This window comes from Carassius gibelio, chromosome B7 (genome assembly GCF_023724105.1).
Source record: "Carassius gibelio isolate Cgi1373 ecotype wild population from Czech Republic chromosome B7, carGib1.2-hapl.c, whole genome shotgun sequence".
In the NCBI taxonomy this organism is placed as follows: Eukaryota; Metazoa; Chordata; class Actinopteri; order Cypriniformes; family Cyprinidae; genus Carassius; species Carassius gibelio.
In genome coordinates this window covers 15683577-15827755 of record NC_068402.1, presented here as the reverse complement: position 1 = coordinate 15827755, position 144179 = coordinate 15683577, and the positions used below count along the sequence as shown (strand labels likewise).

Genomic DNA, 144179 nt, shown 5'->3' with positions numbered 1-144179 from the left:
TAAGCTTCAAACATTCCCTATGTTCAGAAAACAGAACAGCTTGTTTACTCTTTCAATTTATTATAATTTATTTAGAAAAATGGCTGTCAGAATTTTTTTTAATATAAAAATATACTATAGTTTATTTAAAATGTATTTTTTAGCTTGATGAATATAGTTGGCTTTATGTATATTATACATTTAAAAAAATAGAACTCCTTTACGTTTTATTATTTATTTTATACTGATTATTTAAATATTGTTCATAATATTTATTATAATTTGCATTTAATAATATTAATTTTAAAAAATGTGTATTGTTTGTATTTTGTTACTATCAAAAATGATGATGACACTTTACAATAGTGTGTCAATAGTTATTAGTTCATGTTAACAAATGTAGTTAACTATTGAACCTTATTGTAAAGTGTAACCAAAATTATTTTAGTGTTAAGTATTTCTCTGCATGTGTTATTCCTGTTATACTGCAATCCAATCATGAATAGTTCCCATAGTTTTCATATCACTCACAATCTGATCCTGTTTTTTTAATTGTGAACTTTAATTGTGTCATTATAAATAAAATTAGTTTCCCTACAAATAGCAATTTGCTTTTGTTTTTTATTGTAGGAGAAAGCCATCATACTAAAGGCTAGACCTTCAGTCTATTTTAAAGAACGATAGTTTGATAGATGATTTCATCAGTCTCTCTCTCTCTCTCTCTCTCTCTCTCTCTCTCTCTCTCTCTCTCTTTCTCTCTCTCATTTCTCTCTCTCTCTCTCTCTCTCTCTCTCTCTCTCTCTCTCTCTCATATTTCTCTCTCTCTCTCTCACCCCCCCCCCCCCCCCTGCTCTTGCCTGGAATCCAAACAGATGCTTCACCTTCTCAGAGGACAACCATATCTGTCTCAGCTCAAGTGTTTGCAACATCACTGCAGGTGCATTATCTTAGCAAGGTTAAGAGAGCTCATGGATGAAAAGAAACAATCACGCTCACAGACTGTGGAATGTGAGGGTTGGTGCGGGCTGCCCGTACAGTCTTTGTCAATAGGAGGTAAATGAGACTGGCAGTCAAGACATTTTTGTGCTTACAGAGCATCCCTAGTGTTTCTCTAATCAGAGAAGATTAGATCTGAGCAAACAGCACAAACGTTGCCAACAAACTGAGCATTCCACTTTCACAGTTCTCCTTCATTCACATCATGTTTGTGCTCCTCAATGCATCCGTGTAATCTTAACATTCCAAATCTGCACAGAAATGAATTTGTCATAAACACAGTTCTCTGAAAATTACCCACTTCCTAGTAAGCGCCTCCTGTAACGTGGTATGTTTGTTGTACGGGACATGTGGTTACCCCCATGCCCCCTTGCCAGCCCAGACTGCTTTCTGATTGGCCCTCAGATAAAGCTGTAGTGTTTTAGCAGCCGTGTTCGACCCACACAAAAGACACTCTAATTTAACCACCGTAATCAAAAAACTCTGAAGGGGAAGGAAAGGGTTGGAGATGGTTATCTCATCTTTCACGATAAAGGTCAGTCTGCTTTGGAAAGTCTCACACCCCCATGTACACAGTCTTGAAATGGTTCACTTCAATTCAAAACTCCTGTCAGTTACCACAGAGCTGCTTTCTGACAGATTTTACGAGTGATTTACACAGGACTTCTGAGAAAACACACACACACACGCACATGCTGTGAACCGTGCAGTCATTGACCTGTGAACCTGTCTGTGTGACTGTTAACTTGCTGTTTATTCGCATGGTGTGGGTGCGTTTTCTGTTGACGCTGGGCTTCCTCTCACTCATCTCAGAGTTTTAGCCCTCATAACCTTCAGCACCTGCTCCCGCTTCCCTACTGCTGTTTGTTTTAGGAGCAGCTGCAGACCTGCTAAAGAGCTAGAAGGAGCGTTTGAGCCTCTCGCTGGCCGGTTGAAAGCGCAAAGGTCATCTGGGGGTCGAGAGAGAAGAACAGGTGTTGGATGAAGCAGTAATCACACATCAAAATACCTCATACCTCCACACAAAACAAACAAAGCTGTGCGTCCTAAAGCAGGAGGAACAAGCTGGAAAAGTGAGAACAATCATCTAGATTTAATAATGTTATAGTTTAGGAGTAGCGTGACAGTAGTCATTTAATGGTTTCGAGTTTTATCCTTTGTCAATCTTGTAAATGGCAACTAACACAGTGTCAAATTACGTGTATGTTTTGCTATTTATTCTCCCACCAGCTAAATTCATAGGAGCAGATATAGGAGCCACCTATCACATTATGTCATTCAAGAGGTGTTGGAAAGACATTTGGCAACTCAGGAATTCTACATACTGATTTAGTGGCATGTGGACTTTGCCAGACTTAATTTAGTGTGACACCAATCTAACTTGGCTGAAACAAGAAACTGTCACCCTTACCCTGTGAAACCATCCACCTTCTGAGGTTGTGTCAGCTCAGTTGTCTTGACAGACATATCCTCAGACACACTCCAGTGTTTGTGTGCTCTTGTCTTTGCTCTGGAACACATGATCACCACATTGCTGTCTCAGGTTCACCTTGAAACTCAGCAAAGAATACAACCGCTGAGGTGTCGATCTGGAGAGCAAGATGTGATCTGTGTGTGTGTGGGTTTGCTTAGGTATGGTTCAGGGACAAATTTGTCTACAGAAATTTGCTACATCTCAGAAAACCTGTTTAAAGTTTGTGCAATCCAAGTTAGACAAAGTTTGAACATTTTGAGATGTATTTGGGTGTCCCAAAGAGACCACTTTTTATATGTTTGTATGTGTATGTGTGTATATCTATATATGTATATATATTTTAGGCTGGGGTAATTTTCGTGTATGAGTGGATGAATGAATATGAATGAAATGAGTGTGATAGATTTAAACCTGTTGAATAGATGAAATATGCCAGTCATCCACACTCCCACACCCGCATTTGAAAACACACACAAATGTCATTAATGTTTCATCGCACTACTTTTCTTATCTCTCTCTCTCTCTCTCTCTCTCTCTCTCTCCCTTCAGACTCACACCTTTTTGTCCTTTCTGCTTGTGCAACATTCCATGAATTACATGCTGAGAGTTGCTCTTTAATTTGTAGAAAGTATGCTTCACTGCCTCAGGCTCTCTCTCTCTCACACACACACACACACACGCACACACACACACACACACACACACACACACACACACACACACACACACTATGTGCTGTCATAAAAAGGTCAATATATATTCGTAATAGCTTTGCAGATGCAGTAGATAGTTCTGGAATATGTAGCTCCTGTAATTCCTGCAGGCTGTCAGGGAGCTTTGATTGACAGTTTGGCTGAGGGGATGTGAGGTCTGTGAGGCCTACAGTCTCATCACTAATGCATGGTCTGGGCCAGCAGTGTGCTTTAACTAAACACACACACTCTCTCATCCTGTGTGTGGTGTCAGGCTGCCAGTGCATTACTTTGCACAGTACTTTCTTTGCATGTCAGTGTTACATCATTAATGTTCACAGTGTCCATTTGGGGTTAATATATATATATGCTTGCAGGTTTCATATTTAAATCAACTTTTGTAGCATTATATATACAGATACTAGCCCATATCGTGATTTGTCTGAGTAACGACCTACTTTTGATTAATTAATTTAAAATGACAAATTCCATGATATTCTGTGTTAAACTGTGAATTCAGTTTTTATGATTGGATAAAGACTTCACTACATATTTTCACAGCTTATAATGCGGCTACTTGCCAGATGTGAACATAATATATAACATACCTTACATTACATACCTCTGGTGAAAGGGCCATTGTAATGCAAATATGTCCTCTGCAAAAGGATTCACATTCTCACGAGACCAGTCGTGCCATGAGATCTCGTCACACCCTTAATGCATTATATATATATTTATAAATAATACATTTAAAACTTTATTGTCACTCTTTATCAATTTACATGCATTTTTAAAAATAAAAGTATTAATTTCTTTCAAAACAAAAATATGTATGATAAATAATATATCAATTACGTTGCAGACCCTAAACATTTGAACAGTAGTATATATATGTTTCATCAAATGCATGCATGAAACTGAAACCTGAACCAGGTTTTATAAGCCATAATGCATGTAGAAGGAAGTTACAAATTCCTTTTACAAGAAATATAAGTTCCTATACCGAATATGTTTTTTGTTCCTCCCCTTATAATTACATGAACAGGGAAATGTTTCATGTAATTATTTTCAACAATAAACTAAGTGTGACCATTCATGCAAATACTGTGTATTTTGCAAGCATTTTGGTGTGCCCAAATTAGTTCTCAGGGCAAAACTGTTGATGTTATTCCCGAAAGACACACTGGATAGAAAGTTGAGCCAAAAACAAAAATTCTGCAACCATTTCCCCATGCCAAACCTGTCAAAAGTCATTTTGAGAAATATGTCTCTGTTTTTTTTTTCTCCCATTCAGTGGGGGTCAATGCATTGTCCCCAAAACTGCTTGTTACCAACATTCTTCAAAATATCTATTTGTGTTCTGCAGAAGAAAGCAAGCTATATAGGTTTTGAACAAAATGAGGGGCAATAAATGATAACTGAATTATCAAGAGACTTTGAAATGACCAGAGAGAACATGGAAAATTAACAGAGCAGTTTTCTTTGGCAGTTTGTGTCTGTGAGTCTGAGAGTTATTAGGGGGAATGGGAATTAATTTACAATTTTCTTCCTTAAAACGCCGTCCATGATTAATGAGGGGTAATTTCACGCTCAGAGCTTCAATTTTCCCCTCAAATTATATCAATTCCCATATGCTTCATCATCAGAACTGATCAGTGCTAGCCAACTCTTACCAAGCTGACAGGTATGTTCCCTCTCACCTGACATTAAGCGTTACTATTAGAGCTTGGTGGCATGAAAAATGCCAGAACTGGTCAGAACGTTCCAGAAGGGAATTAAGCAAACAGGCCAGTGGAAGCTAGAGTATCATTATATGGTCCAATGGAGAGATCTTCGCTGATGCTGTCAATGGCATGTCAAAAATCTGGTTGGGTCTTCATTAATCATGCAAAACCACTGACATTTTCATGACTTCCTCTGCTCACTGGAGGAGGAAATGTGGAGAGCTGGTGTATAAATGCAGAGCGATCCTGAATGAGGCCAATAAAAGCGGCTTGTTTTAGAACTCGGCTTGCTGTTCTGAAAGGTGTCACACACACACACAAACCTCATGTTTCTATTGATATCCATGGACTGTGGCTATCAAATGTAAAAAATAAATAAATAAAAAATTAATTAATACAATTTTAGAAAACCCTTTTGAGTGATCATGAAAGTGATCCATATAGCTCCTGTGCTGTATCTTTTGAAGTCATATAATTTATTTTAATGACAAAATAGTCTGAATTTTAGGTTGAATAGGTTCTTTTAGACCACTGTGACAAAATTACAACTCAAATAAAAAAATGTTTTCATTTGAACCAAATCAACTGATCTGACTCAAAAGAAAGATTAATATATGAATTGCACATCAATACTTCTCATGTTGAATTTCAGTGAATAAGGGCTTCAAATATGTCCAGTACCTCACAAAACACTACTATATTGCTTCAGAAGAATAGGCTACTGAGAATATAGTAGTGTCAAATGGACCACTTTTATAATAACTTTATGATGCATTTTGTCCTCATTCACTTTTATCATATTGAAAATATTGTTCATAAAACATTTTTTGTGTTCCACAATAGCAAAAAGGGCTAATGGGTTAGCTGGATTACAACTGAATTCTGTAGGCTTGTAGTTCAGGCTTTGCTTTCAAACTGCAACATCTTTTGTTATTTATTATTATTTTTCTATGTCATTCATTTAAAGTTGTATGAATCCTTTTAGAGGCTACAGCGTACCACACGTCAGTGAGAACACTATGGGTCTATTGTGGTGTGTTTATTTATGTGCTGTCAATTCAGAGCAACGTCAAAACTCTAGTCCATAGCTCTGCTTGCTAAGCACAAACATCCTTTACATTATTATTGAAACACATGGATCTCTCTCTCTCTCTCTCCCCGTCTTTTTCCTAAAAGTCTGAACAAATTCACAACAGCTGCAGCTAAGGCTTAGATAAACATTGTCACTGAAGAGTCAGTTAACCAAAGGGTTAAACACAATGTCTGTCTTCTCTTTGTTTTTGTTTTTTACGCCTTAGACAAGAGGAGATTAACATCTCCACAAACATTTCACAACTGCTATCTTTTCTTATGTTCATCTTTTCATTACTCAGACTGGACCAAAGTCTAGTTTATATATCAGTTCCTTCATGGCTGTTTTTGTATTTCTAATCAAACAGTTACAAAGAAAAGACAATTCTTAGAATTTTAGGATGCACAATGACATGTCCTTAGTTGTCCATTGACTTCTCCAAATATGTTTGTGTATAAATAAAACACACTTACTGGACAAAGCCAAAGACCCAAAAAGCCAGAAATCTCTACTGAAGTTTGCCTGAACATGAGCTGGGACATGTTGACACAACAAAGATTATGGCAGGAATGTAAAGCTAACAATATCCAATGCACACAAGTGATAGTTGTATAAAAGAGGGAATGTCTTTCTTTGTTCTATGTCAAACATAACATCATGAAGCAAGCAAGCAGACTATTTGAGCGCCTTCCCTTTTTTATATACCTGTCTTTGTTGTTGTTGCTGGGTTTGCGAGGAGAGTACACTTAACACACAGTAACACACATAGCAACTCCTCTCTGTCTGTATGCTCAGCCAATATTTACTCTGCTGCCAAACACTGCCATTATTGAGTTTGGCCATTTAAAATACTATTTGACGAGCATTAGAGCTACAGTGGAATAACAACCCTGCCTGGGGCTTAACAGAACAGGAAGTGATGTCACAGTGGGCAGGTGTAGCTGAATGACGCTAGCATTTGAATCTTAACTGATTACGAAACAGATTTTGTGACATTTGAGTTATAAATCTTCACGGCTGCTATCGGAATGGATATGTTAGTGTAAATGACCTAGAAAGTCTTAGGTTATCACTTTATATTGTGAATGTCTTGAGGGGGGATGGGCAATAATCTTGTGAGTGTTTGGATATGATTTTCCACAGTCATAGTCACAGTCATAACAGTTCATGGCCTTAATGCTTAACAAGAGGAACTGTACAGCCCGGTATCGTTCTTTATTGAAACTGCCATAAATTTGCACAAACACTGTAATCAGTCTCTTATCAGCTGCCCAGGATAGTGTGCACTAGCTGAGCTGTTTCTTAGTATTAATAAAGCTATAACTGCTTTATCTAGTCTATAATAAATACTGGGATTGAGACCAGTAGATGGTGTGTTTGTGTGTGTGTGTGTGTGTATGTGAGAGAGAGAGAGAGAGAGAGAGAGAGAGAGAGAGAGAGAGAGAGAGCGACAGTACTGCCATCTCCTGGAGAGAGTCAATTTAATGGCCTTTATCTTAACTGATTGTACAGTATAACAAAAATCATGATTCTTAACCTTGTTATTTCAGAATCATTCGCAGAAGCACATTCATTATCTAAATGAACCAATTGTGAGATACAACCGGTCAGTCCTCCAAAGTCTTCTCTTGCCATACCTACAAGACTATATGAATAACTGAAAGAATAATATGCAGTAAACCATTATGCCCCAGCACTTTTCTCCAAGTCCACTACAGTAATTCTCCAATTCATCCGCAGTTGGCGGGAACAAATGGACAGACTTTATTGTGTCCTTATTGAAAAACTCAGCAAGTCTTTTTAGTGTTTCCAACAAGCTTCTGCCAATAAAATACTAGATAAATTTCAGAGTTGGCAGGATGCAGCATATGCAGAACACATCAGGTTGGCACAATAAGAGGCATCATTGATTGGTTTATGGACTCTTGGGGGGGGGGGGGGGGTATGGAGGGAAAAACAGAGGGTTAAAAGTGAAGTCTGCTCTCCATTAGAATCCACTAGGTGTTTTGGCAAACATGAGGAGCTCTGTGCATACAGAGTTATTGGAGGAGTCTTCTCAGCCCACCGTTAGCTCTGCTATCCCAGTGCTGTGCAAACAACTTCAAAGCAAGTGGCCACCTCCTCCTGGCCCTTTGATGTAGGTATTGATTGAGGTGAGGCAGGTAGTAGAATATGAGAGAGCGAGAGAGAGAAACTCTGAGGGTCTTCCCTTCTCCACTGGAAACAGCAGCTGGCTGTACTGCTGGTGATCAAACAGACCCTGAGCTTCCTCTGCCAGCTCACCACATCCTCAAACACACACACACACACCTCATCTGTTTAGCACTATGTAGGGCATGAATTTATTACAGTATGCTGTAGAATTACCATAATTACATGTTGCTGGTAAAGTTTTTTCTAAACTCATAGTAGCGTGTTGGAAATCAGAGAATTTTAAGAAAGCCCAAACTGTTGAAGGCAGTTCTGTAGACACTTTTTTATTTTATTTTATGTGTTAAATGTAGTGCTGTAGCGCTTCAGGTGTCCCGACTGCCTCATGAAGCAGCGTCAGTTCAACGGTGGATTTTCACAAAGTTTAATTCTGAAAGAGGGATCGATAGCAATGCTTTGTGCGTTAACGTCAGCTCCAGACAAAGTAAGTGTCGCATGTCATATCTTGTGTTCCAAATTACCTTTCTGTGAAAGAGCTTCTTGGACTTCTGTAAAACAAATGTTGCTAAACCTACCATTGTCTCTGTCTGTTTTCAACGATGCAGCCTTCACGTTCTACCAGAATGATTGTGAATGTGGTAGTTAAAAATGTGAAGCACTATGAAGTCGACTGCTTGAGAGTTTCTGACATTTTCAGTGCATGAGATTGTCCTGTAGTGTTTTGTTGTTGCCGGTATGCTGGAGCATGAGGTCTTGAAGGTCCACCCTCTTCTGAAAATGGTACCGAGAGCACCATTATATATATATATTTTCTTGAGGAATCTTCGATAAATGGAAAGTTCTAACAGCTTTTGATAAAATAAAGAAATGTTAACACATTCTTGTGCAAGTTACACACATATGCACACACATTAATTGCAAAAGCTCAGTTATTAAGAACAAGCTGAGGTTTGTGATGAGGTTTGGATACTGTTGGTTAAACATTAATGTTGTAAAAACATACTTATAGGAAATGGTTTCATCCAGTTGCAAGAAGGTCCAATATGTCGTCTTGAACAGGGTTTTTTTCCTCCAGTTATTTGCAAGCCTCTATATAGATTCATGAAGTAATCTAATAAGAAGAACACAACTATACATATATTCTGTTTTTTTTTGTTGTTGTTGTTGTTGTTTTTATTGTTTTTGTTAATCGTACGATAATCCATGAATATTTATTGTATGATGAGCAATAAACCTGCACAAGCTCTGTATAGGCTATTAAACTTATCTTTCAGAGGAAAGTAGACACGAAAGCTTACTTGGATTGAACTGCTATTTTTGTCATGTGCATGTTCACTCTCTCTCTTCCTCCCCGTCACACACATATTCTTATCTCACTTACACACTCAATCAGTCCAGTTGTACAGCAGCTGTAAAATTAGTCATTTTTAAGCTGACTTAAGTTTCTTTGTTTGCAAAAGCTTTCTATCTTCCTTTTATACCACAGCAACTACAGAATTGTGACGATTTGCTCTTTTCACAGATAAATGAGTCACCTATTCAGTTATTAAAGTCCAAACATACTCCAAACACAATCAGCAGGGGATTTCTAGGAACGCTCTAATCCACTGCACAGGCTGCTCTGAGAGCTCCCACTGCAGGCGCTTGAGCCAAACACATTCCCCAAATACTCCAAGACCGCTAGAGTTACACTGCCCAAATTTTCTGCTAGACTATAATAGTTATTTGTGAAATGCTAGAAGGGCCAATAACAGGATTTGAAATAAGGCCTAGCAGTGCACAACGGCAACTGCTTTGGGTAAACTATCTCTTTGAGAACCTCTCATGTGCCAGGAGAGGCCACAGCAGTTCTTGAAGCTCAGTTTGGTGCTAAACTAGAATCCAAAACAACTTAAATGAGAAAGGGACTTGTCTGTGTGTTTCCTCAACTGTCTGTTATCAGTCCAGAAAGGATTTTACGGTGTGTGATTTAATTGTGTGAAAGATATGGGGAGAAAAAGGGAAAGAAAAATAGGGGGCAATCACTGTTAAATAATGGGAACGTGAGAGAAAAAAAAAGAGAGTGTGCTGATTATGCTTTCAACGAAATGCAACAATTGTTTTTAGCAGCGCTGCCATCCTTGAGATTTATATATAAAATCAGCCTACTGTACATGTATTTATCTTTCACAATTCATTATCACAATGGAATTACCTCACTTTTTGTGTCAGGAAGTCTGACGTCATTTGTCTGAAGTGCATGGAATTACTACAAGCCCTCAACTATAGGATTGTTTGTCCACTGAAATCAGCTAAAGCTTGATGCCAGAAAATAACACAATCATTTGTTTCATGGCTGTGTGGGTATTAATGTAAGCTGAACACTCTTTGGCATAGAGCAGGGTGCACGGCAGGACAGCTTAGCAAACAAAGACAGATTAACACATTTTGAAGCTGTACATGGGCAGCGCTTTGTGCGAACGACGGATAGCAGCTCTAATCTATTTGCTGTGAATTATTGTGCTCTGTCTGCTACTGAAAACAGGTTAATGCGATTCCCAGGACTACCACACCAAACATCTAATGCTGGCAAAAGACAGGTAACACCACTAGCGTGGATGTCTGCTAAACCAGCCAGAGTGTTATTGTCAAACCCAGAGCCATATAGAGTGAGAGTTGCGACAACTCCATTGACTCCAATGGAACGCTTTTTTTACAGCAATGGCGGCTCGTGGAGCCTCTCAATAGTTCCCGGAAGTAGCGGCAAACCGATGCCGCGCCGTAGAAGATGCAGCAGAACAAACCGTTTGCAACGCACTTTTAACAGGTAAGACATTTAAATAATAAGATTGAGTATTATCAGTACATCTTAATCACAATAAATTGCAAATTAAAACCTTCTAGTAGATAATCACTCATTAAATGAGTAGATTTAAGGTTTGTTATCAGATAACTAACAGATTAGGCTAGGACTGGAGCTGAATAAAGTTAGTAACGAACACCCTAATAATTGTAAAATCTGTTCTCATAATTCAGTATCATCCATCGTGTTTGCAATTAGAAAAAAAGGAGTATAAACATATTTTTTTGCAGGGTGGGGAAAGTTAGCTAACGTTACATAGCCTATTACGTTAGTTCAATATAACGTGTGACAGCGGTGAGTGGAAGTGGTAAAAATGAGGTTATAAAGTTTGTTCCTTATTACACGTATTAAATTACTTAATAATAAAATGCACCCTATTGATATACATTTAGAGTGAATTGAGTTTGCAAAAACATGAGTGGAGTGTTTTTAGTCATTGTGATTCATTTACTATTACCTGTCTATATTATATAATAATACTGTATTATATACTTAGACTTGTTAGTGTATAAAAGTAACATACTGTAATATTCTGTGGGTTCTGGTGGGTGGAGGATTAGTGGTGCCACTGAACTGTTCTGTGATGGAGCATCAGTGAGGATGCAGGTCTGGAGAGCTGAGGGGACCTTTTTTTTTGATAGCTGAATTTTCATTATTTTTCTTAGTGCTGCCTTTGCATTGCTTGATCTTTTTTTTTTTTTCTTGTCTCTTAAATTTTTTTAATAGACCCTGGTATCTGGCTGATGGTTCACTGGAATGCTGACTGGCTGCTGACTGACTTGCTGCTGGTTGACTGGGCAGTGTCACCTGTCCCTGTCTCTCCTCTCTAGCCATGTCCTTTTTCTTCACTCTCACTTTCCCTTCTCTGAGTGTCCTCGTTCTTTTTTCCTCAACCTTTGAAACTGATAGAGGTAGAATACATGGTTTTGCTAATTTTAAATATTGAAAATATCACATCACTTTACTTCAACTAGTACGAGTTTGTACTTATTATATATGAATCACCTGAAATAACATAGCTGTAATCAGTAGCCATTTCTTGTATGTTCACAGGTCTAGGGGTGCATCGTGGAGCAGGGCCCTCCTCTTTTTGACCACAGGACGGTGTACAAAGATTGTGGGAATAGCATCTGGTCTCAGCCTACTCTTGAATTTTTTGGTCATGACAAATTGCTTTGCCACAATTTGTCTGCATACTGACTTCAGTTTAGTTTCCACACTCACCTTTTTTTTTTGTCTACCCACTTACAGTACATATCACATGGTGGTTAAATGCACAGTTATAGGTAACACTGATGACTCCCTGCAATGTCTCACCATGAGTCTCAGCTCCCTGGGTTTTGCAAGGCTTTGCTTGTTCCTTATTTCTAGTAAAACATTGTCAATGTAAAAAAGTGCAAATAAATTTAAGTATAATTACCTAACAATTTTTTGTTGTTGTAATTTTTATTTGTATTTAGATTGCTCCTGCTGACTTGAGCCAACCATTATTTTCTCCTCTCTATGTCAGCTGGGAAGATATACATTCGCACACCTTTCTCTGACTGAGTGGAGCATCCCCATGCAGCACAGTAAACCACGGTGGAGACTTTGCAAGGACAACATGAAAGAAAGGACACATACAAAATGCTTGTCATGCTATTAAATTTATTAGAAATGTATTCATGAATTGCTGTAAATAGTTAATTGTATAATTGCAATTTAAAATAACTGTTTTCTATTTTAAAATGGAATATACTCCTGTGATGCCAACCTGAATTTTCAGCATCATTACTTTTGAATGGCAGTGTACATGTTTATATACGAGCATGCTTAAGTGGTTTTAAACCTGAATATATTGTGTACATGAATAAGTATTGTAAGAATTATACTAGATATAATAGGTATATTATTTATAATACATAATTATATTACTATATGTAATTGTAAGAATTATGAACAGTAAGCTTCATTTTACATTTATTTAACATGCTAATTACTGCTACTAACAGTTAATTGACCCATAGTGCGGTGCGATCTGAAAATCACCTGTCACCAGCCTGTCTCTGTACTACCTGAAAGTCATCAATATGACATTAGTTAACATGAGATCAGTGAAAAAATGGACAATATGTAACGTAAAAAGCCAACAGCAACCCGTGTTTATAAAACTTAACGTTATCCTGAAATACGTTTTTAAAATAACGGTAATTGAACACTAATCCTCAAATATTACCCGATTTGATATTTTAAAAACAACATCGCTGTAACTACATACTCATGCTACATACATATGTCAGTGTGTTGTATAAACATATAAAATAAATGCATTTATTGATTCCTTATTACCAGAAATCGCAGTTCTGTCACTCTACTCTTATCAGTTTGAATGGCCGCCAACGCACTTCCTGGAACTATTTGAAGTCTACACGAATCACGTGACAACCAAACATTTCGAACTTCCGTTGTCGCAACTCTCTCTCTATATGGCTCTGGTCAAACCATGCATGCAAACACCTAAGCACCACTTAAACACTGCCTCTAGATGAAAATGAAAGTTCATTTTTGTGAATTGTGATGTCTATATACTGTACTGTCATCTTCTATGAGACCAGATGAAGCCGTGTGTTGTATCATTAGACACTAGCCAGCATCCAGGCCTCATGAAATTCTGAAGTGAGCTGTTTTTTATTACACACTGTTAGATGCCAGGAGATATTTTAGAAGTTTTCCATTTCTCCTGAGAAATGTTAAATTCTGAGGTGATATAAACATTACAATGTGAGATTTCATTGTTAGTTTCATTCAAACACATTTTTACCTTCATAAAGCACTACATCCATTCATGAACGTCTGTGATATCTGGTTGGGTGTTTTGTTTCACTTTCGGCTTTATTCCATTTGAAAAAGTTTCCAGGTTATTTAACATTTTATACAGTAGTTTGTTTATTCCAGCAGATTACAGATGTGACATGTTAATTCACTAAGAGCAACCTGAGGAGATGTTAAATTCAAAGAATTTAATTAAACTTTTCAAAAGGTATGCCAAAAGGTAAGGCCCATCTTAACAGCTTGGTATATTGGGATGTTCATGATAAAATATTTTATGATAATATAATGCCATTAAAAAACATGAGACATTTAATTTGCAACTGGTAGTCATCAGAAAATGTTACCCAGTGCAGTTACAATTTATTAGATGTTTAATTTGCTGTTTATTTTACCAGAACATTTAGCATAATGATTTTAAATTCTTGGGCTGTGTGATATTACATTATTCTGTAATGAAAGTTACAATAATAGAAGTTCTAATGGAGGCAGAGTAGTGACAAACCACCAGGCGAAATACACTGAGCGATATTAAAATCAGCCGAGCATTTTATTTAGTGTTGTGAAATTCAACAGGAAAACGTTTACTGGGTTTTAAATTTGTGGAATTATTCAGAAATGACTTGTGGAATCAGAAATGATATGGAATGAGGCTGATATATATGCATGTATGTACTGTATGTATACAGTATGCCTCACACAGATGAACTGTATTTATTTTATATTCTACATAAATGTTGTCCTTTTGATCAAATGGATAGTCATCAAAGAATTCTGTCCAGGCAAAAAAAAAAAAAAAAAGAAATGTGTTTATTCAAACCCATGCTGAGGCTAATCTGGGTGATGTTGATTAAAACTTGTGTTAATGTTAGTGTAATGATGCATATGAGATAATATTCTAAGTCCAAAAGAATGAGCCTGAGAGTGTGTTGATTCGTTTCATTTCTCCTGAGTAGACTGATGAGAGAGTGTGTTCGCTCTTTGCTAAAGGACAATAATCTAATTGAGAGAGCTCACTGGTATCTCAGTACCTACATCCTCTGTCTTTTCTTTACAAATGCTCATATACTCACTCACACATATGCAAATACACTGGCTTTGGGGGAGCTTTTGACATATTGAGATGTAAGACTGGGCATTGAGCGTGTGGGTAGTGCACTTTCCTGCTGCATTATTTAGTGCGTGGGACCCTAATTGAGTTTTAATGTCAGCGACTGCTCTCCTGTGAGTGTTTTAGTCCACAGTGAAAGTTAAGATCCCGATAGATGATAGCTGGTCATTCAAAAGGTCAGACCTGACAGCGGGTGACCTGCTGCGAACCTCCCTGATGCACATGAACCCACATGCTCTCACGCAACCTCAGATACACAGCCACACTTCTGCTCACAGGTCTCTACAAATGCCATACTTTTGTCATATATGAATACTGTATGTTTAAAATAATAAATAAAAAATGTCAATTCAGTAAACACTAACAGTAAAATACAGCGCTTTGTCTGAGAACAATCAGTAATTATTTTTTTCTATATTTATATTTGTCCATATATATATATATATATATATATATATATATATATATATATATATATATTTTTTTTTTTTTTTTTTTTTTTTTTTTTTTTTTCAGTATTAGTTATTTTAGTACATGGTTCTATATTTTATTTCGTCAATTAATGTTTATTTCAAGTACTGACATTTTTTATCTTGTTTTTAATTTGACTTTTACTTAGGATTTTCCAAACAGCAGGATGTTGACTTCTTGACCCTGCGTCACTTCACTTCCAGTCTATTTTCATGTATAGCAGTTGGATATCGTGTGCAATTTTATTAGAAACTCCAGTGTCAGTTTTTCTCGAACTAAATCCAGTCCCCTCATATTGTTCAAACCATCCCATAATACTCACTCATCCACATCTTAGATAAAGCAGTGCAGTAATTCATTTTTTAAAAATCCAGGCACTAGCTAATTAACATTGTGAATTCAAGCAGAAAGGTGATGTTTCGCCAGCGAGTTTAATTGTATTGCGCACACTGTAATTTAATGGCTTCAAATGAAACGTGGTTTAACTCCAATAATTGCCAGAATTTGTCTGCTACTCAAAGACATGTGCTCATGTATTTAGTTCTGAGGAAACAAGTTGAGCTTTACCTGAGTTCATTTAATCACTTAAAAAGCTTGAATAGCTTTTGCTCCCAAGGTTAATTATGCTGCACAGAAGGCAATTATCTTATGTGATGATTGCTTACTGTTCAAAATGTCTGCATTTGTCCGATTTAAGGGACCTAAATTGTGTCACACCCCAGGGGTCAGACTGGTTAACATAGACCCTGCTATAACTATACTTCTATGCAAGCAAAAAGTGTCTTTTTCAATTGAAGAACATTCAAAAGTAACTGCTTCTTCTGACAAAATAAAATGTTTGCACTACATGTCCATACTGGACTGCTGGACCAAACATCTACTACTGTTTGAAACATCATGTAACCAAATTAAAACATTGATTGACTGAGATTAATTACCAGGAGGTTTATTATGTGAGCATTAAATGACGTTTAAATATGCTGTTTTCATGAAGCAAAATAAATGTGTGTAACCTACAGTTGTGTGACCTTGTTCTACAGATTCGTGATCAGTGATTTGAGAAAACGTAATGAGCCAGATGAATTTTACCTGCAGTCACATGCACACTTCAGCATGCATGGGCACATCCACACATTTAAATTAAGATCACGAGGAATAAATGCCGCTAAAGACATTCATCTAGTTAGCAAGAAAAAAGACAACTTCACTAGAGAGACAAAGAGGGCTTGGAGGGGTTTCATTTGGTGACTTTTTTGATAAACATCTAATTATAAAACAATGGACGTTATTACTTAAGCTATTGAAAATGTGCCAATGGTTAAAAACTAAAGTTATGAGAGATAGAAAGATAAATTAGTGCTAAGACTAAAAAAAAGTATTAATGTTTTCTATAAAAATTAGTTAAATATTGCTTTACATACAAAACGAGAAGAGAAACCCACAGAGATTTTCAGATTTTTTTTGATGACTGGCCTTCCTTTCATTTTTTCTCTCTCTGCCTCGGATCCACGTGTTTGTAAGTTTAGGGTAACTGCGGTTGGTCCACGAGTCAGGTGATCTCTCTCTCTCTCACATAGTGTGTGGTCTGCTTAACTGCCAGCTCAAAACCAGTGATGTGAATAACTGGATTCTGAGAGGGACCTGCTCTGAGCTCGTGAAACAGACTCGTATCTCACCTACAGTTGTTTTTTTTAAGAATCTATTTGGCATCTGATAACTATTGTGCAGAATTCCAGATTTAAAAAACGCAATTAAACAACAAAAGCACTTGTTTGAAATGAGTCCTACTGTATCTCAAATGTCCAACAAAGTGTTCTGTCCACAGAGGAATCCAACGTGTTCCTCACACAACCGCAGGTCTGACGTAGATGTTAGGATGCTGTGCTGGAACGGCACACTGCTGAACGTTCTTGCAGCCTGTTTGAATAGAAAACAGATGTAGAATACTTGAACCTGGCAGTACAACAAGGTTGTTGTGGTTTTGAATGTAAGATGTGATATCCACCTGCTTTAGGAATCGTTGTGTGTTTTGGGACGCATCTGTATGATTGTTAACATGCTTTTTGAAGGAACACAGGCCTGAATACGCTGCTGTTTCTCGTCAAATAAACTGCACTTCAGGCAGAGGGGGTTTATTTTCCCTGTGGTATTAAAGGTTAGCTCCTCGATCCTGAGGTACATTCTGCTTGCCGACAGGGAAAAATAATGTATAAATATTTTGAAGGAAGCTGGCCCCTGGCTGAAAAAAATGTGTTGGCTCTCTTTTCCCCCACACCACCCTCATACATGAAGCATGGGTCCTTCTGCTGCCGAACGGACCGACACGATTGTTTATTTTTCCCATGCCTACCACAAATTCCGACATTTCCCCTCTATGAAAGGATCCATGTGTTCCTAGGCCAAGAAATAGAGAGAGAGGAGGAAGAAAACAGGGGGAGGCCGAGAGGTTGGGCAGGAAAATATCAACAAGTCGTCATTTACATCAGAACAAAAACAAATAAAGCGGGAAGAAAAGAGCTGCTAAGGAGTTCAGGCTTTTTTACAAAAATAATCCGTCTCATGTGGTTTAGGCAGCCTGCCAGAGAAATCTAATATGGATTTATATACAAAGAAAGTGCCTAGTTTAACATAATGAATATTCAATCATGCATGCACCCTATAAAACAATTTCACAGGAGTAACTGAAAGCCGACTTTGTTTATAACAAGATGGTGGGGGGGAAATAAAGAGCTAAACTGTTGACCCATCAGGGCCTGGAAATCTCACGCTGGATTAAGTGTTTATACTGTTGGCATACTCTTGGCTAAATGAGGCTGAATTCCAGCTCTGGATCAGTGAGTTCTGTCCCCAGTGATTGTGTCACTGTGGACTCCCACAACACAAACTCACTCTCTCCAGCAGGACCATCCGTCCTGACTCGGGCCACAGGCCCAGTGCGGGATCATTCACGCCCAGAAGCACAATTTGGATGCCCCATTTCATCTGACAGATTCCGTCAAATTTAGAGTGCATTTCATGAAAAATCTGGCACATGTGTCAGTGACAAATAAAAGTATCCGTGATATATATATACATAAAGTGGCAAAATGCACTCTTGTATTATCGGTTTCATATGGTTCTTAAAAAAAAAAACACATTTTCAATCAAATCTTCAACAAGTCATTACTTCTGTAATGTTACTTCATGTTCTGTAATCATCTATATGTTCATATGTTAACAATAGTTTATGCAGTAGGTAGCAAGACCTACTGGTGATCAATTCTTTTACCTTTTACCTTTTTCCTTTTTTTTCAAAGCAGCAAAGTAATAATGTTATGTCTATGATGCCTTAATTAACAGATCAGTTTTAGGTTTGGGTGATATGGGGATGTAAATAACGATGATCTAAATGATCTTCTGGATTGAGCTATATTGTATTTATTACTTGTGTAGCAGATACAAATACTGATACAACAGCATTGATTAATCTAGGTTATGTTCATTTCTTTACAGTATATACTAATACATTTTTACCATGCAAAGTTGCATAAATTAACAGTAATGTATTATGGATGAACATGAATTAACAATGATAGTACTGTGTGTACATGTTACCATTAACATTAACCTAGATTAATAAATGCTCTAAAATACTGTTCACTTAGTTTAGAGTTTATATGTTTAGAAAAGAAATAAACAAAAATCTTACCATGCAGTCTTTTAAAAAATAAATTAAAATGAACTAAGTAACATTTTATTAATCTCCTTATTCTGAATAGCTCATTCATCCACTTGACTGAATGTCATGTTCTATTCTGAGAAAATGTTTCATTTCTTTGAATATAGAATAAATATGTTAATTCGTTTCCGGAAGGTTAGGTTCGCTTTCACTGCCGGATGCATTGAGAGTTGACACTGACAGAGACTATTTTTGCTGGTTTGTTTAAAATATGAAAACAAAAAGGAGTCATATAAATAAATGTTTGCTTTCAATCTGTGACATAAAAACAATTTATAAAGTTTATTTTGAAATTCTAGGTGACCTTAATAAATTAGATACAGCATATCAGCTCCATTCACTGCAAATCTGTCCTTAAATCATAATAGCATGCAACACTTATCAAAGATTAATTCAATATCTCTTTAATATTCTCCATAGTGAAGTCTAGTTTTTTCGGCTAATAGAATACTACAGTGACTACACATTAAAAATGACATAAACACACCATGTGTTCTGTTCAATGTTTCCAGCATTGAAAATCCTTCTTCTGTCACTGAGGTGACTGTTAAACATTTCTAAGGTGTCATCGTGATTGAGTATGTGCAGTCATGCAGTATTGTGTTTCCTGTGCTATATTAACCTCTCACGTTCATTTGTCTTAAACTGTCAAGCTAGGCAGCTCTGATATGTGCCTTATGTTTCAAACATATTTCAGATTAATGTTTTTCATCTAATTTGCGCTTTCCTGTGAACGTCCCAGAGCACTTTGCTTCTCTGTGTGGTCTGTGTCTGGTTTCTGTGTCGGTCTCAACTCTGTCCCCATGTCACTCTGACAGTAACATTGCTGGCTAATTGGTATATTTGATGGTTTGCCCTATTATGGTTAGCCTCAAAAACCCCAAAGTTTTCATGTTTGTCCTTTTTCCTTTTTTCATGAGCCACTTAAAGCAAGTCCTTTCAGAGGTGGTTAAAATAAGACTTGTGGTTTGCCTCACTAGATAAATGACTGTGGAAAGAAAGCGAGGCCTGGCTGATATTACCTCAAGGATATTCAATATCCAGCAATCAACACAGAGGACAGCACACAACGGCCTTTGGTCAACACATGCCAGCTAATGGAACAGCCAGCATTGGCTCACTCAACAAGAAAATAAACAGAGTGAACCAGAAGTTATAAATGGAGAATTATCTGCTTTCGGTGGTTTCCTGCCCACTAAATAGTCACAGCTGCTTGTGATTGGGGTAAAGATACACAGTGGAGTGGAGTTCAGAACAGGCAGCCAGTTGGATATCTGTAGCCCAGAGATTAAAAGAGTTTGGGGTTTGCCTAAAATTCATTATAATATTTGGTAATACTGCCAAGGTAATATCCTCAATACAAACACACACACTCTATCACTAACACAGTAATTCATGCACACTGTTCTTTGTTATATCTCACACATTTTTGTCATTCAAAATTATTTTTATATGAAGACAGTTCTTAAAAGAGTATGCACTGACATATTATATTATATTATATTATATTATATTATATTATATTATATTATAATAATTTTATTTTTGATAACCAATAGAATATAAATAATTTAAAACAAATCTAAAATCATTAATTTGCTTAAGGCATTATAGGCTCCAGTATGAAAATGTATATTAATTGTGACATTTCATAAAGATCACCTTTAAAAATTTATTTTAGCTTTCCAAAATGCAATACCGATAAAAAATAAAATAAAATAAAATAAATTCATAATCACTATGGTATCGATATATTGTGTATTTGTTTGTTGCTATTAAAGTTTGTTTTTAAATTAATTCGGGGGTCTCAGCAAAGTACCAAGATTATTTAAAATAAGACAAAACAAACATTACTAATTCACCCCTTTTTTCTTTTAAGAAATGGGATTAACAGGGTGAAAAATATATATTATAAATTATAAAAGTGTTTTTATAGACCTGGAAAAATATATACTTTTATAGACCTAGAAAAGTTAATGATATAAATTATATACATGTGTGTGTGTGTGTGTGTGTGTGTGTGTGTGTTTTAAGTGTGTGTTAAGTGTGACTGGAAAAGTCATGCTGCATTTGAATATTGTTGTGAACTATGAGAGTCAAAAGCTGGAGAACCACAGCTCTTCATTGAATAAGCTACATTGCTGTAATTTTCATAACTGTTGTTCCACACATACACACACCTGTTCTCTTCCTCATGCTGACCCACAGCTGTGACAGTTATCCTGACGGAGCCTGTGTGTGAATCATTGCACCAATCACTCATGGGATGTGTTCCATTTAACAGGTGAAAGCAGCCTATGAATAAAGAGACAGGAAACAAGTCAGGCCAACAAAAGCTTCAAAACCTGCTTGTGTACTTTGAAAACATCATGCCGGCTGTACAAACACACTCTGTGTAATTAGGAGAAACAGAAAGAGGGGAGGGAAGGCATGGAGATATATTTTCTATCACTGCTGAGTCGTAGGCTTTCATATGAGTAGAGAGCTAAGGGCTAAACAAACACAGCCAAACTGAATCTATCAACATACACAAACACAGAGCGTCAGGACCAGCAGCGCGGCATGCTGGAGCCAATCCAGCTTATAGTCTACTGGAATGCAAATGACCTGATTGCCACCGATCAAATGGTCACTTGAAATAACTCATCTCAGATTAAACCCCAGAGTAAGCAATAAAATATGCTAACTCGTCTTAAGCACTTTGCAATGGGTGAGGCACGGCTGTAGGCCTATTATTAGCCGTTTAATTACTGTTGTTGTTTTGAAATTTCGTCCACCCCACATTATTTGTCTGCCACCTCTGAATTCAGTTCCTAAACCCCTCAAATACATGCGAAATTAAACACCCAGCTGGCAGACACAGAAGAGTCAATCAGTCATATTTATCACAATGCTTCAGTGGATGTTTAAGTGGCCAAATGTGTGTGCTGTGTGCTAACACAAACAGGCAGCACAGAGAGATAAGAGGGTATTTAGGCAGTAATTAGTGAGTGTGAGAGTGAAATGGTGCAGCAGACAGCGGCAGCCCTGTGTGATATTTGTTGGTGCTGTGTTTAAAGACAGCCTGAGTAAACAGTACAGGGAAGGTCAATATTATTACAAGGAGGTCTTGGAACAGTGGGACTATGGAGCAAAGGAAGAACTGACAGCTGTTTCCCTGCTCCCTGATCAAACATGACAGGATGTCAGTTCTTACCTGTCATGAAGAAGGACTTTGAAGATGAATTAGGATATTTAGCACCCATTAAACCTGTAGATAAAAAATAAAACACACACACTAGCCTATATTTAGCATTAAAGTTTCTATTGCTGATTCTCTTACATTAAAAAAAAGTATTTGATGTGGCTAATTAATATTTAGGGCTAAAATGTTAGAACTTATTAATGATAAAGTAATCAATTCACCTAAATGATTTTTGTTGTCTGGATATAACACAAGAAAACATGTCCTATGCTGCCCCCTGCTGATGGTATTCCTAACTACAAAGCGCATGAATTCAAATGAATTATGGATTCTAAAGTAAATTGCGTTTGTTAGTTTATTTACTAATATCCGCTGTCAAAAAAGTTTTCATCTACTTTCAGTTCGATAATAGCCTAATGTATTTTCAAATGGGAATCAACTGTGATGGATGTCCTACCGTTTTACCAACAAACCATTCACGTCGTTTTGCGTTCGAACAAAACAAACAGATACAAATGCTGCTATGAATAGATCTCAAGCGCTCTTTTCATCGAGTCTCTTTGAATGTGTGAGTGTGAGAAGAGCAGTTAAATCTCCACCAATAAAGGCGAACTTAGCGAGGCTCTAAAATATACTGTCAGCTATGTGTGTGTATGTGTGCTTTTGTCAGCCTGCATGTTTGCTTTTCACAATTTGCTTTGACATTTTTCATCTTCTGCCAACAAAACAGAGAATGCTGAGCAAACAGCATCAGTCAGAATGTGTGCACAGTAAACCATGTGACAAAAAAACGAGGGTGGTGGAGGAAGTGAAGCACAAAGGAGAAGAGGAACAGCTCACAAACCCACCACCAATATCAGTTGTTAGATGTGCATTAAAAAAAGTGTATGATAGGCTACTTGTTTCAATTGTGAAGGATTCGGATTTAATGAATTATGAAATTACCAAATGTTCACACACACACACAAAAAAAGACGTAATGTAACATAAAAAGGCACTGAACAAATCACTGAATGGATCAGAGTTTTTAATTTGTATTATTATTATTATTATTATTATTATTATTATTATTATTTATATGGATATTTCTTACGTATTGCTGTCATTTTTATTTGTATTATTATTTTAATAATTGTTCGAAATAAAGATTTCATTCATTCATTCATTCATTCATTGAATGGATCAGAGGTTTCGAGTTACTGGGATCTATCAAAAATGCCAGCTCAGCTAATGTAGAATACGTAAGAAGTGGCTTCTTACATTTAACGACGATAAATGCTTTTACTTAACAGTTTAATAGTATTATTTCTGTCCTCATTTTAGACAGGCCGAGCTGCACAGACATTTACTAACATTTTCACTGTTTGGGCTTTTTTTATTATTAATGTGGCATAAAAAAAACTTTTTCTGATAAAACTTTTGCAAATTTTTGACTATATTGTGTACTTTCTGTTAAAACTGTGTCACATATTGGAAGTTGTGATAGGAGAAACGAAACTTATCGATGCGTCACTGTTTCGAAGCGCTCGAAAACTGTGTAAATGCAACAAAACTCACTTTAAATAATTTTAAATAACTTTTAAATAATAATTATTAATTTGCAGGGCTTTTTTATCTCGTCTAAACAGGAGAGTTTTCTGAAATCACGTGACTTTGGCAGTTTGATAATGTATGTTCTCTGAACCACTTTTTTCAAAACAAATGATTCACAAAGGTTTCGAAGCTTCACGAAGCGGTGATTCTAAATCGCCCATCACTAATTGGAAGTAGAAGGTTTGTTCATTGTCTAATGTTGTCTCATTGATAAACAAATACAAATATGACATGATAAATGGCAATTCCGATGCAAATACTTGCCACCACCCCTTGGTCAGAATTTTTTTTTTTAATTCAATATTATTTCAGGTTTGAGTAGATGTATACATAATCTAGAAATGTTATACTTTTCAGCACAAACCGTGTTTATTGCTGTTTGGAGTAGTTATTGCAGAGTTTGTGAGTCTTTTCTTCACAGCAGATTCCAGCAGGCTATAGAGGACAGCGTGGTGGTCAGCAAAACTGGCACTTTTGGTAAACTGTGTATTAAATACACAATATCTCCCACTATTTCAAAGGGTTAGTTCACCCAGATAACAAAATTATGTAATTAATAACTTACCCTCATGTTGTTTCAAATCCGTAAGACCTCCGTTTATCTTTGGAACACAGTTTAAGATATTTTAGATTTAGTCCGAGAGCTCTCAGTCCCTCCATTGAAGCTGTGTGTACGGTCTACTGTCCATGTCCAGAAAGGTAAGAAAAACATCATCAAAGTAGTCCATGTGACATCAGAGGGTCAGTTAGAATTTTTTGAAGCATCGAAAATACATTTTGGTCCAAAAATAGCAAAAACGACAACTTTATTCAGCATTGTCTTCTCTTCTGTGTCTGTTGTGAGAGAGAGTTCAAATCAAAGCAGTGTGGATATCCGGTTCGCGAACAAATCATTCAGTTCACCAAATGAAACTGAATCGTTTTAAACTGTTCACATCTCTAATACGCATTAATCCACAAATGACTTAAGATGTTAACTTTTTTAATGTGGCTGACACTCCCTCTGAGTTCAAACAAACCAATATCCCGAACGAGTCAGTCTGTTGTTCGTTAACTGACTCGGCTCGGTGTTCATCTTCAGTTCTCTCTTCACAACAGTTCAGTCAGTGTACTGTTTGAGTGCATGCATTACTCCGGGATATTGGTTGGTTTGAACTCAGAGGGAGTGTCAGCCACATTAAAAAAGTGTGAACTGGGTGAACTAACCCTTTAAGGATATGGGTTGTTGTTGTCGAGATTCAGAAATGCTAAGTGGCTACCCATTTCTTTTTTCTTTAGGATTTTTCAGGTAAATGGGACACAGAATCTGGTAAAGTGGGACACTTTTTTTTTCCAGCACATCGAATTTGTGCTTACCAAATACAAATTCAAAATTTCCTACAGCAGGACACTGTACAAATAATCTTTTTCAAAAGAAAATCTTCAGAATTTAAAAGAACATTATAATAGTAGACATACTGTGGCTTGTGTTTTTGATTATGAATTCATAAACACTTTTCATTTGTAAAATTAAAACAGTTCATCTGAAGCATATAGGCTACAGAATTCAAATATAAAAAATTAAAACACCCAAACAGAAGGACAAAACACATACTTTATATGTGTATATGTGTATATTTGTGTTTTTATGTCGTATGTGTGTAACATATACAGTACCTTTATATTTGTGTTTTTATGTTGTATGTGTGTAAGTGTGGGTGAGAGCAGGAATATTTTTGTTTACTAACAGTTTCTACAAAAAAAAAAAAAAAAAACTTTTCATATATTCACAAATTTATGTTCTTTTTTTTCTTTCCATCTTCTGCTTACAGTGATGTTTTCTCTTTTTTGTAACCCAAAACAATTTCTAACATTAAAGCTCCAATATGTAGGAATTTTGTAATAAAATTTCCGAAAATAACTTGCACAGTGTGATATATTTCCTCCAGTTGTGTACTTACAATATCTCAATAGTCTCCAAAGATTTTTTATTTCAGAGAAATTCCGATTTTAAATAACTGGCCGTCCCGGAAAAGAAATGTCGCCTCTCAGTGACGCAATGTCCGCTCTATACTTTGTTTCCGGTGTCGACCATGTGATGTTCCACCACACCGGAATATCACATGGTCAAATGCGGAAGTGGTGGTTATGTTACAGCCGCGCGTATGGTTTGGTTGTCGTTGTTATGGATCACAATTACTCTTTGGTGAGTATTGAAGTGCCAGTAAAACGTAAGCGTCAATATTCGGATACACGCAGACTGTGTGACAAACGGAGGAATATAACCAGGATAAATATCGGCCAGGCATTTACGAGATGAAGAGAGCTGCGCGAAAATCTTGGACTTGACAAAAACTCTGCTCTCGCGAGTGTATTTATAGACAGGTAAGCAAATCAATTATTTATTTTGTTATTGTACAAGTAACGTAAAGTTACAGTAAAGATGGTCTAGGTCTCATCTGGATTTGATAATGGATTTCCCTGCAACACATGCAACTGTCAAAAATAGCACTTATAAACAAAGTTATATAGCTCTTTGTACTAAGGTAAGGATTTTTATCACGTGTGGTGACCGAGATTATGGCAGTACAATTAAATACAATCGGATATGTGTTGTTAAAAATATATTTAGTCATTACTTGCAAATGTTCTTTCAAATGTACTTTTAGAACGATTGGTTTGAGCACGTTAAACAACACGGCATTAACCATAAACACCTAACACTGCACAACATTAACCCAACAAATCATTTAACAAATAGCTGTAAGTTGTAATGGGATAATATAGTATAACATTTCACGTTCCTTGCAGTTCATTAATTATGATGACATAAAATAATACGATCAGATATACAGGTAATACAAAAACAAATAAATTACCTCATCCGTGATAATGATTTGTTTATCCAATTTAGATACATTGCTATGGTGAAAACGCATTAAAAAAGACATCTCCCATCGTCACCTGCTTCATAGCGTCATCAAGCTTCGCATTTGTTATTTTTTGGAAATACGCCCTCTTGTGGTCAATTACAAAAATCGCATACTGGAGCTTTAAGCAATGTATGATCTTTTAATTTATATGGTGTCCCACTTTAGCTGGATGATACTGTCACAAATTATCCGACATGTTCAGGTAAATTAGGACAGTAATATATATATATATATATATATATATATATATATATATATATATATATATATATATATATATATATATATATATATATATATATATATATATATATATATTAAAAAAGATAATAAAGAAACTTGCACATTATTTCATAAAATGTAATGATCACATGAACATGTCATAATACACATTTTGAATGTAGATTGAAATACTGTTTGTATTAGAAATCAAACTAGTATTTTTTTAAGGCGCACGACACCAAAAGCATATTTGTCCCATTTTAACGAATGTCCTACTTTTGCTGACTTCACCCTATTTACAATATCAATATAACCTTCTCTTGGTATCATGCTGATAAAAGTAACTATAGGTATCAATAAGAAAAAACAAACAGATCTAGGTTGATTAGAAATAAATATTTTATTCTAAAGAATCCTGCAAACAATAAATAGTTTCATTTTTGCTTACATGAACAAGTGTGACCTGCTGTTCTGAAAATATGTAATACCTCCCACACTCTTGCAGTTTTAAAGAAAAGAAGAAAGTAGAATATACAAAAGTTGTCACTGTAGACTTTGGCAGACTGTTGTGCATTTATTTATCAGTGCTAGTTCATTTGGTGAGGTGTTTGTGTGTACATAAAAGAAATATGACCATGTATGAATTAAATAGTGGAGCGTGTTTTCATTTAATTTAAAGACATTTGATCTCAATCTAGTGACATATATTAAAGAGATACCCCCCCCCCCCCTCCAAAAAATAAAATAAAAGAATAATAATTTATTAAACTTCAGACCATTCATGATATGGGTAATTTTTTTCTTCTTCAGTAGGACAGTAAAGAAGGTTTTTAGCTAAAACCCTAGATCTTGGTGATTCATAAAATGCAACATCTACCATCACTTCAAAAAATACAAATAAATAATAATAATAATAAAAAAATTATTAAAAAAACAAAATTAATAGGTGTCGCTCCTAATGATATACGGAGATCTTATAAAGCAACACAAAGTCGGCTTTTGCAAGAACGCCCTTAGGCAAAATGAGTTTGTTTCTATGAGCTTCAAATAACCGATTCACCGGTTTGTTTACAGTTTTCATTTTGTGTTGCATATGCCCTTTCTCTCTCTCTCTCTCACTCAAGTGATGGTAGCCATTTACTTGCAAATTTTCGTTTTTTAATTAAATATAATTTTTGAGTATTATGCCCTGAGATTATGACCAAATGTCTTAAAACTGAAATTGCTATTGTAGGAAAGTCAGATTCATTCTAGTAAATTTGGTTTATCCTAAATGGTCCTCTCATATAGTACAGTGTAGGAAAGTGTGCTTCATTCTATTGATTCAGTTTATTCCAAACAATGTAGCCTAGGAAAGATCGATTCATTCAAGAGAATCGGTTCATCCCAAACAGTCTCCTCTCTCATTTGTAGAAAAGTATGATTCATTCAACTCAATTACTTCATTCCAAATGCATGCTCTAATATATTGAGTAGAAAAAAAATAGATGAATCTTCTTGGACTGACGAAGTAATCACCAATTTCAGTCTGTGTATTAAAGTGTGATGGGTATGTAAACTATGTAAATTTAATAATGATTTAATAAATGAGTTTCAGAGCTTCAGTGCCTTTGTTTTGCTCTTCCCTGAGAAGCAGAATTCATGCAGTAACGCATTCATTACTCTTTGCTATTTCAGGTTGCATAATTTCAGTAAACGTAGAACCCCACTTGGGGATTTTTATAACGTAACATCTGGTAAGAACGTCCTAGATATATTTTCATAATAACTGTGGTAACTTGTGCAAGACTGCAATTAATCTTTCAGAGACCCCCCGTCTCAAGTAGCTTTTAGTGCTTGCATTTCTTTCCTTCAGTCCTCGTTGTGTGTGTTTCCGAGGAGCCGTACAGCAGAGGTAGACTATAAAGACATATGATCCCCAGACTGATGCAGACACAGACCAGAGCTGATCCAACAGTGTTATTAAATGTGATAGGAGGAGCAGTGACCAGCAGCTGTGACTGTCTCAGCACCATGTCAGCTTCGATGGCCTTCATCTGGAAGTGTGTCCCAATTATTGCACACACGTGAAACAGTTGATGACTGTGGCCTGTAGGGGTCAGAAGAGAGCCATTCACATAAATCAAGATTTCCTGAAGAAATACCCGTGGTCCTGTAATTCTTGGGGGTGCTTTCTAAATTTTTTTAGAAATGTTTGAGTCTGGACTTTTTAATTTAAACACCTATCATAATTCAGATATTAACCCTAGGTAATGAACTAGTTCACACCCATAGAGTATTCTTAGAAGAGATTGTGAAAAATATCAAAAATGCAACACTAGAAACATACACTAAAATATCTAATATTTATAATTCTTTAATAGCTATGTGAGCAGTCATAAATTACCTATGTAATCAAAGCATCCAGGTGCCAGTCTCTCAGGCAAGTGTGTTGCAAACAGGAAGGCGGTGAGAAAAGCAAGCAATGTATGCGTAACATGAATGGAGTTTGCTTCATTATCAGTGCAACCCTCACCTACACACAGAAACAACTAGAAAGAGGCAACAGAAAAAAAATGACCGGTCACGCCCTGTATTGTATTCATATACTTAAGTAACATGCATTTCTAGAAACTTTTTTTAACAACGCAATGAAGCGTGTAAAAAACGTTGCCCCAGTGATAAACAATTACAACATGATAAATAGATGTAAACATTCATTTCCAATACAAATCACAGAATTACCAGCATCATTCTTTTGGATCTGAGGTTATTTAACCGGACTGATCTTTGACTGAACAGCCTTTGTACTGAAACTTACCCTGTAGAAGAGAGGAATGTTGTCAAACAGGTAAGGGTAGGCAAAGGCAAGAATTCGCAACACCTTACTCAGCCGTTGGCTCTGACTCTCCGAGAATCTGACAGCGAGAGAGAGAAAGACATTTTTGTGTTCCTTAATGATAACATCAGTTTCAGTGTTGGTGGTGAGGTTATGTAATTGTTAGAAGCAGTTAAGCTGACTTCATAATCACAAAAACACCTAACCACCTCATTAACAAAATTAGGTGGAAGTGTTTTGTGTTAATATTATAAAGCATTTGAATGGTTAAAAGGCAGATCAAGAAAGCATATTAGCGAGTGCCAGATGATTCTGACACATTCTGTGTTTTAAACTGTTACCTTTCATCGATGTCAAGCTTATATTGAAGAAATGGTATGCCAAGCCTTAACAAAAGAAGTGGAAAATGAAAATAATACTGAACTATAAAACTGCCATAACATGTCCTTATCTCAAATGTTGCATACAGTATTCTCTTTCTTGATGCTGGTTGCGTCAGTGTTGAGGAGTTAGTGCGAACGCTAACTGAACTATAAGATATTTGCTATAGTAGTTTACTTTTTCCAGTAACACTCATCCAATGAGCAGCGATGGAGAAAATGATATATTGCTAATATCTGATGAGAAGGAATAGTGAAACAATTTTGCCTAAATGGTCATCTGTCTCAGACTGATTTATTCTAGTAAATAAGGTCCTCCTCTCTCTTTAACGTATGCATACTTCCCTACTTCACAGTGTGCTAAAAAAAAATAGTATAATAGTATTTCAAAATATTACTTCAGCATTCACATCTTATATATAGCATTTGTAAAACAGTAGGCAAAACATACACGGTTGACTTATTACGAGATTCTGAAGTGTCTGTTGGATGCTTTACTGTCCCATGAGGCCATGGGAGAGGAAATGTAAATGGCAATGAAGGGATGCAACTGATGCTGGTAGATTACATGACAAATGTAGTACGTCTGGATTACATTCACATTCAAACGAAATACCTAGCTACTTCGAGACTATATATATATGCAATCTCGGATGTAGCCAGCATTAAAAAAGTGAAGCATTGTAATTAATGTTGTGATCCGGTTAAATTATGCAAATGAACAGATTGACAAAAATGATTCAGAATGAGTCTTTGAAATATAGCTACTGTTTTCAATGTGTGTAAATTATGGTGTTTTCATATATTTAGTATAGATTTGCCTGTTTAAGTTTGATATTTTCAGCCAAATTGATCTTGTTCCACATGCTTGCAGACTCACTCACCAGAACTATGTTTCCCACATTTTTGCAACCTGCATTTGTGTTATCATTATGGTGGTGTGTTAGTAAGGATTATAGAAGGAGATGGAGCCTTACCTGGAGTAGCAGGCCATGCTGGTTGAGAGGATGGTGTTTAGTACGGCTGCAGGGATGTAGTATGCATGAAATGTGCTGTTCACCCATGCGTCAGGAAAAACATATGCAGAGTAGCTGATCGCTGAACCTGCATCAACATACAATCAGTCACAAAAATACAACTTAACACTGTGTGGAGGATTTGGTAATGATGTGTGGAAGCATTTGTGGCTACAGTATGCCTATAAGGTTTTCTTGTTTTAAAACAGTTTATTAATACACAAACACATAAACATGGCAGGTATAGGTATCACAGGTGCAGTACGTCATCAGTATTGTGATTATGTACTATACTTCTGTACACATGCTGAATTTATTCATAGCCATGTTAAATTAAGATTATCTGTTAAGAATAGTTAAAGATACACAATATATCGGTACCATACTTGTTATTATAATTTTAAATGTAATTTATTCTTGTGATGGCAAAGCTGTATTCTCAGCAGTCAATACTCTTGAGTGTCACACAATCCTGTAAAAATCATTCTAATATGTTGATTTATATTACTAAGTTAATATTGGTGCTCCAAAAAATGGTTCTTAATGTTAGCAAAAAAAAAAAGCATTCCAAACTTTTGGAACCCAGTGTATTATTTTTATGTTTGGATTACCTTTACCATCTAAAGCACATTTAAAGTTAATCTTAAAATACTATAGTAATTTCCTGACACTATATCAGTTTTATTTCACAAATATAACATTTTTCATACTCCGTATTATAACGGTGTGATGCCTAAATTTACTTAAACTTAATTTAAAATGGATGATTTTTTTTTTGTTTTAAGTATTTTATTTTCACTTTAATTATAAATCTAAGGGGAATTTGCCAAAATATTAGATAATGATCAGCTTATGTGTGTTGGACAGAATTCTATTATAGTGTAATGTAATCTGTATTTGCTTTAATTGTGCAAGAATTCCATTGTGTCTGTTAAATATTGCTGTACAGAACTTTGAACCCTGAACTTTTTCTAGAACAAGCCAAGGAACTGAAACACTCTTAAAAATATAGGTGCTTAAAAGGTTCTTCAAAGCGATGCCATAGAAGAACCATTTTTACTTCCACAAAGGAGCATTCAGTCAAAGATTCTTTAAAGGCCATTTCTTTCTTATCTTTTAATAATCTGAAGGACCTTCTTTTGCCACAAAGAACCTTTGGTGAAAAAGAAAGGCTCTTCAGATGTTAAACGTTCTTTATGGAACCATTTAGACAAAAAAGGTTCTTCTATGGCATTATGAAGCACCTTTATTTTTAAGAGTGTAGTGTTGGAGTGAATATGCCTGTGTTCCTCTCTCACCGAGGCTGTACAGGCTGAGTGCTCCATAGTCAAAGAAGTAGCAGATATGGCGAGCGCGGGTTGACATGGTGCTGAAGGTGTGGGCACAGCTGGAGGCCAGTGGATACACACAGCAGGAGAACAAGAAGACCAGCAGAGGCCATGTGTACGCATCATACCACGCATCCTCCATCAACAACACTGTCATCAACTTCCAGAGAAAATACCTGATGAAGAATGACAGACATTGATGTTGACACAGCACTGCAATGCTGCAACCCGCAACAAACTATTATTATAAAGTGAAACAATAAATTCATGAAGTTTTCTGTTGTTGGAAACAACATTACACGCATGACGTGTTTCTATTCTTTTCCACAGAAAGGCTAGGAAATCAATTGCTTGCATAGTTTCTACACATAGTAGCTACAGAATCGAAGTGAATTTGTTTTACTGTGGAAAACTAAAGATTAGGTGATAATACATTGTATTCAAATGTTGAACCTGCCCAGACTTGCTTACAGAGTTTGTTACTATAGGGATGTATCTGACAGAAGGACACAGAAACAAACAGAAGTGCATGCGCGCGCACACACACACACACACACACACACACACAGATCGCACAAATCAGAATAGGTTTCTATAGGTCTAGTTTAATCTCTACTCTGACTTACTCTTGCTTGCTTTAGAGGGATCAGTGAGTTTAATATAACCAAACATTAACACAGAGTCAGGCTACAGATTCCAAGTTTTGTCCTATTGATTTACTGTCGGTTGACTGTGTATTTAACCATTGTGTGGGATCAGAGGATGTGTTAGCTTTGAGATATGGTGTACTTTAAATAGACCAGTAATGGAAAAAATGTTTTTGCAATGAACTGTAAATTTACATTTACATTTACTCATATAGAATATCGAACAGCAGTCAATACTTGCAATAGTGAGTTATGCTAGAGTAGTATCCAGTTTATGCAGAACACTAGAGAAAAGAGAACAGATGATGAAAGTTATTAAAAACATTGATAAAACAATAACCTTTTATACTATATATATATATATTTGTGTGTGTGTGTGTGTGCAAAATACAGTATATGCATGTACTGTATCTAATATTATCTAATGCATAGACTTTAAATGAAGGCTTGTTGTAAAGCACTGGATCGTAGTTACTAAAAATAAAGAAAACCCTATAATATCGCAGTAAAGCCAAATACAAGAAGTAAAGTTCACATGAGCGACTCTCCAACGTGTTTACGTCTGGAGGAGGCTCTGGTGAGAATCACACCAGGAGCTCATAAACAGTGATGGCAGAGCTTCAAGGTGAACTCTCCTAGGAGCGGCTCAGCTGGTGAGAGACATAACAATCCACTGTGGAGATTCTCAAGGAAAACTACTGTAGGTCTCAGCACTACATACACACACAGTCAGTCTAATACAGTCACCATAAAACCCAGTTAAAGTTGTGTGAGTTCATATACTATCATCTATGACTTTTAAGATTTATTGTAAAAGCAATACTGAGAAAGTGGCAAAAGCATGGAGATATCCATATAGAGAGCAAGCAAGAGAGATAAAGAACGAGATTAACTTGTTTGACTGTACCAGGTTGGTAGAAAGTGAGTCCAGACGTTGAGGGTCTCATTGGTGAGCTGAAAGAGACTCAACACACAGTCTGTGGCTGAACTACGAGGGTGTCGATATCCAGAGATGATGCTGTCCTCGTGAAATGCCTACCATGGTAAAAGAGTCACATTTAATAAAGACAGCAAAGCAGTTCTCTCCACAGACAAGCTAACAAAATAATGCATTAATATGAAAATGTTTGGTACCTTCAAACTGTTTCACATCAGGTTGCATAGTTATTAGAGGGTAAAGAAAAAAATCAAGTGATTCTTGACTTCCTACAATCAATTTAACTACCAAGAATACCTTAAATAACTACAGCTAGTTAAAATCATATCTGTTTGTTGTGGTAGTTTTGTGTATATTAAATGAATGAACTTACTTTGGGCACTTGGTGGACAGTGAAGACACGCTGGAGTTTGATAAGGCTCAACATGTTCCCCAGATGAACGGCCCTCAGTGCCTGACTCAGGAGAGAGAGGCTAAACATACATCAACACACCGGCAGGTACAGAGAGACAAATGCACGTATAGATACTCTTCCACTCCACCTGATCAGAGACCGGCTTGGTTAGCTCTGCCCTTTTCATCACACCTACAGACATCAACCTCTATAAACACACACACACACACACACTTACAGCGCTGAACACACACCTGAAACAAACACACACACCAGACACACCGGCTAGGTGAGAATGCTCACAGGAGCTATTCCTTGAGCACATTGTTTCAGAGGTCAGAGCAGTTCACTCCGAAAAAATACATAATGCACACAGCGGATTTTTTTATAACGTTCCCATATACACTGCCATTCAAAAGTCTGGGGTCAGAAAGAGTTTCCCACAAAAACATCAAGCAGCACAACTGTTTTTAACATTTATAATAACAAGAAATGTTTCTTGAGAATTATTAGAATTATTTCTGAAGGATCATGTGACACTGAAGACTGGCTGCTGAAATTCAGTTTAGGAATAAATGACATGTTTCACAATATAGCGGTTTTACTGCATTTTCAGAATTAAATGTCTTTAAAAAACATCTTACTGAAAGTATTTAGAAAATCTTACTTCCCCTTTTCGCACCTAACAGTCTCTACAGGTTAAACAGGTTTCTCTGAAAATTTTCAACGCAAGCTTAAGTGTAACACTGTTCACACACACACACACGTCTGGTCAGCTATCCTTGTGGGGACTCTCCATAGGCATAATGGTTTTTATACTGTACAGACCGTATTTTCTATCGCCCTACACCAACCCTACCCCTAAACCTGACCCTCACAGGAAACTTTCTGCATTTTTAGATTTTCAAGAAACTTCATTCTGTGTAATTTATTAGCTTGTTTACCCGTGGGGACCTCAATTTAGGTCCCCACCATGACACGAGTCCCCATGAGTCTGTGTGTATTCAGGTTTAAGTACCCACCAGAATAGAAAAACAAGTACACGCACACACACACACACATATATATATATATATATATATATGAAACACACCATTGCCCCATTATATCTATGCAGAAAGCTGCTGGGTCAAACACCACTTGCTCATTCAGGGTGGTGTGTTTAAGGCAGTTTCAGAAAGTGTAGATGAAGTTGTGTATGAATGGAGGGTGTGAAATGACATATAACTGAATGTTATCCCATAACATGCTGAAACAGAGCCGTTACCATTCTCATGCCTGTATTAATACAATGACGATGCAGAAACATGATTTCTATTCAAGAACACGCATCTTAAGCAAACTGTAACTATTGGTAGTGAATTTATTACCTCTTGGCAGAAATGAGATGCATGTTGACAGGGAAAGCTAAAAGCAACATGACTTAAAATTAAAGACAAAAAAGGATAACAGTAAAAAGCAAGAGAGAGCAAAATGACACCTCATTACCAGTATCAGAATCATTAACAACCTAAATGTATTTCCTAGTGTGACATTTCTGGCACCCTTCAATTATAATGCTATTTAAACAAAATAAGTGTGATTTTTTGATAACAGTGATAAATAATCTACTAATTATGTGTGATATTATAATAGTGTCAGCCCTAATGTTATGGTATATCTCTTATGTCTGATACACACACACACACACACACACACACACACACGTGTGTGTGTGTGTAACATTTATTAATTAAGAATAACTGCAAAGCATGCATTACACAGTATGTTTAAATATTACAGCAGAAGACAGAATGTACAGTCAGTATGTTGTGGGTGAAGCAGTTTTGAGTGGTTATGTAACCGTAATGCTAAATGTCACCCCATGATGGCAGCATTTTCTAATCTAAAATAATCCACCTTGTTTCTCTGCATCCAGTGTCATGTCAAAATTCATATTCTTCCAGACGTTGTCAGTTTTTAATTTATCTATGGTTTCTTGTTTTAAATTGTTTCTTATTTAAATTGTCTGTGAATGTCTGCCTAAACCTGCCTCAACACTGATCTGCACGAAACCTACAGTCAGAGACATTAATGATGGAAATTAAATGAACATAGAGTCATTTCAAAGGGGAAAAAATGTAAGGGTAAAATGTACAAAAACATAAGAATATAAATATTTGCTCCACAAGTGACCTAATTTTAAAACCTATTTTTATTGACAAAAAACAGCTGGGAGAAGGGGCAGAACCGAATGTTTACTGATATGAAATCAGTAATGCTATTTCATCTGTTGAATTTTAATATAATAAGACTGTCTACACTGAGCCTTAATCAGGAGTTTGTCTTTTAAGAAGTGGGTTGCATATGAATTCTGATGTAAAAGGCTATTTAAGAAACAAATCCACCATAACACTGGCACTTGTCCAGTCTTCCTAGATTAGCAGGTAAGGACGTTTGTTTTATCGCTGCAGCAACTCTCTCATTACCTCTCGCTCTCTATTCAGCTCAAACACTCTTCATCTGCTTCATTAAGTGTGTGTTTGTGTGTGCATCGTCTGGAGGGCAAACATGAGAGGATGTGTGTGGGAGTAAGCAGGGCTGTGTGTGTGTGTGTGTGTGCGTGGCCTTGCTTGCTGCATAATTAAGCATCAGCAGCGGTGTGGAAGGCAGATGCAGACAGACAGAATCAAACAGAGTTTCATGTGGAGGGCACGGCCCTTATGACCCCCCCCCCAGACTGCTACAATATGCTTGCCTCAACTCCTGCCTCCACATCTGTCCGTCTCTTTCTGCAGCACTGGTGTCTTTGTCGCTTCAGTCACAGTGATATTACCAAGGGTAAAATATATCATTACATCTCAGGGTCTGCCGGATGAGAAGAGTCTGAACTCTGCATAGCTGAGGTATTAGTTCATAAATGGGAAATGACACAAGCGTGTGTGTGTGTGCGTGCGCGTGTGTGTACCTCTCACAAAAGCCACATCACTCACTGTGTCCTGTTACAATGCCAAACCATGCAGACAACTGAAATGCCTGCTGCAGACATCAGGGAGGCAGACATGAGTTGAATGTAATGAAACACTCAAGAATAAACTGATATTTGACAGTTCAGTGTTAGTCTGGGAATTGTTTTGCTGTGCACTGCAGGTATGTGCGAGCGAGTCAGTGTCTGAACAAGTTAAAAGATATTTCAAGGTAAGACACCACAGGTGAATAGGGTAAAAAAATGTAACTAGATATCACCATACTTCTCCAGTTGATTAACCACAGAACATGAAGACAGTTGACTTGTATTACAAAATTGTGTTTGAATATGCAAATTATCCATTATCTGATTCAAAATGCACTTATTTGCATAGAGTTGCAAAACAAAAATCTGAAAATTGGATAAAGCTATTTTTTTTATTATTCTTTTGTTTTGTTGACATCTCGTTCTATCGTGCCATTTAAATAAATAATCGGCAACAATAAAATCACCAAGTTAGTCACATTAAACGAGGCAAAACGTATATGAACAGATCTCTCTCAGAAAATAGATAGGTATGAAACTGAAAAGTTTGGTGTAAGTGCTATTGAAGTGGGTAAAAAAATTAAAATATAATAAATAAAAATCAATGTTTTGCCTGTAATGTTTTGCTTTAAAAGAATAAACTAAGGCTGAGAAAGAACAATGATCTACTGATTAATCAAGATTTCCTTTTGATTTTCCTTAGAATAAAAAGAAAAATAAATAATCTGCTGCTCCTAATGAAACTAGAGCGGTTTGCAGTCTAAACAGATTTTGGAAAAAGAAAGAAAAAATACAGCATTTATGAGGAAGAAAAAAAAAAAGCAAGACATATCTTTCTATTGAGTTGCCCTTAGGAGCAAAAACAAACATACAGTGTGACCAGTGTTGTCCAAAAACAAATTATTATTATTATTTTTTTTTTTGGTTAATCAAAAGCATGAGTCACACATGAATTGACTCATTTTATGATCTTATTTGATCATCTTATCGTCATCTAATGATCTGAGAAAAGGATCAGCTCATCAGTTTTTATGAACAAATAAGATCAGATCATTAGACGATGATTAGATGATGATCAGATTAGAATGGGACTACATTTGTTCTTGCTCCAGTAAAAATACAGTGTTATTTCAGCATGATCACAAACAAATGACTCTTACTTGAAATAAAAACATACAATGAAAACATAAACTATGCCCATTCACGAACAAATGACTCACAATCCAATCCTTTTAATAAACCATGTTCACTGAAACATGCCACCCTCCCCAAACCAAAAAAAAAACATCTGTAAAAAATAAAATAAAAATCCTTATCCAGTTCCAAGAAAAAAAAGACCTCACTGTCTACAGAGAGACCACAGACCACAAGCGTCAGCTGGCTGAGTCTGGGTAAAAACAGTGATAATCTGATCAGACAGTCATTAAAAGATGAGCTCTATGGGGCGCCTTCACCCACTGTCTACCAGTGCTATGAGCTGAGCTAATGCTGGATAAAATAACATGCAGACTATTGAGCGAGGCAGAGACAGGACAGAAGAAGGAGAAGGGAGTTTAATGTGCCGGATCAGACCCCAGGCTGCAGCTAGTAATTAAACCACACTGTCCATATGTGTGACTGAGATAGAGAGAATATCGTGGGGATTTATAGTGGACCGGGACATTGGGGATAAATGCTAGCAGACACCTCAGGCGCTCTTCAACATGTGAGCTAGTAATGAAGTATAAGTGACTTAAAAATAATAAATAATAATAAAAAATAAAAAAAATGAATCAAAATCAAAACGAGTCTGATATGCTGTTAGGTCGGTAAAAGAAACACACTGGGCAAATGCATGTATAAAACGAAATGCCTTTATTTATACAATTTTAAAAACGCAATTTAAAGCACAAAGACTTTAATAAACATATTTCTCCTGCATAAAAATGATCGCACATTGTGCTTCCTGTGCAAAGTCTGTACAACCTCTGGGTGTGCAGCTGTTGCGATCCAGTTCAACCATTTATTGCATACACATGAAATACACCTCACATGTCAATTTATAACCCAAGAATGAAACAAAACAGAAGAGCGAAAAAGATCAACCTGTTCTACTCTTTTCTACTGTTTCAAAACGGCAGCAGCTTGCAGAGGAAGGCTTTGCACATAGTCCAAACTGGAAACATTGTTTAAAGAGAGACAGACAGAGAGAGAGAGAGAGAGAGAGAGAGAGAGAGAGAGAGAGAGAGAATAAATTAAAGAAACCATAGTTGTGCTTTAACATTGCTTACTCTAAGGAGTTCTCAAATGCAAAGGTTTGGTAAACTCAACTCGCAAAGGAGGCTGCTTTGAAACAAGGCTTTCAAAAATGGATATAGTGTTCAAAGTCTCTTTTTTCCCTTTTGAAATATGTAGCACTGAGCGCTAGCTCTACAACAAGATTTGCACACATCCCCATTGATAGCAGTGATTAATAATATCACCAGTTCCCTTCTATACTCACTCCATTTTATATAAATCTAGGTGAAACAAAAAAAAGAAAACAGTATCAAAAGGCATTTCTTCGGAAGGAGGAGGCATGTAAAGTGTTTCTTTACTCAGATCATCTTTCCAAAAAAAAAAAAAAAAAAAAAAAAAAAAAAAACCCTAGACAAATGCTCCATGGACTTCCGAACAGCAAAATACTAAAACTAAAGTTTCAGATAAAAATAACCCAAACTTTAAAGACTTTGGTACTGTATAAATGAAATGTAGCTCTCTGCTGCACTCATGCTAATGTCTTTTCCCCCTTAAATATATGTCTGTCTGTCCATTAAGCGAGAAGTATGAAATGTGCATAGTGTGTGAGATCAGTGTCAGTGAGACTACAAGCAACCTGATATTCATGTGAAAACACGATTTTGAAACCAAAAAAGGTCAACACAAAAGCTACGCCTCTGGTCTAAAGCACCCATAGTTTCTGCCAAACAAATCAGAATCTTTCAGATCAAACATTCAGAAATGCCACATTTTTCTTCTCTGACATTTCTTTTCTAAAGAAGCCCAAACTGGAATGGGAACATCTGTTTTGAAATGGTTCAGAACAGCAGGATGCCAGATAATGGGATAAAACCTCTGAATTTTAGCAGCTGTGGATAGGTGAGATTTAAGATCGACAGGATTCAGCCAGGTGGAGCTTTTACTGCTGAGGTCAAGCGGCTGACCGCTCTGAGAAACATGGACAGCCAAAACTCTTCCGAACTCCATCTGCAGTCTCAGACACTTGGCTGCACTAGTCAGAAGGCTGCTGAAATGATTTGGGGGATGTGGGGAGGCGCTTTTGGATAAAAAACCAAACAAAAACAAACAGATGCTATAGTCTTACATGCAAATAATCTCAATACTTTAATGAGAAAGTACTGATCATTAATATATTTTTCATACATGAAACAGCATCTTTTTGCTTGGTTGAGATGCAAGTTATTCAACTAAATGTGAAAGAAACATTTTCATTCTTTTGCTCCAAATAACAGAAACTGATGTTACTTATAAAAATAATATTAAGAGAAATACAGCTGTCCAAAAATAAATTGTATAAAAGAATCACCGGATTAAAAAAATGGTGAGTAATTTAAGGAAATGGGTAGAGCTACAATAAACCTGCTATCAGCAAACAAAAGTTGAAAATTCCCTTATAAATGATTCATTGCCATAAAGGCATAAGATTGAGAGAGAGAAAAATAAAAACTGGATTGATGTCAAAAATGAAGTCACAATTCATTAGATGACTGTATAAACGCATCTTCACCAGACACCACGCATGCCACACAAGTAAAGTGCATGACCAGTCTACATGTAGCACGATTTAACTGAAGTTTGACGTCTTACAGGGATGAACACCAGCTGTGCAACCAATCAGAGTCGCTCAGATTTCTCAAAAAGCAGCCTCTGCGTTTGTTAGTCCAGCACAGTGGTGTCTTTAAAACTACAGCTATGTTTCCTGAAATATGTTGTAAACATGAAGCAAGTGACCTGCGACCACCTCTCTAAAGCTTTAAGTGCATTCTGGGCAGGACTGGGCCGCGTTAGTGACAGCTCAATCTGATTGTGGAATTATGAAATGCAGACCGAAGGCAGGACAGTGGGTTGAAAAAAAGGCGAGTAAACCTTAGTGCTCCGTGACATATAGTAATGCTACACTCGAGGACATTTTCAGCATGTTTATCCCTAGCTTATATGCAATAATGTTCTGCTCACAGGCTTTGAACTTAAATAACTACTGCAGCTAAAGTTTGCTCTCTACGATTTATTTCTCAACAACTGATGAGTAATTATCTTCTGAGCTTTACTTTGGAAGAAGGTTCTGAAAGCTGCTTTTTTTTGCCCAAATGTGGCAAATCTCAGCAGACGCGGTTCTCACTCAAACTTGCAGATCTGGAGCTTTGAATTTTAAATACCCAAGCCCTCCCTCTTCCTTATCCAGACACATGCTGCAGGCAGCTGCGTTTGTACCTAATTAAAATCTCAGCACAGATGCAAAGAGTACTGCAATTATGGTCTCAAACAGAAAAAATCTGAAGTGTTCAGCCATTCTTTCTCCTCGCTAGACACAGTGACCCTCATGGTGGCAGTCGGGAAGAGGAAGTGAGGGTCTGAAGAGATCGCAGATGTGTGCGCCGCTTTAGTTGTGCTTGGCTCTCCCTCCTTTCAGGTAGCTTTTCCAGCGCTTGATGAAGTCCCTGAAGATGGGCGAGTTGTCGATAGTACCCAGCAGCTGGAGCTGGTTGATGTGCGTCGTATGGTAGTCCCAGCGGGCCAGATTGGGCGCAGTGCCCAATATAAAGTGGCGCAGGTCATAGATGGTGCCCGACCCCGTGTCGTACAGGGGCAGCATAACTTTTAAGGACTCCATCCCCTTGCTGTAGAGCTGACCTGCGTCCCGCCCGAGCTTCTCACCTGCGGTTTGTGCCAGGTCATACAGGCCTAGGAGGGAATAGATAAAACCGTTCAGAACAAAGGAGCTAGGGATTGTGGGGTACTCCTCGTACCAGTCATACTTGTTCATGAACACCGCTTTGACGCCGTGCTGCTCTGATGGTAGTTTGAAAGGTCCGGTGGCACGCAGGGCAGCCTTTAGGTACGTGTCGTCTTTTGTCATTATATAGGCTCGCACTAGAGTGGACATGGCCTGCCCCTGCGCCATGGCCGAATACCAACCCGGCTCCAGCGCACGGAAACCCTCCCCGAGTTTACGAGTCACCATGATCGGCCAGCCGCCACGCTCGTCCTGGTTGCGCACCAACCAGTCGCTGGCTGCAAAAAAAGCCGCCATGTGCGACGTGGTGGAGATTGTGATGTTGTCTATCATCCCGTGGCCGTGCAGCACTAATTTTATGACACGCCGTGGCATGGTCTTGGTGGCTTTGACCGCTTTGGTGTTGGAGAGGCCAATGCCTTTGCGGAGGTCAGTGAGAAGGTCACGGGTGACGGTGGTCCATGCAGTCCGAGGGCCGATCCCGTAGGTGATGTCGCGGTCCTTGAAGGAAATGAGCTGGGTGGTGGTGACGTAGTGGATAACAAACGGAGGACCTTTCTCTGTGGTCTCCAAGATGACGGAGACACTGCCGTTAGATGTGAACTTCAGGTCAAAAGAGATGATGAAATCTTTAGTGTTGCCAAGAGGAAGTGAGATGCCCTCTGAGTTTTCTAGAAACAAGGAATAGAAGAGTTTAACAAGTTTAATAAGTTTTAACTTCAGTACAATAACAAGCTCAAGATTATAAAATGACATAAGGGTGAATAATTGGTGGCAGAATTGTTCGTTTTAGATTAAATATTCCTTTACATAATATGTAGCTTAATGCAGCTCAGCTAAAAAAAATCTAATATTAGGGAAGTGTGAATTTGTTGATGAATGTCATCCTGTGTGGCAGACTGGCATGAAATGTGGCATTGTTTGCCGACTACTGCTGCTGCTTCATTTACCACTTCAGTTTTGTCTATACAAGAATTCCTTATTTCACTTGTGCTTCACATTTTCGCTATGCGCTGCACATCACACCAAGTAAGCTGACAAACTGTTGTCAGGTAACAAAATCTGTGAAATACTGATATATTTTTGGCAAATTTTGGTTTCACTGTGATATTATTAATAAAACATGTCGTCTACAGTGACGTTCTTTTGTTTCCCTTACAGTACCATTTGCATAGACAAACAAGTACACAAGCACCCAAACAAGTATAGATTCTCACAAAGACTAAGGTGTAGAACTAGTAGATAGGCTTCAAGGCACAAGGTTTCACTAGTCACTTTCTCCTGGGGTTAATTAACCAGACAAGTTGGTGTCAGAGAGGCAGAAAAGTTCAAACCGTGAACAAACTTTAAAACAACTGATCGGACAGTGCTAAAACTCATTTCTCCTCTAGAAGAAAGTTGAACACACTGCAGTGCAATTCGCTGCAAAGCAAGCAGATCAGTTTTCCAACTCTCAATCAAAGTACTTTCTCACTCTTTTTTCACAGAAATGCACATTCAACACTTTATCCTAAAGTTATCGCTCACTGTTAGACTCAAATCCCTTTCGCCGCCTCTGTCTGCGCTGACTTCTGACAAGGTTATGCAGAACAAAAAGGAAACCAACTCATACTCTCTACTGAGAGGAGAAAAGAAGGCATGAAATAGCACGAAAACAAGAATAAGGCTGAGTACTTGAGCAAGAGAAAACACGCAAGACAAGAGTAATATTGACAACATTAAAGCAACACAGAAAATAGGACAGGATTAGGATAAAGGACAAAGGCAAATCAAAGGAAAAAAGATGCAGCAAAGGACATTTTGGCTCAAACAGCCCCTATCACTGTTTAATGCACTCATAAATCCATTACTTAAGGCAATGCAGAGACTAAGTGGATTTGTACTGTCCTGCTCTGATTACCCTCCCATCAATAGCAGTGATACTGAGGACGGAGAGAGCAGGAGGGAGGCAGCGCCCTGCTGGAGCCTTGGACCCAGTGTGTCCTAGTTGGCCCCGCTCTAATCAATGCTCCGGGTGATGACACCAATCACTGCCTGCCAGCGTGACAGCCCTGCTAATTCTAATGGCTATTGATTAACTTAATTCTAAGCACAGTGTCCAAAACTCCTGAAATGCTGCCTTATCATGCAGTATCCTGAGGGAGGAACAGAATGTACTGTCTACAGTTATGCCTCCATCTGTTTGATTTCTGAGGGCTGCATAGATGTTTCCGCCACTATCTGTGAAACCCCATAATCATGTGTGTGCAATTTTGTGACTGAAAGAATAAAAATGCTGTCTGATGAAAGAAGTTTTTTTTTGTGTGTGTGATTCTATTTTTACAGAGAAATAAGCAATGTAGACATTAAACTGCCTCTTTGTTATCTATAAATCTGAATATTTATTAGAAATATATATTTTAAGGTGTCCTTGTTACATGTTACATATACTTGTACTAATATAATAAAAATTGATTATGCATAATTGCATGCAAGAAACCCTAAGCCAAACCGTAATCCTAACCCTAAGCATATAGTAAATACACGCAGTTAATTAATATTACTTAAATATATAATTACACTGTAACAAGGACACCTTAAAATAAAGTGCAACTCAAATCTGTACATTCTTTGTTTGTTTTTATTACGAATTAACTCCCTTCTGAATAAAAGCCTTAAATTCTTTCTTTTTAATCATACTGACCACGAATCTTCCAGCAGTAGTGTATGAGGCATCGTTAATCGAGTGTGTTTTGACGTTTTGAGTGTGTTTATGTGAGTGCTCAGTGGAGCAGTACCATAAGGGGTCATGCAAAGATGCTGATAGAAGAACACAGAAAAGATAAGAAAAAAGGTAGTGATGATGCAGCACTCGATTTCATCAGACTAAAGGGTTTACATGGCATTTTAAAAAGATAAAATATTTTTGTAGTTTTTTTTTAAAAGAACAAAAGAACACCAGACAAATGAAACTAGACAAAATAAACTGAAAGCATGTTGTTCAATATCTGCTGTGGTACCTGGAACGCTGAACTGTCGTACTGATGTGGCTCTGCTCTTGTCATAGACTCTGGTGAGGGAACAGCCTTTAGTGACAGCCCACGCGCTGGACCTGCCGTCTCTCTCCTCTGCTGTGTCATACACCTCCATGTGTGGTGGCCGCTCTGTCAGGTTCTTACTGTAATGACTCAGCCCATACTGAGCTATCTGGATAGCATAGAAATACCCTTGAGGGCCCCACTGGGTGGACAAAGGTACTCCTGTAGGAGGGAACCAGGTAAAGAGATATTAGACACTGGGAGTTAAACTGAAGAGAAGAGTAACATATATATATATGTGTGTGTGTGTACACTACCATTCAGAAGTCTGGAGTCAGTATGACTGACAGTATTATGAACAAAGTCCCTAAAATCCCCTTAAAATGCTATAAACAAACAACTATAAACATAAATGTTCAATATGTAGTTGAAATTATAAAAAATGCTAAATAATTGTTCATCTGAGTAATGCGGGTTATTAGCATTTAGACTCTCGTATCTTTTTGGTTGCCAAGCAACATAGCAACTTACCACATTAACACAAAATTCACAAGCGTTCATACACAAGATTGTTTACCTTAAAGTTTCTAACATTTCATGTTTGTGTTTTACCATGTTATCCATACATACTGATATATCTTTATAGCATTTTATAGCTTTTAATGTGGAGTCTTTTTTTGCCTTTAACTCAAGTGTGATAATGTGAAGCAGTGGTTTCTGCATGGATGCCATCTTCATCCATTATACATAATCTTGTTTCTGGATTCGTGACTTTTACGCAATTTAGATCAGATACACAATCCAGAGTACACAGCGACAAGAGAAAACATATAAACATTCAATTAGCAAGAGATATACAAAAGACTAGTGAACACAGAGAGGATAAAGCCCCTGAAGCCCCTAAGAAAATGGCCTTGGTCTGTAAGTTGTGCTTTCGACACTGACATAAATGATGTGAGTTACAGTTCACCAGGCTTTCATTCACCCTCTTTCTATCCTTGTTTTTTATTTAATTTTTTTTTTACTCCTCAGCCTGGAATGACAATCATCAAGCCACAGGCAAAACACTGCGACTGCACTGCTGGTTTATAGTGGGCTTGAAAGGATCTATTCACAAACATACACATACAAAACCACAAGCTGGCTTAAACACAGACATAACAAGGCAATATAGACGACAAACACACCAATGAGCTTTCCAGGACGCACACGTACACATGCTGGCTCTAAGTGGGACCTGCATCAGGAGGCAGACGGCCGCTGTGGAGGCGCTCTCTGGCCTAGATACTATTCAGAGCACTCTGATCCTCTGCTGGAGGAGATGCCATCCCTCAAACTGAAGGAGGAGGAAAAAGGAGCTCTCTTTCACTGTCACCCTCCGTACTCATCTCCTTTTCATTCCTTTTTATTCACTCTCCCTCTCTCTCTCCTTCAACGGAGACTGATGAGTCTGTCCGCTGTCTCTGATAATAGGTTCTCTGCTCTAACAGACTGCCGCAGGCTCATGTGGGTTATTACCTCTGAGCTCAACACACTGTTTCTCTGCCTCTGACGCTTGGGATGAAAACAAGGGGAACAGAACCTCTAATTAATCTTTGTTCTGGGTGTTTGCTTGATCAACACTTTAAAAAAAATAGCCGATTTCTTACTACAGGGAGTTAAACCTCATAAGGTGATCAAAGCAGTTTTCTTTTGGCATAATAATTTTGATAGTTAAAAATACATGCTAACTGATTACCTCAGTGAGATCAATCACTGATGGACACCAGCAGGTGGCACGACCTTCATACCAGCACCATAACATTCCTTGAACACTGGACTCAAGCCTGTTCTTAAAGGTTCTGCTTGTGTTTTGAGTTAGCTGCTTTCATTTGCCATGGTTACTGGAAGAGGCAATGCTTCAAACCTCAGATGATTCCCTACAGGCTACTTCATTCCTACACGGTCATTACTGCTACAGAGCTTCTTTGTAGCATGCAGAACAAAAAGCGGCTCCATGTAAACAGACTCAGAGTAATGGACTGGCTCTTGGTTATGGAGGAGAAGAGGCTAGAAAGGCAACAGAAGTAGGGGACTGGTATGAACTTTTGTGCTGCCACAGACATTGAGTATTTCATCTCGGCTCACAGACAACCCAATTTTTCCACCTGCCACAGAAGATCATGGCATGAATGTGCCTCTTTGCGGTGCTACAAAAAAAAGGGGGTCCTTTGAATGCACACACAAAACGAGGTCTGCATGTTTCAAAAGCTTTCAACAGAAAAGAGTCAAATGTGGTTTAATCCTGAACGCTGATCAATGACTTTGCAAAGAGTGAAAGCTTTTCAGACCAGCATGCCTGGATGTGCTGAGTTTCAGCATTTTTAACAGAGTACCTCAGAATGCTCTCTGTTTTTGAGCAAGTGAAGTGAGCAATGGTTGGTTTACACCAATGGTCACCAGACTAGGTCCTGGAGGGCCGGTGTCCTGCAGAGTTTAGCTCCAACCCTAACCAAACAAACCTGAAGAGGCTAATCAAGGTCTTACTAGGCATAGAAACTCCCAGGCAAGTGTGTTGAGGAAAGTTGGAGCTAAACAAGTTTGGTGACCCCTGGTTTACATGGTTGTCATTGGTTATGCTGACGTACACTCACACCTGCAAAAACAAACGAAAAAAAAAAAAAACCCTATTCATTTAATTTAAAATATCTTCCACTTTGTTTGGCATTAGTATCCTGTGAAGCACTGCATAATGCTTCACCGTCTTCAGTGAATAGTAATGAAGTTGTGGTTTGGAAGCCATTCTTTATACTAAAGTATTGATCAGACTGACCTCATTTTCAATACTTCCTTAAGAAGTGATTACTTCATTACCCAGTCTCATAATAAAAGAACCTAGAAGAGCGAATGGCACTGAGTGACTCTATTCTCTTTAGAGAGCGTCACAAACTTTGTGTTAATAGCTTTCATATGGTGGTGTTAGGCTGATGTGATCCAAGAACTGGAGTGAGACTGGGATCAGGGTTCTGCTCTATCAGTGATGTGATGGCCAGAACAGGGCACTTAACCCCGTCTGCTAAAAGACGGTCCTTGCAAAGAGATAGAGAGGTTGAGAGAAGAGTGAGCCAGCAGGAAATGGTTGAAAGTAATCTGTCAGGGCAGTGGAACAGTGATGGATCACTGACACAGTGGAAAGAAAAATGCAGTTTTTGGACAGTAAAACGCCTCTGAAGGACACAACCGAGACCACCATAATCAGCTTTTTCCTGTCAAGGAGTGTCATCTCCCGAGTTCATTTTGAAATGCTTGTCATTTAGGTTCCTTAAAAAAAAAAAGAAATGAAATGAAACGATTTTGCTTTAATTTGGTTTTGCTTTTCCTCATTGACATTCACCAGAAGACGCATGGGAGTCTGAGTGCAAAATTATTCTCCATTACATTTAAGGTCATCAAATCAGCTCTTGTGATTCGGTTCTTGGCTGAATCAATCCCACTTTCATTTGCTTAATGTATAGTCCATTGAGGGTGCATTACTCACTAAGAACCAGACGTAGATCATTCGAGCCTGGCTTCCAGGAAACTCCTCTTGGACTGCACTAAATGACTATTAATGGCCACTAACATGTTGTGTTAGAAATGAGGCAGGTCGCTTTGCCTCTCACTTCTTCCAGTGTGCCACAATTAAGTGCTACTTTAATGTGACATGTATTTAGGTGAATCTTGATGATGAGGGAGAAAGTAGCTGTGTTTGAGACATTAGGACAGCCAGTTTTATGAGTACTCCCAGGCAGAAACTCCTGGTTTTTCCTCACATTTTCTGCTATAATTATGAGGATAACCCCAGCAGAATAAGTTTAAACATGGTAATATGGCCAACAGAGCTAAGAATACTAGATTTTTATTGGTAGCTGAATACATACCGATGACAGTGTGGACCGAAAATTCAAACAAGTCATGGTGAAGTTCTTTGGTAACAAGTTACCTCTCGATATTTTAGCCAAACCAAAACTCTAGCATAATTTTTGATGACATGTTTACCTCTTGTTTATCCACCTAATGTGCATGACATAATGTATAAACAGTCTAAACACACCTTTTAAATGTCAAATAAACAAATGATCCCGAACCAACAATTCTTTTTTTCAGGGGTTTCGATAAAAATTTTTTTTTTTTTTCGCCAAACCTTTGGGTGCATTACAATTGCACATACCTCTGAACAGCTTTACTAAGCAACCATTATCAAAGATCGATCAGAAGTGAAGAGGTGTAACCATTACCATATAACTCACCTTCCACTCCACTGATGCACTTCACTCTGTCACGCACCTCCACGTTATACCCCTCAAAAGACATGAACACTCCGCTGGGGTGGTACGGCTCTCTTTGTGCATATACTTTGGAGTAACTGTGCGAAAACTCGAATCGATCGTAGCCATCGTACTGTACCACCTTGCCGTACACCTCAAAGTACTTCTCCATCCAGCTGAAGGGCAGGTATACCTCACTGCCTTCTCGGCGGCCCTTAATGGTGGCTTCGTCATTGATCAGGCAGTCGATCTCTTCGTAGCGCACTCCACCGACCACAGGTGGAGGTTCAGGAGGCTGGGGCTGCTGCGGATGGCTGTCTATTTTTGGGCTGGGAGGGGGCTGGGGGTGCCGGGGCAGGAAGCGCAGCTCTTTCTCGCTCGTACACTTGTTCCACAGAACGATCGTGAGCAGAGAGAGGAGAGCGCAGATCACTATAAGGGTCTTGTAGTGAACACGGGCTGCCAGACAACGCATCATCACTGCTTACCTGTAATACAAACACACAAACCTACATTAAAACGCATACTATGAAAGACCTATTGGCTGATCTGAAACAACAGGCAAACATGCAATTACATATTTATACTCCCCACTCTACAGCAGTGACATTTCAGATCTAAGCTTTTGAGTAATCAGTAATCCAGTCAGAGGAAATTGTATGCATACCTACATGGAATTAATCAGAGTTTAAAAGGTCTAATCAATATTTTTCCCTCTGCATGAATAATCAAATGCAGCATTAGAGAAATCCAATATCTGTCTGGGTGACTGCATACACTATTTTGCATATTGCTTCTAAAATTCATAGCAGCAGAAGAAAAGCAATTTTTTGTTTGACTGCATATTTATTGTAAGGGGTATTAACGTGGCATTTGACCAAAAAACAAGCACAATGGAGCCTTTTTCTGGATTTACTAAAACACTAATATGTTACTTATGTTAGGTTAGTATTATTTATATGATTATAGTATTTATTTTGAACTTTTATTTTCATATTTTTAGTTTTTATTTTAATTTTAGTTTAGGTTTTAGTAATTTTGTTGTGCTTTAGTCATTTTAGTTTTGAAGTTATTTTTCAGTAATTTTTCAGTAATTTTTATTTAGCTTAGACTAGGGTTGCATTGGTATGCAATTATGACAGTATGATAACAGTCTCAGAAAATATCACCGTTTCAAGGTTTCATGGTATATATTAAAGGGCTAGCTCACCCAAAAATGAAATGATTTTTTGAAGCATCGAAAAATATATTTTGGTCCAAAAACTACGACTTTATTCAGCATTGTCTTCTCTTCCAGGTCTGTTGTGAGTGCGTTCACAACAGACCCTGAAGAGAAGACAATGCTGAATAAAGTTGTAACTTTTGTTATTGTTGGACCAAAATGTATTTTCGATGCATCAAAAATTCTAACTGACCCTCTGATGTCACATGGACTACTTTGATGATGTTTTTCTTACCTTTCTGGACATGGACAGTATACCGTACACACAGCTTCAATGGAGGGACTGAGAGCTCGCGGACTAAATCTAAAATATCTTAAACTGTGTTCTGAAGATGAACGGAGGTCTAATGGGTTGGGAACGACATGAGGGTGAGTCATTAATGACATCATTTTCATTTTTGAGTGAACTAACCCTTTAAACAATAATTCTTATCAGTAACGGTTACTCTTAAAAGAATAAGCACAAGTTATTTGAGTGAGAAAATCCTTTATTACAACAAACTTTTCTAATAAAAGTAATTAAGTCCCCTTCTGAAAATAATAATAAATACATTTCATTTCATTTAAAAAAAACAATTAAAAAATAAAGCCATAAATCTTATGTAGATATGACAGACCATCATAATGGTATATCGTTACAACCCTACTTTAGACAAGGCAACTTAAATTTAAATTTTGCTCTAATTCCAATTTTTTTTTTTTTCGTTAAAAGTTGATGTGTTTTTTTATTTTATTTTACAATGAAAACAACTATAGTAGCTTTAGTTAAAAAAAATTATGTGGGATTAAGTCAATGTGTTGAGACTTGGCAATGATCTTTCTGATAATATTCGTTTTCTTGAAATTAACTATTCAGGTCACACAAATTTTTTAACCGCCCATCTAGGAACTTATTTGGAAAGTGTGTTTTGCACTACAGTTTATGTGCACGTGTTCTTACTAAGAAAAAAAATTCCAACACACACACAAAAAAAAAAAAAAAAAGCATAAAAGTGCACTTTGGAAACCTTAAGTCTCATTTTGGTTTTTTTCCATTCATCATTTTTTGATGCAATAGTTTAAAATCTGGATTAAAAAATATGGATGCAAACCCTACTGGCAGTTCATGCAATCACAACTGTTCTTACAATAGTCATAAGCAAATTAGCAAAACAGAAGAGACACATCTTTCCTCTTTTCACAAATCATATTCTTCTGATGCGGTTTCTGTTCTAGGGAGAGAATCACATTAACTTTGTAAACGTAGCTCATAACGTGAAATCAGCAGCCTCTCACTTATATCATCTTTTCTCTCTTTGGCATGCTATGTTCCTCACAAAGAAATAAAAATCAATAAGCAGAACAACACTGCCTCTCACTACACCTAATTACTGTGCTGGGTTTGGCATGGACAACACGCCAATGCCATCATTAGCAGTCCACACCACTGTGAATCTAAAGCCAAGTCTAAGGTCAACGGAGAATGAAAACGCATCAATCCATCAACCCAGACGAAAAGCCACATAGTGCCAAACACACAATATTTAACGAACTGAGCGGAAAGGACCCAGGCATGATGAATGGTAGCAGTACATACACACCTTTAGCTTGCCCTACATATGTATTAGGTGGAAAACTGATTTCATACACTTCTGAAATATTCACTGCTACAGAAGATCAGGGCAAGTGAATCATTCTTTCTTCCAATCTTCCCGTTTAATCCTCTTTGCAGAGTTTGCACTTGTTTCACAGACCTGCGCTCCATCTCTTTCTAATCTCTCCGCCACTTACTTCATCTTCCCCATGTCGACTGTTCAGAGCATGCGGAGGAGAGCAGCGTCTGACTGCACCGTGAAAGATAAGCAGCTCATCTCGTTTGCAGAGGCTATAAATAATTTGATCTTTGTGGCTTTCGCAGGCTGAGTTCAGATGCCGTTACTCTGAGATTCAGGGACATGCTCAGAAATCTGAATCCTAATGTAGAGCGCCTGATCAAACCTCACTGATGGAGCATCTGGATCAGGCGGCCCACCGCAGTGCAGGGTGCATCTGTGTACAAGGATAATTTGCATTCAAATCCACTAATAGGCAAGAGATATGGCTGAGCTCTGTATAATCCAGAGATCAAACTAAAAACAGGAGGAACACGGATGTAATCCCTTCTCTGAACAAGTGGCACAACGGACTTGAAGAACTTCCTAGGGAACATCATACCATGCTAGATTTAAGAAAATGGCTTTTCGTAGAGAGGCTTACGGTTGGTAATAGGAGTCAGGGATGAATGCGGTTTAACAATGTGCCGTCCCCACAGCTACAGCTGTGGCCGATCAGCTCCTATGAGGAAAGCAGGGTTCAGCTGACTTATTAAACGCAGTGCTCTCAAAAACCCAATTCAAAATAAGCACATCCATCTCAGTAGAGCGCTCCCCATCAGAATGTGCTTAGCGCGGTCTCAGTTGCAGAGACGACCTGACAGTGGCCACGCCCCCTCTGCGTCCTCGTCATGTTGATTCATGAGCTGCTCTTTCACCTACTGCAGGCCGCTATCGATTCACCACATCTTTAGTTGTTTCCTGTTACCTGGATCAGGACCTCAACACCCACAGCTGCCCTGGTCAATACAAACATAGCTGTAGAACTATAATCTTGTCACTGTATCTCATCCCATAATTAATCAACGTAACTGCTCATTCAAATAAATAAATCAAAATGTATTGCCATTAGTCTGAAATTATTGTAAAGCTTAACATGATGCAACATTTGAGTTACAAACAAGACTCAAAACAGAAATAAATCGTTTAATATAGATTTATAACATAGTTATGACTAAATTATATTAATATATTAATGACTAAATAAATTCTCTATAAAAAAATTATATACTCTTGTATAATATAATTAATTTAAAGTTAACATTGTTAGCTTTGAGGTCAAACAACAAGAAAATTTCCACATTCAATTACATTCAAGTACATACATCTTAGGTAGCCTATGTATATAGCTGCTAATTTTTGGCAATCCATATTGAAAGATCTGTTTATATGAACCCTAAAAGCTGTAATCTGATTCACATATTTGTTTACATTTGCATAACATGTATTTTAAGCAAGGCTTAAAAGGAGAAAGCCAATGTAATAATGATGCCACTGGAGCTACCGCAAGTATAATTTTAGCTGATATTAAGTTAATACATATTCAGTCTAATCAAATGATCAGCTTGGAAACGTGATATAAATAAACATCCGCATATTTGTATGATGTAAAACGTATGTAAGACACAGGCATCATGGCTCATGGATCTAAACAAGATATCTGAATCTGATTGGCAAAAAAAAAAGGTCCCATTCAGCCGTTTACATGCTCAAATTATTATACATGCCCTTTCAATCCATTCGAAAATCCATTCAGTTCGAGACCATTCGGATCAACTGGGGCATTTACATGAAGGCTTTTCTATCCGAATAAATCATCAAGCTGTTATAAAAAAAAACATTATTTGGATGCCTGTAAACACAGCTAGCATGTACATGTTGGGGGGTATTATTAAAAACCACGAATACCACTTCCTAAATTACAAACTCTTTCTTCTCTTGACCTCTTTGGCAGCCCACTGATAATATCTACCTGTGCATTAAAAAAAAGTCTACAGTCACAAAATATATCGAGTCTTACCGGCCAGCCCTAGGCCACACCTTCGCAGGCTGCTGTCCTGTGCTGGCACCTTGAGTTCAGGGAACAGTGGGAGGTATTGTTGACACATGAAAGGCTGTCAGTGAAGGGAGGACAGGGCTGGAACAGGAGAGCTGGGTGCAATGAATACCAAGCTTTCAGCTCATTTGTCACCACAACCTACACAGACCTGCTCCCGAGACTGCACACCTGTCCTCCCCACTCAGGCCTGCCACAGGGCTCTTCATGCAACACCAGACAATGCAGAGAGGAGCCGGAGCCCATTGATGTTTTTTTTTTAAATATGGCACAGCTTATAATGTGTGAGTTATGGTTATCACAATCAATTCTACTAAAGAGAATAAAAGTTTTAAATATTGGCTTTAAAATTAAAAAATCCTGCCAAACAACGCGACAAATCTAACCACAGGGTATTTTCTAATGTGCATGTTTAATCCACTAGGAAACTTCTGTCAAACCTGAAACATTTTATGACAAGGGTCTGCCAGTGATGGAAACAGATTGGGAATCTGAGACCTATTTAAGGAAACTTAATAAGGGTTAAATGGTATCCAACCACATTTTGAAATGCCACAGGGAAAAGGATTCCCTGCTCTATTACACAACATATTAATTACAGAATACCTCAAATGTTAGACTTTGTGCTGGAACTCGTTCATCTCAAACCAAACGTAGGAAGAAAACAAGTCGCATGAGGTAAGATTTTGATAAATCATATACAATATGGCTTCTGGAAAAGAAGAACAAGACTCAGAAGGGCAGTTACACCCATGTTGAGGTCTTTTATCACTCATTGGTTTGCTGGAACCGTAGACGACCGTTTGCCAACTGCATGCACAACAGCTGCACAAAATTGTTAGCATAACAGAAATCACTGGCTAAATTTGTGGTTAGAACACAACCCTGGATCATGACGACCCAATTGAGCATTCAACGGCTGACAGAAGATCATTCGACTAAGAAACAGAAAAAAAATGGTAACACTTTAGTATAGGGTCCAATTCTCTCTAATAACTAGATGCTTATTAGCATGCCTATTATTAACATATTGGCTGTTTATTAGTGCTTATAAAGTACATATAATGCATGAAATCCATAATCCTGCCAAATACCCTAAACTTAACAACTACCTTATAAACTATTAATAAGCAGCAATTTAGGAGTTAATTGAGGCAAAGGTCATAGTTAATGATTTGTTAATAGTGAGAATTGGACCTTAAAATAAAGAGTGACCGAAAAAATTGTTGTTCTCATATTTACAAAAGCTGCAATCTCCTTCAACATTGCATTTCATTTTTCCCCATTCACAGGGCCATGCTTAGCAGAAAACTTTCAACAAAGTTGCATCAGAGGTGGTTAAAGTTGCCATTTTGATAAAAAAAAAGACACCATTTCGTAGTACACTCATGAATCTAGTACAATATTTATTCCAGTCTATGAGCATGATCAAATGATCAAATTTTTGACATTTAAGTGTGCAACAGTGCAAGCACTGTAAAATTGGAAACTTTGCAATATGCATATTATTACATTATATATAACATTCTTGAGCAATTCACTGCTAAAGTTGCTTCATGGTGCAATGGTCAGAATCAGGTGGTGGCATGCTCTTTCTAGTCGAGGACATAGACTGACCTGCCAACAACAGCAGAAATAGTACAAGTCTAATGCCAAGAAGAAGTGTTTCCCTCTGGGCAGCACTAAGAAGTGAGTCATGTGTTTGAGCTCAGGTGCGTCAGATCTAACTAAACTCTGATCATTTCCACTCCTCTGTACTGCTGATCAGCCTCGGGATGAATCAAGGGCAATCAGCAGCTTCAAAAGGAGTGTGTTACTGACGCCAGACCTGGAAGCTAAAGGATGGGTGCAGATAAATGAAATAAGTAAACCAATGAAACTAAAAAAACACACCAATTCCCTCGGTTCTGGTGTGAAACAGCTACATTATTAGGCTCATCAGAGAAAAAGATATCACAGGGATTCCCCCCGTGTAACAGATGCAGCCCATAATGAGCACAGTTGACAGGCTAATAATAATGCACTGGCTGTAATTTAGTCTAATTCTCATTAGAAAAGGAGTAGGGGAGAACTCCCTTATCAACAAAATGGCAGTTATAGATGACACGCAAACATGAACGAATACACACATAGTAACTGTGGTCAAGACTTAAAATTAGCCCTACATTTTAGTGTAATCAGAAGAGTAAAGCCCCATTCACATCAAGAATGATAACTATAAAGATAACGATATTAGCATCCACACCAGCAAACAATATCATCTGTTTATTAGTGCACGTGCGTCTGCTGATTTAAATTCTCAAACTCTTTATAGCAGGAAGGATTCTGATTGGATGTCAATGTTTGTATCGTTCATCAGCTGGAAAAAATTATTCTGAAAATTATTCCAATGCTATCGTTACTCTGTGCCTTTATCGTTATAGTTGGAGTGTGAACTCTGCTATTCTTTATTATTGAGAACAGTTTTATCTTTATCATTATATTTATTGTTATCGTCCTTGGTGTGAACTGGCCATAAGTTTCAAACCCAACTAATCAGATGCAACAGAACTGAACCTCTTTGCAGGTTTGATCTGATATTAGACTGAGGTACAGTGCTATTTACTCTTCCACTAAGATGCAAATCCAGTTTATTGCTGGAAAGGCAAGATGATCAAAGAGCAGATGTTGCAAAGACCTCCTCCTGGCGGTGATTCATGATCTAATCAACACACCTGCTCCATCAACAGCACCATGAAGGCCCTAGGAAAAACAACTTTGGCTTCTACATGAATGCAATTAACAACAGCATACGCAGAAGTAGCACTAAAGACAGCTGGAATGTGCGGTGTATAATCCATGAAGACACCTGACTGATAAGAGAAAGATTTCACTAAGAAGGCTTAAAAAAACATTATTCCCTTTGTTTACTCTTAGAACACAGACTACAGGTTTTCAAATTTGTTCTTACCAGAAATGGATAGATCAAAAGATTATTCATACAATATTTATTACAGATATTCCCAGAATGACTCCATTGCGGCATATTATGACACATTGTTTTGTATCTTAAAAAAAAAAATATATATAAATAAATCTAAATTACTGGTCAATGGTCTATTTAAACTAGTCTGTGTGATAAACCCGTGTTTATATTCATATCTCTTCTTGCAGCGGGTGAACAGAGAAATTGCTTTGAAGGTAATGCCCCTCTTCATCAGCAGTCAGGGGATTAGAGCTGTTATATTACCAAAAAGCTTACGATTTTACGGCCAACGGGGGGATTAAACACTTCTCGTAAAATAAAGACAGGAGAAGCAAACCATCTGACAGGGTCATTATGACCCCCCCACCCATCCACACACATAAACAGCACTAGCAAATATAATCCAGTCACTGTTACACTTATCCTACCCAGATGCGATGCAACGCAATGTGGCAACTACCAATGGCAACGAAGACTGGATATAGGAGGGATACAGCCAGCTTGCATCCATCAGCCCAAAGACTGCAACCTCCAGTGATTTAATCTCTGTCAGTGTGAATGGGGTTTTATGGGTGGAAAGAGGCTGATCATCAGATCAAGCTAGAGTCAGATGGAGCATGTAAAATGACAGAAAGACATCCATAAGAGTCTTGCATGGATGATTTGACAAGATATGAAGCTTAAACTTAAATCAGACCACACTGTCCCATTTACACACACCTAATAGTCTAACCGTAGCACTGACTGACTAATGAAGAGGTATAAAAGTTCTCCATTGACTCAGGGCTAAATCCACCTTTACTTTACCAAATTAGTATCTGGGATTTGTCTGTATTAAAACAAAGACAGTCAAAAAAAAAAAATTGTAAGAACTTAATACCTTCAGAAAGGACACATTAAATTGATAAAAAGTGACAGTTAAGACATTCCTAAAGTTACAAAAGGATTCTGTTTCAAATAAATGCTGTTCTTTTGAACTTTCTATTTAAAGAATCCTGAATCCTGTCAGCACAACTGTTATCAACACTGATAATAAGAGATGTTTATGGGCACCAAATCAACAAAGTAGAACGATTTCATGTGACACTGAAGACTGGAGTAATGGCTTGAATCAAGCTTTGCCATGAAAGGAATAATTACAATTTTATTCAGTAGAAACAGTAGAAGTTTTCAACACGGGAACAGATTGTCTAATTGGGAGGACCAGCAGAATTCCTGGTGGGCTGGTCTGTTTTTTGGGATGTTGGTTCATGATCAATTAAGTTGTTTGCATTCCCAAACTGGATAGTGAAAGGGAATTGCCGCTAATGTGAGTCCCGCTAGCTGTAAAATGGGAGCAGCCGGCAGAGAACTGATCACTTACAAATACAGGACAAACTGCGTTCCGTGGACTATAGCTTTCATATGGGATGCTTCTTTGATGCCTTAAATATGGGATGATTCCGTAGTATGTAGAACAGCTGGCGACCATGATTTTGCCAAATCAGTTTGGGAATGCAAACAACTTATTGATCCTGATCCAACATCCAGCAATCAATAAAATATTCTGAGTTACCTGAAGGAAGACGCCTTACACATTTCTAAGTTAATACTGCTGAACAGAGAAAAATAAAATAGGCTATATCAACTTCTAGCCAACTGGATAGTCTGAGAAGTTTTAAGGCAGAGACAAATATTTTGAACTTGCCTAATTCTGTCCCTTATTTTCTTGTAAAGAATCACAACTGTCCCTTTTTTTCAATTTCTGAAGTTAACTGGCAACCCTAAATATGATGTAATCATCTTTTGACTTCCGTGACAGAGGAACCTTCCTAAGAAAACATCAGTTGTTGAAGATTTGCGAGCAAAAATACAATGAATTACAAGACTGTAGAGAACAGTTTACTATTGCAGATGCAAGACTATGAACGAAGGTTTTAATTACTTTATTAAAATTGACCTATAGTCAGTCGTGAACTTAAGTGGGCCAGTGTAAAGCATGAAAAAAGGCTGAAAAAAAAAAGTCCCACTCTGGCCCTGTTTCAACATAACTAAATATAGACGAAGTACGTACAGTCACTGGTAGCTAACATCAGGTTGGTAAATAACAGCATTGGTTCTTGTTTCTTCTTACCCAGCTCCAATCACCAGTGAATGTCTGACTGTGCTGTCATTGTGCTTTATGCCACAGATTTGATCCTCTGCGCCAGTTCATTTAGAGATCTGTTTCACGAAACGGTCTGTCATTCCTGAAACAGAGGAAACAGAAACAGCAATGAGTACCTTCAGCTGAGCTGTGTGAGCATACAAATCAAACTGAAATTATTTTACACACTGAAAGAATTTAAGAATAATATTTCCTTATATTCAAGAAACTTATAACGTACTCCTTGAAGGAGCTCACTGAAAATATTTTATTCAACTTGAGGACTATCTCTTCTGAGGTGATGGCCCAATTTCAGATATCATCTATTGACACCAGCTAAGGCTGTTTACTGGTTACCCATTTGTGTCGCTGATAGCATATCCCATTGCTGACAAACATCTGATTGAAAAGCACTTTAACGGCTTCCACAGGAGGACAAGTTATTCAAACAGCAGATTAAATGTTCTATCAAATATCATCTGAAGGTGTTGGCGGTTGAGTTGACTGCTTGGTCGAACCAATGGCAAAGGCAGCATTGTAGGATAAAATCAACTCCAAGCTAATTAGGCAGTTATCCATAAACGAAATCTGTCGTGACTGTAAATGAAACTGGCAAAGCACGTTTGGCCAAGGCGTTAAGTACACTTTCACGTCAAGGAACACTGACTTACAGGCTTTAAATAGACCATAAATGATGGAGAAGAAACAAATACATATTAGTAATTGCATTCATGATGAATTTACAGGCTTGTCGACAGGCCGGTCGTTAATGTAGTGACGATCCATCAGCTGCAGTGTGTGGAGAGTGACTGCAACTCTTCACCCCACAATTAATCTCCGCCATAACAGTCTTCCAGCACCCGGGGAAAGGCTTGTTAAATTAAAAACTGCAGTACATCACACCGTAAAGAGGGTATCGATCTTTTTTTACAAAATGGGAATATTGACGAAGCACTTAAATCAGGTATTTGCTAGTTTATAACATTCTGTCGGTATACAACCCTCATTGACAAGGCTCGGATTTGTTACAATGTAACAATGCTATGGCGTATAAAAAGAGTAGGCATACCAGGAATGTTTAGACGGGTATAGATAATTTATGATGATTCGGTCAAGAAGGGCTTTAAAAGGCAACATAAGCAACACACATTTTCATTATTCCTTTCTGTAAAATTTATTTAATGCTTTCCATTACAAGTCTACTTTATAAAATGTCACGGAGGCTGATCTTCAGGATGCCAGTTTGAGAGTCACAGCATCAAAATCTCAGTGTGTCGGTGCTAGTTAACACCTCATTTACATGTGGCTGTCTGCGGGGCATTGTCGGCAGTTACTATTAAAAGCCTCGTCTTTAATACCTGCTTCTCACCCAAATCAGAGAAGCTCAAAGATGAAATCCCAGCAATTTAGTAATTCCTTTAGGTCATACTCATCTCTCATGGACTAGAAAAGGAGGAGGGCTGCAGACAAAAAGAAGCGTGACATTAAACAGTCTTTTCAAATCACCCCAGCGGCCATCAAGTATCAATAAGAACTTGAGCAAAGCTCATTGTGCCAGTTACTTTTTCTCAAGCTACTAATGCTACGTCCAATAAGTAAGGCGATCATTCTTTTTAGCCTAATCTTTGCAATGAACAAGTTCATAAAACCAGTCTGAAAAATTAGGGCTAGCTCATGAATCGGACATCAAAATCTTCCGCCGTGAACGCGCCAAAGAGAGGCAAGGGAAAAGGTTACAGTTTTCAGTGATTAACAACTTATATATTTGTTCTGTTTCTCAGACAAAGCTAACAAATGACTTTGTAAGATTTTGAAAAAAATAAAAATAAATTATTCATATACAAACACTAATCAATGCTCGATTATGACAAAATCATAATTGTCAATTATTCCCTAGAAATTGTAATTGTGATTATTAATTATGATATCACAATTTACATTGAATGGTGTTAATTCCATTGTTTGATGAAACTGCATGCTGTATTTTTATATGACATAAGCTGAAATCACTAACCGAAAAACTTTTAGTGCTCTCCTATAGTATTAAGCCTTAAATGTAAAATGTGTAAAAATATGAATGATATTAAAATAATGGGGAAAGATAACATGTAGAAAGAAAAACTTTCATCTTAAGCACACATAATAACAAATGTGGACTTTGAACGATTTGAACGACATAATTGTGGCATCCATAATTATAAATCGCGATTAGAAATTCGATTAATTGTTCATCCCTAGTAAACAGAAATTCAAACATGCTTGTTTGATGCATGTCAAGCAAGTACAAATGGAGTTTCCATGTTTACCACACATTCATCAATGTTCAAAAATGTAAATACACTAAGGATGCTCAGTTTAACCAGTTAACCGACTGATTTTGACTGATTAAGTTTTTTCTTTTTTAGTAATTTTTCAAAATATTTAAAAAGGTTTGCTGCATGGTTGAAATATGCTACACGCATAAAAAAGTTTGCATGTTATTATTTAATTCAGAAACAGACCTAATGCAGATGCAAAATGTTTACAAAAATAATAAACACTGTAAATATAGCAATGCTATTTTAGTTCCCCTCATTCCGAGACAAATCCTTTCAATGAACAGTATTAAGGAAAGAACAAGAATTTAAAAAAGCTAGATCTATATAAAAGACAAGTTAAAACCAATTAATTTAAGCTAAAACAAAACTGTAACCAATTTTGGTTCTCATTTGACACAAAATCAATTTTTTCCCTATTCACGATGTATTTGAATGCCAAAATATTATTTATAATGTAGACTAAATCACACGCATTCCAATATCCATGTCAAACAAAATGTTTTACATAAAATCACCATGATAATGCCTAATGGCACAGATTTTACTAGTGTGATTTTATTGGGGATTTTTTCTCATGTTTGACTGACTGTATTTTATGATAACGAACAGGCTGCAATGTCAAGGTTAGCAATGCTAAACTGTGCGTGCATGTGGGCGCCAGCGCAATCACTTGAATTTTTTCCTTTTAACAGTGGAAGCAACTACTCCTTTTAGTCAAAGATAAGATGAATTGTAAAAGGTTTGCCTTTATTTGTGTACATTCACAAAACAAAACAAAAAAATCTTTGTGATTTTGTGAAATAAGCCTAAAGACAAATAGGATGCTGCTTTCTGCTGCCTGTTTTCCTTTCGCGCAGCACAAAAATAAACCAAAACTCTGCATACTAGGCTACTTGTTGCACAGCTGAAGGTGGCTGATGTGATATGATTACCATGTGAATCCTTATGTTCTGCTGTCTGCTGCTTTTTGCACATGTAAAATGTACCCCCCGGAAAACAAATTTTAGTATTTTTAATGGGTCACAGACACTTATCCTTTCTAATTTAATTAAATTCTAATTTAAAATAATCTTGTCGGTTAACGAGTGTCGGTTGTAGGTTAGAAAGAACATCCCTAATATACACTTTTCAGGTTGAACTATTCCTTACCCAACTACCACACAATCCACAGTATACACAAACGGGTTTATCATTTATGTTTCCCAAGATATGGAGGGGCAAAAAAACACAGTCAAAGTAAATGATGTACAGATACAGGTTGTCTACCGTGCCCATGTGGTGCGTCTAATCTTCTCTTTACACCAAATAAGGATGTACTTTAGCTAAATGCCCCAGAGGGTTAGTTAATGTTCAGAGCACATGCCATATGCTTGAGAGAGAGACAGAGAGAGAGAGAGAGAGAGAGAGAGAGAGAGAGAGAGAGAATATGCGTATGAGCCGAGGTCCTTCTAAACCCATCCTCCATCACACGTTTGCATGCACACACATACACACTCTTAAAATGGAGGCAATTAAAAATCTAATCGAATTAGTCTGAAACAAATCTCTAAAGAAGAGAGTGGAGTTTCAAAGACTAAGGGGAGAGGAGGAGATTTTGAAGAAGAGTTGAGATGGTGGAGGCGGGGGAAAAATAATTTGATGTTGAAGAGTTCATTCTCAATACACAACAGTGAAGCTTTTTCAAATTTTCCTTTTGTAGAGACAGAATAAACAAACGGCAACACACTTCATGCTGCTGCAATATGTGGGTAATTTTCCAAACATAACATTACAGACTTAAATCAATGGCTCTCACACCCTCATCAGACATAGATAGGGAGAGATACACTGAATATGAAAACGACGCCCACACATGTCTACTCTACAAAAGCAACCATGATGTTCTTGAGAACAAGGACACATCCAGAAGCCCTTGTCAAGTACGCTCACAATGTGTGCAGAAGTGTGGAATCCATTAAGAGCGAGAATAACGAGAGTCAGCACATGGCCACATTCACAGGAAATCATCTCACACTTCATCTCCCCAGCCCTGCGTTCGAGAGTAATGGAGGTTTCAGCTTCGGATGATAGAAAGAATGAAAGCGGGGAAGGTGGGAGAGCGGCAGAAAGAAGCCGACAGAGGAACAGTGGATAAAATATGGCCAGTTATCAGATGTGCACTTGAAAGCACCCCATTCTTAACTTACTGCGGGCTGGCAGATTCAGTGCCTGTGAGGATGGATTGGACAAGAACATCTTAATATCATATTCGGAGGATTCTGGAAGCGCTCAGGCTTGTGTGCAAATAGAAAAACAGAACAAATGCTGTTGAAAACAGTCAGAAGCTTCACCCTCTTTTAAGGCTGTGCAGAACTGCTTTATTTCATCCAGCCCCATGTATAGGAAGGACAACATGAAAAACACTGAGAGAGCCAAAACAACAGCAACAAAAGCAACATCAAGACAAGTGTCTCAAAAAGGAGAAAGACCTCTTTGTTTGACCCTGTGGACACACATCCAGGGCCCCAGCACTTTTTGTGGCCCTATAAATGGCCCGTGTGATCCTGCAGCCCCTGCCCTTGCAGTGGAAATGCGACCCTCACCGTCACAGTGGATTATGGGAACAAAGAGAAGCTGGGAGTGTGAGTGTCGCAGTAGGGGAGATGTGTGGGGCCTGTCATAGTCTCTCAGGGATATGGTGCTCATCTGTAAAATTCCTATGGCTCTTGAAGAGGCTTTGCATACATTCTCTCGATAGCTCTACACTACCTCCTGGGATTCTCAGTCTCATCTCAGAGTCTTACTCTGGGGCCAAAATTAACTTTTTGCCACACATGCTAAGGTGAGTAACTGGCTATGAAATATTTCTTACCAGCCACGAAACTGTTTTAATTAAAGCGGGGGTGAAATGCTATTTCATGCATACTGAGTTTTTTACACTGTTAAAGAGTTGGATTCCCATGCTAAACATGGACAAAGTGTCAAAAATTGTATGTTTGAAGGAGTATATCAGTTTCAAAAATACTCCTTCCGGTTTGTCACAAGTTTCAGAAAGTTTTTTTCGAGTATGACTCTGTGTGACGTTAGATGGAGTGGAATTTCCTTATATGGGTCCTAAGGGCACTTCTGCCGGAAGAGCGCGCGCTCCCATAGAGCACAGCACTGAGAGCACAACAGATGTTCACTGATCAGAGCGAGAGCGTCGCGAAATGTCACAAAAGGAGTGTGTTTTTGGTTGCCAGGGCAAGACAACCCTGCATAGATTACCAAAAAAGAAACAGCATTAAGGGACCAGTGGATGGAGTTTATTTTTACAGAGCATCAACGGAGTTGTACAAGTGTTTGTGTTTGTTCCCCTGCATTTCGAAGATGCTTGTTTTACAAACAAGGCCCAGTTTGACGCCGGATTTGCACATCGTTTATTTCTTAAGGATAATGCGGTCGCAACGAAAAAGGGTCACGATCGTGTGTTGGAACTGCATGCGGTGAGTAAAACTGCTTCAAGTTTCAATCTCTGTGTTGTTAACTTAGCTATCGGCGTGTAAGCACATCAAGTAAACAACATGCGATGTCATCAAACTGCACTTTCCACCTTTACAGCTAAAAAAAAAAAAAAAAAAAAAAAAGATGACAAAGTGGAACTTAGTCATTTTCCAAACCCGCTAAGCAAATATATACAGTTTCAGTACATACCACATAGAGACGTTGTTGCTGATGCTGCTCTTGTTAAATTTCAGCCTCTGGATCTGATTCTGGATCATAAATAAATGGCTGAATCTGACTATAAGCCATGGTTTGTTCTGGATGATGGTTTTTTCCTCACGGTAATGTCACAGCTTCCAAACGCTCTCAACACAAAAGCCTACTCGCACTCGTGATTCTTTAGCTCCGCCCACACGTCACGCCTCCAGCCGGTCATGTTTTTCCGGGAAAAATCGGTACAGACTATCTTTCTCTTATGAATATATTAAAACTTAAGACTTTTTGGAGTTATGAAGGATGCAGTACTACTCTATAGGTACTCAAGATTAACAGGATATTGAGTGAAAACGAGCATTTCACCCCCCCCCCCCCCCCTTTAACAACATCGTTCAAAACTTTTGAGTCTGTAGGATTCTTTTGAAAAGATTTTAATAATTTCATTCAGCAATAAATGAATCATGAAAACATTGCAATAGTTTTCAACACTGATGGTAATAATAAGAAGAAATGTTACTCGAGCAGTATAGCCTATATTAAAATGATTTCTGAAGGATAATGTGACACTGAAAACTGGACTAATGACTAAAGAAAATTATAATTTTTGCCATCAAAAGAACAAATTACATTTACATTGTACAATAAATTACAGAAGCTTATTCATTTAGAAAACCAAAAAAAAAAAAAAAATTTAATTGTAAAGTATTTTTGAAAACACGTTTCAAAAATACGTTTGATCAAATATACTTTTATTGTGAACATAAAAGGATTCAAAATAGTAAAAAAATAATAATAATCTCACTGACCCCAAATTTCTTTACTTTTACTGCATATACAGCAAGATTGTTGTCATTTTCAACTAAATGAAATCAACCAAATCAAGAATACATTGCCTAATCACAGAACAACAATTAGGCCTAACTAAAGTTTGTTATGGTATGTACAAGATCAATAAATGTGACATTTTCATTGGCAATGCAACACTGGCCTGAAAGAGCAAGTACTGTTCTGTTAAAAGGCCTGAAATGCAGTAACACTGGCCTCAGTTCGTCGCTCTTATACCATGTAATGTTGCAGTTTTGAATAGCATTCCTAGACAACTCAATCAAGTCAATTCATGCTCCATATTTGGCACTAGCTAAGTGTTAATTTTGGGCCTTGGCCTTACTCACTCTCTTGCCATCTCTCCATAACAGAAACGGAAGATCCTCACTCTGAATCGAAGACCTGAGACGCCTTAGCAGCTGCTTCATAAATGCTTCCCTGCCGAGTGTCTCTACCTAAAGATATCTCATGATTTCCAGCAGCGCTCTCTCAAAACCTCCCCCTCTCTTGCATTCATCCATTGCTCTTTTTCTTCAAGGCTTTATGGTAGACACTACAACTTAGTTTCTCATAACTGTGATCTCTCTTTCCTCTCATCATCTAATCTCAGAGCCCTGTGAGAGTTAGGATTGGTAAATTATGAAGCTTCAAGTGAAAAAAAGTGTGGCATAGAAGGTTATAGAAATGCATTTTCCCTTTCATTTCTTGACATCTTGCACTAACGTCACACAACCAAGTTCAGCTGAAGTACAAATCAATTCGAAGCAGAAGCTATATTACAAGAGACCTTTTCAGCAGCAGCACTGTGAACTGAAGACCCGAGGCATTCTCCTGAAAGCTTTTGCCATACACACAAGTCCATCCAAATAACAGCCTTGAAGGAAGCTCTCTTGGAGTGCTCAAGTGCAGACATGGCTCAAGGGAAGCTTAAAATATATTCACACCAAAAGCAAACTTGAATCACTGACAGCTCTTTACAAATCAACAATGTTTTGTATAAGCTTGTTATGGGGGTTCTTTAACTATGGGCACTACTGGCCCAGAACAAAATTTTCACACTATCTCTAGTTTAAAATCAGCATGAAATTAAAATGTACCTCTTTTCTAAATTAAACTCATTGTGAACAAATAATCTGTGCATGTTTCTGCTGAAAGATTTCCCAGACTTCTCACTACTGACATATGATGGACTTCTCCAGTCTTTTAATCACTGTAAACCCATTCTTACAATAAACTGCAAGCTTGTATTCATCTCCCTCTACCCAAATAACAACTGATGGATAGAACCATGTCCTCGCACTATATTTACTATTTTTTTTTTTTCAAATTTTACTTTGATAACTAGCAGAAGACACTAACCAGTTTTTAATTGTGCAGATGGAGCACGTTGTAACACTGCATTACATATGCTGTTCTATGACATTAGCGATGTAATTTACACTATTTAATTAATTTTAATGCGAAACAATGAGAAACAGGTGAATAAAGACTGACAGTCAATGTTTAGTCAGCTTATTGTTTAGAAAATATTATTTCAAGTAGTGTTGTCACGGTACCAAAATGTCAGTATTCGGAACCGATACCAGTGAAAATCCACGGTTCTCGGTACCAAAGCAAAACACAAAAATACGCTAATTAAAAAAAAAAACTTTTTATCACTAAAAATAAAACCAATGCCAGTCTTTATACTATACTTGTGTTTAAAGTTTTTCTACAAGTCATATAATTATGAAAAACAGCAAACAAGTTTCACCCAAAATTTAATTTATAAAATGTAAACATTTTATTTTTGGCTATTAAAATTAAAACATGGAAGAAATATTGTGTGATTTATTTCTTTAAAAATAAAGTTTTATAAATTTTTTCAAAAGTAGTAGCAGTATCACATACATTATACAAAATAATAGCAATATTTCTAGCACAATGCCTTTATGTAAAAATGAACTTTCATTTTGACGGTTTGTTGTGAATACCTTTAAATTGACACTGGTTTTACTCAAATTAAATGGTAAAATGCTTGTGAAGTGACTCAGAGCAGTTCTGGTGATGTTGTTTATGTATTTATGTCCTCATTGAGATGGCAGATGCTGAAATTACTGCAAGCATCACGTGCTTCAGTCTATGTAGTAAACAAACCATTCGTTCATTCACACAGAGACGCACAGAACATGCAGGATTCAGATTTCAACCAACTTGTGTGGCTTACATTTACAGATACTGGTCCATATGGAGATTTGAATTTATCAATTCTAACTTTGACTTATTCCATGACTGTTCCTATTAAAATGTAAGTTTCATTTTCATGACTGGATTTAGAGATTCCCACTGCGTTTTCAGCTTTGTGGAAATCATAGCGCTGTATGCGTTAAGAACCGGGTTGAACAGGTAAAAAAAAAAAAAAAATACTTATTTGGATTTTTTTATTATTATTTTATTAACAAGATATATTAGTTTGACATGTATATTTTTTTTATTCAATCAGGTATTATATGGTCAGGTTACAACTTGCCCCTCAGATGTTACAATGTACCCTATCTATGGGGCATGTTGTCACATTTCACTTCCATTTTTTGAGGGTAGATAAAGAAAAACGTATACACTGGGGGAAGGGGATGGGGGGGGGGTCAGCCTTCGGGCAATGGTAAATGGCACAATCGGCCCAACCCTAATCTGAATGCTTATGTCTGACCCATATTTCTGCTAAACAACCTGCAGCAAATTCAAGCTCTGTATGAACTGGACTGTAAGGACAATCCAAGAGAAATTAGTTTCATCAGAATCACCAAAGCCTCCAAGCCCTGCAAATTAAAAAAGAAATAAGTTCCTTTTTAAGTCGAGGCTAGATGTGTTGCATCTCTCCTGATGCATAAACAGCCTTGAATCTTACACATTAAACAGCTGCAGTGAGGCTGAGATTTCAAAGTTCTGCCTCAGGAGAATGCATCAGCCTCCCTTCAAACCCGAAATGTTGAATCGCATGAACAACAGAAACAGACGTTTGGTCAGACGGCCGTGGGCTCGTGCCTGACTACGAGGGTATGTGTGCGATTATTCACCAATGACGAGATGAGTTCAGATGGGTTAATGCTTCAGTGACAGCACCGAGCAGGCCCACTCACAACCCACCAGCCTGAGCAGAGTGTTACTCATGACAGCCTTCTGCTGATTACAGAGATACCAGCCCAAAAACACTAGGGGTGAGATGGTTCGCAAAAACAAAATTAACCGTACGGTTCAGCACGTGCTAGGACTGCGTTTCAACTTAAATCTGAAAACACATCTGTAACATGGTTTCTTATAAAGAAGTAAAAAAACAAAACAAAACAAAAAACAGAATTTGGCTAATGTATGTCTTTGTTGAAGGAAACACATTCTGGCTTCCCAGTACATTACAACAGCAGCGATGATAAAAAAAGAAAAAAGAAAAACCTGGACAAACCATTCACTTTGTTCAATGCAAATGCTGTATGCTGGAATATGAGCACAGTCATTTATTCCGTCATCACCCGAGTGCTGATAGCGCACACACGGGGAGACCTGAACAACACATGTCGATATCTGTGTTTTAAACTAAACTCATTTAAGCTTTGCCAGCTGAAACATGTTCGCCAGTTGAAAGAGCCAGAAGACGCAAGCACACGTGAGCAAGGAGAAGATTTGTGCATGCGCTCATCCGAAGCGGCGTCTCAGAACACGCGCAAAAATAAAGCTCTCTCAAGTATATTGAGTTTGAATAGACAAATTCTCACAAAAATTATGTGAAAATGCCCGTCTTGTGGCAAGTATCCGGACATAGCTATAAATCACAATTTTATTTGTATCTTTACTCTTTTTTTTTATTTATTGTACTGTTGCATGTAGTTAGAAAGAATATTCTTATTTTCTTTTTAATGTGAAAGTATAGTTTTTTCATAAACATAGCACATACCAAACCATACCGAAACCGTGACTCTAAAACCGTGAAACAAACCGAGCTGTGAAAAAGTTGAGCCGTGCCACCCCTAGAAAACACACAAAGGCACAGGTGCATCTCGGGACCTCTGCCCCTCATGTCAGTCCTGAGAGCGGGAGCACTTCTTCCGGCTGTCTGCAAAGAGATAAGCACCGCATTCTCGGCACCTTGTTTGCTTATGAAAGGAACTTGCATGGAATATTTATCAGATGATGCTCGAAATCAAAAGCCTTTGAGCAAAGAGTGCTTCAAAAGCCATATCACAGGATCTCCGCAAGGGTGATATGAGGGCAAGGACAAAGTGCAGAGCAGCAGGAAAGAGCGTCTGATGAGCAGACAGGAAGTAGGGGAGAATTATTCATCCATATCTGAACTTTGCATAAGTGTAAGGCATTATTTGCTAATCAAAGGCTTCGTGTTCATATCAGGATTTATAATTCATACTCCATGAGAAGAGACTGTCACAGTGAAGGGGGGAAATCAAAGACTGAGAGAACGAGACTAGGGAATGGAAGAAGCTCTTTCATAGATACAGATGATGATGATCTTCAGCGAGCATCTGGAATCAAGACTTCTCATCATTCTCTCCTGAGGTCTCTTCAGTGCAGCAAATGGATGTTACCAAGCCTGGGGCTGACACCACACAAATCAAATGCTTGAAACAAAACCCCACAAGCACAGAAGAACTGTCTAAAATTCCTACTCTTGTCACAGTGAAAAAGCGTCTCGGCACAGAGGCTGCAAACGACAGCTGGAAGTGTTCTTGCATGTCTGTACTGTTGCTGTGTTTTTTAATGGCATTTCTATGCAAAAGGCAGCATACACAGAGCTGGTGAGAAAGAGGTGCAAGACAATCCACTATCTACAATCTACCAATATTCAGGATACCAAAATGAAAAAAAAAAAAAAAAAAAAGTCCATCAAAATATCAAGCGTCTCATTATTGGTCGACAATATTTATAGACAATGTCAAGCATCAACTAAAGCTGTGTTGGGTTAGCGTGACAAATGGCCCACCATGTTGGTGAAACACATTTTTGCACATATTAAATGCTTTTTGACATGAATATTAAAACAAGAGATAAGTACAAAGTAGGACTGTGCAAAGTAGCAATACTGTGCAGCCAGACCCTCTTGGTGCAATTAATCGCATGTGATTGTCATGCGCATCTCATCAGTAAAGCTGGTTCTGTGATTAGTTGTAGTTCTCCATCACCTGCTATCAGATTGAGCTGCATTCACTTTTACAGAGCCGTAGTTCACTGACAATTAGGCAATATCACGTTCATTATCGCAGATCAAATCACCTTCGATAATGAATGTGATTTTGCGTAGCTTGTCAGTGAACTACGGCTCTGTGTATTAAACACCCCTCCATCTGAAAGCATGTGACGGACATTAACTACTAATCACAAATACGTATCAGTAATGATTATGAATTCCTACAGAACACATTTTAAGACTAAAAAGGCAAATAAAAAAGGTGGAAGGTGAAGTCCTATGGCTACTTTTAATATAACTGCACATTAGAGGTACTGCAAAAACTCACACATTCAGAGGCAAAAAAACTAAACAAATGTCAAGTATATTTTTATAATAGGCTCACTGTGATTTTATAAAAAGATTCTCCTTCCTTCTACAGATATAGAAGTCATCTTAAATCATTCCCAGAAGTGAGATAAATGTTTCACTAAAATCATTCCTAATTCTCATCTAATCTACTGTACAATGCCATTAAAAAGAGGAAAATGACAGCTCCGAGTTTCTTAACAGACGCAGAATCAGTAAAAAGTTCCCAGACAGACATCCAGAGGACCGCCACGGCTTGATTAACCAAGCTTATCTAACAGTGGAAAAAAGAAAAACTACTGAACAAAGAAAGTCTTTTGTGATGGATAAGATGGCGCACGTGACAGAGGATGACATTAAGGAATTAACTTTAATCCCAAAGCAGGGACTTGCAACACTTTTCAGAGCTTTTCCAAGTGTTTTTTTAGAGCTTGATCAAACAACCATTATGACAAGTCAGAACTACTCAGCAACCTTAATTAGAGACGACAAACCAGCAAACAAAACAGAGTTAAACAGTGCTGACACATCAGAGAGCAGAGTCTATATAAAGCCTGTGGTATGCGTTCAGACAGCAGCATATGGCAAGTTCTCACAGGCCAAACATGAGTGACTGTGACAGAAAAAAAACAAAACATGATGCTAAAGGCTGATTTATACTTCTGTGTCGGACATATGCCGTAGCCTCTACGTCGTAGGATGTGCATCGGTTTTCATTTATACTTCTGCGCCGTTGTCCAAATCGATGTGCAGTACACATGCAAACCACTAGCCTGCAGTGTCCACGAGCATGTTGCTTGTGTAACCCGCAGACCACGGCAAAAGCTGAAGAAGCAGCAGCTTGTCGGAGAAGCATCAGCCATGACGATGGCCAAGAAATATCAAAGAACAAATCATTTATTTAAAGCTACAAAAAAAAAAAAAAAAAAAAAAAAAAAAAACGACAACGACAACGGAACAGCAGAAGATGGCATTCTTTCATCTTCACATAGACTTTGTTGTGAACAACAAAGTGATGTAATGCTACATTTTATAATAAATAATAAGACAGTTGTTCATTGCTTTCTTTTATTTTGTAACATTAAAATATATTAAAGCTAAAACACACACACAAAACTCAAATACATACGGAGGGAGGGGTACTAGCAGACCAATCACATAACTTGCAGTCTGCATAGATTTGATGGACTGTGACATATTTGTAGAAGTGCACGTCAGGCTAAGCCGCAGCCGGCACGTCCTATGCACAACCTACAGCCTAGTTTTGACTCAGAAGCATAAATCAGCCTTAAATCTAGTGTTGTCAAAAGACCCGGTACTAAAAAAAATGTTAATGTGACCATACCAGGTTTAAGTATCGGTAGTACCGAGGTCCCGTTCAAACCCAGTTCAGCGCTATGATTTCCGCAAAGCAGAAAACGAGGATGGAATATCAAAATCCAGTCATGAAAATGAAACTTACATTTTAATATGGACAGTCGTGGAATTTTTCAAAGTTAGCATAAATTAATCAAATCAAATCTCCATATGGACCAGTATCTGTTAATGTTAAGCCGCAAATGTTGTTTGAAATATGAATCCATGTTCTGCGCATCTCTGTGTGAATTACTGAATGGCAGAGACGTACGGGTTTGTTTACTACATAGACTGAAGCACATGACTCTTGCATTAATTTCAGCATCTGAGCTTCAGAGTTATCTCTCCATCAAGTGATCTGAACTTTTCAGTTCATCTCAATGGAAGTATGAGACCTGTATTTGATGCTCTGTAAACTCTTTGTGAAGGCGCACGACTCACCGTCGCTTTACTGATATCGCTGTTTCTCACACATACAAAGAGAGAGAGAGCAAGTCTTACCACGCTGAATCGACACGCTATATGTAAACTACTCTTTGTTGTCTTCTCCTGTCAAAATAATGAGGTTCATTTAGAATTATTCATATTCATTTTCGAACAAGCAGAAGACATACCGGTTTCTCCAGTAGTGGGCGGAGCTAGTGTACAAATGGCAATTTCATTGGCTGCCGCTGATCTAGTACTGGCCTTGTTTTGATTTCAGCAAATCAGTTTGACCGAACGCAGACAACGTGATAAATATTCATGAACCCAGCAGCTCATCAATTCATAGTGCATTGTATATACATTAGTATGATAGTAGAATTAGTAGTAGTATTATCTTTTAATAATAATTAATATGATATATTACTATTTTTTTACAGCAGAAACCCTCAATGACCAAAAATATCTTAAGCATCACCACCAGTCTTAAGTTCAGTTAAAATGACAAATATGCATTCATTAGGCCTAAAAGTTAATTTTTACATAAAGGCATTGTGCTAGAAATATTACTATTATTTAGTAAAATGTATGTGATACTGCTACTACTGTTGCAATTTTTTTACACAACTTTATTTTTTAAAGAAATAAAATCACAATATTTCTTCCATGTTTTAATTTTAATAGCAAATCCCCTTTATTTACCAACAATAAAATGTGTTCAAATTTCATAAATTAAAAGACAAATTAAATTTGGGTGAAACTTGTTTACTGTTTTTCATAATTATATAACTTGTAGAAAAACTTTAAACACAATTGTAAATAAGTATAAAGAATGGCATTGGTTTTATTTTTAGTGCTAAAAAGTTTTTTTTTTTTTTTTAATTAGCATATTTTTGTGTTTTGCTTTGGTACCAAAATTGGTACAGAGAACCATGGATTTTCCCTGGTATCGGTACAGAATACTGACATTTTGGTACTGTGACAACACTACTTAAATCTGCACCTTACTACCATGATCTCAAACTTTCTCCAAAAAAAAAAAAAATGGTTTTATAAAAAGATGAAATACAAAACATTAAATATATATATATATATATATATATATATATATATATATATATATTAAAAACTGAAATGAAATGTGCAATAATAATAATAAGCTTTTACTCTCATAAATGTAACCCCATGACAACTATTAACAGCAATACTATCACTCACACAAAAAAGTCAGTTAACAATATAATGTTGGTGGGGTTTTTTGTGTGTGTTTTTTCCATCACTCTAGAAATCCTAATGTTTCAGTAATCAAGGTATCAATCAATCAATCTCAGCTGCACCCTCACGTACTGCTGCTACATGGTCACAAAACATAAAGTTTACAATTTGTTTTTAAGCATTGTGGTTTAAAAACAAGTGATTTTAAGCCACTTAAAAGCAATCAGCACCGAAAGAAAACTAATTTCACTATATATGTGCGTGCTGTCCGATAAACTTTTTCTGAGTGCTGTTATAGAGGCAAACGCTGTTATTGAGATTTGGTCATATCCCCCACCCCAACATCAAGGCATAAATGCACAGTAAATTAACAACAATTTACTGGAATGGAAGTACTGTGAGCTGTGTTCCAGCTCCATCAGCTAGGGGCATCATTAAAGTTAATATTAGTCTTGATATTAACAAGGGATGCCGCAAAACATTCATGAATATTCATAAAGCAGAATGCGGTTTCATCTTCTGTTTGTCTCTGGAGCAGCGATGAGCTAAACAACAACAAAAAGTAATCTGAAGAAGCCGTTCTCTTCTCCAACACTCCTGTTTCTAAACCCCAACCCTCTACCCAACTGCTGAGCTCCCTATCTGGCATCATTGCATTCAACAGGGAGAAAAATCTTCTTACTGTGCTTGTGTACAACTCTGCTCCCTAGTGAGAGAACCTCACGCTGGGCTCCCCACCCCCCACCCTCCTAACAGGCTGGAATATTCCAGACAGGCCTGCGGAAAGAGAGACAACTAACTAGGTGCAATAGGTTTCTGAGAGCGTGTGTGTGCCTGCAGTACAGCACCATGAGGAGAAACGTGCAGAATTTTAGTGCGTGACTCAAAATACCATGCTAAAGTGGGTCATTTTAAAGTGAAAATGTGCTTCAGTCCCTCTGAACCTGGAATGAACATGCATGGTACAAAAAAAACCTTCAAATTCAAATTAGAAAGACTGTTGCAATGTAACGGTCTTTTTTTTTTAAAATGGACACAAAGTGATCCCAAATCTGACAAATCTCAAATGGATTTTAAGGGAACTTAATGGGAAAGCACAAACACAACACAGCAAAGTAAATATCCACCAAAATGAGTCATATCATCCAGTGTCCACAGAAAGCTTTTCCAGATTTCAGAGCGTTCTTTGATGTACACTGCTGGAACTGAATCTATCTTCCTGCCTTCTGCGGAAATGACACGTTTCAGTCAGAGGGCTTTCAGGGCACTCGCCACATTAACAGATATCCAAGTTGTTGCTCCTCTTCAAAGAGAATGCAAAAATGTATTTGCAAGGTTTATGTTTTCCATACCAGTGTTTATGAGTGTTTCTGTGTAAAATATCTGAAGACAGGATGCACAGCAGGGTGCATTTCATGGCTGTCTGCTTGGAAAACACTTCCTGGTGAAAATCCTCAGTTTTCTCAACAACGTTGTTTCTTGCCAAAGAAAGAGACAGCAGGCTTATTCTTGAAAGCAATCTTCAAATAGAGATGATACTGTTTCCGTTCATTATCGCAGCTGATGTCTTTTTTTGTGTCTTTTTTTAAAAAGAGGTTTAAAAGAAGAGGTCATATAAGATGTTTTCATAAAAAGTTTAAAAAGAACCAAACTGAGTTCAGTTCTTTGAAAAGAACCAAGAATTTGAAAGAATGAAAAATAAATTATGGTAGTTAGTAGAGCCTGACCAATATAGGTTTTCAGGGCCGATACTGATACTAATATTAGGGATTAAAAAAAATATATCGAAATATCGGCCAATATTCTTTGTGTATATTATACTAGTTCAACCGATCACAAATCTCACAATTTAGATCACATTACAGTTTTCGACCCACGGATCAAATAATTTTTCGGATCAGCAAGAAAAGAAAAATACTTAAATTTAACTTGCTTTCCATTTATTACTTTTTTAAATTACATTTATTATAGTACTTCTTTGATACCACAGCAAATGCTATTAGATTAACTTGACTAGCTAAGAAAGTTTTAACATGATTAAAGAAACAAGAGAACAGCCAGTAAAAATAAGAACAAATACACAAATTACAAGCATAGTTAAATACAACACAATATGTTACAAATAAAATAAGGTTAGTAGTATTCAAATACAGAAATTTTATAATTAGGGAAAATAACACTGCATACTGTTTACTGTATAAATTAATATATATATTTTTTACAAAGTAATTGTTCACAAATAAATATATATTTAATAAAAATATCATTAAAAAGGACATAAACACTGTAACCAACAGGGCACTCAGTATTCTGGAAAGTTTTATTTCACAACAATTAATTGCACAGCTCTATTGGCCGATGTACTCGATGTGTTCAAATTATTACTTTGTCAGCACTGAGAGCGGGAGCACCTGAAAACACAGTGCTCAGATTTTCCCTCTTGTTCGCTGTCGTCATCAACAGTTCTGTGTAATACAGATAGAAGTCTGTCTAATAATCAGACAGAATAGTTAAACAAAAGGAATTAATGTATACAAAAAGTATTATATCAAAAATATCACGGGACAGGCTTTACTGATGAGATGCACATGACACTCGAATTGCACAGCCCTATCGGCCAAGCAGAAAAACCTATTGGCTGATGCTGATATTTACAAAATGCCAAATATCAACTGATATGGTACCTCTCACAAAAAAGAGTTTTAACGTTTAAAGCCAGTGATGCAATAAAGGCTTTTTAACTTTTCACTATACAATTCGAGTGCCTTGTAGTTCTTGTTCTTAAATATCAACTGATATATCAGCCTTGGTCATACATCGGTCGACCACGTACTATAAATAAGATACAGTATATAAATAACCAGAATATATACATAAACACTTTTTTTGCAATGATCACTCAAATGTCGTGATCAAAAACTTGTCAGAGATATGTAATAGAGGCAGGGCATTTAACAATTTAACAAACTTTATTATCCAAAATGAGTCTGACATCAGTGCACTGAACAGTAAAGTTTAAGTTTATTCATATTAAATGAAATTTAATTCCATTAAACTTTATTCCGTTGAAGTTTAACTTTGGAAAAGATTTGTGCTACTGTTTTCACACACAGACTAAACGTACTACAGAAGTTTGAAGTGACATAATATACCTCTCTAAATAAATACAACATTAATTCATGGCTTGCACACTTTAATGCCCTTTTAAATGTAATGTGTACATTCCCCTGGAATTTCATGTGAAGTCCACTTCACTGGGCACTTACAGTCGAATAAGACAATGCTTGAATGCTGCCGCCTGATCAAGAGACCTCCTTAATGAAGTGAAAAACACGCCGGCGGATCACCACCAAATTCGGGGGATCCCTCTCAAACACCATCCTCTATGCGCTGGTAGACCCCTGGGATCACTAGATTAATCTGCACCAGATCACAAATTTATTTATCATCTCATTCGAAAGAGGGCCTCTAGACATACACTACAAGACGATATATCGGTCAGGCTCTAGTAGTTAGGCCAATCATGATAATCAAATAACCGTCTAATCATGATTATTTGATGATCAAATCTTTGATTTTGTACACAGAAAGATTATTAGAAGCTTTTATTGTTCTCATGATTTCTATCTTATTTTCATTAATGTATTTTGTAGGAATACAAATAGTTAAAGAACAGTTTAAATTGTATAATGTACACTAAAATATGCTGCTAAATTATACAGTCAGCTAGTTTAATTCATAGCAAATATTTTTATTCAAATGTAGTTTGTCTCTGTAATAAGGAAGTGAGTATTTAGCAGATTATGTTTAACAAAGGGTTTTAAAAAAAGTGTGACCATTTGTTCTACAAAAACATTATTGATTTTCTGTAAAGGTGTAGAAAAAAAAATAGTGTTGGTGTTGGAACCGTATTGGCTGTAGGCCCCGTACACTAGTGCCTTTTCATTTTAAAATGCATAACTTTTGCTACAGTTATGCCATCATTTACACTACTCTGCATTTTCCACGTTCGAAAACTGAGACTTTTGAAAATGCTGCTGACCCTGTTTTAGTTTGGAAACTCCGGGGATGCGTTTCAGTGTAGGAGACTTTCAAAAACGATGGCGTGGCTGCCCACGTGACCTCTGCGTATCCTTGATGACCATGTAACCGTATCATGTATCTGTCGAGTATGTGGCTGTTTCTGTTTTGGCATGAATCCCAGTCGACATTTTCGGCTGCCTTGCAATCATAAGTTACTTTGAGTAACAATTCCACCTCATCATCTGTCCACACAAAGAAGTCCTTCCTTTTCCTTGCCATCAAGCTCATTGTTGAACCTGCCAGTGACAAGCAACCGACTTCTTGTTTACACTTTTACGCGCATGCCCAGTGTGTATGAATGGTCACGTGACATGCATTTTCAGTTATGTAGTGTAGACGGAGATCGTTTCTGAAACGCAGCTGAAAAGCCAGTGTTAACAGATATCGTTTTAATTCGAAAACACAGTTTTAAAACGAAAACGCACTAATGTAAACGGGGCCTTACACTGCAAAATAATAAAAATATATATTAAAATATAACAATTATTTTCTAAACTAGTGTTGTCAGGGTACCAACATTTCAATATTTGGTACCAATAACCGTAAAAATCCAAGGTTCCCTGTACCAGTTTTGGTACCAAAGCAAAACACAAAAACATGCTTATTAAAAAATGCCTTGCACTCTATTTGTGTCGGCATATATGCAAATTCATTCTCTGCCAGAAGGAGGCACTTGTAGAGCGGATGAGAGAGGTTTCTCTGGTAACGGCTGTAATCAAATCAGCACTGAGCCCGCACTGACAAATGCTGCTCAGGCATTACAGACCAGATTAAATAAAAATTTCATCCATAATTTTTTGAAGACAGCTGGTTTCCTTAAGAAAAACAGTGATATAAAAATGCCTGCACTGGGTTTCGACTTTGACACATGCGGTGCTCATGTCTATTCAACAAAGTCAAAGCCTTTTGGAAAATCTATTTGTGGCGGTCAGTTTTGATATTGTGGCAGGCCGTCAAAAATAAATCAATGTATAGGAAACACAATGAAACTTACCTACATGAACTCTTTCATTTGATCTAGGCGACTGTCTTTAAAGTGTTTTGGTATTTTGGTGTGTTTCCTCGTTTTGATGTTATATAATGAAAGCCATAAAAAAAACAGACAATTACTCTTGATAATTGGTATAATCGGCAAAGCCCTAAAACAGACAATTAATCTCAGTAACAGTGTAAAATTTCATAATAGTCAGAGCCCTAATGGTAGTTCTTATTACACTCACACTGTTCCTTACCTTGAAAGTGGGCTCAAATCTGTTTTTGAGCCACTTTAACACTGTCAGATAGTCTCAGTTAATTCTCCTGTCATCTCTTTTGTGAATTAGGTTTTTCCCTGTTATTTTTTACTGTCAGAAAAAAAAAACATTTTAAATAAATATCAATTATTTAGATTAATGCAAATAACTTAACATCCTAAATATCGATCACCAGCACAGATATCGGTGTTCAGCAAAAACACTATTAATCTTTGGCGTCAACAAAATATCTTTATTAGATTTATTTTGTTTTCTAAAAGAGAAAATGAAAGCATAAAAATCAGCACTAAATTCATATAAAATGTAGTGTGTTCCGTTTAGGGGCAAATTCAGTCTTACTAAAATAAGTGGCTTTTCTCCTCTGTTTTGCATTTTTGTAGTGATCCGTACCACAGACTTACAGCAAACCAAGTTTGAATCACTTTAAAGAAGCTCAGTTTGTTTTCACTTATTAAAGATTTCATGTGTGAGCAAGTACATATGACCCTCCTTTTCTGCAACAGACTGAATGGATGTAAGCAGGCCAAACACATGGGCCTTATGAAACTGGACACGTCAAAGCTTTACTTATATTTCAGCAGCAGCAGTTGAGACATAAAAATACGCAACTTCCAATCACACACAGACCACACAAACTCGAGCTTCATTCACCTTTAATAAAAACAGCCACACTACAACTCAAGAATGCTTTCTTTTGATTAGGCAGGCTCCTTATGAGAGGGATCCATTTAAGCATAGCTTTAAATGTTGGCTAAATGAGCTTTTCAAGAACTCTCCTATAGGTTTCACTGGAGAAAGCCTGATAAATAGTAGTTCTCTTGACCTCAAAGCACTCCATCAGCCAAAGGAGCCAAAGCAGCACAAAGGACGCTTAAAAAAGACCTATTATGCATGCAGAGAGATGGGCAAATAAGTGCAGACGACTGAGCTGCGCACTTTGAAGTGATTTTTCAGACAGCCATTCTGAAGCACTGTGTAAAAAAAAAAAAAGAAAAAGAAAAAGCCTTACTTCCCTTCCTTACTTGGAAAAAGTGTGTGTTTAACTGCTAAACTTTATAAATAGAAGTTAAGAAACAAGGATGCCTGAATTCACATGAAAGCATTATCATAAGACTTAAGTCATATCGTAACTCTTATTGCTGGCACTACGGAACTATTCATTTTAAATGATAAGTAGATATTTAAAAACAATATCTTTCTTTTGATAAATGTGATATTTTGGCTATTTAATACACTCTAAAATAACTTAGATAATGCTTTCAGTTGTTATAAGCTTAAAGTGGTCATAGGATGCTACATGCACTTTTGCAAGTTGTTTGAACTGAAATGTGTTGGCAGTGTGTGTTTTTTTCTAATCTACTTAAACATTTACCCCTTTGTCAAATCGAGCTGATCTCAGATGCCCGTCTTTGTGACGTCACACAGACAGGCCCTTCCCACGATAATTTGTGAATGCGATACATCTGCGATTCTGAACGCGATATTGCCTAATTGTCAGTGAACTACGGCTCTGTGTAGTAGATCGCACTAAATCTGAAACCAGGTGATAGAGATTAACTACTGATCATGGGACTGACTTTACTACAAGATGCGCATGACGGAATTGCGGAATTCAGTCATAAAACAGAATTTACTGTTCAACTCGCAATGTCACGGAATTTTTCAAATTTTGAATGAATTAATCAAAAGTAAGTCATTACACTTATATCGAATTGCAATAAGGACTAGTACTTGTAAATATTAAGCAGCAAAAGTATATTTAAATATGAATCCTGCATGCTCTGCATGCCTCTGTTAACGAATGGCACAGACTTACGGTTTCATTTGTTTCATTGTTAGCAATACAATATAATGCAAATACCAAATTAAAAACATGTTTCAGGATAAATAATGAGCCGGCCAATATCGTGACAATTATTTTTTATTATTTGAAAAAGGTGGATATCGTTATCGAGACTAAAATATGATTATTTGTGCAGCCCTACGTCAAAAATTAAAGTCTGGCTTGATTTGAAGACATATTGCCTATTACTATTTTTCAGTAGAATGCACATAACCTACTACTACTACTACATAAAACATTATTTAAAAGAATTAAAAAAAAAAAAAAAAAAAATCACACAACATTTCTTCCATGTTTTAATTTTAATGATAAATCAATCCCCTTTGTTTGCCAAAAAAAAATAGAGTTTTTATATACATTTATAATAAATTTTAAATAATTAAAACATAAATGAAATAAATGTTTTAAGCCTTCATTTGATAAACATTTAAATACACAACAAAGAATGTCTGAGGGAAAACAATCATAAGGCTACTTTAAGAAATAAATTAATAAATTAAGTTGCTTTATGTATTCAAATAATTAGACATGCTAAAACACAGAACTTGGTAACAATAAAAAATATGTTTTAAACATTTAATTTGTGTTCAACTTTTAATAAACTGATATGAAAATGTATACGTTTCATGATTTTAATTAATTAGACATGCTTTTTAATTAATACATTTTAATTTAACTATTAAAAAGGAGTCAAGAAAAATAAAATCTGGGAGAAAAATGAATATGGAATAAAATAAAAACGAAATATAGGAAAATATTTCATTGGGCCCTAATTTGTTCAAGAGGCAATTGTGAGGTCAAAACAGTAGTTTAAGCTACACTATATACTTTCTGCATCCATTCAATAACACTAAGACTTCAAAGCTCTCCTCCAATACTCTTTAACTGTTGAAGACTGTTAATTATATGGCTGGAACTATAAAGATGAATAAGTATCAACCAGAGGACAGGTTCCCAGTAATAGTGTTTTTCTCTTAAGATGATACAGGCGGGAAGGTAGTTTTTCTTCCTACTGTCACTGGGGGTTTAAAGCATTGATCTTTCTAAAGCTGCTTTCAGAAAACATGCATTGAGAAGACAGCAATAACAACATTGAACTGACAATGCCCAACAGCAGTGTATGACCACAACTGTCATTTTCAAAAATAGGGTTTTTTCAGTCAAAACACGCCAACAGCAAATCCAGCACATCCAAACTGCATCACAGATTTGCAAAACTTTCATTGTATTAGCTGAAAATCAAAGGGTTCATGCTTGTCATGAGACACCGAAGCGCTCATGTGACACAATCCTTTGATGGATTTTAAGAAGCTTCAAGATAATCAGCAGCACAGTATTTGCTGAAGATCAAGGCAAAGCTCTACAGTTGCACCTTGTCTTTCACAGAAGGTCACATTCTTATTCTCTTCACACCTGCAAACTATCGAGAGGCGACATGGCGTGAAAGTAAATCCTTGTAGGAGGTCTGAGGGAAACAGGTCTCGGCTGAAAATTGGAAAACTAGAAGAAAATGTTTTGCAATGCTTTCCTAAAGAAAATTCTGATTTATACTTTGTCAAACCTACACCATAGCCTACGCATAGACGCACATCCTAAATCGTAGCATACACACATCAATTCTACGCGGACTGCATGTGCTGTGATTGGTCTGCTAGAATCCTTCCCTCTGTATGTACTTTAGTTTTGTGTGTGTTTATGTGCACTTCAATACATTTTAATGTAACACCTTCTTATATAAAATAAAACAAAGCAAAGAACAAGTGTCTTATCATTTATGACACTAAATAGCATTATACAACAGTAGTTGTCTGTGAAAAACAATGTTGAACTGACAATGCCCAACAGCAGTGTATGACCTCAACTGTCATTTTCAAAAATATGGTATTTTCAGTCAAAACAGGCCAACAGCAAATCCAGCACATCCAAACTGAAATCACAGATTTGCAAAACTTTCTTTGTATTAGCTGAAAATCTTATTAGGTTATTACACTAAATAGCATTATACAACAGTAGTTGTCAGCGAAAAACAATGTTGATCTGCCGTGGTACAAGTCCTTGCGGAGATAGAAAGAATGCCATCTTCTCCTGTTTCGTTGTTGACTCCTTTTGTAGTTTTAAATACTGATTTCAGGATTTGATATTTACTTGCCGCCGTCACGGCTATAATGTTTCCCTGACGAGCCACTTCTTCTTCGGCTTCACCAGCAACATGCCTGTGGACACTGCAGACTAGTGGTTTGCATATGTACTGCATGACGACGCAGACAACTGCGCAGAAGTATAAATGAAAACTGACACATAGCCTATGGCGTAGGTCCGATGCAGAAGTATAAATCAGCCTTACGGCTCTTCAGGAATCCTTTAAGTGATATATTTTGATTTCAAAAGAGCAGATTTCGTCAAAGAGTCAGAGGCCGTGCATGTGTGTGGCAGTAACTAGATCAACTCAACCATAAACAATGCCATGTCTACCTGAACCAGGCATGTGCTACTGGAAACTCACTGGAGGACTAAAGAGACTGGAAAAATCAAGAGCTTGGGAAGGGTCCAGGCCCTTGCATGTGATCTCAGCTCGGTGGTGAAGCGGAGCAGGTAGGGTGTGACAAGTCCAACGTTCATGTCAATTCCCTGACAGCTTATTGGACAGCAGAAAACATAGCAGGCCAACGAGAACTCCTCCATCAGAAGCCAGTGTGTGCAGTCTGATCACTACCATAACTCTGAGGACGTCACAAAGCTGGCACGCACATATAAAGTCTGGCTGGTGGTTGGTTTGCCAAAAAAGAACTTCTAGACTGGACCCCCTGACACTGCCTTCCTTTTCTTTGTTCGTTCAGCAGCTAAAACAATAGATAAGAGAAAGAAAAACACTATCTGTATTGTTTTTAACATACTGTTTTTCTTGATGCCTGGGTAGACAGGGCCCAAGGTCTTTGTTATAGGGCTGGTGGGATTTGCAATGTTGAGGTTAGGATAGTCGGGCATTACTGAAATATGAATGGGTGCGTTTGTGAACCGAAACTGGGTTGGAGGTGCCCCGAGTGACACAGAGAGGGACTCAACTGCTAAGATAAACAACCCCCCCCCCCCAAGCCCCCCAGATGATCCCAATGGACCATGACACTTACTTGTGTTCTGTAGCACAACAGACAAGATGTCTACAGTCCCTCTGTGAGCTCAGCTCACAACAATCAAACTTTGTTATTTATCTAGGTTACAAAGCATAAGGAAAAACTTGCAGAACATGTTTATTTTAAATTAAATTCAAAGAAAAAAAATGACTTTTTCAAATTCTTAACACAATTTACTCACAAATATAACAACCAATTTGTGTTCTACAGAAGGAAAGATTTCAAAGAGAAGAAAAAACAAACCTTAAAGGCAAAAAAGAAAGACAGTGCTGCACTAAAACGGCTTTATTAAAGGACGCTGACATGCAGAGCTTAAAAGACTTTTAAGAGCAGACCTTGCGCTGTAAAATGAGTGTCATTTACCAAACAGACAAAAATTATCTAGCAGTGGCTGCTAGCTATGCACAATGATTGGAGAGAAAAAGGCTGATAGACAGCCCAAAATGCACCAAAAAAAAAAAAAGAAAATAGAGACTTGTCTAGGGATGTAATGATTAACTCAACTTACAATTCGATTTTCTCAAGAATTCTTTTTTTTTTTTTTTTTTTACAATGAAGAAATTATATAGTAAATGAAAAGGTGTCCTATTATTGGGCTACTGCTGAATGTTTCTTTGTGAAATTAAAATAACAAAACTAATAAGTTACTCTCTTCATATAAACAACCTAAGGCTTTGTCTGTGCTCTTTTCATTTAAAATTAGAGGCAACCGCTGGACTTCAATCATGATCCAAACAAAGATGCAGCATACATGCAGCATGAGCAGTTTTTAATATAGATTAGACTGTATACTTTCTAAATTTGAAGCAAAAAAAAAAAGAATTATCTGACTTTAGATTTGTGAAACTATACATCTGAACAAAGCAGCAGACGAGCTGAATTTGAGGCAAATTCTATCAGCGTTCTGAGTGAGGACTTATAGCATTAGCATTATAATGATATTCAAAAATTATTTTAGACCAGCAGAAAGTCTAAACACATTGCATGTATTGGTACAAAACATACAAAGCAATGAAAAGAACTGCAGATCATATTCAAAAACACAATGTGTATTCAACAAATGAAAAGCTACTTAAAAAGTTACTACAGAAATGTAATTAATCCTTTAAAAGTGTTGCCCCTTCTTCATAAATAGACAGAAAAATGAGGGATATCTTTCTTAGGAAACAAACAAGAGACCATGCACACTGCTGAAGTACAACCCACTATTCTTCAATTGAGAAAAAACGTCAATTTCAAAGCCAGCAACATGGTTAGCATATCGGTTACAAGAAAACCATAAACCTTTTCTGTCTGCTGGTTTTATTGATCTTGGATGCCTGAAATCCATTAGCGCCCTTTACATACATAGTGTTTTCTGTCCCAGTTTGGTAGAGCAAGGTTTCGCTTGAGTTTCCTTTAAACCTGCCCTTGTGGCGGGAGAGAGCGGCAGCGGTGGATTAGTGATGCTGGCAGAGGACCTGGGCCAGCACTGCTCCTTGGCCAGCTCTCCACTCATCAAGAGTATCCAAGTGATCCAAATTACGAGTGGCCCCTGTGTCCAAGGGCTCAGGAAGTGTTCAGCCAAGGGCCAAATGGGACCGACTTCCCACAATTGACTGATATTAGTCCCCACAGGAGGCCCTGGCCATATGTTAACAACAGTATCACAGACATTATAATGGACTCCATCAGCTCAAGCATGGCACTGATACTATTTTTATAACAGGTGAATAGTGGATTTTCATGTTAAAGCCTGAATACTACTAAAAGTAGCCTGAATGCCTTATTCAGCAATGCCTTTATGTAGACACTTCCCCACATGATAACTATGACAGAGCATCTTTTTGTAATGAAGGTCTTCTTCCTCCACCCACATAATGCAGCCATAGAAGCTGAACATCAATGTACTCTCAGCGGCCTTTTGAAAACTAGGCCAGAGTTCCTGCCAATTTACTTGCCCTCTTTTCTTGCTACACTCTTTTGTGCTCCAAATTTCCCCCCTGGCCAAAATCAACCAGAATTCCCTCATGCACCTTCCAGTACAATTAGTGTGACGAAATATCATATGCTTCTTAATCAAACTGAACTATGGGGTTTGAAGCAGTCCCATTATAATAAGTTGTGATAAGAGGTTGATAAAAAGACAAGTAAGGAAGAGGTCACGTCTTTGAAGAAAATTGAAGTCTGTGTTTACTTATCAGAGGACACCCACTTGATACGCCTATGTTAGAAAATGGATTTAGACTGTTTTATTTCATTTCTTTGGAGTGCAAATGTGCAGTGTGTGATAAAGCTGATCAGAGACACTGGAACGTGACCGAGCCATTGAGAATTGTTCATCTCACTTACAGGTCTAGGCAGATAGATACCAAGTTTCAAGACAAATTAACAAAGTCAGGAACACTTTATATCCATCAATTACGGTGGGACAATAAATCTAAATAAAAAGAAACTGTGATCTAGCAGCAATGATCAAATTAAGAGGTCGTGATTTAATTAAATAAATATATGCATCATGTGTTTTAGAGTGAACATTTATATGCACGCAGTTCATGGTCCATTGTTTTTTCTTTGCATTGGTTCTATATTTGGACCACTTGTAACAACGGAATGCAACATGCGCCAACCGACTTCCCAAACTTGTACGACAAAGAACTGTTGACAACAAAGGAGAACTATAAGGGATCACAGTGGTTTTCAGACAAAATAGAATCCTGAAGGATTTATATTTACAAAAAAAGGAGAAAACAAGACAGCTAAATTACTAGTAATGTCATTTTACAGTTGTATTGTGAAAATATATATATATATATATATATACTTAAATGTTTTATTTTACAGTAAAATAGGGTGCTTTGTATAACAGTAAAATAAATTTGTCAACCCGACGGACTATCATCTCTTTTACCGTTATGCTCACGTGACACTGTTATCTCGGTCACCTGACAACGTCACAAGCCAAAATCTCTAGTTTCACGGTCTACACTATAACACAGTAACCAGAGTTTTTGAAAATCTTCACCCTGGCAGGCGTTTTCAAAAATGTTCAGCTTCAGTGACCTGGTGCTGCATTTGCGTGTGGATGAATGGCCAAACTGCATTGAAAAAGCTGCTGTTTCAAAAATAAATGCATTTGTGTGGACAGGGCCTTAGTTTCATCTGTTTTTAACTGAAGAGTTTACCTACTCTTGTTCCATTCCATTCACCCTTCAGCACTCGAGCGGTGACTCCAGAGAGGAGATGAAGATCTCTACTTGAAGAAGAGCAGCACAAAATAACTATTTGTTTCTTTCCAGCAGAGCTGGCACAACCTACAACAAAAAAAAAAAAAATAGTTCCACAAATCTCACCTTATACTGGACTGGACTCTTTTCTGCAAGTGAGGCTATCAAATGGACAGTTTGCCAATTCCACACAGCTCAAATATGATGACTCCGCTCTGTCCTTTGAACACCTGATCCCTGAAACTATAACCGACTCATGTAGCCATTTCAGATAGCACTTAGCTAATGTAAAGCTCATACCGCAGCCAATTTGTTACTGGTCCAGGTGTCTGCCGTTCACAAAAGAGCATGAACACTAAAAATTGGGTGCTAGCTGATATTTCTGTGACAATCTAAAAGAATGAAAAAAAAAAGAACTATGCCTATTCATACAATTTCTTGCTATAAAAGTCTTTCACTACAACATCAGACTTATTTCAACTGAATGGTTTTGTACTTTATGGACCCTTTACACATCTCCATGATGAAACATGCAAATCAACAATATGTCCACTTAGAATTCTAAGGTCTGACTATTTTGTCAAAATAAGGTTATTTACATATTCTTATTCTGTGAAAACTTATTTACATTATGTAATATTTTTAATGTTGTGTATATTTTGGGACTTTATAAAAAAAAAAAAAAGTTCTATGAACACAGTAAAATGGAATGCAAAAACTTTGAAGCTCAATATCTCAAACGTACTCAGAATGCAGATAGAACCTTATAATTCCAAGGGGATAAAATATACAAGGGACATTATAGCAAATATTATTATTCCCATTTCCTTCAATAGCCAAAGAAAAATTCATTCCACTATTGCACTTCCTAGACTTTCCAAAAAACTAAACTTTTAAAGTGCTATATTACTCAATTTATATCTTGTGGAAATTATCAACAACATGTGAAAAGCAACGAAAATTGTTAAAAATCATTTTTGGTCACAGAAATAAAGCTAAAATAAAATAAATGCTAAATATATATATATATATATATATATATATATATATATATATATATATATATATATATATATATATATATATATTTATTTATTTATTTTTTTAATGAAAAAAAAATGGAAACTGATAAATAAGTGTAGGTTCAAGTAGTGACAAAATAAATTAATAAAACTAAAATATAAAACAATTAGCACATAAAATACTAAAACTAAGATGAAAACAGGAATAATACAAATAAAGGCTAAAAAAATAAATATTATATAATATTATAGACACTGTACCACCACGATTCTTTTTATATTGAAAAAATCAATAGTATATTCAGGTATGTGCTCATTCATAATACCCGCACTATGCCAAGGACCACTTCCGCTTACAAACGAGACAATAACACATCTGAACTGTCCATTACTGCGGTCATCCCAAAGAAAAACAGATAACGTGAATCCAAACCAAAAGTACCTATCAATGCATCTTTAGTATCTTCCAAACAAAACCATGTGCCCAAAAGAGTCAATCCTCCAAAGATTGATTCTCAGTGAGAGTCTGGTCCCTGACAGCACAGCACACGCCACGTTCACACAAGACAAACACTTAAAGTGGCAGAGCGTGAACCGAAAGAAGAGGTTTCTGTTGGTTTATCAGTGTTACAGAGCTGTCATCACAATCAAGTGAGCGTGAACCGTTTATTCCTCCCTAGCTCTGATTAGCAAGGTACGTTACGGGAACTTCTTTATATTCCGCGACAGTCGCAAGGACATGCTGTCAAAGGGACGAGCACGGGGATGTTGCTATGGGAACTAGAGTTTAGCCTTTATTGATTAAGCAAGTAAGAGTTAAACAAACTCAAATGACTAGGACTAGCTGCTAGCAGTCTTGACGCTCAACGCAAAATCACTGCACTGTCGACATGTTAGCACTGCAACTAAATGAGCAAAACGACTCATATTCGCCAAGACGCAAAGAAGCAGTATTTACTCACATTTGTGAATTTCAAGCACGCGGTTCCCCAGGCCTTTAAAAAGTTAAAAGGCAACGTAAAAAGCTTTGATATCTCAGCCTGCACTTCACTTGAGAGAGAGACGGTGGCTCCACTGGCAGTCAAGCACCCACACTCAACCCGCTACGGCGCTGCAGCGAGACAACATATGCCTCAAATATCGCGATATCACAACGCTCATGACGGCACTGGACTGACCAATCATACTTAAGACGCGTCATCCAATCAGGAAGCGGAGGGCGAGACATCCCCGTCATTATTGGTCTGCTCAGTGAGATTGACATCCTGGAGAGCAATTTATAGAGTTCAATCATGCAGTGTGTTTACAGGAGGATTGAGAAGACACCGAGGGGACTGGAGTGTGTGAATTGTTGAAGAGTTTTGGCAAACCAAACAGGAAACCCGATATGCACACGTTTCAGAAAATATGAGCAAATCTGCAGATTTTACAGTCATGAATACCAAACCAGAGTGCATTGCTTTCACTGAAAAATAAGAGGATGTGCTCCTTGTAAAATCTTGATATATGAATAGTTGTCCTAAGAATCTTTCTCAGAGACCCAAACTGAGCAAAAATACGTAGTTTGGTGTTATTCACATGGCCAAAAAGTAAGATGACACTGATGGTTATGTAAGTCAAAAAGATTTCTATTACAGCAAATAGACTACATATATAAATAAAATACATATCAGTTTCACTGTATATCTCCTAATAATATGCCTGGTAAGATGATATCCATGAAATATCCATGGTTTTATTATTAAAAATCTGTAGTTTTAACTGGGGCCAAAACATGCAATGCAATACAATGATCATTGAGAGATGTACAAATAAGGCCTTATGTATCATATGTGATATATTTTAATATTTATTTAAAAAAATAAATAATAAAAAACATTGAATGGGTTATCAATAAGTTGCTTCAGTCCAGTAAATGTATATATTGAAATATTAAAAACAATATATACATTATACTTATATTTATTTTATAAAAATCACTGAAGATTTCACAGCAACAAACTAAAGATGGATTATTAGAATTACACTAAAAGGCATTTTACATACAAAAAAACTATGAATTATCAATTGAAGGGCAGAAAGCATGTAGATACACAGATAGATACACAGGTTTTTCAGGTAGGTTAAGTTTTAATCGTATTGATAATTTAAAGGCCTTAGAAATTCACATATTTAATAGAAAAAAAAACTAATAGCATAAAATAGAAAGAGAACGAAGAGGGAACACAGATAAGTATAATGTGTAAGTAGGCTAACAGAAGAAATTTTTTTTGAAATCCGCTTAAGTCAATCAACTTCAAATTTACCGTAATTAACATCAGCAACTTTATACGTGACAAATTAGTTTAGCAAATTAGGTTGGGGACATATCTGAAGCTATGTGTATCTGTGTGTATATATATATGACAATATTTGTTACTTTTCAGGAATATTTCAGCTTAAAGACAACATTCTACAAATCAATGGCATTTAATATTTAGCATTGTTCCTTAAATGCTGTTGACAGAGAATGATATTAAACACTTAAAAATAAATTAATAAATAAATAAGCTTTTGATAAGCACATTTAACATCTACAAGTGAATGTTAGTTTCTGCTGCTGCCTCTGTGAATAGTCTGACCCAAGAGACCCATTATTAGAGACACTACTGACGTCTCTTTTCTAGAACATGTGCATGTGGTGCACACATTAGCACAATGAGTCAGTTTTTTTTTAGAGTGAAGGAGTATGACAATGATCGTGTACACTGACACTGTACTGCATCACTACCCACGATCCATCTGGAAGCAATCCTAATGACCAGCCCCATGACCCTCATGAGTTCCCCAGCAAAAACATGTCAAGCTGCGCCGACAGTCACAAAATGCTCGTGATTATGCACCCACACACTGTTCTAGCACACAGTGCAGTGATGTTGAATTAACTGCCCCCTTTTAAAATATGCTAAAACTAAAAAACAAAAGCCTTTAGAACAACGTTAAAAGCCTTATCTTTTATCTTGACAGCTCTCTCGGGGAAGTGTGGGAGTCTTTTTTAGTCTTTTTATATCTGTGTTCTGTTGTTTTAGTTTTAGATATTACATGTCATCCTAGCTACTACAAATAAATGCCCTGAGCTATTGTTCTGCTTTGTCATTTTATTGGCATAAAATAATATTTAACTTTTATAATAATATAAATTCTTATTTATTTTCTTACTTGCCTACTGTTTTATGAACTATATTGACAAAGATTGTTTTCTAGTCCATGAATTCTTTGCCTGTCAGACTCTAACCACAGCTGCAAATTAGAATGCATATTCTGAAATTTGACACTATGACACTATGTCACTATGCTGAGAGCCAAAAAACAGTTCTGAGGAAAAGGCAGACTTTGGTCTGGAAAATGGTCCATTCAGTTCTTGAGTCACCACAGTCAGAGTAATCCTCAGGGACTGCAGTTTCTTTGCTCATCCACAGCTGCAGAAGATATACAAGTGAGATGAAAAAGACAGTTTGGAAATGCTCAACACAAAGATGGCTGATGTTATCTCACTGTGTGTGTGTGTGTGTGTGTGTGTGTGTGTGCGCGCACTGGCCTGAGCCACCGAGAGGAAAAGAGGACATTGTTCCCGAGGTATTTGTAGTTTCAGTAATTCAACAGAGAAAACTGAATGACAGAGATAAGGGACCATGGATATTTATAGTCTGCTGCAGCTTCTCATTTTCTCTCAGACAGTGATGATGCCCGGTTTGATGCTCCGGTGTTCTTTTGTGATTATCACCTAATGGAAAACACTCATCTTAGAAAATGAGAGAGTTGTGGATAGAAATAGTTGAAGGCAATAAATCCAATAACATACAAAAACATCTAGAAGAAAATATGAGACATTTCCAGAAGATTGTAGATATAAAAACTAGTTCTCTCAAAGGAACATTTGACCCCCCCAAAAAATTTGGGTTATTATACACCCACACATAATTTTCAAAGCTTTATAATTTTCTTCCTATATTTTGATGAATGTTTGTAATCAAACAGTTTTGGTAACCATTGGCTTCTATTGTATTTTTTAAAAAAAACACACAGAGAAGCTTTTCAAAAATTGTAAAAGTTCTCTTTTATGTTCCACAAAAACCAAAAAAGTCATACAGGTTTTGAGTGATATGAGGGTAAATAATGACATAATTTTCTTTTTCCTTTAAATACAATTTAAATATTGCTATTTAAATGTAATATTAGGACTATCAATATATCAATACAATAATAATAAAAAAAATATATCTATTAAAATAGGGGATTTTGGCAAAACCAATCTAGGTGCTCATTTTTATTAAAATAATATATATATATATATATACCTGCTATATCTAAATAACATTTTGTCTATTTTTAGGAGCGTACAATCATATTATAATTGGCCTCAAAACTACTAAAAGCTAACAAAACTTTATTTTGATTTAATCATATTAATCTCATTTGTGTGTGTGTGTGTGTGTGTGTGTAGTTAACACTTTAACAAATTTTATTTCATGCACATATATTTTACTATGACAATAATCTACACAAATTTGGCAAATCCAGCTCTCACACTTTATTTTGTTGTCTTTCAGAATACATTTGTGGTTTGGCACATTAGATCCATGCTTTCAGACATTCCAGATAATAGCTAGAGCTGGGTTTCAGTTAGTTTGGTCTATCCTGTTGGTCTGCAGAGAGAGTGAGGGGGGCTGACAGCTGATTGATTTCAGGGTTGCTGTGTGTGCTTGCTGCAATCCTTTGTTGTCTTTTATTGTCGTTGACCTCCAAGCATATAAAAGATTCATGCGGACTTCTTACTGTGTTTGTTAATGTACTTCAACGTGCTGCATAACCCAGGCAGAGAGCATCAGCAGCCCCTTCATAAATATTTACTACGCCTGGCCTCTTCTTCCTTTTGCTTTCCTCTCCTCTGGATTTCTTTGCTTATTGGTGTCACACTGTTCTTGAGATCTTGCTACCATGACCATACCAAAGTGACACTGGCTGACAACTTGACAATCTGAGAGGATCTAATGATGACAGAATGGAAAAGAATGTTTATTTTTAATGATTGATGGGTATTTCTCATAAGAAGTTCAGAGGTATTTTGATCATATTATCAATAAGAAATAAAAAAGCATAGACATATGTGCTTGCTGAACTTTAGGCTTTTAGCCTTTCACTTCTGCTTAAACAAGACTGACAACAGCAACAACATTCCAGACTTTTATGCCTTTATGCCTTTTATGTACACAATATTATTACAAATTTTCTTAAATGTACATATATTTTCTACCAATAAACAACTGTCCCATATCAAGATTTATAAATTTAGTATTGCATGTGCAATTTTACATATGTGAATTTCCATATAATTCCCATTTTTAATCTCTATGATGAAAATACAGCTAACTTTAAAGTAAATGATCGTTAAAATTATGTAAAGTAAAAATGTAAGGCAATTATTTACATTGAAAGACGTTAGATGACTTTCCAGAAATCCCTGCATCTGGTTAAGTTTTTTTTTTCCATCTTATTTTTTTTTTATTTTGTCTTACATTTTTTGTTATTTAGCTCTTTTTTGTTGTTGTTGCATGATTTATGTGTCACGTACCCTGACACTATACCTTGTGTTTGTGTTTATGAGCCTCGATGGTTTATTTTACCACCTGTATCTGCACATTTAGGGCACATACAAGTAGACTGGTATATTATACTACCAAAACATAAGTTTATAAGTTGTAAAATATACAGGCAAAACGGAATGTGAATGCAAATCATTGTCACTGTATTTTCATGGGGAATTCTTAGCAACTTTAGCTGACAGCTTTTTAATTGCCAACATTTAACAGGTTTTTTTTCTGTAATTATAAACATTTGATCAATTCAAACCCCTGCTATAAAACAGAAATGCATCCAAGACTTTGTAGATCTTTTTCTGCTGTTCACCCTATAGAGTCTCTTTCTGAATGTCAGTGTGTGTGTGGTTGTTTCTATCTGCTGCATGTTAAGCAGATGTGCATTCCTCTCCTGGGTGACACACAGAAAGACTGCGAGAGAAAGAGAAAAAGAGAGGTTTGGGGGTGAGGGAGCTTGTGAAGACGGTGGCAACAGGACCACTACTGCTCATCAAATTTCCATCTTTCTCTCATCCCTCCCCCTGCATGCACATACTCATTAAATCCTCTCCTCAGTGTCTATACGTCGACAGCTCGGCTGTCGATCTATTCTGCTTTCTTACTCATCATGAGCTTCCCTCCCAAGCCTTTTCACAAATCCATCTTTTATATTGCTCAGTCTGCCATCAGCTCTCTGTTACTTTCTTCTTTCTGGAGCAGGTTACGATGAGTGACAAATTCTGTGCTTATATATACACAACATGCAAATGCACTCTAGTTTGTCTCTAAAGTGTCACAGAACCTCTAAGGTGGGTGGACCAAACAGCTGTGTATGTCTCCAGCCTACAGAAGAGTATTCGTTTAACATTTTGTGGACAGGGCAAATGTATTAATTAAAATTATTTCTTGTGGAATATTAATAGAATGTTAATAACCCAATAATCTATAGTGTCTTTTTTCAGCTTTGAAAAGAAATGTATGGCAGTAAAAACATACAGTAGAAGAGCTTCAAAACAACAATCCACAAGCTGGTACGTATTAAACATGAATATGCATTTCCTTCACAATCTGTCACTGTCACAGTTGGTCACTTCTGTGGCTCATTATTTCTTTCTAAACAAGCAAAAGTAAGGTTCTGGTTCATAACATTATAATACTCATATTGCAGATACACCACACTAATGCAGATCTATCTGGTAAATAATTTCTCCTTACTTCTTGCTTATAGAACAGCATGAGGCTTACTCAAAATAGTGATAGCAGGAATTTACAAAAAAAAAAAAAAAAAAAAAAAAAAAAGAACATGGTAAGAAAAACCTTTAAGTTGCTTTACTACATACAGTGAAAAAATATTTTAAAAAGTAATTTATGTATGGTAATTTACTGTAAAATGTTGTGTAAATGAACACATTCATGTTAAAATTATTATTCTTAAAAATTCAGTCAAATATATAGTTGTAAATATATTTATACATTGTACCTCCAATTGAATGTAGAATCAACAGGGAGCATGTTACATAGTATTTGATTAATGGCATGTTTTAATACTATCAAGCCAATATTGCTATTGACAATATGTTTGTGAAATTGAGCCAGAAACAAATAGTATTAGCATATAATCAGAGATTAACCTATTATATTAGGAGGTACCAACCTTTGCAGTGCTGGAAAAAGCACAAGTTCGACTTGGATAATGCTAGCCACAGGAAAAAGAGGGAAAGTTATTATTGGAGACTATAAGTGAAAAGCAGAAGCAGCATTTTATTTTTTTAATGCATTGAACTAAACACAAATTGTTTTAACTGATCATGTGAATTTCTATTAATTAAAAGGGAAAGGGGAATTATCAGAATTTCTTACACAATGTTTTCTTTTTCTTTTCTTTTCCTTTTTTTTTCAAATGTTTGTGTTATATGTTGTTTAGTTCATATGGTGCATCTCAATAAATTAGAATGTTGTGGAAAAGTTCATTTATTTCAGTAATTCAACTCAAATTGTGAAACTGGTGTATTGTGATTTAACAAAAACCCACCAACAACAAATTATTGTATAAGTTTTAGTGTTGTGTGCTGGTGTTGGATTACATTATTTTAGTGTTGTGTGCTGGTGTTGGATTACATTATTTTAGTGTGGTGTGATGGTGTGTTAGTCTGTGCAACACTGTGCTCTTTATGTCACCAAAATACTATCTCCATATGGTTAAGATCTGGCTCCTGCAGCTTTCTTGTAAACTTGACACTATACACACTACAGATATTGTTCTAAAGTATCCCAGTATACATTGGAGACCATTTATGCTGGTGTTCTCAGCAGCACAGTGCTCAAGGACACAATGACTGTCATTGTAAGTAAATCAGTTTGCCTTATCATGAATCGTGAATCACACTTTCATGATAGTGAAGCCGGCCTATAGAGGACAAGGGAGCAATTGGAGAGAAGCCAGGTTGTAAACGTGGGAGAAAAAAAAGAGTTTGAGCTCTCTGCAGGGAGTAACTTTAGTACACTTTTAGAGGACGGTGCTGATTTATTACGGTATGGGATGGTTTGTACTCTTAGCGGGTGAAATCACCTTTTCCTTTGTTTTCTATGATTGTCTTCAGCCGTGGGTTATCCTCTTTATATGTTTGCACTGGCCTCTGTTTAAATTTGAACTTAAAAAAGGTGCTCCATCAATAAAAATCAGTCAATCAATTGATAACTGAATAGCAGGAGCCACACTTACAATATCTCCTACCGTCTGGTAGATTTCCATTTATAGAAGCCAAAGTTACTGTCTGTCTGGTTCATGTCCTTCTGGCACCACTGTGGCGTACTGCAGACAGCAAATATACAATTATGAATCCACTGCTGCACTACAATGTGATTATCTACAAGCTGGAGGATGGAGTCATACACCTAATACGGATAAAGCCAGAGATATTAGAAAAGAGGGTAGGGTGAGAAAGAGAGAGAGAGAGAGAGAAAGATTTGGACCAAAAAAAGAAATATAGAGACAGCAGACTGGGCGCTTTCAAAACAGAAAGATCGTAAAATAAAAAAAATAAAAAAAAGTAAAATAGTCAAATGAAACCGTTTTGAGGTTAATTTATCTAATTTTGTGTCTCTGAAAAATAATAATCTATGACATTATATTATTATTAATTGTTTATTTTTTTGTGTTTGTGTATGCACCATTTTTTCATTGGGTATTTGAGGACATTTTCTTTTCTTTTTTTTTGAATTAAGGAATTAAAATGAAATAAAAATATAAAATTAGATCCTTGGGGTAAGATGGCACACCTGGAATTAGCCTAGAATGTCATGTTGGTATTACTTCGATTTTCATTAAAGCTTGCTGGCTAATAGATTGAAATAATTAAATTTGCACTCATAGGATTGCTATTATGACACATATTCAATTAAAATATGGGTGATTAAATATGCTTGAATAAAAGTCTTATGAGTGTACCTCATAACATTATACAAGAATAGATTTAAAATACAAAGAATAAATCTACCTATGCTTTACCTGTGATCATTTATTCAATTAAATTGTCAAAATATAATTTGAAACAGAATAGTTGATTAAGTATTTTAATGACATTAAAAAACAACAAACAAAATGTTATTTATACATTTCGTAGTTCTTAAGTTATAGGCAACTTCCTCCATCTTACCCTTTATATGTATTATTTGATTTATTATCTGTCTGTTAAGTACACAGAGACAGAAACTAGGTCTAATGCACCACAGCAGTGTTAGAAGACACAAGACACTAGGGAATCCTACAAAATGATGTGCAAGCAATCCGAGTGAAAGAGCAGTTGTGTAGATCAGTCTTCTATGGTTATTAGACACAGAGAGCCGTCACAGCTCTTTCCTCCAGATGAATGAAAACGCTCGCTAATAGATCACTAGTGACTCTGAGGGATTGGAAAGAGGATACAGTTCAAATCTTGAGAGCTAAACAAGGAGCAGAAAACTTTATATTGCTAATGCCTTAGAATAAGGAATATACCGTGTAAACTCTTTGCATGTGGTGTGTATTTCATACATGGATTTGGAACATCAAGAAAATAATAAGCTAAAAACAGGAAGGCAAAGAAGGACTGCGAGAGGCTTTCTTTTGCTCATTATTGGGCTATTGTTCTTCCTTATTAATTTCCTTTTATTCCTTATTACTGCATACTCTTTGCCTTTATTGCTCAACTTCTTTTTTGTCTAATGTTATTCATTTTTAATATTTCTTTTATTCATTTAACAAGTACAATTTGTCTTTTGCTAGTTTTCCCAACTTGCAACTTTCTAAGTTGCAAAGATTTTGGCAATGCAAATATGAAATGATGTCATGCCAATAAAACACATTAAAACTGAACATTTAAAAGAGAAAGCAAGAGGTGACATTTCAAATGTTGTGGGGGAGGAAGACCGAGCAGTTGAAGACAGAATCTTCATGAATGTTTGAGACCAGAGCTGAGAGCTTTGTTTGTTCTCTGAGCATGTGGTGTTAAATTCTTTAATTATTTACCCATCCTCTTGTCATTCTAAAGCCGTATGGTGATATTTGGTTCATAGAGCACAAAAGTAGATTTTCCCCCTCGCAGAATATAGAGCACTTATTTAACAAATAGTTTTAAGTAATGTAGATTTCAACCCTTGGCTGCATAGAGGTTGTGCATCCATAACAGTTTCTAAAATGTAAATCATGGCCCTTCAAAGGCATGAAAGTATCTCAGCCACTTGTAATGTTACTATGAGATGGCATTATTTGAATCAGCCACATGGTCTTGAATGGTTTTGTAGAAGAGGATATCCATACCCTCTAAGTGGCTATCAAATTACAATCTCATCTTAGAGCTGATCCCAGAGTCAATTAACATGAATAATGAATGCAGGGGTTTATTTCAGTTTGTTTCATCTGACAAACACCCCACCCTCCAAAACCACCCCCTTTTGGCCATCACTTCATCTTGATGTTGACGTCAGAGAGTGTTTGTTCATTGCAGTCCAAAATTATGCGGATTTAAAGATGATTAGCAGTAGGCCTATACACCCCTCTGTTGGTACAATGAAAATGTATTTGTATTCTTATCTAATACACTCTCAGAATTTTTTATTTATTTTTTACAAAAGCTGTCAATGGGGCAGTACCTTAACAAAAGGTACACATTTGCACCATTTTCATTCACATTTGTATCCTAAAGGTACATATTGCTTTCTAAAAAAACAAAAAACAAGTGTTTTGTACCTTAATGGATAACGTGATTTAAATGATTCTCATTTACTGTCAGTAGATTCCTCTGGGACTGTTTAACGAGGCATATATTCATAAGCTCTGAACACAGGCCTCACCAGCAAAGTCATATGGTTCCTAAAAAACTGTCAATTTGTTTTCTTAGACTGCCATCGTGTGGTCAAAATATTTTACTGCAAATATGACTCAAAGTACACTTTAATTTTTTTTTAGTTATAAGGTTGGAGGAGGTCGCACTTAGCTCTATGTATGATGTAACAGCAAATTTTCCATTATGTTAATAAACTGTACATTTCTGTGCTAAAAAAGTTCAACATACGGGCCTGTTCTATAAAAATGGGAAAATTAAAATTACACTTTGCAGGAATCTTATATGACTACGGTCATATTTGGTGGATGTTAAGGTTTCATGAACTCAAACAGTTAACGGCAGAGAGTAAAAAAAGCTGGTGAAGCTTTTCAGGAGATTGTGTCGGTCTGTTGGATTTCACTGACAATCCAGAAGATGGTGTGCTTGCTGAGAAACGGTAGAATAAAGTTTTTGTTTGCTTGTTTGTATTATTATTAATATTATTTTATGGAAAAAAAATAAGCCAACCTTAAAGCGTATTAATAGTGAAAGGTTATAATCAATTGATCACTGAAAGGATGTGCTCCATTTGGTCAGACCCAAACACACAATCCTTTTCAGATTAATCCTCATAATAGTCCTAATAATAGTGTTGAGCAAGTTTCTTTTCGGCATCTATAATTTTTTTTGTAATTTATCGAAAATAGGTTATAGGAACATGAATTAGAAATATCAATGTGTTTTCATGATTCATCCAGAAAACATAATCTAATGTGGCATAGTTTCCATCCTATGAAAGGCCGTCATCTAGTGGCGTTTCAGGAGAATGCAACCTTTGCACGTTGACAAAGATGAGTTATACAACCTAACACATGGGTCAGCATTTAGGCCACTGTCTTTCACCCATATATTGTTTTTAATTACTGTTTAGTTGAAAGTGAACCCTCAACAGCACAATTAAAATATCGAATAAGTCAGATAAGACTGATCAGATTGGCGACCTTGTATTATAACATCTGTTACATTTATTTATCCATTAACTTGTAATTGATACATGGAAATATTGTTGAGACAATCAAGTTTCAAAAGATCAGTGGCATAACTCCATCATGAGACCACCTTCACAGAGTGTAAAACAGGATGTTCTCCATGCAAATGTTTCACAAACAGTCCTACTTCAATTTTGCATACACTGTCACAGCACAGGCCTCGATCAACGCCCTGCATGACACAAAAGGGATGAAGTGTGGAGACAAGATTACTGTCAAACCCCCCCATCCAAGAGATGCGTCAAATCATAAAGCAACTGCAGTTGGTACAAAAAGCAGCTTCTCCTAACATATGCTTAAACAGCCCCTGGAATCATACATTTGCTCTGTACTGAATACCCCCTGAATATTTACATTTACATGTATATTCTTGTTTCCAATGCTTTCTTAACAGTGAGCAAAACATCAAAAATGCACATACGGCATAAGCAGGATTTAACATACAAGGCCTCAAGAGTTTGAGAACCCAAGTGAAATTACGCAAGAAGTCTTTCACTGATTGTGAAAGCAGTGCTAACACAGTCAAAATAATAGTTTAGGGGCATTACTACAGATATATTTTCGGTTAGGATGTCATTTAGAAAACAGATCTTAACTGAAGTTTCTTTATTACAGTCCCAGGTCAGTTCAGAAACGCCCTGAAGCGCTGTAGATATCCAAATGTAGTACAGTTTAGTGAGAACTGTACGAGTCATTTTGTTAATAAATTGCATTATTTGCTGTTGTGTGAATCAAAAGTAAGGTGCATTTTAGAGAGGTTCCTTTAACTTTATCAGAATCAACTGCTGGACTATTGGTCTGGTGATTCTTTCGTTTAAAGTAATGGTTGTATTCAGTGTCGCATACAGTTAGATAAGTCTAGCTATGATTCATTTCTGGACAAGGAGTAAACAATTTGATTGAACTTTCTTTTTATGTCATGAAGTATGCGGCACATACTACACATTTGTGACATTATGATTCAAAAACAGAGGTTCTGTCCTATTGATTGCAATGTTGTCTTTTCATTTTTGCATGTACAGTGCTGCTGTGACAAATAAAACTTGACACATGCTGCTACTCCCGTTTTGTAAAACACATCGACGCTGCCTCACTAAATGACTGATCTCGTGTAACGAATACGGTAATAAACCAAGCAAATCATTGTTTTAAAGTGACACTGACATGAATTGTCAAGGTTGATGATTAAACACGTCAGCTGATCCTTGCATCTCCCATTTAGCATTATAGCAGATGGTGCAAATGCTCATCAATCCATCTGTCTTCTTAAAATAACTCCCGAGTTTTTCCCAAATGCATTTTATTCAAATATCTAACCCTTCTGGGTGGTGAATCACATGATGCACGCGAACTTCATTTTCTTTGTGAAAATGACCGTTTGATTTCTGACTGACATGAGCAAACATGGTTGGCTCATTTTTTTTTACGTTTTTATCCTGATGACGTTCCTCACCTTTCACGCACAAAAGTTAGCCGTTGGTGGTGTGAAAGGGAGCGACTGTGTGCCACAAAGCGTACGAATAAGATTTGGCTCTGCGCACATCGTACACGCACTCTGCAATGCAATCCACACACACACACACACATTTGATGCAGTACTGCTAGCAAGGGCGTTCAGACAACGAGTGAGACACACCCAGAGGAAAAATGGTCTCAACTAATGCGCAAGTACAATCAAAAGGGCTTGAGAACAGCCTGCTTGCGCGGGTTGGAGTCAGTGGCCAGATCGAGAGAAGAAGATTTTTTTCCTGTTTTCTTCAAGGGCAAAATGTCCTGGTATGAAGTGATTTCGAAATAACGTTGTAAAACGACAGAGTCGCCAGTGAAATGCGCTCTCTCAACAAACAACCCAGCCGCTGCACTTGTGAAAACAATCATGCGCCAAGCAGTTGCTCTACAGTTTTGTCTAAGGGGTAGCGGAGCGACACACAGACATGACATCAAATATAGGTAAAGTCTACTGCTTTTTGTTCGTTTTAAGAGTCAATAAATGGTATTATAATTATTTGAATGTGTTGTACTTTGCGAGTCAAGATGGCGCCGGGCACAGTCAGGTGACCTTGTTATTTTCCCCTCAATACCAACAATAGTCAAAGCGAGAAGCGGAAGTGAATGCTCCCCCTGAAATACGATTGGTTGGTTTGAACTTTAGGAAAAAGCGTGGGCCCGTGGTTGGAGTGTGCGATGTGGCAGTCAAGTGCATGTGACAAACTTGTTTTTAATAAGACCAGTGACTACTGGTAAATCATGGGCTCTGTCATATCGGGGCTCGTTTGTAATAATTAAACTACGTCGATGTATGTATCTACGTCGAGACCACTTCTCGGCTTCTGCTTTCGTATGTTTTGTCTAGTGCGTGTTGTTATGCAACCATTCCCTGGTTCGCGTTGAAATATTATTATGCTTCATCTGTCCAAGAAAACCATTATAGGCTACTATTTACATATCAGCTTTTATATAAACATGGATAACTCGTTTAAAACCCACACTGCGTGAAATCCCGCTTTAACGTAACAAGCAGTGTAAAAAAACCACCAGCGTTCACTGCGTAAACTATAAAAGTAATAAAGATTTTAGCGCAGATAGTGTGCGTTCCCTCCAAAAGGGGGAGGGGTCGTGTTTTCCTGACGGTCTAATGTTACCCTCCATCAGCCCAAAGTGACTGTACTTACCTCTCAGGAAACTATGTGCTTCGAGGCAAAAAGCAGTAGTTTGATTAAATATGTAATACGTGCACAGCCCTCACTTTCACGAGCGTTGCATTGAATTCTAACCAACACGCGTCAGTTTATTTCAAAACGTCTTTGTATTCCTGTATAACTCCTATATCTTAGTCTAAGTGTGGATAAACCCACTCTAAACTAAGACAACTACCATACCCCTGTTGAGTCTCTGCGCCTTCGACAGTTCGGTTGATTTTATCGCATAGATGTCACCCTAAAACAGATTCGCTGGATCAACCTAACAGTTCCTGTAACCCCACCCAGTCTGTGATCGACCGCTGATTGGCCGTCAGTATAGTTGTGAGTGTTTTCACATTCCATTCCGCGCTTCTAATTGGTTGCCGGTGACGACAATCCCACACCCAACTCCCACCCACTGGGGCATCATGTTTGTGAGACTTGCTAGTTTGTTAAGAGGCTATAGCTGAATGTGCAGCAAAGACTCTCAAGTCTAACTGCGCTCTTTGGTTTAAATCACTCATTTAGAGTTCAGCAAGATGGACATGAAAAAGAGAATTCACCTGGAGTTGCGGAACCGGACGCCGTCAGACGTAAGCATCTTTATTAATTGCTGAGTGATATGATTTTAATAAAACTGTTGGTTAGTGTAGTTCTGCGTGGATGGACAACGCTAGATGTGCACGCGTCAAGTTGATGTCTTGAATGAAAAGTTTGCGGCGACTTCGTTACAAGCCTAGAGCCTTGGATATCGTTATCGCAGTGTACCTATACACAGCCCACAAGTTCAACAGTTTTACTGATTATTTCCTCCTAACTTTCGCGAGAGCTTTTGATGATGCTGTGATCGGAAACTGCAAGAGCTCCATGCATTCAGTGTATAAACAAGGGAAGCGGCGCGAGGAGCCATATTTGTAACTTTGTAGCCCCTGAACGCGCCCTTTTCCTTTGCATCCTCAGTGCTGCAAAACTCGCCAGCCGTCAGTTCATGCCTCTCACACACTTTCGCCCATCCATTTTCAATTCAACATCCACACTCGCCAGTCACAGTGGTCCTCGGCCAGTACGCGAACTTGTAGTGGGACGCATTTTTGTGAATTGCTGTGCGGGCGATTTGACAGATAGCTTGCGTTATTTGGGATAATTTCGGGGCATCTCTACTTTTATTGAGGGATTTGAGTCTAGATCGAAAGCATTTACGTTTCTCAATCAAATAAAAGTTGTGTAAATACTTAGGCGGGATCTATTCGAGGGCTTCTAGCACGTTACCAACAGTCGCCTATTTGATCTGGATGAGAAAATAAGCGCATTTGTTGTTCAATCGCGGTATAGAAAGGAATCGTGTCACAGCATATCTAGTTGCGTAAAGGTGCCCAAACCTATTTAAATCGGCATTATATGTCGACGACGTTGCCAAAACGCAAAGCCCGAATCTCTTTCTTAAATGTCCTTAAATGTTTCCTACTAGATATCAATTCCCACAAGTGTAACTACCGTCTCAGATCAATTCAGTGCAACGTTATCGAGGTCCCTGTTATTGCCCCTGTACGCAAACCTAAACGCGCTGTAATAGATCTCGTAATTAAAATGTCATAACCGTGTTGTGAGCACTTCTGTGCGTCTCCACTGGCAGGGGAAAGATCTCAGCCGTGTAGCTCTTGTTATTGACTCAGACTGGGCGCTTATGTGAGCGCTACGCAACTTGAAGCTGTGCTGCTCTAGTTGCAAGATCTAGGACAAGCCGCCATTTTATCCAGCAACAAAGACGCACGGCATTTAATCGAGGAGAGAATCGGTGCCGCCGTCTCTATGCTTTGAACCGACCAGAACCGTTGAACATAGAGAGCCGAGCGTGTGCGGAGCCGGAAATTTCATTTTTTCTTCCGTCAAAGTCGATACCTTTCGCTTAACGAGCGACTCCGTTGCATTATCATGCGCCTCTCTGCCCCTCCTACTCGTGCATTCTTGGGTACGTCCTCGTGTCTTTGCTCTTCCAAGACAATGTAATGCATTTGTCTTACACCCAGGCTATCGTTTACGCGTCTTTACTCTGCTGTTCGAGCACGCACTATAGTAAAAATGATCTACCCACGGGAAAACAATGTACGCCGCTTGTTGCGGAGTCAGCCATTTTGTTGGATAGGGAGTCAAATGTGAGATTTTGTCAAAACACTGAAACATGCACCCCCTGCTACTGTAGACCGCATGCTGAAGTAAACTTTACAACCGAATGGCGCCCATATTCGGTCTTGGCGGTATCCCCCACCCCATTCTAACCTGATTAATATTAATATTTTGTTAATAATAAAAGCTGTCTTTATTGTTATTATTCTTTCAAAATATTTACTGATAACGGTGTGATCTATAGAGATGACGATTTTATTCATTTATTTTTTATTTTTTTTGGTGGGTCGACATGATACAAGTAAACACACGGTGCTCTTGGCGTTGTGCAAAAGTTAGAAACTGCTCTGCTGTGACTGAATTTAAGCCTCTCAGATGGAGACTAACAAATGCTGTATTCATTAATCATAACATTTCATCTCATGTGCCTTCTAACAGGTGAAAGAGCTTGTGCTGGACAACTGTCGGTCAAATGAGGGCAAAATTGAGGGCCTTACTGATGAGTTTGAGGAACTGGAATTTTTAAGCACAATCAATGTAGGCTTAACATCAGTCGCCAATTTGCCGAAGCTAAACAAACTCAAAAAGGTAATGAGTGCTTTCTTGAACACTACTTCAGAAGTATCAAAAATGGTTGTTTATTTGGAGTGTGTGAAGTCTTTGCCAGTCTTGTTAATATGGCACTGGATCCTGTTTTCCTCAGCTTGAGCTTAGCGATAACAGAATCTCAGGGGGTCTGGAGGTCCTGGCAGAGAAGTGTCCCAACCTCACTCATCTCAACCTCAGCGGCAACAAAATTAAAGACCTCAGCACCATCGAACCCCTGGTAAGATGCCTTTATAGCTACATAGGAGTTGTAAATAAGTGGAGTTTTTCAACTTTCTGATGAAATATTTGTAATTAATCAATGACGAAAGCAGCAGCAATATATTATTGTTATTATTATTAATTTGTCCTCCTGTCTTTTTCCCAACAGAAAAAATTGGAAAGCCTCAAAAGTTTAGACTTGTTCAACTGTGAGGTGACAAACCTGAACGACTACAGAGAAAATGTTTTCAAGCTGCTCCCTCAGTTGACGTATCTCGACGGCTATGACAAAGAGGATAAAGAAGCGCCCGACTCTGACGCCGAAGCTTACGTCGAAGGCCTAGACGACGACGAGGATGATGAAGATGGTACGTTTCTGAAGAGTCCGAGTGACACCGCGCTTCAACATGAATCAGTTTTTAAGGAATTTGTTTGTCATTGACTTAATTTTGTTTGCAGAGGGAGAAGAGGAGGAGTATGACGAAGATGCAGCTCCAGGAGATGAAGATGAAGAAGAGGGAGAGGAGGATGATGAGGAAGAGGGAGAAGAGGAGGAAGAAGAGGACATCAGCGGAGAGGTTAATGCCGGAAAATAATGATGGTTCCTTTACAATTTCACATACATGGTGTCAATTTGTGCCTTTTTCGTACACTTTTAGGAAGAGGAGGAGGAAGAGTTAAATGATGGCGAGGTAGATGATGAGGAAGACTTAGGTAAGTGAATACATGAAGCGTTTGTCCCACCCGTGAATTGAATTCTGGTAAGCAGCGTGAGAGTAAGAGTAAACTAAACTTCTGGTCCTCCTGTGCTGTGTTTCCAGAGGAAGAGCGGGGTCAGAAGAGGAAAAGAGAGCTGGATGAGGAAGGGGAGGAAGATGATGACTGAACACGTACCCCACCCCATTGTTATCGGAGCGTTTAACCCCTGTATATCTGTCCTATTGTCACTCTGCCATGGTTTGGGGAGGTTTTCAAATGGTAGGGGGTGGGTTAGTATAAACGAGGACACAGTTGAAATATTTGTTTTTAGCTTTTTTGTTGTTGATGTTGTTGTTGTTTTCTTTTGGTTTGGTTTGTACTTTCAGTTTGATTCCCTTCATTTTCTCCAAAAGCTCTTCAGATGGCTGACGACACGGTGTGGAAATTTATTATTGTTGGAAAAAAAAGACCAGTATGCTCTTGTAATTTTTCCCTGTCTTTACTGTTGATGCCTAAATGCTGGTGATGACTTATGTATTAAAAAACAACAAACAAAAAAAAAACAACCAAAAACCTTTTAGAAGTGCATGGCTGAATCTATTTTAAAGTTGACTACTGGATTTCAAGGAAGAACATTTTCTAACCCACTTTTTTATTGCATCTTTTATTTGTGTATTTTGTTTCTTTGGTGTTTTCATCATCATCATCATCATCACCACTGTGCTGTTTAGGCTTGAAGAATACATCATGGTGTCTGCTTGGACATGCACAGCTCAACCTCTCAATGTGATTTTTATTTTATTTTATTTTTTAATGTTCAGAGCCGAATGTCTGCCCTTGTCAGATGAGCCCTAAACCCCTTCTCCCTTTTGTGTGGATAGTTCAGAGGTTTCGTGTTCTTTGTAAATAATGACCAAATATATTTTTTTCTGATTCCCTTTGATAACGGCAGACATTTTCACAAATAATCTCAGTTGTAACCATTAACTGTAATAAAATGAATAAAAACGCAAGAGGCTCTATAATTTGAAGTTCTCTGTTCTGACAGCCACAGAAAATCCACGTATTGTAATTAGATGTGATTACATACCTGATCAATAGATTATGTATTTGAAATCTTGTGCAGAGATGTGTATATCATCTCACCACTGATATTGTGGGTTAACTGAATATATGACGTGAAATTGCATTGTGAAGCTCAGGGAAAATAGCTTGTCTATTTTTGATGATACGTGACCGAATATTGTGTAAATATTCAGAAGTATCATACCAATTTAAATAGAAAGCATACGCAATTTTAACTGAGCTGTATCCAGTTGTCAGATCATACTGATTGAACTTTTTATTAAAAGAAGACTTACGATTTCACATTGAATAGAAGTCAGCATTTTTGTTCAAATGAATATTTACTGTTATAAGCATGTGCTTTGTTAACATGAGCATGGAAGCATCGCATACAGAGTAACTGAGGTGTCTCTTATGATCTGTGGGAACAGATTCACTCTTTATTTTTCATGTGTATCTGAGATCGAAGATATATTAAGCTAGTCTAGACAGTTAGATTAAATGTACCATTCAAGCAAATTCAGCTCAGCACATTACACTGCTCTTCCTCAGGAAGAGGTTTTTACCTTGCATGCGAATACCTTTGTGCAACATGCTTTAGTAAGTCAGTTAATCATAATGAATCGTGAAATACAGAGCACTGATTACCAATTAATGTTCTTCATTTTAATCAAAGACAAAGGTTAGCCTAATGTCTTGCCTCGTAATTCTTCAGGCATTGTCAGCACGAAATATTTCTACATTAATTGTGCTTGTGTAGGCAGTGAGCGTTTTGTCCGACACCAAATGAAAGCGGCCTGAGTGCAACATACATGTTTTGGTACCTCATGCTGTGAACAAATGAATAACCCCTTCACCTCAACGTCTAAAATTATGCAGTTATAAGGCACGCCAACTGGAATGTAGCTACTGGCTACTTATAACCTGTTCCTCACTTGTTTTGTTGTCTCTTTTAGCTAGGCCCAGTGTTATTATTACCCGTTGTTACATGTTAAGAGAATGCCGTGTAGTCAGTTTCATGAGAAGTGAAGGCTTATGTGCTGAGATGAGCAAGACTGGGGCTTTACCGCCACCTAATGTCAAAATACCTCAAATGCACTTTCTCCTCAAAATGCGCTATTACTATGCAATAACGAAGCAAGAGCTGCTGGAGTTTGTGTTATTGTTTTATGAAGCAAAATATTACAAAGCTTGGGGCTTATATTGTTTTCATTAAATAGCGACAGCAGGAAAATGTCAAACACTCACTTGCGCAATTCACACTTTCCTTTGCTGGTCGAGCGAGGTTATTTATAACCACTAGTTCATTTAAGGACCTGAATATATACTTGAAAACGGATAACATTTGAACACATCAGCTCATAGGTGGTCGAGTAAATGTGCCATTCAACTTTGAAAACGAGCTGGTACAGTTTGTCCCTCCAAAATAAATGTTTTAAATCATAATTAATAGGGTAACCTTTAGTGAGCAGCGGGCACTGAAGAGCGTGACTACAGTGGTTCATGGATGTGGCGTATTAGATGTTTGCCCACAAGGAATTTGTCCACATTGCAATAAAACATTTGAAAGGTTTTACATTGAAAGTTCAACGTTAAATACAATGCAATTTATAAGAGCTTACATCCTACCTAAGAAGCAATTTGTTTAAAAGGGCCACTATTTTCAATGTTACAGGACGGAAAGGGTAGGCTACACAGTAAATCCATGGTTACAAGCTACAAACCTGAAAACATGAGACATTTCACTTGAAACAGAAATAGAATGTTTGATTTAAATGTTAAGTTTTAAAAAAGTAAAAATGCTTCATTATGCTTTATAAATCACAGTCGATGTTTAAAATGAAGTAGCTACACCATTCATTCAACTTAATCAACAATGCAACTATTTCTGTCCTTCATTATTTTATTTGTAGAACTTATGTTTTCTCACGTCCTCTTTAAACGTGACTTTTTTCTATGGAACTACATGTATTACTAATTCATTTCATAATTGGATTTGACAATTTTTGGCCTTCTTGAATGTTTTCATCTAGTGCAAAGTGTAATTTTTCTAAATGTACACTTAAGTTTAACCTAAAAACCCATTTGAATTGCCTCTATAAACCGATTTGAATGTATTTCACATTGCACAGTGTGAAAAGGATCTAAATTGTGAAGCTACAAATTCCCCAACTTCTATTCCAGCACTTCTAGATTGAGGAGCATGTCAGCTGGATAAATATCATCTGTTGTGTAAGATTACTGCACTCTGGTGTTTTGAGTTTCTACATTAAAACGGCACTGTGGGTCATATCAAAATGATGCAACAGACCTAGTGTTTACAGGAGATAACAGCATGATGGGCGAAGCACGTCTGTTTGACCTTATTAAAACACGTTTCTTCTCTATATGGAGTTTATTAAGCTGTGTAGAACGAGGCAGAGTAGCAAAAGAAAAAAAGAAATTAATAATCCTATGAATTCAATTTAGTCTACAATTATGAGATGATAATGCAATGAATATCTTGTACCAAAACCGATCCACAGAGAGAATCAATCCACTGTAGGTAAACCGACAGTGTGACTGAAGGTCACGTGATGGGACAGTTTTCACAGGGTTAGTGAATCATCACTCCAATAAAGTTGATGTAGCACACAGCAGCTGTGGGGTCAACACTGGGGTCAGAGCAAAACACTGCTTTATAAAGACAATCGCTTGCTCTTCTGTGGTCTTAGAGGAGGGATATAGGAGTTTTAGGCAAAAGGAAGCCTGTGTGTTTCTGCAGCGCTCAGGGCTTATAGTGTGTCACTTTAGGAAATCAATAGACACAGCACAGATCCAGTGTCAAATGCTGCTACCATTGCTGCTGCTGCTGCTGTTGTTATTATTGTTGTTGTTGATATTTGGGCTGTTCCTTGTGTTATTGAGCTCCAGCTCGAGCTGTCGAATCTTAATGTCCTTCTGTGTAAGTTCGTCCTTCAGTCGCCGCAGCTCTTCCTGCTGCCTGAAGAACATCTGCAAGAGCTGCGTAGCCAAACGCACAGAGTTACACACACATATACAAACACCTAATAAATTGTCCTATCAACAGTCATAATAAATCTAAACAGAATTACTGTAACACCTCATTCTCGGTACGGGGAGGCACGTTTTCTAGCAGGTCAATCCCATTGACCACTCCACCCTTCTTCTCCTTCACAGGAGCCTTGAACACCAGCTTGTTTGGTCTGTTGTAGCCCTCTTTTAAGGAGATGAGCACCGGACCTAGATGTGTATATACAGACATGAATTCGATTCATGTGAGCCTCCGTCTTTCTTTTCAAATATTTTTATTCTGAAAATAAATGCAAGTCTTTACCTCGGTTGATTCCACTGAGCCACTCATCGACAGACAGAGCAGGTTCTGTCCCAGGAGTCATGGGATAAATGTCCTCCTGATATGTCTCTGACTGCAAAGAAAGAGGGGTTTCATTTACTGTTATTTGTACAGTTAGACTCAAAGTTTTCATTAGATTTAGTTGAAGTGTTAAGCTCTGGGCAGGTAAATGTTCAGTCTAAACTAACACGTGGAATCCAGAGGCTCGCAGAAAGAGCACTATTATCACTGTTTTCTTAGGGATGCTTCAGGATGTGTAATTAGTGTACTGTGAGAAACTTTGGATGAGAAGGTAACTCAGTATCTGAGTGAAAATAATCCCAGGTATTAAGGCACTTATTCTTACAGGTTCATGGGGGTTTGATGAATTCCAATGCCTCTGCTACAAATAAAGCAAAATTACTACTAGTGGTTTTCAAAATATTTAATGCCTGCAACCTCCAACGATGACAATCTCCTTCCTAAATTATAAATGCAGTTAAAAGTACAAAGAATATGTATTATGTGATAAATAAATGAAATCAAGTAGTAGGTGTTGTTTCCCGAATTAAATTACAGTAATATTAATTATATGTTTGCTTTGTCATTTTACTGAAATTAAAAATATATATATTTAATTCAAATTTATATATTATAATATTAAACATAAAACCTTCACTGTGTATCCCCCCCCCACCAAATACTATAAACATTTTTATTTAAATATATATAAATATAAATTACTGTGTATTAATACTGATAAACAAATCCGTAAATGTCTTTTTTTCTTCCCAAATCCCAAAACACCCTCTTGTTGCATCTTGATTTTAATACCCCTGTTTTAGTCGGCTGATTTGCCCTCTATCATGAATGATGGATATGGATTGATGGGTATCAGGACCGTTTGCACTGAAACAGAACTGCCACTGGATTTATTGGGGTGTCCCTCCCACTGTTTTTAAATCCCTCCGATAATGGGCCAGCCAATTCTGTCCAGAGCACAAAACGGACATGCTGGGTCTCACATGGAGGTTATTACATGGCTCACTACTCTCATCTCACTGAGGCGGCGGTTACACCAGCAACAGAGAGGTGATGGATTCCTCCATCCTGTCAGGCTGCTTGCTTAAAAAGAGACATTTTGGCAGGATACTCAACTATAGATCAAATTTCTCTCATCCTTCAGTGTAACTCTCAATGATTCATTGAACTGGGAACCGTGGACTGTGAACTAATAGCTTCATGGTGCTTATGCTCACCCTTCTAGGTACAATCATAGAGATTGGCTCAATCAGGCCCTTCAGAGTCACCAATTTATAAAACCTGAAGACTTCACACGCTCCTACATCCAGCCCATGCTTTGGCATCACTCCTATCAGAATCCACACGAGAGAGAGGAATGTATGAGAAGTTGGCACAGGTAATTGACACGCTTATTCTTGGTTTTATCTTGATATTGAAGAGACCATAACACAACACATAGTTGGTTTATTAAGAGAGAGAAACTACTAATAAAAGGGATAAGGTTATACATACAAAATTCCAGGTTAACCCTAGACTGCATTAAAGAAATGGGATTCTGTGATATTCCTCAAAAGAATATTATCATTTACATATTCTCAGAAATAACATTTTGAATGCTTTCAAAGTGAACATTATCAAAAAATGTATTTCTTGATTTCCTCGCACTGAAAATGAAGAAAACAAGGATACTTTCTATGAAGACAACCACTGAATCCAATATGGCCCATTTTGATCCCCTTTATCAATTTGTGATTGTTTTGGTTTCTGATGTGTTTTTTTTATTGAATTTTTTGCATTCTAGGGTTAATTTGGAAAGTTTCCTACACCATTTTAGAGACATTGCTGGAGTAGTGTGATCATCAGAGGCTGTGGATTCAGCTTTACCGAGCCCTTTCTGTGGTGCAGGGGACCTGAACTCCATGAGATACTGCAGGTAGGGTTTCTCCAGGGTGATCTCATAGTACCGGATGTTCCCATCACCCTGCAATTACACCCACTTAGTCAGTACAGAGACAATTACAGTTTTTTCTAAGGGGATCATTTGTGATGGCAGAAACAAAATATTGATATTTCTAATATATTTCTAAATATACCATTCAGCAGTTTGGGATTGGGATTAAAAAAAAAATGTTTTAATGCTTATGAAACATGACTCTTATGCTCACCAAGGCTTAACTGTAATACGGTGAAATATTATTACAATTTAAACCATTATGATAAAACTCTATTTGAATATATTTTCTAAAGTTTATTTTTTTCCCTGCAATTTTCAGCAGCAATTACTCCAGTCTTCAGTGTCACATCATGCTTCAGACATCATTCTAATATGTGACCCTGGACCACAAAACCAGTCATAAGGGTCATAAATAAATAAATAAATAAGCTTTCCATTGATGTATGGTTTGTTAGGATAGAATGGTTTTTCACCAAGATACAACTATTTGAAAATCTGGAATCTGAGGGTGCAAAATATCAAAATATTCAGAAAATCGCCTGTAAAGCTGTCCAAATTAAGTCCTTAACAATGCATATTACTAATTAAAAATTAAGTTCTGATACATTTATGGTAGGAAATGTACAACATATCTTCATGAAACACGATATTTGCTTAATATCCTAAGGATTTTTGACATAAAATAAAAAAATTAGATAATTTTGACTCATACAAGTGATATTTGGATATATTACTTCAAATATACCCTTGCTACTTAAGATTTGTTTGTGGTCCAGGGTCACATATGTTGAACTGGTGCTCAAGAAACATTTCTTATGTTGTTAAAAAAAAAACCTTACTGACCCTAAACTTTTAAATGTCTAGCAAATTTACAGTACAAGCATTACAAGCATGTACGAATCCTTAACAATCCTGAGAACATGTACCTTGCCTGCTAAGTAGAGCATATGTGTGTCTGCATCATAGAAAGGGAAAAGCAGTCCTGATAGGCCATCAATCTCCTCCTCAATGATTGGCATTGACAGATCCTCCTGTCAAGAGAGACAGTGTGGTTTCATAAAAGCAAATAACTTTGAACATAGATTAGCAGAGAACAATTTTTCCATTTTACAAAATATTTTTTGCGACACATGTCTTTCTCAGAACCCTGGCAATGTACTAAGAGCAACGCAACCAGCTTCTTTACCCACATTCTCTCATTACTGCAGTTCAGTGTAGCTGTTTAGCTACACTTATAAAGAACAATGAATGTGATTATCACACAATAATTACAGGGAAGATGCTGAGAAGAAAACATAATGACTTTCAGCACGGTAATCTTTAGGGTAATGCAGACATCAGGGACAATGTGTATTTCTGGATGAGTTTTGGGATTTAATCACACAAAAACACACATACATTTGTTTATCTGTCATGGTGAAGTCTTTTTTATTGACTCTACTTGTCTTTATAGTGAACTAATGATTTATGACAACCCCTAAAACTACACAAACCCACAGCCCTGACCCACGCAGACCCATTTTAGCATTTACATTTGAATTAAGACAATATTTTGTGTTCACTGAGTGGTCGCAGGATGGAGGTGATTCCAGGTTTAACTACCCTTGTGGGGATATCTGGATATCTGGTCAGGTCAAAAGCTGACTCACACACATGCACAGGTTCTTCTCACCTGGTCCCAGAGAGCAATCTGGCGTGTGTTCCAGCGAGACACACCTGTCGTTAGGAGTCGTTTCATGTTGCCTAGGAACACAACACGGTTCACTCTGTGGTTTTTAAAGTTCGCCTCCTGCTTGACAATATAAAACAAAAATAAAGGTGAAATTTTACTCAATAGTGCTTTTACAAAATCATGCACGAAAAATTATGATTATTAAATCAATGGAAGAGTGTTTTAATTCTCTGTGTATGGTTGTATAAATTAAAAAAGCAATACCGTAAACTATTTTTAAGGCTCCATTTATCTACTTAAAAAATACAAAATAAAACTAAATGTAAAACTGTACTATTGTAAAGTATATAAAAAAAACTGTATTCTACTTTAACGTATTTTAAAATGTAATGTATTCTGGTGATGGTAATGCAGTCATTATTCCAGAAATCATTCTAATATGCTCATTTGGCTCTCAAGAACTATTTCGAATTATTATATATTATTATATGTTGTATTATTTTTATATATTTTTTCAAGTTTCATTGATGAATAAAAAGTAAAAGTGAATTTTTTGTAACTTTTGATCCATTATCTGTATCCCTGCTGTGTAGTATTAAGTTCTGATTAATACAAAAAAATCTGACTGACGCCAAACTTTGGAACAGTTTAGAATTATTTTTTTTAAAACTAAGTATCAGTTCAAGTTTTAAGAAGGAGCACGACGGAAATCTGTTGTGAGTGTTTCATGTACTGTAAGACTAAATGCACACAATCCACACCTGCAGCACTCTGCCCGAGCGGGGCTCGATGACGCGGAGCTTCTTGTCTTTGCAGCTGGTGGCCAGCAGGCTTCCCTCTGTGTTAAATGACATACAGAGGATCACATCTGTGTGACAGTCAATCATTTTCACTGGCTCTCCGATCTCAAGATTCCAAATGAGGATCTACAGAAAGAGAAAAACACAATTGTCAAACCTTGAGTGCAGTCTTTGGACAGTGGTACTTTTATGAGTGGCACGCTCATGATCATATTGTGGACAATCAGAATACAATCTTTAGTACCGACTGTGCACACTATTATTTTAAATGATCAAACATGGGTAAGATGTTTTCATTTTATAGCTCATAAAACTAATCTTAAACACGCCAGATTCTGTTTCAAAAGATGTCATTACCTTGTAGTCATATCCAGCACTGAAGAGAATCCCACTAGTGGTGGGGTGCCACTCTATGAGCCCCACACGCCTGCTGTGGCCATACAGTTCTAATACAGACTCTGTCAAATTCCTCCTCAGTCCACCATCAGGAACCTCCCATATTCGCACCTGATACATTCACACACACATGCAGAACACACACAAATATCACTTTTGATTCAACAGCATCATTAAAATATGAAGTCAGTTTTAAACTCTAACGTTCAGGTTAGTTATTACTCTATAACTTCATAAATGGTTAAAATGATCTCAAATGACAAATACAACATGTGACACTGGACCACAAAACCAGTCTCAAGTCGCCCGGGTATATTTGTAGCAATAGCCAACAATACATTGTATTTTTCTTTTATGCCAAAAATATCATTAGGATATTAAGTAAAGATCTTGTTCCATGAATATATTTGATTTCCAACTGTAAATATATCAAAACTAATTTTTGATTAGTAATATGCATAGCTAAGAATTTCATTTGGACAACTTTAAAGACGATTTTCTCAATATTTAGATTTGTTTTGCACCCTCAGATTCCAGATTTTCAAATAGTTATATCTCAGCCAAATATTGTCCTATCCTAATAAACCTATCCTAATAGATTATTTATTTTCAGATGATGTATATGTCTCAGTTTCGCAAAATTGCCCCCCATAACTGGTTTTGTGGCCACATATAACATGCTGAAGCATTATATCGATCAAGTATTCCTGAGAGCCATCTAATCATCATCATCATCATGTTTTCATCTGCTCTATCCCTATTGTGATTTTGAGCAAGATATGTTGGGCATCATTCTGATTGTGTGTGTTTAAATTAATGTAATTTTTTTCTTTCTTTTTTTCATTTTTTCTTATTTGCAGAGTTATTTAATATGATTTATGTAAAACAACAGTACACACATGAAAATTAACATTTAAATGTTTTTGCCATTTCTTATACATTTAAATCCCTGAGGTGTACAGGTTGAGGTTTAATTTATAAGGTCGTAAATGCTGTAAATGTAAAAGTAAATGCTGGTTTTCCATTTTAGAAAACAAAAACAATTGAAACCGTTTATCATTGCACTGAAAGCATTCAACAGTTCATTTGAATGAGGCTGACTAATTTGACTATATTCTGCTGCTTTTGAAGTTCACTCACAGAAGAGTCCTCTGAACAAGAAGCGATTATGTTGTCATGGAAAGGATTCCATTTGATGTCCAGCACATTGCCCTGGTGACCGCAGACCTTTGGATAGTGAGGGTCAATACGGCCAAACTGCAGGAGGGAAGTACAGGTTACTGAACTGATGTTTTCCCCCCAAATGGAACTAAGAATACAAACAAAAGAATGTATGGACAAACATAACAAGATTAACATGTATACGGATAGTTGAAAAAATTCACATTTTTATGAGCTATTTTATATAGGTTCATACAGTTTACCAATATCACACCCGACAAATGCAGCTTCAGTGTAATACACACAAACATCCACTGTGTGGCGCTACATAACTACAGTCATACAGTGAGAAGTAGACCGATCATTAGTCATGATGTCATGAATGTTTGATGTCACTTTAGTCCATTGACCTCCTTCTGAGGTCCTGTGGGATTTGTAGTTCAGGTCATGCATGAGAGCACCCTGAGTGGGCTGCTTATGAAAGACTCTTCATCTATAGGTCAGGCCTTCAACACAATGCAGAGAGATAGTACTGCAGGCGCTCTAATATCAGAGAAGTCATTGTTGAAGAAATTATGGATAGTTGTTGGAGGCATATGAACAATGAAGCAATAGCAATAAACTCCTGGCTGTCACACATTTTCTCTGATCCCATGTCTGTGCTATTCTCCTAGATTAGCATGATGGAAATCATGTCTGTGATCTGCTCTGTGTTAGATTATTGCATTAAATTAGCTATGCAATTGCTCGAGGGGTGTTCATTTAATAGAATTTGTCCTTGATTTCCCACAGGAGATCAGAACTCAAAAAAGAACATAGAAAATACAACCAATTGTAAAATGTCAAAGCTTTTACCTTTGTCGGCCATAGCACTCACACTGGTTCAAATATTGACATATGTGTGAGGATTGCTGGGTTTGTCCAAGTGTTTTCCAAGACTTTATATAACTGTTAGACTGATCCTCCTCTTTTTGGTATAAACAATTCAAATCAAAATGCTCATTTAATATTATAATCTATTATAACCAAAACAGCTTGTACAAACAGGGCATTGTTAAAAGCAATGCAATAATTAAAGAAATAATAATAATAATACAAAATTTAATGAAGCAATAATAACTTTAAATAAATTAATGAATAATGAAATAAAAAATAAAATACAAAAAATCATAAAAAAATTAAGTGACTTTAAATTATGATTTTCTAAAACTATTCAAATTATTTGTCGCTAAATAATAACTAAACTAAAGGTACAATATGACAGTTTTAATGATCTTTTAATTGTATTTGCCAATATTTTGGTAAAACATCATGACAATTAATGTAAAACCATGATAATGATTTTCTCTGAGGGACATTTTCATATATTCACAGGATAAAGTGTTGAAGGGATTTGAAAGGTTTGCTTTTTACGCCTAGCTTTCTCTTTGTTTCTTGGCTGCCTCTCACTAATCACTTCATTTTGTATTCTTGTTTATTGTTATTCTTTGTGCAAAATAGTTACAGATTTGTGTGTAGGAGTGTGTTGGCAGCGGATGGTTGTTGACACAGATGTGTTGGCTGCAGATCAGGCTGAGTAGTCGCTGTCTGAGATCTTACAGTCAGAGACAAAAGCAGATAATATATTTAGCCACACCCTCTATTGTGAGCAGCACAATGATGCGTGAGGAACAGCCATGTGATTACACTAATTATGATGTCAGTGGATGTGCCTACAGTCTAGACTGCCATAACTCTGATAGCACATTCTTGTAAAAAAAAAAAAAAGTGTTTTCTTAAAGGACAAATTTAACTTTCCTTAGTGGAGACGTTAGCCACTGCTGAGCCACACTTCAATTAGTGTCACATTAATATCTACATCTATATATATAAAAGTCAATATTGCATCATTATGGGATGCTCCATAGAGTATGCTGTATCAGTGTCTGTTGTATACAGGTTGCATACAAAATGGTAATTTTTTGCTAAAGTGATAGTTCACCCCAAAATGGAAATCATTTAATTATTATTAATTAATTACCCACCCACATGTCATTCCAAACCTGTAAGACCTTTGTTCATCTCCAGAACACAAATTAAGACATTTTTGGTGAAATCTGAGAGCTTTCTGACCCTGCATAGACAGCAACGCAATTGAAACGTTCAAGGAAAAGAAAGGTAGTAAGGACATTATTAAAATAGTCCATGTGACATGGTTCAAACCTAATTTAATTAAGGGACGAGAATACCCTGTGTACACAAAGAAAACAAAAACAGGATTTTCATTTCAACCACCTCTTAATAAATGATGGAGTTTTACACTCATCACAAAATGGCTGGCTCTTCTAAAGCCTTTTTCAAAATGATCCGGCATTCTTCTAAGTTCAACATTTTCCATGGTTTTGGAACAACATTCTAAACAAAGGGCATTTCAGTTTTCTGAGCTTACTGTATGCTAACTGGGGCATTATAAAAAGGGTGTGGGTCTAGTAAAAGCACTTTTGGGCATGTTAAAGTAGTCTGAACTGGTTGGCAGTTTCCTATCAGTGTTGCCAGATGGCCCAACTCCCTTTTATATACGTGTGCGTATGTGTGTAACTGTATGCCTGACTGCTTGAGCTTGCATTATTTTAAAAATTCTGATATCATCCCAAACCATTACAGCACCACGTCACACATTATCATTCACAGACGTTCCTGTCAACAGCCGCTTAGCAGGTCAAGGAAAGGAACGGTTTCATTTCCAAATGGTTAAACAGTTAATAATGACATCATCGCGAATACCACAGTCTTCTATTCATGCTCTTTTTTTTTCTCTCTCTCTCTCTTTCCCTGGGCCATCTCATCATGGTTTCTGAATGCAGTTTCCATTCCACAACTGAAGCTCCTTTGTCATATGAGGAATTCCATTTGAAAAGCCAATCTTCTGCTACTATATTGCTCCCATGTGTCTGGATTTTACTATGAGAATTGTTTATTCTTAATCGGACAGTTGTCTCTGTAAAATAGACTAATGTCTTGGATTGAATAAACACATTAGAGAGATTTAATAAGCTATACACACATTACAGCAAAGACAATATTGCATTAAACTGGCAAACTTCACATATTAAACGACATTTTTTTGTAATATTGGTTACATACAGTATATAATGCAACAAATGCTGAACTATTGCCAGTGTTAAATAGATTCACAGTGATTTCTATTATCTCTATGGCAGATTTCAGTGAGAATTTCTCAGTATTACAGTAAGTATGCAAACTTTGCAGGGAGCTGTCAATGCAACACAGAGACACAAGGGAGAAGAAGCTGGGAAAAACAGCTCCACGTGGTGTCCAAAGAAACACATATGCGGAAGTCAGAGGGACTGAGCTCTTTTCCAAGGCCTGGGAGCCCAGTTGGAGTCACGAACACTGTGGAATGAGCACATTAAGGGCACAAAGCTGGCCTTCTACATCACACATTAACTGGGTGACTCTGAATGTTCATCACAAAAGTGCTATTGATAGTTTATCCAAGTTGGCTGAGACCATGACCAAGTGTCTCCAGGCCCAATGGGCAGTGTAGCATGACCGGATGTGCTCAAGAGGAGGGACAGAAGAATAGACAAAATAAAGAGCGGAGATGACTGAAGAGAAGAATGGGACATCAGAAGCTGTGCGCCGAAATCTCATTGTCATGTCAATGATAAATGGTGTGTGAGTCATTCTCTTTCTGTCTGTGCTTTCCGTGCAGTCTGGCCAATTGCTGTGGAGGTGGAATTTGGAGTCACATTTAAATTGACTAACTTTGCATTTTGCATCTTTAGAAGTCAGTAACATTGTTACAAAAAGGGAAAGCTTTCTGAAAAAATGGTTATCATGGATTTATTTTTTTCTGTATAAACATAAAAGAAGACATTTTGAGGAATGTCTCAATGTTTTGATTAGATTTTTTTGCCATACAATAGAGGTCAATGGTGACTGTTTGGTTACCAACAGACTTTAAAATATCTTTTGAAAAGTACAAAGAAAGTCATAGAGGTTTGAAACAAAACATGAGGGTGTGAAGGTGAGTAAATCATGACATAATAATCATTTTTGGATAAACTATCACTTTAATCTGCAGAACCCCGGTCTTCTATCTTTTCTTATGAAGCAGACATATAAAGCTGTTCCAACCAGAGCACATTGATGTCCACATCGATTAGTTCACACAACTGTTATATCAGTGTCTGTGACCAGGAGTTTACAGCTTCCAGTGCTTCTCCATTTTACAGCATTAAAGCCAGAGATCAAAGGAAAAGTATCTGCGCTCTGCTCAATAGTCAGGCTTTTGCTCTGTCTGTGAAAAGGGTAACAGAAAGATTCAATTTATAGCATATGAAGCCACTGGGTGAGGGACTTCATGGTTCAGACTCAGAGGTTGATGGAAATAGCAACTTGCTCTTAAAAGATGCAAAAAATGGCATTTATTAACTATACAACTGTGAACAGGACAATAGTAATAACACAACATTTTGCTAATCAATTTGACTTTATTTGTGCTCTCCGGATGTTATCGCATTGTAAGAGATATTTTCAATGTGGGTTATCATGAAATTACTGTGTACTGGTGTAAAGGGAATCTAAACCTTGCAAAGAAAATGCTTATTATTCTAAAACAGAGCCAACTAAAGTGTTCAACAGAAAGAGACTGCGAGAGAAAGAGGCCTGTGGGTTTGTGTGCACCACATGTGCATTTATAAGAACAGGGTGAGGAATGACTCATCTATGTTTTTCCACTGTTCAGTAACTGCTCATGTTCTCTCTAATAATTAATGTACATGTGAATTTGTGCAAAGCATCCATTATCCCTCCTCCGTAGTATTGCTTTGTTTTAGATAGATTTTATGCATATTTGCAGTCAAATAGAAATTCTTGTGTTTGGTCTTCCGTTTAGACCATGGAAACACACACTTGTTCATGCATCAAGGTTCAGGAGTGTGCACACTTTAATCGCAGTTCACCTTAAGATATATATATATATATATATATATATATATATATATATATATATATATATATATATATATATATATATATATATATATATATATATATATATATCTCATATGCTCACTGAGTGTTGTAATGCTTCAATGCCCTTTTTTGTCCTTTTTGTCTCCAACTTTGATTTAATATCAAAGTATATGATTTTTATTTTTATTATTTACTTGAATATGATGAATGAAAATGTTTTCATTCAAAACATGAATTTTAATTTATATGTATTACGCACACTAAAACTGTGTAGTTATTCCGTGTAGTTAGTCGTGCTTTGGGGCAAATTTGTCCTCAGGGATAAAACTGACAAGATCTCCATTTTGTGGCATCCTTTGTAAAAATCTAAAGGCCTAACGTTTCATAAATAAATTAGCCTATATATTCATATTGGATGGAGGCGTTAATGAGTGGCATTTCACCCCTTCAGCTCATTTCTAAATGGTAAAAAATAATGCTCTTGAAAGGTTCGCACCATTCATGCCGCTGTTTGTGCTAGTTTGAAGCTCTACATTGTGGAGGTCATGAATTTAGTGTAAGCCATAAAACAACTAACTGTTAGGTATTAACGTTACCTGAGTGACCGGGATAACGACGAAAGATCCTCCTCCCGCGCTCTCCGTTACTATGGCGAGGAACTTGGAGTTGACCGCGCAGAAGTGGTTGTCATGGACGTTTTTCGTGATCGGGATCCCCTCGAAGCAGTGCTCTCGGTTGGCCACTTTGCCATAGACGTTTCGAAACTTGGAGCTCCGGTAGGTCGGCCGCCATGACATCTGCAAAACACATGCGAAGACAATAAACGAGATTAGTAGTGGGTTTTTTTTTTTTAGCTTTTAATGTAATTTAATTGTTTAATTGTGACGTGGGCAGATGGACAAACCTATGTAGATTAAATAAATAAATAAATAAATACAAAAATAAAAAATAGAAATTCTTGACATGGATTTTTATCTTTAACAGTGTGATTTTTTTATTCTAAAAAAAAACAAAAAACAGATAGGCTATTATTTGTAAATATACAGCTCAACACAAGATAAATGTTTTAGCATGATACTAGTGGTAAACTTTTTGCAATGACCAAAAAAAAAAAAAAAAAACCTAAAAGGGGGGAAAGACACAAGGTAAACAAGAAACAAAACACAAACCATCACCCAGATCCCAACATCACTTGGGGTCTTAGGCCTTTAAGCAAACTCAGACTATGTCAATAGATACATTAAAATGTACGATGACACCATAAATATGATAGGTAAAATACAAATATTGGTGCCATTAGTGCTGATTTGGCTCCATTTTCTATTCCATGAAACCCTTTAGAAGGCACTTAAATAGGAAGCGGTTGGTGGATGCTTGTAAAAATTTCACTCACAACTCAAACCACTGTTTGTAGTTTTGCCTAGAGGAATGTGCAAGCAACAATTTAGGCTCTAATGAATGAGACTGTGCCATTCAAACTAAAATGAAATGCGATTCGAAAAGATAGTGGCCACAATGAGGACAGGAAGTGTTAAATCACCAGTGTCTGATCTGAATCTTTATGAGAGATTGACATCACTCGTTACTAAAGACAGCATTGAGAATGTCCCTCTGCTTTTGTATAATGAGAACATGCACAACCCTTAGTCTTTAGTTTATTTCTAACAAATCCTATGATGACTAATAGTATTATTAGAATAGTTAAATGGTTTGGCTTGAAATTAGCTACATCTCTCTGGGACCTTCCTCACCTTTCTTTTTTAAATTCTATGTATGTTTTCAGCTCTCATACAGTGTGAATGTTTACAACAGTCCTAAAGCATTCAGCAGTCTGTGTGCATGTTTTCCTATCTGTTTAAGCATAACCGAATCAACCAGAGAGAGGCCTTCAGCTATAGAGAGCTGTGCCTTTGAGATTTGCATACAAGAACAATTATTCATTTAATACTGCACGTACTTACACACACACTTATTCACTCACTTCTCTAAAAGACCAGCTGACCACTCTCTATCTGTGTACTGTTTATCTGTATTACAAGATTTCTGTTTATCAGTCCACAAAATATATTTTCTTATTCAATATATGAGAACAATATGCATTATTTATTATTAGTTTCACCTCAATGTCTGACTCCAAATTATTCAGGCTAATTTCCTACCTTTCCTTTGGGTTTGAGCTCACCACCCTCTGAATTCTGCAGTCATCTACAAAAAGAGCCTGTATCTTCTTCGGCTTCCTGTGTGCATCTAGTTTGCCGGCCTGAGTTACTTGCATCTGTTTCTCTCTTCTCCTTTTTCCTCCAAGCGTTCTCCTCCCACTGCCTCCTTTCGTCCCTCCCTTGCTACTTCATTCCCTCCCTCTTCCCCGGCCAAGCCCTACATCAGCTACTGTGATTGCTAGAGGTTGAATATCTTTCTCTCTGCCTGCAACACACACACACACACACACACACACACCGACACACACACACACACACACACACACACACACACACACACACACACTCACACACACACACACACACAGTTACTCCCTTTCTAACATATACACGTTCACACACACGTATACATCTTCCTCACAGGCACAAGTCATTGCTGCAGTTCAGCCTCTCTTTACTGTATGTCAGTGTTTACTTATTAATGTATTTTTAATTGTTTATTACTACCATTGACTGAGTACACAGATTCCTCACCATCTCATTCAGTTTATAAAAAATATTGATCTGGGGGAAGTGTCCACATTTATTTTATGCATTTACATGTAATGCATTCTTACTGAATAAAAATATTATTTATTCCAAAGGGAAAAAACACTCCTTAAAAAGTAGTGCATATTTTCTTCATTTAATTCTCCTTTGCTTGTAGGTGTAACTCTTTATTGTTTATTGTATTTTTTTCAGTAGTTGTAGTCTGTGAAATCTTCAATTAAATTCATTAAACATTGACTGTGTGGTCACGTTCACCACGTTTAACCAACTAGTCATATTTATGTTATATTAAACAAAGTAAATGTATATTAATCAAAGTAAATGCATTTTTTATGCATTTTGTTTTGGTAGGATGTCCTACATTGACCCAACATGTGGAAGATATGAGAGCCTGGTTTGTTTTTCTGTGGTTGGTCGATTTACAACTTCTCAGGCATAAGTAATATATTATAATTAGGCTGTGTGATATTTTTAGAAATAAACACAAGAATGCTAATAAGACATTGGACATCTTCTGGAGTGTTCTTCTCAGGCCTATGTTAAAATTAATGTCTCTCTCTCTCTAATTATGTTGAATGATTAAATGGGATATTATTTGGCTAGCTCTTGACAACTTCTATGCAGACAGAAAATATGTATTATACTTTAGTGAGACAGCACTCTCTCCTTGGCCTTCCCTTTAACTCTGCTCTGTGTTCATCATGTGTCTGGTCTGTTGTAGTCTCAGTCTCAGATGTCATGCCCACGGACCTAACGTTGCCTAAACGTCTGATGCATATGGGACACAAAAGTGGAAACACTTCAGGAGTGTCGAAGTCCTCATCGGATTGGTTGAATTTTACAGGATTTCCGCGAGACGTGTATGTAGCGTTCTTTAACGTTCCGCCTAGAAACAAAGATGCGTCACTCCAAAAATCCCCAAACAAAATAAGAAAGACGTTGTGTTCAGAACTGTGATGAAGAGCGCTTATCGGGATCAACTAAACGCTGGATTTTTAAAAGTATGTGAAATATTTAAAGTTTGCTGTATAGAATTTTTTTAATATGTCTGAGAGTTTTAAACACCGGTCTATTTTTGTGGCGACATTTCCATGCCTCAAAACGTGAAGATGAACAAAATGAACTGTGATTGGTTGTTTGACATGTTTGACACGGCCTCATGGGTGAGCCTTGGCCAATGAAAGCAGACCTTCAGTCTATAGGTACACTACACTACAAGAAAATCAAGGGTTGAAAAATTAAGTGGAGAATTAGATCGTAAAAATAAAGTCATGTTCATTTAGGTGTACTGGTAATTGATGTTAAGCTTCAAGAAAATTTATTATGTCCATTTTGAGGACTTCTCTTTATGTAGGGGATGCAAGGGGTGTGTGTGTAGGCATGGACTGAAGCATTAGTCTTAGTCTCAGACGGCACACCCAGTGATCGACCACAGCTTGTTTAATGACCGTCTGATGCACATTGCCCACAAAAATGCCAGTGTTGGCTGAAATTGCCCATGTTAATTTCATGGTGCCACGTGTCTTCTGGGAGTAAGAGTACATTTTATTTTTCATCCTGAAAAAAGTTTAGGGGTACAACTATGGAAGCAGTTTAGTCTCAAATATAATTCACACAAAAAACACGATTCAGATTCCCAGGATTTGGAGGCAAAAGAGACCAAGAGAATAGAGAAAGAAATGAGCAAATAAAAAATCTTGAGGAAATCTCTCTCTCTCTGCAGGCTGAGCGACTTTTGTGCTGAAAAGTTCCAGATGCATCATATATGAAACACAAAATAATTTAACATAAAAAAACATTAGGCTATAGCTTATATTTCTTAAGTAAATGTTTAAATTAATGTAAAAAATAATAATAATAGTACAACTGAAGAAAAAAAATTGTGTTCAGCATGGTGAGACGCATTTGAATTCGTGACGGGCCGCGGGTTGAGATGATGCTGCTGCTAGCTCCATGGACATTTAATAGGCCTAGCATATTGTTTCTTTTACGCGGCTGAAAATAACCGTGCTTTCTGTTACTGAGCCTGTGTCTGTCACTCGTCCTCTTAAAAGTGGAAGCTTGTGCGTAGCTTTGTTGCATTATATTGAAACTTTGTTGATGTTCTTTGTTCATGACTCTTTATATGGCGATAAAAGACAGCTTTGTTGCGTTTTTTTTTAAAGTGGGGATTGGGGGTGCGCCAACCCGGTTGGGACATAGAAGGGGGTGCACAGGAAAAAAAAGTTTGGGAACCGCTGCACTATAACATAACGGTTATGGAAATTAGAACGACAGTACATTGAATGAAATTGCAATGAAGTTACAAACGATCCACATCATTAAAGAGAATAAGCTCCGAAATATTTAAAATAAATAAAAACGGATCAATCTGAAACTTTTCAAGTGCGACAATTAATAACCTACACACGATCCACAACATAATTAAGTTGCAAAGAGCATAGGCACAAACATAAAATAAAATGAAAGAGGATGCATGTGGAACTTTTCGAGTGCAGCGCAAAAGTCGCTCAGCCTGCAGCGAGAGAGAGATTTCCTCAAGATTTTTTATTTGCTCATTTCTTTCTCTATTATCTTCGTCTCTGTTGCCTCCAAATCCTCACTCTCTCTTGGTCCCTCTCCTCCTGACTAACAACTTTTCATAAGATGTCCGACTTTACAGTTTCTCTGATTTCAGCCAGTTAAGCATATTTATAATATATATTATTAGTGGGGAAGTTGTGGCCTAATGGTTAGAGGGTTGGACTCCCAATCGAAGGGTTGTGGGTTCTACTCTCGGGCCGGACGGAATTGTGGGTGGGGGTAGTGCATGTACAGTTCTCTCCCCGCCTTCAATACCACGACTTAGGTGCCCTTGAGCAAGGCATAGAACCCCCAACTGCTCCCCGGGTGCCGCAGCATAAATGGCTGCCCACTGCTCCGGGTGTGTGCTCACAGTGTGTGTGTGTTCACTGCTCTGTGTGTGTGCATTTCGGATGGGTTAAATGCAGAGCACAAATTCTGAGTATGGGTCACCATACTTGGCTGAATGTCACTTCACTTCACTTATGGAATGAATGAAACGAGTTGGCACGCATATTAGCCTGCAGTACATAAAAGAAGAACAGTGCGTTGAAGACAGCATCTGTCTTGTACGTTTCCATCGAAAACTAATAAATTATAGTTTTTTTTATTTAAAATAAAAGCGATTACAAAGGAAATGTTTACTGTTCATGTTTTTTTTTACTGTATGGAAAAATCCCATTTAAAAAAAAAAAACAGTTGTTTCAAAGTTGTTTTGATGTTGTTTATCTTGATCGAACTACATTGCTTCAAAGTAGTGGTTAACAATGACTAGGCTACATATGTTTTAAAATGTATTACTGTAAGAAAGTACACACTGACCTAACAGACATCAATTTATAAAACAAGATTATTTAGAATTATAATTTCACAACTCTCAAAATGTTACTTTTGTCTTTACAGGTCTTTCTTTTTACTATCCTGATAATTTTAGTTTAATTTATAATTACTGTAACTGTCCTGTTACAACTGTATTTTGATTGAATGTGTAAACGATAAAATGTGTAAACTCAGACTTTTATGAAATAAACTAAACTCTTAGCCGTGCTTCCCGTTCTTCATTCGCCATGCTGGATTATTGATGTAAAGGCTTAATTTCCGTTCTAATTAATCCATATTGCGCAAAAGGTGCGCAGAATCTTGCTCCTTGACATTCGGACATTCGTACATTTTAAACATTCAAAGGTTTTTGTGCACAGTTGTATATCTACAAATTGTTTTTTGCATTTGTGAAACGCATTTTATAAATATATAATTTTATTTTGCGCTTGTGAATTGCTTTTTGTGTATATATATTTTTTTCACGCACGTTAATTTTTTTATGTGTACGTGAATTAGGTTTCATGCATGTGAAATTGTCTACGCATGTGTGAATCGTGTTTTTTGCGTGAATAATATTTGAGACTAAACTGCTTCTATATACAACAGCTTATCACAGTGGCAGTACCTTTAAAAGGTCACCCTCGTAACTTATCTACCCCTAGAACTAGCATTTCAGTATCATAGTATGTAAGGTATAGTACTTCAAGGTAGCTACTATTAGGAATTTTTAGGGGTATATAAAGCATAAAGATGTTCTTTTGAGAGTGCTGTACTATACATAGTGACAAGCCAAAGGTAACCCTTAAGGTACAATTACTGTGTATTTTTTCTGCGAGTGTACCGAACTGATACAATTAGTGTTTTTCAGAAAGAGCTGTTTACTTTTTATTTTTTTATGGTAATTAATGGTTTTAAATCTTTGAAATTTACAGTAGTGTTTAATTTGATGCACTCAGTGTAAAGTTCAGATTTGTTTTTAGAGAATGTCTGAAATAAACAATAAATATAATGTTTTAATGGAAGATATTCTGATCAGATCATCTTTTTTTTTGTAATCTTGTCTATTTCAGATAAGTCTTGCTCGTAAACGATACATAAAAAAATAAACAATAAATAATAAAATATATAAAATAAATAATAATTTAATTGTAAGCCAGATGTAGTTTTTTTCCTGGGTGGTTCTTTACCAAAACAAATTTCAGTCTGGGCCAGGATTTGTGCAGTTAGTCAAAAGTATGGCTGCACAAGACTGATGAAGTATTTATCATTTGGTCTAGGATGGTATCACTACAAATTTAGCAGAATATGGGAGAAAATTTTGGTTTATGTGTGTTTTTCATGGACATGCTGTTTTTGCTGCAGGACAGAGAGACTCCTGAGACTTCAAACTTTATCGACTTTTTCACATCTTGCCTGCAGTTTCTTCTGCTGCTATGTCTTTGGTTTTCTTTCTACCATGCTTAATATCTTCACTTTACTAATTTTTTTTTTTTTTTGGACTGATTAAACAAAATACGAGACCAACCATAGGTTGTTATCATTCATTTTTCAGATTTGTCAGTGCACTCTGTCCCATTCATCACTCCAATACATAAGCCTATTAGATCTCCCCAACCCAATTCTGCCTAATTCATGTAAAGAATCATTCAAAGACACTGATATTCCAACAGCTTCCAAGTCAGGAAGCAAGCTTCTCCTGTCTTTAAAATTGGACACAAAAACTGATGAAAGGCCTCTGGAGGGGCACAGCTTCAGCCCCTCTCTATGCCAGGAAGCCAGTCTTTGTGGGGCATTAGAGCAGCTAACCTCCCGCTCCTGCTTCTGAGTAGCATGAGTGAGTTTTGATGCCATTCTGTCTCTGTGGGAGATAACACTGAGCCTGGAGACCCACTGCCTGTTTTGGCAGCTCTGGCACCAGCTGTGAATGAAATACAGCTGAAAGAGAGCCAGGTCAAGTTGCATGCTGTCCTTTCACACACAGAGAAGTCAGAATGAATGTTGGTGACTTTAGAGAGATTTTATAGCATAGGCTTCGATAAATCTTGTTCTTAAAACTGTCCAAAGTCTGCCAGGCTTGAACTTTGAGAAACTCGCTATAGAATATTCAGCTCTTACTCAAATATATAATGAGATTTCCCCAATATATGGCTGCCAAGTGGCAAATGATAAAACTGTATTTTCTATATGCACTGTATGTTTATTGTTTGTTTTCAATGCACTTTCACTGCATCCATGCATAGACACATTAATGAAATCATCCTAAGCAATAAGCTTACTGTGTGTTATTAAGCGTTGCCAATACCTTGAGGAAAACAATCACATGTATAAGTTCTGTTCCAGAACAGAATAATTTAGTCAGAGCTGTAGGGCATTTAAATCCCTTCAATTCTCAGTGAAGACCGAACTCAGTGGAGGGAAGAAAAAGGCTCAGAGATGGGATATAGACCCTCATTACTACTATACTGGAGGGTGTACTGGGGTGCCCTTTGTTTGTTATTGTTATTGTTATTGTTACTGTCTGCTTGGATGTAGTTTTTGCTTCATCGGATAGTGCAGAAGCAGCTGTAACAATTGAAAATTCCACACACTGTACGTGATCTATAACATACTGAATGTTGAATGATGTTGAACAGCAGAATGTTTGTCTAAGAACGCTGGGAAATGTATTGAGTGTATCATGACATACTTTCTCAAAAACATAAGAAACAAGACCACCAGTTTCCTCCCCTGTGTTGTTGTTGTTGTTTTTTTATTTTATTTCATTGTTTCATTGTTTTTTTTTTACATTTCATTTGATTCCTTTTTATTAGGGTTTAATGTTTGATTGTGATAACTCATATGTTGGGGAAAATCATAAACTGTGTGTTATTGTTCATGAACTTCATGCACTTAGGGACAGGATGTCCTTGAGAGGGTTATCAGACTTTGATAAAGAAGTAGAAAATAATGAAAGAGGAAGTTATCTGATGCAGTGAAACACACATTGTCAAGGACAGCCTTGCTCTGCTCTTAGGGTCCAGTTATGCTTATAAAAGATCCTTTCTACAATAGAAATGGTAAACACCCCCTCCTTCTCTATCCTACACTCTGTAGCCTCCATATTACCAATAGCTTGATTGTGAGTGTGTATCTTTTCTGAGTATGTCCATTCACCACCAGTCAGAAGTTTTGTCACTTACTTTCTCTTTTTTTATTCTTATTTCCCACATTTTAGAATAATTGTAAAATTATCAAAACTATGGAATTGCAAACATGGGGCAATTACTGAAATTTTATATTATTCCTTACATTATAGTAGCAACCCTATACCTAGTCATCACTTTGGGCATTATTTTACAAGGGATCAAACCATATAATGATTTTGAAGTCAATTGAAGTCAAGACCATTAAAAACTAAAATTTAAATTTTAAAATAATTTTAGTTAAATAAATACAAACATACATTAATATTTTAAAACAGGTATTAAAGTATTAAATTATTTAAGCATTGTAGTATAAGCCAGCATAAGATCAAAATCTGTTGTTCTCATTCAGGAGCGTTAAATACTTAGAAACTTCATTCTAATGCTCATTATATTAGCATTAGCCACACTTATGCTAACTGTTAACTATGTATATGCTAACAGCGATGTTTATTTCAATCCGACATTGAAATTAAAATGTGGAATCATATTCATAAATGCTCTTAATATAAAAAATGTAATTGAAACTTACCTGCTTTCACTTTCATTGGATCGGGGTGTCTGTCTTTAAGGTGTTTTGTTAGTTTGATGCGTTTCCTCTTTTTGAGGTTGCCACGTCTCTTTATAAAGACGATAACTTTCTAATTGTGCAAGAACCGGGTTGACCGGATACTCGGTCCCACGGGTACTTAAGAAAACCTGGCACCTTAACATTTTTTAAGTACAGACTTAGTACCAAAATACTGGGTCTTTGGACAACACTATTCCTCCCATATGTACTCCTGTGTCCTTGTATCTTCAAGCATGGCTGCACTGACTGAAAGAGTATTCCCTAGAGATAGTCATTTCCAGGAGAGGAGCAGTCTGTTGTTTTCCTTCCTCTAACCTCCCTGTTGATAATGGACAGGGTGTGATAAGCAGAACCAACAGATGGATAGATGGGGATTACGGTGGGGAGGTAGAGACAGGAAGGACAAAGGATGGCCCACGTTAGGTGATGGAGTGGGTAGGGCAGCAAGAAGATGATCATTATGGTCACCATGAGACTAGACCGTGACTCGGCTCTCTGCTGATCTGTCAATCAAATTACACCGGATTCACTAATGACACTGTACTGCATTAAGACATGACTAATTCAGCATGAAATGAGGACACTTTTTAATGAAAGTAGGCATAGAGTGTGACTTTTTAGCATGCATAAAGAATACAGAGTGACTACTACTGTATGTGTGTGAGCTTTCTGATGTCCTGATGCCAGCTCTGAACTGCATGCAACAAAAACACAAGCCCCAGTTGGGATAACGGCCATCTGGCAAGTGTTCAAGAAGAATATTCGGTACTGGCTCTTTGCCTCCAAGAGACAAACAAAATAGACCAAAGCCACTGTGGTATTATCAGATAGGTGCACCAGATCTGTTCTCCTGCATTTGGTCTTTTAAGAGTGGGGGTCAAATGGGGTTAAATCCCATTCTCTCTAAGTTTGACATGCAACGTGTCTTTACCGCAGGAGCGGCTCACTGCTGGCAGAATATTTTTCATTATTTAGAGGCTCCAACACAGATGTAGATGCACTTTGTGAAATTACTTCCATCCCAACCTACATATTTCTTAGTTTGGAATGCCAAGAGTCCAGCAAACTTGCATAAAGACTAACAGCCTGTCATCTCTGATTCAGTAGATATCCACTTCAATTGTCAAGAATAATTCATTGAAGCTGCCCAAGTAGTTTTAATAGCAGCTTGCTGTTTTTTTTATTTATAGCGACTAAAACAAACAGTCTTGAGAGATAAACATGTCAAATGTTCTCGGATGAATTGTGCACAGTATGACAGCACACATAATAATCATACCTGACAAAAACCTCTGTCAATGAAACAATATTTTAATACTGAACCTATCAGTCTGTACAGTACTTTTTTTTTCCTGCTGAACAGCATTTTTATAGGAATTTGCAAAAATTGAAATGTATGAGAGAGGGTTATTTATAGTTCCAAATCCTAGTACCATATGTAGGCAGCATGTTAAGGCATAGAAATGCTCCTGACACAAAGGCTGTTCCAAGGCAGCAACACTGTGCTGCCTTCAACAATACCTCGTTTTGGCCAGATTCTGAGGTAGCATCCCCTATATCTTTTAATCCCAGATGACACTAGGTCTTATTAACAATATATTTACATGTCATTGCAAAAGTATTGGTAAAAGGGCTATTTGTTTTATTTTAGAACAGAGCTTTTGCCAATAGTGTCTTTTTCGTATGTGTGAAAATTCTAACTAGAATGATGGCTTTTATGTAAATTAATCAACACATGAAAATGCTAATTTATGTATGCTCGCTGGTGTGAAACTATGGATGACAGCTTTTAAACTGTAGAGCAGAGATGTGCATTTTGACGATTTGAAGTAAAGTATTTTGTCGGTATGAGATTGAACCATTTGGTGGCATTCACACCGTCTCTACACTTGTCCTGCTCAGTCTATTCTATGCTTTCTAATCCCTTGAAAGCTGTATATAAGCTAGTCCCTTTCCTGCATTCTCCATCTTGGAGAAAGTCCTTTTATAAATTGGATTAAGGCTTCAGATTTGGCAATGCTTTGCTGACTAGACAGACTTTCTCTCCTGCAGTCTCAGGCTCCCTGTGCAAGTAACAATCTGCTCCTGTATGCTACACAGAAGAGGAGCATCATGGCTCAGACATGCCATCTGCCCTGGATAAATTAGCCAGACACACCACACCCAAACCAAAAACAGTCACAGTGCCATAACCTAGGCCTTGTGTAAAAGCTATAAGCAATATTAAGCATAGTGGTCGATCAATATAGGTTTTTAATCACTGATTCAGACTGTCAAATTGCTTAATTGTGAATAGTTTCATGGAAAAACATTTAAAGAATAATTTCTAAATATTTTAAGTGTTGTAAGTGTCTCATATTTCTGTATGACTGTATTCTATCCTTTTCTCTCTTTCTTAATAAATACATTTTCATAGGACCTATGAAGCCACAATCAAAGCACTGCCATTTCAGATGGTGCTATAACAACATCAGCCAGACCTCAGAGGCTGGCATCCTGTAATAGTGTTGCCCAGCTACTGATGAGCACCGTGACCTTCCACAGTGACATGACAATGTCGTATTAGCCTGTTGTCTTCCTGCTTGGCTTATCTCTTCTGTTTGTTTCTCATTACTGGCAGGATTCTGTTTCAGCGTGATCGCCAGCGCAGCACTCTGAGCTAAAACTGGCTTTTGCAAGGTGTGCTGTGAAATGTGCTCAGGCTAGTGTCAAATATAAAACAGCTGTATGAGAGGCTGAGTGAGGTGATGAGTAAAACTACTAAGGAAAAATAACAGTGAAGATGGCATTATTAAGCTTGCATTCAGCAGCAAAAACAGTAATTTCTGTAAAATGTGATCTAATGCATGCACTTGTGAGAAACTGCAATTAGATTTAAACCTCATTTTGTATTCCGTCTGTTCCTCAAGTTTATATGAAACTCCAGGCTCATCAGGAGGTCCGTGGTACAAGGAGAAAACTATGCATTAACGTTTCATTTATATCAATGGAACATGTACTGTGATGCAGGATTCCATAGTACTAGTTCTGGAGGCAGTTTGTTTTGGGGAAATCACTTGCACATAACTTAAAGTTTAGAGTCAATAGGATTTTTAAATGTTTTTGAAACAAGTCACTTGTGCTCAACAAGACTGCATTTATTTGATTAAAAATGCTGTAAAACTGTATTACAGTTTAAAACATTATATATTTTGTAACATTGTTGTTGTTTTTTTCATTTACTTTAGATCAATTGAATGCATCCTTGCTGAATAAAAGTAATTTTTAAGTAATGCTTTTTTAAAAATCTTACTCCAACATTTAAATGGTAGTGTAAATGTCATGTGGTTAATCTCTAAAGCCACATGAAAACTAATGACTATTCTGAGCTGTTATGTTTAAAGCCAGCAAAAAGGTAAAATGTAAGTCCAAATATAATTTCATGCTTTTAAGAGCCCTCTAAAAAAGAATCAGGCACTAGTAAAGTAAAATCTCTTGTGTCTTTAAAATTTAAAATGATAAGCTTGACTATATTTTTCCAGTCAAATGAGGGGCACATCCAAAATATGCAGTGCTGGTTGTGCAGCATTGGGTTAGACGTGCGGTAATATACTTGCAAAACAATCATCTGTTTTCAGAGTCATACTAGTGGATGTTAAAAGGTTAAAATCTGATCTATTTTAAGATGAGAAAGCTGGCTTTTTGCAAATTCAATTTAAATGAAAGTTGAATAAAAAAGATATTTGCATAGTCTTAATGTTTATGACAATTTGCGCTCCATATGATTTTTTAAGACCCCGTGCTTATTTGGAACACTTGTTATTTGTGTCACTGATGTCATCAGCATTGGAAATCAATCGTCTTTATTGACAGATTTCTGTTTCTGCACAAATGCATGCATATGTGTGTGTCCCCTATGTGTCCTACATCATGTGACCTATTTTGGATTCATGCATAGAGCTGAAATCTGTGTCAGTGGTCTCCACCTGGCAATCTGTCTGTTTAGTCCTCAGGCCTTGTCAAGCGGTACCTTTTGTTTTGCTCTGAATATGTCCAAAACATCGCCTTGCTTTTTTTTTTTTTTCAGACATCCTCTCTAGTCTTCTTCATGCTTTATTTAGTTTTTCACTCTTGCAAATTCTCTTTTGTCCTTCTACCTGTATATCTCCAAACCCTCTAGCTCAGTTGTGTTGGGTGGGATTTGTTTTGTCAGTGTAATTTGATTAATTGGAGGCTGGAAGCAGAGCTAAGCACTCTGAAAACTGCCTGAAGGAAGTCTGGGCCACCGTAAGTCCAGGATCACATGGGGTTAGATCTGTGCCTCTTTAAATTGCCTTCCACAACACTGGCTTTCTACCTGGGGACTGTAATACATGTGATGCCTTTCTCATGTAAAATTTGCTTTCTATCCAGCCCATATTTTCCACTCTTGATTTCTCCATTTGAGCTGGTTTTTGTTGGCATTATTGCAATAAAGAGTGTATAGATTTGATATTACAACTGAATTTGATTTGTTTGATCATATGTTATCATGTTCTGGCTAATGTTTATAATAATATTGATCATTCTTGCTGGAACAGCTAGCCCATGCTGTTCTGAAAGTGTAGTGTCTAACAATGCTCTTAAATGTGTGTGTGTGTGTGTGTGCACGCGCACACATACACACACACAGCTTTTTGCTCCTTTGCACTTTCTCACTGATGCGTTTTCTAAGAAAATAAAAGGCTTGAGTTTTTGGCATATCACTTCAAAAAACACTGCTGAGGGCCAGAGAATGCTGAGAAGGAATGTGAACCTTCACAGCACTCAGCTGACCTCTCTCTCTCTTTCTGCTCTCAAAGAAAGCTGTTTTCCTTTTCTTTTTAAGCGGCAATAACCTCAGACAACTTGTAGGTATTGTTTACTTCAGCCTGAAGTATCAAAAACACTTTCATAATGTTCTTATTGTGCTTTCTCTCCTATGACCAAGCCCAGATGGAATTTTTTTTTTTTTCTCTCACAATTTCTGTTTCTAATTTTGTGGAGGAAGGAGAATCTGTGAAATGGATTTAAAAAAGAGAAAATGTGTTAAACTGAGCTGATAATACTAGACTATTATTATTAGCTGAAATTACAAAATTAACCATAATATTAAATAAACGTGCAAAAGATGAGGGATGGATTCATGATTGGCAGGCATTTCAGTTTTGCCACTTCAGATTATGCATGGGGTTGCAAAAATAAAAATAGTTTTTAAGCAAATTTTTAAATATTGCATTAAATGTCCCATAAAAAACATATATGCTAACTTCAGGTCGACAAGATTTTTATTCTGTGTATTTTTTAATATTAATAAATTGTAAATGATTTTTGTCTTGAATGGAAATAGCTACTGACATCTTTAATGTGTCTCATAAAGAAACTGAGCATATCAAAACTAATTATGGCAGATCCATGTAAAATTGTATCATGAGGCAATTGTACTATATTGTGTGGAACGTGCACACCATCCTGAAATATGTCACGTCCCCACACTGTCTTCATAAACAGACAGGTCTGATAAGCGGTCTTTGTTTTGATGAACTCCTAGATGTAAAGGGTTTAAATTACAACACAAAGTTATTGGAAACCTGATATGTACATTAACAGAAACAAAACAGTTATTTTAACAGATAATAAATTATATAAAGCGAGTAAAGAACACTGAAGCAGTCCAAGACTTCAGTCTAGTGTGAATTACGGCATTCTTGTTCCAAGACTGCCATATAACATGCATTAGAATCCACATTACCACATTTTACCGCAGCAGATTGCTGTTCACTTCTAAATTTAAAAGAGTCATTGGTGAGTGGGATCATTCAGTGGAATGCATTGCTGTACTGCATTACAGATAATGAGCTCCATTTTCATGAGACTGTAAAAGTAGGAGAAGCATGTTGAAATCCTGATATGACCCATCTTCATCATGCTGTCATGCTTTAGTTCCCACTCCCACACTGTTTGAATTGTGTAGGCTGTAGCATTTCCTTCTCTGGTCCCATGTTCCACTGTGGACCTCACACAGGGACACAAAAATGGGATTGCAATATTACATTTCCAAAATCATGCCATTGTTTGAACTGAAATGTGGATGCTGTATTTGTGGATGTTTTTACATTGTGACTATACACTCATTCTTCTTGACACCCTGTAAGTGTATGTCTGTGCATCTAGGATTGCAGTGGCAATAGATAAAGACATCCCAAGGCAAAAATCTTCATATAATATTTTCTCAGTTTCTTTGCCTTAGAGTAGGAGTGAAAAGAGAGAGGAGACAGACAATGGGAATTACAAGCCAGTGTGAACATCACACACTGATGCCCCTCAGCTGCTGTTTATCTACACTGAGTCTCACCAGCCCAGGACCACAGGAAGCACATCCTCTTCCCAGTGTCTCTACCTCACGTTCTGAGCAGGATATTTATAAGTGACATGATCTCCTTTCGCTTTCTATAGAAAGTCCCACTGAAACTCTCAGTATCTGTGGAGTTTGTTCTATCGAATATCTTCATCAGTGGAGGCACTGTCTTGAACTTTCTCATGCTTCATTAAAAAGCTGAACAGAAATGCCGGACCTTTTAGTCAGTTGTTCATTATTGGATGTTTTCTGTATAAGCACATTGGCCAGCGGGAGGTTTGGGTTGCTGAGCTAGCTGTTAGGACTTGGATCAAATGTGACTGTTCTCAGCGTGTGTGCACACTGCCTGCACAGGGCATAATAGCCTGCAAATTCAGCCCAGATTATAAGATTCCCTCTGAGGATAAAACAAAAACCAGCGTCCAAATCAAGCGTGTATTCAAGGTTGCCTGGTTTGCTCAACTAGCCCAATGGCCCATCAAAAATAGCTCAAAACTAGAGTAATGACTCTATCCCAAATATTAAATATCAAAATATGCACTCTCATATCTGAAATAAGTGTTTTACATATGTATTACTTTATAGTCACTATAAAATAGAGAACTTTAAGTCTCCCTACCAGTGTCTCATCATCATCCCTCAATTTTTATCACTGATAGAATATTAAATATTTTAAATTAGCAGCATCAGTTTAAAAGAATCAGTTTAAACTATGCTTGCCACTATTCTGTTACTTCTGTTCTATAAAATATTATATAGTGCATTTTTTAGCAAATATAAAATCGGATTTTATGAATTATTTTAATGATTATTTTATATTATTAAGTACATACATTGGAACAAACCTACATAACCAAACAACACCACGTTGTGATGTGCAGGATTGTGTGAGGAATTTGTGAGGATTTCATTAGAGATATCCTATAGACTGTTATCTTTTTTATATAATATATGTATAATGGACGGGCACCAACATAACTGTGAGTTTTTTGAGTGTATGTAACATATAGCCTGCATATACACTTATATTCACATCTCTGCTATAAAATAAAAAACACCCACCCACCACTATCTCTGTATGAGGTCAGTGGTGGATATGGAGTGTAGTTATAATAATGTGTTTTACACCTGTGAGCTTACAGTCCTCCTTCCCACGCAGGGTCTTCTCAGTCGCTCAAACACTCCTGACAAGTGTGTTTCTGTGCATTTTATATATGAAATTGTCTCTTAGCTTAATAAACACACCTGTACGCTTCCTATCTGCCTCTCGCCCTACTGACATGCAGACATGTGCAAACCCACCCGCACACACCATAGAGAACCCTTCTCACAGTCACCCAGTAAATACACTCCTGGCACACTCAGTGATCTTGAACACATGACGTCTGCCTGGCTCGATCTGTTGATATGGGAGTACATTTCACCGATGGGTCTATTCTGCAAATTCATTGGAGAATCTGATGCCTGTTGGCATTTCTGTCAGATGAATTTCTGTCTCAGGGTGAAAGATATGCTAAGCTTTGAACAAAGGCAAGAGGTCACCTGTGTTGACCTTCTACTCTATGAAGACAAAATGATCTCTAACCCCTCCTCCAGCTCTCCATCCATTCCTCCTGCTTTCTTTGTCTCTTCATATGAAATGAATTACAATGTTTCTGTGGATTTCATACATTAAAGACAGTGTAGGAATAAGCGAGTCATTTGAAGCGGCTGACAATCTTGATGTAAATTTTAAAGGAATTTTTTTTGGGAATTTTCAAGATCTTATTATTTATAAAATTATTTTTTAGGGAAGTTGTGGCATAGTGGTTGGAGAGTTTGACTCCTAACCTTAGGGTTGTGGGTTCGAATCTCGGGCCGGCAATACCATGACTGAGGTCCCCTTGAGCAAGGCATTGAACCCCCAACTGTGCCCCGGGCGACACAGCATCAATGGCTGCCCACTGCTCCGGGGGTGTGTTCACAGTGTGTGTGTTCACTGCTGTGTATATGCACTTTGGATGGGTTAAGTTATATCACAAATTCTGAGTATGGGTCACCATTCTTGGCTGAATGTCACTTTCACATTTTTAAGGGCCAATCTGGCAAGGTTAATACAGCCACTAGCTTTTTATTTTGTTGTATTTTTTATAATGTTAAATATTTCAATAAAATAAGAATCAATAATTATTCAATCTGTGTGCTAATAACTAGATCTGTATTTGTGCTATAAATTATTATTATTATTTTCAAGCCCACAAGGGTAAACCAGCTCTAACATAAGGACCTTTTTTAGATTGTGTGAGACTTTTTTTATTTTAAATACTGAATAAAATATGTAATTTTGCTTTGCTTTTTATGAGGCTTTTTGGGTTTAGTTCCTACATTGTATGAAATTACCATGCAGAGTGATTTATTAAGTAATGTGTGACAGAAAGTGATGTGCAGCCAGCTGTTTTATAGCCCTGCAGTGAGAGGTGCATCCTTTCCTGATCATGACAGTCTGGGTGTGTGACGGTTTCAGTCCCAAGAGTCTGTGAGGATATCTTGCCACACAGCTGTGGGGTTAAACACTAGTCTATATGTGCACTCACTCTCACATAAGCAGACACTCTGGAGTGGAATTGCTCTCCGTCTCTCACTGTCTGACAGAGTACTGTTCTGCTCGGTCAGCACACACACACAAACACTCCAAGGTCATTTAGCTCTGTATAGTGCCCATCACTCGAACCGCACTCAACATCTCAACCTTCTCCTTCAGAACAGAACACACACACACTCACTCTCACATCAGTTCTTACACAGTCAGCACCTGCGTCTGGGAATAACTGCAACACACATCACTGCATGAACACTGACACTGACTGAGATTTAAGTAATATATGCAACTCTAAATAATATAATATAATATAATATAATATAATATAATATAATATAATATAATATAATCAATCTACTTTGCTAACTGATTTACCAATTTAAATTGCAGGGATGCTGGAGCTTAGAACACATAACGTAACGTAACATAACAACATAATGTTTATCCATTTTCAAAATCACTTGTCCTGTTATATAACACATATATAAGACTTATAAACAGCATCTTTTCGTGTTCATCTCTACAATAAGAGGCTTAGACCAGGTATGTTTCCAGTTTTACAGACTTGTTTGTGTACTGCATTTACAACAATTCCATAGTCATTTTTCTCTAACTTTAATTAATAAAGTTAAATTAGCCTCACAGCTCATGACACAACTCATGACAGCTGTGAGAGTCCAATAACATAAATCCAAATTAAACTTAATTCAACTAAATTGGGCTACTTTTTGACCGTCATCCTAATCCCAATGTCAAAATATAGCCCAGTTGACCTGAATTCTTCCTGTATCCATTGGCCTGCCTTTTCTCTTCTTGTTCCTTTCCTCTTTTCTCCCTTTTATGACTGTCACACATACTGTAGTATGTGACATGCTCAGTGTCTCCTCAGTAAAAAAGCACAGCTCAGGCTTTATGCAGGACAGCACTGGATTAAGAGCTCCACTTTGTCTGCTAAAGCCTAACACACACACACATAAACATGCCTCACCCAGCCAAGACCCACTGCCCTACTGCGGGACAGGCACTTGCATATTAAACACACACAGGGAGCCAGCTGGACAAATGCACATAGAAGTTTGTACTGCACAGCAAATCCAGCAGACATAAGATTCACCTGCATAAACACACACGCACACACACACACACACTCCACCTGTCCGGCACTGCAGTACACTACAGCCACAGAATCAGCAGAACATCCCACTGCAGTGAAGCCCAAACCCAGCAGCCCCTCCCAGCCTCACACTCCAGCACACACTTACCTTTGTGACAGTCATGCAGAGAACAGTGCAGAAGAGTCAGCTTCCGTTCCTGAAACGCTGAGTGAGATAGGAGGACAGAGAAGCACACACTGAGCGCGTGCAGCCTGCAGTCTCTACGACAGCAGAGTGAGACACGAGAGATTGTAAAAGAGGAGGAGAAGAGAGAGAGAGAGAGAGGGAGGGTCTGGTCGCTGTCTCTTGCTAAGTATCCAAGCCTATCAGTGCCACGGTAGCCATGGTCCTGTAGTCAGGAGCATACTGCAGTGAAGTCAGCATAGTATGTTAGTACTATTACTCCTTGATCTCTCTCTCTCTCTCTCTCTCTTTCCATGCTGTCAATCTGATTACTGCATGTACTAAGGAAGATTATTGATGTCCAAAACACCATCACTCTGTTTACAATGTCATACTCTCTCTCTCTTTAGCTCTCTGTAAACAACATATATGTGACCATTGACCACAAAACCAGTCATAAGGGTCAGTTTTCTAAAATTTAAATGTGTATAGCCTCATCTGAAATCTTAATAAAGGAGCTTTCCATTTATATGGTTGGGTAGGATAAGACAATATTAGATCAAGATCCATCTATCTGAAAATCTGGAATCTGAAAAAAATAAAAATCTCCTTTAAAGTTGTCCAAATTAAGTTCTTAGCAATACATATTACTATGTTATGAAATTTACAAATTATGTTCATAGAAGACGATCTTTACTTAATATCCTAATTATAACATCTATATTTTGACCCATACAATGCATTGTTGGCTATTGCTCCAAACATACCCTTGCTAGTTGCTACTTAAGACTGGTTTGTGGTCCAGGGTCACATAAGCTCTCTCTCCT

At 37.1% G+C, this 144179-nt stretch overlaps 4 protein-coding genes and 1 long non-coding RNA gene across 11 annotated transcripts; 2 read left to right on the top strand and 3 right to left on the bottom strand.

Annotated features, from left to right (window-relative positions):
- Nucleotides 1–10643: 10643 nt before the first annotated feature.
- Nucleotides 10644–12691, top strand: LOC127961401 (uncharacterized). Of its 2 annotated transcripts, XR_008154439.1 has the most exons (4): nt 10644–10670; nt 10790–10897; nt 11660–11844; nt 11987–12691. It is a non-coding gene; the product is annotated as an uncharacterized LOC127961401 (long non-coding RNA). The 2 variants fall into 2 exon arrangements; XR_008154438.1 differs by lacking the exon at nt 10644–10670 and having other exon boundaries at nt 10727–10897; nt 11987–12360.
- A 14642-nt stretch (nt 12692–27333) lies between these two features.
- On the bottom strand, nt 27334–34639 carry paqr5b (progestin and adipoQ receptor family member Vb). 2 transcript variants are annotated; one of them, XM_052560442.1, is made up of 8 exons: nt 34452–34639; nt 34049–34176; nt 32465–32670; nt 31128–31254; nt 30112–30156; nt 29753–29849; nt 29339–29483; nt 27334–29041 (listed from the first exon to the last, which is right to left on the bottom strand). In XM_052560442.1, exons 1-8 carry the CDS (start codon nt 34557–34559, stop codon nt 28782–28784), a joined length of 1116 nt encoding a protein of 371 aa, XP_052416402.1. In that variant the 5' UTR covers nt 34560–34639; the 3' UTR covers nt 27334–28781. The 2 variants fall into 2 exon arrangements, with proteins under 2 accessions (XP_052416402.1, XP_052416403.1); XM_052560443.1 differs by lacking the exon at nt 30112–30156 and having other exon boundaries at nt 34452–34636.
- A 4660-nt stretch (nt 34640–39299) lies between these two features.
- glceb (glucuronic acid epimerase b) lies at nt 39300–90790 on the bottom strand. 2 transcript variants are annotated; one of them, XM_052561581.1, is made up of 5 exons: nt 90596–90790; nt 59748–59862; nt 49743–50248; nt 45457–45696; nt 39300–43128 (listed from the first exon to the last, which is right to left on the bottom strand). In XM_052561581.1, the coding sequence occupies exons 3-5, from the start codon at nt 50236–50238 to the stop codon at nt 42104–42106; spliced, it is 1761 nt and encodes a 586-aa protein (XP_052417541.1). In that variant the 5' UTR covers nt 50239–50248; nt 59748–59862; nt 90596–90790; the 3' UTR covers nt 39300–42103. The 2 variants fall into 2 exon arrangements, with proteins under 2 accessions (XP_052417541.1, XP_052417540.1); XM_052561580.1 differs by lacking the exon at nt 90596–90790 and adding an exon at nt 80173–80261.
- Nucleotides 90791–103320: 12530 nt separating this feature from the next.
- On the top strand, nt 103321–108924 carry LOC127961616 (acidic leucine-rich nuclear phosphoprotein 32 family member A). Of its 2 annotated transcripts, none has more exons than XM_052560824.1 (8): nt 103321–103550; nt 104810–104874; nt 106844–106993; nt 107109–107231; nt 107382–107580; nt 107753–107790; nt 107872–107926; nt 108034–108924. In XM_052560824.1, the coding sequence occupies exons 1-8, from the start codon at nt 103535–103537 to the stop codon at nt 108096–108098; spliced, it is 711 nt and encodes a 236-aa protein (XP_052416784.1). In that variant the 5' UTR covers nt 103321–103534; the 3' UTR covers nt 108099–108924. The 2 variants fall into 2 exon arrangements, with proteins under 2 accessions (XP_052416784.1, XP_052416783.1); XM_052560823.1 differs by having other exon boundaries at nt 107672–107790.
- Nucleotides 108925–110129: 1205 nt separating this feature from the next.
- LOC127961614 (coronin-2B) lies at nt 110130–143578 on the bottom strand. Of its 3 annotated transcripts, none has more exons than XM_052560820.1 (12): nt 143338–143578; nt 123894–124094; nt 118297–118413; nt 117118–117267; nt 116722–116886; nt 115961–116080; nt 115215–115319; nt 114219–114315; nt 113570–113682; nt 112314–112404; nt 112080–112219; nt 110130–111979 (listed from the first exon to the last, which is right to left on the bottom strand). In XM_052560820.1, the coding sequence occupies exons 1-12, from the start codon at nt 143350–143352 to the stop codon at nt 111800–111802; spliced, it is 1494 nt and encodes a 497-aa protein (XP_052416780.1). In that variant the 5' UTR covers nt 143353–143578; the 3' UTR covers nt 110130–111799. The 3 variants fall into 3 exon arrangements, with proteins under 3 accessions (XP_052416780.1, XP_052416781.1, XP_052416782.1); XM_052560821.1 differs by having other exon boundaries at nt 115961–116077; nt 143338–143576; XM_052560822.1 differs by lacking the exon at nt 143338–143578 and adding an exon at nt 125457–125623.
- Between the last annotated feature and the right edge of the window lie 601 nt (nt 143579–144179).

Coding starts and splice junctions, on each gene's coding strand:
- paqr5b (XM_052560442.1), bottom strand. CDS start 34,559: ATGTTTAGCCTCTCTCTCCTGAGTCAGGCACTGAGGGCCGTTCATCTG. Junction 32,671..34,048: donor ACTCACTTTCTACCAACCTG/GTACAGTCAAAC, acceptor ATTCTTCATCAG/GTATTTTCTCTGGAAGTTGA. Junction 29,042..29,338: donor TGGATGCTTTGATTACATAG/GTAATTTATGAC, acceptor TGACCCCTACAG/GCCACAGTCATCAACTGTTT.
- glceb (XM_052561581.1), bottom strand. CDS start 50,238: ATGATGCGTTGTCTGGCAGCCCGTGTTCACTACAAGACCCTTATAGTG. Junction 45,697..49,742: donor GTGCATCAGTGGAGTGGAAG/GTGAGTTATATG, acceptor TCCCTCCTACAG/GAGTACCTTTGTCCACCCAG. Junction 43,129..45,456: donor ACGACAGTTCAGCGTTCCAG/GTACCACAGCAG, acceptor CCTTGTTTCTAG/AAAACTCAGAGGGCATCTCA.
- LOC127961616 (XM_052560823.1), top strand. Junction 107,791..107,871: donor AAGAGGACATCAGCGGAGAG/GTTAATGCCGGA, acceptor GTACACTTTTAG/GAAGAGGAGGAGGAAGAGTT. Junction 107,927..108,033: donor AGATGATGAGGAAGACTTAG/GTAAGTGAATAC, acceptor CTGTGTTTCCAG/AGGAAGAGCGGGGTCAGAAG.
- LOC127961614 (XM_052560820.1), bottom strand. Junction 114,316..115,214: donor TGCTCTACTTAGCAGGCAAG/GTACATGTTCTC, acceptor GTGTAATTGCAG/GGTGATGGGAACATCCGGTA. Junction 112,220..112,313: donor GCTCAGTGGAATCAACCGAG/GTAAAGACTTGC, acceptor ATACACATCTAG/GTCCGGTGCTCATCTCCTTA.